General features: G+C 46.7%; 1 long non-coding RNA gene and 1 other non-coding gene across 2 annotated transcripts; one reads left to right on the top strand and one right to left on the bottom strand.

Moving 5' to 3' along the window:
- The first annotated feature begins 30,559 nt into the window (after window positions 1-30,559).
- On the top strand, window positions 30,560-93,323 carry LOC138267694 (uncharacterized). The gene is made up of 3 exons (XR_011199849.1): window positions 30,560-30,705; window positions 80,206-80,436; window positions 92,730-93,323. It is a non-coding gene; the product is annotated as an uncharacterized lncRNA (long non-coding RNA).
- On the bottom strand, window positions 61,131-61,212 carry TRNAS-AGA (transfer RNA serine (anticodon AGA)). Its single transcript has one exon. It is a non-coding gene; the product is annotated as a tRNA-Ser (tRNA).
- Window positions 93,324-144,179: the final 50,856 nt, after the last annotated feature.

The following is a 144,179-nucleotide window of genomic DNA, read 5'->3' on the forward strand; positions in this document are numbered from 1 at the left end:
TCAATGAGAAACACACCTGACAAGAAAACAGGACTGTCTCCTCACAAGATTCTTATGGGCAAAGCTATGAGATTGCCCGCAGTGCCTGCAAATGCTCTTGTAATTATCACAGATGATATGGTGTTGGAGTACTGCAGGGGCCTGTCGGACGAGGTCCGCTCTTTCTCTCACCAGGTGGAAGCTACTACATTGCCACCGATAAGTGATCCAGGTCACAACCTGAAAGCCGGTGACTGGGTTGTTGTCAAGAAGCACGTGAGGAAATCATGTTTGGAGCCACGTTGGAAGGGGCCATATCAAGTAATACTGACAACCACTACTGCTGTGAAATGCACAGGTCTTCCTAACTGGATCCATGCCAGTCACACAAAGAAGGTGACGTGTCCAACTGATGAGGAACCAGAATTGTCCAAAACAACAGCTGCAGAGAAGGAAGTCTCAGGGCTGGAGAGTAATCACAGGGGAACTGAGACTGAAAGAGAGCCTATTGAGGACGGCTTAGTCACTCAAACCGTAAACGAGATCCAGAGGGGTGACAGTAAGCCTATCTCAATTGAGGCACCTGGAGAACTAAGACAAGGAGAGGTTCTGTAAGAAGCAGACGGATACAGGTTTGAAGTTGAGCCCATAACAGACCCTGAAGGCGAATGAGTTGAGGCGGAAGAAGGTCAAAGTGTTCTGACTCCTCCTGAGCCGCTTGCAGATCCATCAAGAGAAAACACCATAGTACAAGAGGAGGGCACTGTTCAACGTCCTGAAAGGCTGAGCGGAAAGATAGCATTTAAAGGAGATAACTGGCCTGAGCCACAAGCTGCAAATGAGAAAGTGATCACTAATGAAACAATAGAGGAAGAAGTTGATACGACCAGGAAAGAAGGTCACAGTGAAGGAGAGTTGCAGGGTGATCGCAAACTGAAGAGAAAAACAGTTGCAAACAGAAGGTACGCAGGTCCTGAATGGGCATATGGAACATCTGCTGAGTGGCAACAAGAATTTTTGGCATTCTGTTTTGATCGAGAAATTCCAGGTCAATACTATGGCACCTGACTCCAACTACAGAGAGAAACTGTGTTAAAGTTGAAATTAAATAGAGGAAAAGAACCCTGAATAAGAGACTGATAAAATTACCGGATGTGACACTGATAACCTGAATTGACTCTGAAAAGCCGATCATGACAAGCTGCTAACCTGATTTGACAAAAGGGTCCTGGGAGTGAGTGAAACGCTGTAAATACTTGCTAAGAAAGAGACTTTTGCACGGGAAAAAAAGGAGTTTTTTATATCATCCTCACGTTGATTATTCTATCTTATTCTACTGTCTGATTCTTCATAGATCATGGCTAACACTAGAAATTATAAAAGGAGTAAGATGTTTGGTTGGTTGAGTGCTATTTTGGGTATTGTGTGTGCAAAATTAATTATAGGTGTGATTGTGGGAATGCCGCTGGTGGATAAGAGTGCAAATAACAATGCTTCAACTCCTGAAACTGCTATACTAACACCATGGGAGAGGTTTGAGCAAGATACAAAATACTTGCACTAGGGAACTAATTCAAAAAGGGAACTATCTACTAATGTCTTCTATCGCTTGCTGAATGAGTATGTTGACACAATGGATGCGAAGAATTGCTATGTGTCCACAAAGATTCCTTTGTCAGTACAAGAAGGGGTTACTTACCATAGTCTGCCACTTACCTACGGGATAAACTGTAGTTTGCTACTAACAAGATTCTATAATCAAGAACATGTTCAATACTTCTACTATAATTTAGATGTAGTGTTTTCCTTTGTGCCCGTGATTGAGTTCTGAATAAATTAGCTAAGGAACATAATATAAAAATAGTTAGAGGATTCTTTGAGCCAACACTGACATTTAGAACAGCTTATACTCACCGCAATAATCTAACCTGCTTGCTAACACCTGTAGAGAAGAGCTTCTTAGCTCACACTGATGATAGACGAAAGGCATTAAAGGAAAGGTTAGAGAAGGGGCTAGAAAAACGCACGTTTGCCAATGACTATGCTTATAGTGCAATAAAAATGCAGGGCAAATTAGCCATAGATGCATTATATGTAGGTAGGCTTTGTATATATAGGCCGAAATCTGAGCATGACACTTTATTTGTGGGAGTGAGTGAATGTAGGCATGTGTTTTTGTTTCAGAGTAAGTGGACGTTCATGTTAAATGGACAGGATCCAGCGATCCCTGGGATCTATTATATATGTGGACTTAATGCTTATTACCGTCTTCCAAAGGGATGGTATGGGACATGTTATTTGGGAATAGTTTTCCCAAAGATTTACCAGATTGATGACTTAAAGCAAATACCTCAAATGCCTGAATTACATCATGCTAGACAAAAGAGAGAGACAGCGGCTGCTGTCGTAGGTGACATATTTGGAGCCATAATTCCTTCAGTGGGAGTTATCTTAAACTCCATAAAGATTTGAAAGTTGTCTACTATTATGGATAACATGTTGACAAACTTCACAGGGGCTATACTCCTGATGGCTACTGAACTTGCTGCAGAGAGGGCTATGACTCTTCAAATCCGGCTTGCTTTAGACATTCTTTTAGCAAAGAGTGGCGGAGTCTGTAAGATGCTTAATGAGCGCCATTGTTGTGCATTCAATCCAGATAATAGCAAAAAGATTAGAGGTATGCTTACTAACCTAACAAGGGACAATACAGATTTGAAGGAGCTGAAGGAACCTGGAGTTTGGGAAAAGATTGGAAAGGGAATTACTAAAGTAGGGAATTGGTTTACTAGTATTTGTAATGGGGTACTTGCAAAAATAATAGGGGGTATGTTGATTGTTCTAATTTGTTTATTAGGACTATCACGCAAAATTAATAAAAGAATTAAAAGAATTTTGGCAAAACGCAATAAAAGGAAAGAGGAAAACGAAAGGGAGAAAATGTTCAAAGAAATGTATGAAAATTCAAAATGGAGGGAAGAAATTGAAATGAGGGTTCTAAGGAAAATGAAAGGTTGTGAAGGGAAAGGTTTTGTGTGATGACAAGTGTCATCAGAGGAGGGACTAGGAGAGCGTAGTTCTATACTTAAAAATTAACATGAAATGTTTATGAACTAATGCGTAATAATGGCGCACAGAAAACGTATTAATGTGTTTTACTAAACGTGTGTTTGAAATGTGCCCACGGGGAGTGGCCGCCAATATATACAATGACTAATGAAACTGACTATTAATGAGATGATGATACGAAAATGTATGATTTTATACTGATATTAAGAGTTATATGTTAATGTTTTGCTAATAAATCATCAGGCTTTAGTTAGCATGAGTCGAGGCTTAGCTGCCTGGTTTCATATTAAATGTGTTTTTCGAACGTGCAGTGTGCTGACTTGCTGAAGGACATTTACTCGTAGTTTTCCAAAAGCTAGAGGATGAATGTAACCGTAGTAGATCCGTTCCCATGAAATTCGACTTGCTCAGAGAAACATTTCTTGCCGAAAGCAACACTGTAGACTAGAGCAGGTACAAGGTCGCCTAAACCGGTACAGACAATGGACCCACTGACTGAAGATGCGACAAGGACCACGAGAGTATGAAATCATACCGGACATTCTACCCGCTGGAGACATCACTCATAAAACCAATAAACTACGTGAGAACTGTTATGGGGTGACAAATTTGATGAAATCATTCCAACACCATTGGATGGAGATAATGGGGTACTGACCTCATCCAATCGAAAATTAGGGGACTGTACAACAGCAAAGGGATAAAACCCTATAACACAAGGAGCCTTTAGGAGATGCCGTTGCAAACTTTTGCTTTGACCCAGACACTTTGTCACTCTGCATAGAGACTTTGCTGTTTGGTTTTTCAAACCATCCTTGCCCTTATCTTGCCCGTTCTATACTCTTCCTCCTTATGAGGAGAGTGTCCCTTCTTACCCGTTTTGCTGAATTCCTTGCTTGATGGCGAATCAACTGATGTCCTGAGGACGAAGATTGACCCTGTATGCTGACCCAATACGGAGGGTAACTATATAATGATGAAATTGTAATTGCCTGTTTGCCTTTCCTTTCTAGGTACCAACTGCTTCTTTTTGACAGAGACCATAGTTAGATGTTTTCCAAATTAGTGTTACTAAATTGTTTTGCATGAAGCCCAACATGCTAATGCTAATTCGAGGTTAGTTAAGGGGTTCACTACACGGACGCAAATAGACAAATGACCAAATCTATGCTTTGTTGAAATATGTGCCAATGATACTCTGCTAAAGATAACCTATGTTGACTTTGTGCTATGTTCTAATGTTTGTGATCTTGGCTTTGTTGAAATCTTATTCAAGTTGCCATATTATGACTATGCTGATGTGTTTCATGGTTATGAGACTAATAAACCTGCTAGTAGAATTGTAGTCAGTAGGGAATAAACATCATAACATTGTACTAAATTGGTGTGATTATTCATGACTGAAAGGTCATGGTGGTTTCTGAGTTTATTTGATGATGTCATTGACATATTGATTGATATGTTGATCAGTTATCTCGTCCTAAGGTGTCTTCAATCAGGGTCAAAAGATTCATTGGCCTAAAAAGAGTCCGAAGGTGAATAAATTAACTAGAAAGGGATGTGTTATCACTGTTATTCCCCCAAAACCGTTCACCCAGAGTTTTGGAACATCCATGTTTGTCAGGGAATATCTCAGTCTGGTCTCGATAATGAGGAAACACCTGCGTGACTCAGGAGTCATTGTTTCGATAGAGGGGTATGGGAGTGGCTATACGCTGTTTGCATTTGACCTGACTCCTGACATGGAAGACGGTGACCATTACAACTTGATCAAAAATGGAAATCTAAAAGCTGAAATACGCTTTACACAAGCATTGGCTACCAATGTGAACATGATTGTATTCTCTGTATTCGACAGTGTCATCCAAGTTAATCATGCCTGCCAGATTATGTTTGACTATCATTAAAAGACTGTAAAATGAACACTGTGCAGATATGTGACTTCTTAAGCAGGCATAAATACACTAAGAAATACTGTAGGAAGTTGGCTCTGTATGCACTATTTCAAAGTAAGGAATAGTATGCACAGAGTCCAAGGGTTTCCCTTAGAGGTAAGATAGTTGCAAAAAGAGATAATTCTAATGCTCTATTTTGTGGTAGTGTGGTCGAGCAGTAGGCTTATCAAAGGAGTAGTGTTAAGCATTTGTTGTACACACACAGGCAATAAATGAGGAACACACACTCAGAGACAATTCCAGGCCAATAGGTTTTTGTATAGAAAAATATATTTTCTTAGTTTATTTTAAGAACCACAGGTTCAAGATTTACATGTAATACTTAAAATGAAAGGTATTGCAGGTAGGTACTTTAGGAACTTTGAATTAGCAAAATAGCATAAACAGTTTTCACATAAATCACATATAGCTATTTTAAAACTAGACAGTGCAATTTTCAACAGTTCCTGGGGGGAGTAAGAGTTTGTTAGTTTTTGCAGGTAAGTAAACCACCTATGGGGTTCAATTTTGGGTCCAAGGTAGGCCATCATTGGGGGTTCAGAGCAACCCCTAAGTTACCACACCAGCAGCTCAGGGACGGTCAGGTGCAAAGGTCAAAGTGGTGCCCAAAACGCATAGGCTTCAATGGAGAAGGGGGTGCCCCTGTTCCAGTCTGCCAGCAGGTAAGTACCCTCGTCTTCGGAGGGCAGACCAGGGGGGTTTTGTAGGGCACCGGGGGGGACACAAGTCCACACAGAAAGTACACCCTCAGCGGCACGGGGGCGGCCGGGTGCAGTGTGCAAACAAGTGTCGGGTTTTCAATAGAAAGCAATGGGAGACCAAGGGGTTTCTTCAGCGATGCAGGCAGGCAAGGGGGGGGGGGCTCCTCGGGTAGCCACCACCTGGGCAAGGGAGAGGGCCTCCTGGGGGTCACTCCTGCACTGGAGTTCGGATCCTTCAGGTCCTGGGGGCTGCGGGTGCAGTGTCCCTACCAGGCGTCGGGATCTTAGAAGCAGGCAGTCGCGGTCAGGGGGTGCCTCGGGATTCCCTTTGCAGGCATCGCTGTGGGGGCTCAGGGGGGGCAACTCTGGCTACTCACGGTCTCGCAGTCGCCAGGGAGTCCTCCCTGAAGTGATTGTTCTCCGCAAGTCGAGCCGGGGCGTCGGGTGCAGAGTGCCAAGTCTCACGCTTCCGGCGGGAAACACGACTTGTTTCAAAGTTGCTTCTTTGTTTCAAAGTTGCAGTCTTTGGTGAACAGAGCCGCTGTCCTCGGGAGTTCTTGGTCCTTCTAGATGCAGGGCAGTCCTCTGAGGCTTCAGAGGTTGCTGGTCCCTGTGGATAGCGTCGCTGGAGCAGTGTCTTTAGAAGTGGGTAGACAGGCCGGTAGAGCTGGGGCCAAAGCAGTTGGTGTCTCCGTCTTCTCTGCAGGGTTTTTCAGCTCAGCAGTACTCTTCTTCTTAGGTTGCAGGAATCTGAGTTCCTAGGTTCTGGGGAGCCCTTAAATACTAAATTTAAGGGCGTGTTTAGGTCTGGGGGTTAGTAGCCAATGGCTACTAGCCCGGAGGGTGGGTACACCCTCTTTGTGCCTCCTCCCTGAGGGGAGGGGGGCACATCCCTAATCCTATTGGGGGAATCCTCCATCTGCAAGATGGAGGATTTCTAAAAGTTAGAGTCACCTCAGCTCAGGACACCTTAGGGGCTGTCCTGACTGCCCAGTGACTCCTCCTTGTTTTTCTCATTATCTCCTCCGGCCTTGCCGCCAAAAGTGGGCCCGTGGCCGGAGAGGGCGGGCAACTCCACTAGCTGGAGTGCCCTTGGGGGCTGTAACAAAGGGGGTGAGCCTTTGAGGCTCACCGCCAGATGTTACAGTTCCTGCAGGGGGAGGTGTGAAGCACCTCCACCCAGTACAGGCTTTGTTCCTAGCCACACAGTGACAAAGGCACTCTCCCCATGTGGCCAGCAACATGTCTCTAGTGTGGCAGGCTGCTAAAACTAGTCAGCCTACACGGGTAGTCGGTTAAGGTTTCAGGGGGAACCTCTAAGGTGCCCTCTGGGGTGTATGTTACAATAAAATGTACACTGGCATCAGTGTGCATTTATTGTGCTGAGAAGTTCGATACCAAACTTCACAGTTTTCAGTGTAGCCATTATGGTGCTGTGGAGTTCGTGCATGACAGACTCCCAGACCATATACTCTTATGGCTACCCTGCACTTACAATGTCCAAGGTTTTGCTTAGACACTGTAGGGGCATAGTGCTCATGCACTTATGCCCTCACCTATGGTGTATTGCACTCTGCCTTAGGGCTGTAAGGCCTGCTAGAGGGGTGACTTATCTATACCTGTAGGCAGTGTGAGGTTGGCATGACACCCTGAGGGGAGTGCCATGTAGACTTAGGGGGTTATTCTAACTTTGGAGGAGGTGTTAATCCGTCCCAAAAGTGACGGAAAAGTGACGGATTTACCACCAGCCGTATTACGAGTCCATTATATCCTATGGAACTCGTAATACGGCTGGTGGTATATCCGTCACTTTACCGTCACTTTTGGGACGGATTAACACTCCTCCAAAGTTAGAATAACCCCCTTAGTCTTTTTATCCCCACTAGCACACACAAGCTGGCAAGCAGTGTGTCTGTGCTGAGTGAGGGGTCAGCAGGGTGGCATAAGATATGCTTCAGCCCTTAGAGACCTTCCCTGGCACCAGGGCCCTTGGTACCAGGGGTACCAGTTACAAGGGACTTACCTGGATGCCAGGGTGTGCCAATTGTGGAAACAAAAGTACAGGTTAGGGAAAGAACACTGGTGCTCGGGCCTGGTTAGCAGGCCTCAGCACACTTTCAAATCAAAACTTAGCATCAGTAAAGGCAAAAAAGTCAGGGGGTAACCATTCCAAGAAGGCATTTCCTTACAAATACTTTTTAGGTGTATTTCCTAGCGACGGGCTACTGTGGGAGATAGGTCCAGAAAGACCCCGTACACTTGTTTTTAACAACGACCTGCATTACAAGGGTGGTACACATTGGGCGGCCATGTTTCTGGATGTAGACAAGATTATCTGTTTGACAGTTTAGCGGAGTTCTCCGAGCATAGCATTTATACAAAACCAATATTCAAATATGTAAAAGAAGCATTGCCCACTGTTGAATATAACAAGCTGCATGTACAGGATTCTCTAGCCATCACATGCGGGAAACATTGTATATATTTGATTAGTAAAATGTCTGAGGGTATGACGTTTAGAAATTTTTAAAATCTGTATTCAACTGATCTAGTAAACAACAATGGTATTGTTATGAAATATGTGAATCAAAACTCTAGGACTATGTCGAGCGCTGTTAAAACAGAACACGGTGTTTGTCAAAAGTGTAAGGCATTGTAACGCCTCTATTTGTACTGATGACTGTATAAAATAAAAGCATTTTTAAACACAAATTCAGACTATGCATTTTTGTTCCCAAGCCACACATTTTAATACCATTTTTAAAAAGATGTCGGACTAATGTTGAAAAGTTAAAAGTGTTTAGTACAAACAGTTTTCAACACAATCATTTACAATGGTAAATAAATGAAGCAAAAAATCTTTTGATATGCGAACCTTTTAACAAAACTGTACAACGGTTCAAATGTCATGATAACATTAGAGCAGTAGCCAAGTGTTCATTTTAAACAGTCTCTTTTTAGGCACCAGAGTTAGAGCGTCGCAGCTCCTAGACGGTGTTAGCTGTGGAAAGAAAGGCGATGTCGACACGTTGGGACTTGTGGTAAAAACACTGGGGCTTGGATTTTTCAAACTTTCAAGCCTTCGGCAGTTGTCGGTGTTACCGACGATCGTGGAAGGAATGTTGAGTTCCGCAGAGGTGCGTAGGAACTGCTCCCATCCTCTAGGAGCGTTTTGGGTCAATAAGGGTTTGTTGTGTGTGAGACCTCTGACCAGATCGTACATGTGTGATCCAGCAACCGGTTGTCCCTTGTAAATGAATTCACCTCGCTCGTTCCAAGAGGTCAGATCTTTAGTAGCAGTCATTTTACTGAGCAGTATTCGCGCCGCCCCTCCATACCTCTGACTTATATTTTTTAAAAGGTGTTCGACAAAGGCGTCCGTTGGGGCTGGGGGTCCTGGGTCTTGAGGCTCTACAGGGTCTGCTGGCAACTGTTCCGTGTACGGTGAATACAGGTTTTTTTTCTGCGTTCCATTGTTTGTAATACTGTAAAAAGTTTTGAAGGGCTCCTGAGTAAAGCCCTGCTTTGCTGTGTGCTTTTAAATCTGTTTGGTTCAAAATGACTTTGATCTCAGCATCGAGATGCTGTGTCTCATTTCTGCATATGTCCCAGACGTCGGTTGTAGAAGAGCCCAACTGTTCATGCTGTTGGCGTGGTACAAGACATATTTTTGGGGCGTGCTCCATCAGGTCCTCGACAGGAGACCGGTAATTAGCTGTATAGCTATAGCCAACAGCGACCCTATAAAACCTCCAGACTGACCAGTTTATTTTTAGAAAGGAGCAACGCCCTTTTATTGCTGAGCTTCTTAGTAATGTGGTGCTTCTTCTTCAGCACGAGGAACTGGCATCGTTGATATCGGGACATTGCCTTTTAGGGTGTTTAGGGCTCTTTCTGAAATGGCAGCCACTAAATCGCCCGAAGCAGTGCACAGGCTAGCCTTTCTTTTCAGGGGGCTGGCTGTATCCAGCAATTTTAGGAGGTCTAAATTATGCCATAGCCGCGCAGACATGGTAGCGTCCTTATATTATAAGGTTTAGAGTGTAAATGTTATAAATGTCTTTTTAATGGGTCTTTTTATAGGCTTTCGTGACTGTTTTAGGCGTGTAAGCAACTGGGAAGTCAGGTGGGAAAATACCAGAGCGTAAGTAACCGTGGGGCTTTGCGGTAGCATCGTTAATCACTTCCGTAAAAAACGGTGTGTTTCTGGGGTACATCTGTTTGGCTATAATTGATATCTGAAACTTGTCACAGGGGATTTTAAACAAGACCAGATATGAGGCGTTGAGAGTCATAGAATGGCTGCTCTTACCCTTGTAAGAGAAGTGCTGCACGATGTAGCATATGCTTAGATTATGATGATGTGAATATTGAGTAAAAGCCCTCTTGATCTTGGGGTGGTCCCTGCCTTCGCGCATGAGATCATCCACAATGACCATATTAATAAGGTGTTTAGGTAACAAGTCATTGTCGTTGAGATTACTCAGGATGCCTTCTATAAATCTGATGTGCAGAATCTTTAGGGATAGTTCAGTGTAAAGATCTTGCCAGCAGGAATAAAGCCATACAATGTTGTAAGGGATCTGAGATAAAACACTGGGAGCATTTTCGAACAGTTCTTTGTAAAATAACTTTTACCGCTATTTGAGGAGCCTGCTAAAATGCAGGAGATTGGGTGTTGCAGCCTGGTGTCCATAGCGGGTGGGTGTTTACCCCTCTGATGTCTTTTAATAACCGTACAGTAGTGTTTTGGAGTCATCGGTCAGGACCCTTTTATCAAACACTACTCGTAGGGTTTTATACAACGGCTGTGTTGTAATTTCCGATTTTTTCTTGGACCTGATTATGCTGGGGTGATTTACGACTATCACTTTATTATTGTCACGATCGTTCGATGCATAGTACTTGTGCACCAGACCCATCAAACTGTCAAAATTAATTTTAACCGTATAGCTTACATTTAAAGTGATACCTTTGACTTTCATGCAAACCCTGTTGTTGGAGGTTTTGTAACTGTAGGTCTTGGGTCCTGAGGAGTGTACTTGAGTATGTATTCACCCTTTTCGAGCTTGCTTGTCAAATCACTCAGATAATCACCAGGCTCAGGATCTTCATCACCCTCTTTACTAACAAAAATAACAGAGTCGGTGTCGTGGTACAAACAGCAGACCTGAAGCTTATCCAGCTACCTGTAAAGCTCTATTCGAGCGTGAGCGGTTGTGAAGCACGGTATGAAAATGTTTATATTGTTACAAGTTATGGGGTACTCTTTGGCGTATTTCCAGCATAGAACGGCTGTCTCATCATCGATAAATTCGCAACTGGACACATCGTAAGACGGAGCAAATAGATACCTAAAAAGATCATCTGGATCTGTGACGATGGATGTGTTTGACAAGTTGGTACGCTGTGTGAATTTTCCCCATAAAGAATTGAGACAGAGCTTAGCTAACTGTTGTCTGGCGGGGTTAACCTTAATGAACTCTGGTCTCAATGGAATACCCTTGTGATCGTGGTAATCAGCGATGTACTTTTGCTTCGAGGGCCCATCGTCGCACCAGTCGGGATACCCCAATGCCTCCTGTTTGTCTCTGGGAAACAAGTTGATGTACTCAGAAAAGAGTCGGGTTGTGGTGTGAGGAAAGTGCCAAATTTCCAGTATTTTATCAAGGCGGTACCCTTTCTCGAGGGCCGTTTGTACCTTGATGGTACACCACGTCCCCTCCAGCAGCCTTTGCTCATCACTATGTCTACAGTTGCTAGTCTGTTTACTTTCAGTGCATGTTCGACAAAGGGGGAACACTAGCTTACTGTCAACTCTGTACGGAAGCACTGGGAAGTAAAGGTTTCGCGGAGGGTGGATTTGACACTTAACAAGACCAAAGTACTCGTCTAGGGACTTAAAGTTCCTATATATGATCTTAGGATGCCCCATCAGGTACAACTTCACCTGGTTCACATACGGATACAGACTGGTGAAGTCGTAGTAGTGTATTTTCTCATCTCACCAGCGACCCTGTACAGCTGTATGGCATTTGTACGACCTCCAAATAAGGCGTTGCGGGGTTCCAACGGTGCTGGTAACTAACGGCTCTTAATGAAAGCGCCGAGTTCTGCATCTTTTGCTTAGTCGTCTAACCACTCGTGCTCCCAGAGGGTTCTCAGAACAATGCCGGTGTTTTCAATATACCGCGCTTTCGCCAGAGTACGACGATACAGATGTTCAAACGTGGTGCCCAGCAACCTGTTAAACTCATGGGGTTTGTAACAACGAGGACACCCGTGGTAAAAGCAACCGTTGCACTCAAAGGCAGTTGGTACTCCGTTAATTAACGCATACCCGTCTAGGTAGTAACGGCCCAAGCGTTATTCGCCACCTTGCAACACGTGTTGAATGAAGATGTTCTCTTTCTCCGAGACATACATGAGCCACTGAATAGACAAGGTGGAGTAACGTTTCTGTTTACCGTTTTCGAGGTCAGACGGTACTAGAGTTATGGTTTTAGGTTTTAAAAACATGTGCTGATAAATAGACATGCACATGAAAGCCAACGTAATGTTTTTAAATGGGTCTAGGTATTCCATGATTTTTTTCCTCTTAAGGGATTTGGTTCTGATAATCCTGACCCGTTTCGGCATCTCCACCACAACGTCTCTGAAAAGGTTGCATGCTTTTCGCAAGACCATTACATCCTCCTGACAGTAAGCTTTCAATTCTGATTGAAAATGAAACAGATTTTCACGATTTTCATCGTACCACTATAGAAAGCTCTCTTTTACAGACGGCATCATGTACTCAATAACGTAACTGTCGGGCGGAGGCATAAGACCAATGTAATTCTGATTAGCCTATGTGTTAAAAAAGTGCAGGAAATATCCTTTACAGGCTTCAAAACCAAAGGCTTTTGGCAACTTACTCAACTTCATGGGTAGAAAATTCAAGGTGTCTATGAATCTAATTTCAAAAGGTACAACCTTTAACAACATCAGTTTTGAACCCTTGGTGATGAGCTCTACGGCCATCTTTTCATGTATAAGGTCCCGGAGAATAAAGAATGAATTGTACGCTTTTGAGTTGTGAGCCAGAATGGTATACTCGTAGTATTTCGGCTGCATGAACGTGTTGAGGAAATCGTTCACGCACAACCTGCTTTCAAACTCCCAGTTTTCTTCGGCTGTTAGATGATGAGCGTAAATGTAGTTAGGCTGGTTGTTAGAAATTGGGTCTTTGGTTGGCTGTCAGGTTACCCCCTGTCCAAGCAATGACCCTCACTCTAGTCAGGGTAAGTCACACACAATACAAATTATCCTGTGCCCACCCTCTGGTAGCCTGGCATTGAGCAGTCAGGCTTAACTTAGAAGACAATGTGTAAAGTAGTTGTGCAATAAAAAATGCAATAACATCGTCTAGTACTACAAAAACACACCACACAATGGGGGTCATTACAACATTGGCGGTAAAAGCCACTTACCGCAGTGCAGAAGACCGCAGACACATCTTTCAATCGCGGTATTCCATTGCCGGTATACACCGCCGCGCTCAAAATACACACACCTCCAAAACACCACCACATTGGACAATTTGAAATACACACACCTGATACACATACACACACCACTCCCACACACCCAATACAATATAAAACACACACCCACATCACCCACAAACCCCTGCAACAACAATTCACTGACGAAGGCCAGAGAGACAGAGAGCACAGCAACTGAGAACCCCACCACACAGAGACACACAACACCATCACCCATACAACATTACACGCACAAAACACCACACACTACTACACATCAACACACACATCAACACTTACCCCACCCCACACATCACCCACCCCACCCCATGTCACACCAAAGACACCCCCGGTTTTCTGAGGAGGAGCTCAGGGTCATGGTGGAGGAAATACTACGGGTAGAGCCACAGCTATTTGGCTCACAGGTGCAGCACACATCCATAGCCAGGAAGATGGAGCTATGGCGCAGAATAGTGGACAGGGTCAACGCTGTGGGACAGCATCCAAGAAATCGGGAGGACATCAGGAAGAGGTGGAATGACCTACGGGGGAAGGTGCGTTCTGTGGTCTCCAGGCACAACATTGCGGTACAGTGGACTGATGGTGGACCCCCACCTCCTCCCCCACAACTAACAACATGGGAGGAGCAAGTCTTGACCATCATGCATCCACAGGGCCTCGGAGGAGTCGGTGGAAGAATGGACACTGGTAAGTCAAATCTTATCTATCATATCCCCCACCCTACCTGCATGCTATCACACACCCCCACCCTCACCCCCTCCCCTATCACTCCAACCCCTCACTAATGCACTAATAACACAAACCACACATCCCAACACCAAGCCCTGCATGCAACAACTAAGCATGGTCACCCCTCACAGGAACGTCACCACACAGGAGGGTCCAGACAACTCCACTCCACCCACAGAAGAGGCCCACAGTGACGATATTAGCTCTGCCCTACTGGGTCCTGATGACCAGCCCGGACCATGGTGGGCCTCGGGACAGTCGGTTCTCCTTGCACAAGCACAGCCCTACACTGACCTTCCACCCTCTGGTAACACCAGCACAGCACCCACCCAGCGGGCCCATACCTCTATACCCAGGACATGTCAATCAGCGGTGTGTCCACCACTACAGGGAACCCAGGATAACCCACCACCCCAACAACAACAGGGACCTGGGGCAGTGGTAGTGGGCACACCGTCCAGGGGACGGAGGCACAGGAACACAGGGGAACTGGGAGGGCTGCTGTGCGACATGGGGCGGACAGGTGAAGGGAACCCACTCTCCACGAGGCCCTATCCTCCACCATGGGAGCATACCACCACTCCCAAGAGACGATGGCGACGGTCCTGGCCAAGTTTCAGGAGACCCATTGTCTGCAGGAGGAGCAGTATTTGGGGTTCAGGGAGGAGCTCAGGGCCATCGGCTCCGCCCTGGGCACCATCGTAGGGGTGCTGAAGGACATACAGCAGACCATGAGGGACACTGTGGCACTCCAAGGGGCCCCTGACACTAGCCTGGACGATGAATTGCCCACGACCTCCGCCGGCGCTAGTGGACAGGACGCACCGCCACAGGACCACCACACCAGCACCCCACCCCCTGCAGACGGACAACCAACACGCAAGCGGTCCCTGAGATCCAGGAACAGGACAGAGCAAGATGGTAAGACCCCCGCCAGGAAATGAGACCACCCTGATTGTCCTTCCACTGTCCCACTTTGTTACCCTGTCCATACTTAAACTGCCCCAGCTCCAAATCCTATGCCCATATGGGCAGTGCACCTGTGTGACCAATGGACTGGACTCTGCCATGGACATTCCTCCACCGTCCCCCATCACCATTTCACAACCCCCCTCCATTTTTGAGCACTTAAATAAACACCCTTGAACCACAAAACCATCTGGAGTCAGTCTGTGATTTGGTAAATATGTATTATCAATGACAGTGTCATAATGCGTTTCCAATTGTAAAGCCAACATACCTATGTCACACATCACAAGTCCTTGAAGGATGCAAGCAGATGACACATGTTGGTAACCACAACTGTGAATCCGTAATGGAAAGGTACAACTCAGTGACCAAATACTGCTATTACATGACAGACAGGATAGAGGTAGACGTGTTAAAGTCAATGTAATGGTAAAAAAGAAAATTTTCTCACCTGTGTGTCACTGGAAATATTGCTGTATGACTGACTCCCTGTTGTCGATGTCTTCTTCCTCAGCTTCCTCCTCATCACTGTCCACAGGCTCCACAGGCCCCACAGCTGCCACAACTCCATCATCTGGACCATCCTCCCACAGAAATGGCACCTGGCGTCGCAAAGCAAGGTTGTGAAGCATCGAGCAGGCGATGATGATCTGGCACACCTTCTTCGGTGAGTAGAATAGGGAACCACCATATGGAGGCACCTGAACCTGTCCTTCAGGAGGCCAAAGGTGCGTTCGATCACCCTCCTAGTCTGCCCATGGTCCTCATTGTAGCATTCCTCTGCCCTGGTCCTGAGATTCCTCACTGGGGTCAATAGCCAGGACAGGTTGGGGTAACCAGAGTCCCCTAATAGCCACACACAGTGCCTCTGGAGTTGACTCATCATATAAAGGATACTGCTATTCCGCAGGATGTAGGCGTCATGCACTGAGCCAGGGAACATAGCATTTACCTGGGAGATGTACTGGTCTGCCAAACATACCATCTGTACATTCATAGAATGATAACTCTTCCGGTTCCTGTACACCTGTTCACTCCTGTGAGGGGGGACCAGAGCTACATGGGTCCCATCATTAGCACCTATGATGTTGGGGATATGTCCAAGGGCATAGAAGTCACCTTGCACTGTAGCCAAATCATCCACCTCAGGGAAAACGATTTAGCTCCTTACATGTTTCAGCAGGGCAGACAACACTCAGGACAACACGTTGGAAAACATAGGCTGGGACATTCCTGATGCCATGGCCACTGTTGTCTGAAAAGACCCACTAGCAAGGAAATGGAGCACTGACAGCACCCGCACGTCAGGGGGTATTCTAGTGGGATGGCGGATTGGTGACATCAGGTCTGGCTCCAACTGGGTACATAGTTCCTGTATAGTGGCACGGTCAAACCTGTAGGTGATGATTAAATGTCCCTCCTCCATTGTCAACAGGTCCACCAGCGGTCGGTACACCGGAGGATTCTGCCATCTTCTCAAATGTCCCAGCTGACGGTGCCTAGGAAGGACAACAGCGACCACAGAGTCAACAAAATCCCAGGTATGTACCCACAGATACACAGAACACAACACAAAACACAAAAATGTTCCTGTATGTGTGTTGAGTGTAGGCCTAGCTATGTGTGATGCAGTAGTAAATGAAGTCATGTGGGCCCTTGAAATGGCGGCTGCCTGACCTCTAAACTGGGACAATGGGAATGTGAGGTATCTGCGCTGGCGTTGTACCCCATTGCGGTAGGCATTCGTAGACTGCGGCGCAATGCTGCATTGGTTAACATTGGACCCTATGGTTCCCAGGAGGTGATGATACGCACCGCCGCGGACGTCACCGCCGCGGACGTGACCGCCATTTTCTATCTGTTCAATCACTCAATACCTGATGTTCGTCAGGAGAGGACCTACACTGCAAGTGCTGCTGTGACCTCGGTCTGGAAAAGACAATGGCTGCTGCGTCTGGGCAAAGGGCCCCTGCCTTCACTGCTCAGGAGTTGGAGAAGCTAGTAGACGGGATCCTCTCCCAGTACACACTACTCTACGGTCCTCCAGACCAACAGGTAAGTACACAGGGAGCACGTTGTATGGGCCATGCCTGGGTGGAGAGGGCTGGTTGTAAGAGGGAAGGGGGCAGAGTGCAGGGAACATGAAGGACTGTGAATGCATGTGCCACATGGCAAGGGTAGGGATGGGGGCCACTCACATCGACGGTGCAGTTGGTAATAACTTCTCTTCTTCCCCTGTGCATGTCATGTAGGCGCGCCAAGGAAGTCTGGACCCTGGGGGTCCACCAGAGACGGGGCACCCACTGCTGGAAAAGATGGGAGGACATTCAGCAAGAACACGGCGGAGGCTCAGCTGGGGATGGCCTCCCAACGTGGGAGGGGTGCCCGTCGCACCATGACCCCCCTGATGTTCCGGATCCTGGCGGTGGCCTACCCAGATTTGGATGGGCGCTTGAGGGCATCACAGCAGACACAAGGGGGTAAGTACACTCTCATTCTGGGGACTTGGCACGCAGTTGAGGGGTCGGGGGGGGGAGGAGGGCTGTGGTTGTCCCTAGGCCAGGCAGACTTACGTAGGCTAGGCCCCTCCGTAAGGCAGGGCATGTGCCACTCCACCCCACCTCAGTAGAGGGCCAAGTACAGGTATAGATGCCCCTGTGGCATCCATGTGTGCAGATGTCCACCATAGCCATGTAGGCCAGATCCCAGGAATTGCATCTGTAGAGGCCAAGAGCACGGCGTAGTGCAGGGGGCTGCTGTGTCTGTATTGTCCGCCAACGGTAGCAGTAAGCCATGCACTCAACCTGTCTTTCTTCTGTCATCCCCTCCCCCTTTTTCTGCTCTCCCTGTTCTTTTGTGCATCAGCATCATCAGGCGGAGGTACAGTGGCACAGAAGCACGAGGGAGCTGCATCCCACATGGCCATGGAGGGCCACACCACGGACTCAGAATGCACCAGTGGGACGGAGGGCGAGGGGAGATACACGTCGGTCACCGGATCACCAACCAGCGACACGGACTCGTCCGCCGATGGGAGCTCCCTTGTGGTGGCGGCACCATCTGTGCCCCCCACTTCTACAGATACAGCTGCCACCTCCCCTACCAGCACCACCCTCCCAGCAGCCCCTCAGCCTTCGCCCCATGCCCGCTCACCCAGGAGGGTGGGCATCACCTTCGCCCCAGGCACCTCAGCCCCTGCCCCTGTCACCCCTGCTGCCCTCAGTGAGGAGGCCATTGACCTCCTCAGGTCACTCACTGTTGGGCAGTTGACCATTGTGAACGCCATCATCCACCTCAGGGAAAACGATTTAGCTCCTTACATGTTTCAGCAGGGCAGACAACACTCAGGACAACACGTTGGAAAACATAGGCTGGGACATCCCTGATGCCATGGCCACTGTTGTCTGAAAAGACCCACTAGCAAGGAAATGGAGCACTGACAGCACCCGCACGTCAGGGGGTATTCCAGTGGGATGGCGGATTGGTGACATCAGGTCTGGCTCCAACTGGGTACATAGTTCCTGGATAGTGGCACGGTCAAACCTGTAGGTGATGATTAAATGTCCCTCCTCCATTGTCAACAGGTCCACCAGCGGTCGGTACACCGGAGGATTCTGCCATCTTCTCAAATGTCCCAGCTGACGGTGCCTAGGAAGGACAACAGCGACCACAGAGTCAACAAAATCCCAGGTATGTACCCACAGATACACAGAACACAACACAAAACACAAAAATGTTCCTGTATGTGTGTTGAGTGTAGGCCTAGCTATGTGTGACGCAGTAGTAAATGAAGTCATGTGGGCCCTTGAAATGGCGGCTGCCTGACCTCTAAACTGGGACAATGGGAATGTGAGGTATCTGCGCTGGCGTTGTACCCCATTGCGGTAGGCATTCGTAGACTGCGGCGCAATGCTGCATTGGTTAACATTGGACCCTATGGTTCCCAGGAGGTGATGATACGCACCGCCGCGGACGTCACCGCCGCGGACGTGACCGCCATTTTCTATCTGTTCAATCACTCAATACCTGATGTTCGTCAGGAGAGGACCTACACTGCAAGTGCTGCTGTGACCTCGGTCTGGAAAAGACAATGGCTGCTGCGTCTGGGCAAAGGGCCCCTGCCTTCACTGCTCAGGAGTTGGAGAAGCTAGTAGACGGGATCCTCTCCCAGTACACACTACTCTACGGTCCTCCAGACCAACAGGTAAGTACACAGGGAGCACGTTGTATGGGCCATGCCTGGGTGGAGAGGGCTGGTTGTAAGAGGGAAGGGGGCAGAGTGCAGGGAACATGAAGGACTGTGAATGCATGTGCCACATGGCAAGGGTAGGGATGGGGGCCACTCACATCGACGGTGCAGTTGGTAATAACTTCTCTTCTTCCCCTGTGCATGTCATGTAGGCGCGCCAAGGAAGTCTGGACCCTGGGGGTCCACCAGAGACGGGGCACCCACTGCTGGAAAAGATGGGAGGACATTCAGCAAGAACACGGCGGAGGCTCAGCTGGGGATGGCCTCCCAACGTGGGAGGGGTGCCCGTCGCACCATGACCCCCCTGATGTTCCGGATCCTGGCGGTGGCCTACCCAGATTTGGATGGGCGCTTGAGGGCATCACAGCAGACACAAGGGGGTAAGTACACTCTCATTCTGGGGACTTGGCACGCAGTTGAGGGGTCTGGGGGGGGGAGGAGGGCTGTGGGTGTCCCTAGGCCAGGCAGACTTACGTAGGCTAGGCCCCTCCGTAAGGCAGGGCATGTGCCACTCCACCCCACCTCAGTAGAGGGCCAAGTACAGGTATAGATGCCCCTGTGGCATCAATGTGTGCAGATGTCCACCATAGCCATGTAGGCCAGATCCCAGGAATTGCATCTGTAGAGGCCAAGAGCACGGCGTAGTGCAGGGGGCTGCTGTGTCTGTATTGTCCGCCAACGGTAGCAGTAAGCCATGCACTCAACCTGTCTTTCTTCTGTCATCCCCTCCCCCTTTTTCTGCTCTCCCTGTTCTTTTGTGCATCAGCATCATCAGGGGGAGGTACAGTGGCACAGAAGCACGAGGGAGCTGCATCCCACATGGCCATGGAGGGCCACACCACGGACTCAGAATGCACCAGTGGGACGGAGGGCGAGGGGAGATACACGTCGGTCACCGGATCACCAACCAGCGACACGGACTCGTCCGCCGATGGGAGCTCCCTTGTGGTGGCGGCACCATCTGTGCCCCCCACTTCTACAGATACAGCTGCCACCTCCCCTACCAGCACCACCCTCCCAGCAGCCCCTCAGCCTTCGCCCCATGCCCGCTCACCCAGGAGGGTGGGCATCACCTTCGCCCCAGGCACCTCAGCCCCTGCCCCTGTCACCCCTGCTGCCCTCAGTGAGGAGGCCATTGACCTCCTCAGGTCACTCACTGTTGGGCAGTTGACCATTGTGAACGCCATCCAGGGTGTAGAAAGGGAGTTGCAACACACTAATGCATTTCTGGAGGGCATTCATTCTGGTCAGGCTGCCCATCATCGAACCCTGCAATCTCTGGCCTCAGCACTGATGGCAGCCATTGTCCCTGTGTCTAACCTCCCCCTTCCAACTTCCTCCACCCAGACCCAATCCCCTGTACCCCAGCCTATCCCAAGCACACCATCAGACAAGCATGCATACACCTCAACACACAAAAGTAGCTCAGGCAAACATAGGCACCACACAACCCACAGGCACTCACACAAGCATCACACACATGCAGACACAGCAACATCCACTGCCTCCACTGTGTCCCCCTCCTCGTCGTCTCCCTCCTCCCTCCCAGTGTCGTCTACACTCTCACCTGCATGCACTACATCTACAGGCACTAGGACTCGCACCAGAACACCCAGCACCACGCCCCGCTCACCTGCACTCACCACCCCCACTACCATTTACACGTCCCCTGTGTCCTCTCCCAGTGTGTCTGCGACACCCCCTCCCAAAGTACATAAACACGGGCTCCCACACACCCAACATCCATCCACCTCACGACAGCCTCCAGTACCTGCACCTGCACCCAAAACACCTAAAGTGACACTTCCTACAACCACCTCCTCTTCCTCCACTCCCAGACCCCCTCCAGCTATCCATCCCTGTGTTCGTCAGAAAGTCTCCCTCTGCAACATTGACCTATTTGCCCCCACCCCACCCCTCCAATTCATCAGTCCCGTAGTAGCACCTCAGCCAAAAAGACTCTAGTACCAGTGGTGCGTGTCACAGGTGTGTGGAGTGCACCGGCCACCAGGACAGGCAGTGTGACATGGAGCCATAGCACTGCCAGTCCACCCCCTGTAAAGCATCTTGAGTTGGAAAGTGGCCGACGGGACAGGGTGAAGACTCCTGGAGGCAAAACTACTCACAAGGGTCCCAGTGGGATTGTCGAGTCAGCTGTGACTCCTCCAAAGGTGGTGAAGTGCCAGAAGAAGTCTGCACAGCCTGGTAAGAGTAGCACGGCGGAGAAGGCCGCCATTGTCCCCGCCGGCCGGAACGCCACCACCAGCAGTATTGTAACTGGTCTGGAGACCACCGCCAGAGTCACTGCCCTGGAGGGCACCAGTATCGTCACTGGTCCAGAGACCACCGCCAGAGTCACTGCCCTGGAGGGCACCAGTATCGTCACTGGTCCAGAGACCACCGCCAGCGTCAGTGCCCTGGAGGGACCCAGCAGCCACAGCCCCGTTGTGCACTTAGGGAACATAATGCCACACACCGCTGCACAGGTCAGAGACAGCAAAGGCAAGCACCGCTGAACAGGGCAAAGCACCGCTGAACAGGGCAAAGACCGTCATGGTGAAGACCGCTGAACAGGGCAAAACACCGCCAAATCAAGCATCGTTAGCCCATGTGCAGCTGGGACAGTGACAGAACTGGGACCTTCAAGGGGAGAGTGATGCACTCTGGGCACCAGTCCCCCTCCAGAACTAGTGGAGACCTGCATCCACTCTGTCTATCCTTCACAGGATGAAGCACTCTGGGCACCAGTCCCCCTCGAGAACCAGTGGAGACCTGCATCCACTTAAGAGACTGTGGCTTAGCACTCCCCAGGATGGTACAGTGGACACACCAACCACTGTAGAGACTTGAGAGACTGTGGCTTTGCCCTCCCCATGATGGTACAGTGGACAAACCAACCACTGTAGAGACTTGAGAGACTGTGGCTTTGCACTCCCCAGGATGGTACAGTGGACAAACCAACCACTGTAGAGACTTGAGAGACTGTGGCTTTGCACTCCCCAGGATGTAACAGTGGACAAGCCAACCACTGTAGAGACTTGAAAGACTGTGGCTTTGCACTCCCAGGATGGTACAGTGGACAATCCAACCACTGTAGAGACTTGAGAGACTGTGGCTTTGCACTCCCCATGATGTAACAGTGGACAAACAAACCACTGTAGAGACTTGAGAGACTGTGGCTTTGCACTCCCCAGAATGTAACAGTGGACAAACCAACCACTATAGAGACTTGAGAGACTGTGGCTTTGCACTCCCCAGGATGGTACAGTGGACAAACCACCCACTGTAGAGACTTGAGAGACTGTGGCTTTGCACTCCCCAGGATACATCAATGGGCATGGAGCCCCGTCGTGGATCTGGCGCGGTGCTGTAATCCGGCTGAGGTGCCCCCCCTTCCCTTCCTCCTGAGGTGCCTGTTGTATTTCTATCTGATGCCCCAGCAGTGTTCTCTCCGTTTGTGGACAGGTATCTAGTGTGGGCCTCGCTCATGCATTTTTGGCCCAGTGGTGCACAGACATTGATATGTGCATATCTGCACTACTTCTTGTAATGTATATACTTTTGAATGTGGATATATATCTGCATATATTTGGTAACTGTATTTTGATACATTACAATTTTTGATCTGATTTCCTTTTGTATTTGCATTCTTCCGGGGGGGTTGTGGGTTGTTACTGTGATGTTTGGAAATGCATTGGTGTGTGTGTTGTAATGTGCGAGGGTGGGGGTGGGGGTGTTGCGTGTGTGTGTCCCTGACTTTTGCCTCCCCCCTCCCCTATGTCATAGGTGCAGTACTCACCGTTGTCTTCGCCGCCACCGTTGCTGGTGTTCGTAGATGAGTAGGAAGAGAAGGGCAGGGAGTATTTGTAATTCCGGCTCCATGGTGTCCTCCTTCCTTGTGGGATGTGTAGAGGTGAGCGTTTTCCCATTGAAAAAGCTGTTTCCGCAGTGTTTTTATCCACTGTGAATCCGCCCCGGAAAAGGTGGCGGATTGGCGGGTTGTGATACTGTGGGCGGTACATTGTCTTCCGCCTGTCTGTTGGCGGTGACCGCCGCGCTGCTTGTCTGTACTGCCGTGGCGGGTGGAGTGTTAAAGTGGCTGTCTATGTTGGCGGTTTCCGCCACGGTCATAATTCCCTTTTTTTGGCCGCCGGCCTGTTTGCGGTATTACCGCACCTTTAACACCATCCGCCAGGGTTGTAATGACCCCCAATGTTTGTAAAAATATAGAATCTTTATCTGAATAATTGCAGGTCAAAAACAATTAGAATGCGATAAGTATATGTTGAAATATTACTGGAAAAGTAATATAAAATGTCTTTAGAATTGTAATATTACTGCAAAAGCAATATAAAGTGTATTAAACTCTTCTAGTAATAACAAGTCTCTCTTGCATGGCAAAGTACCTGGTTTGCGTTGAAAAATCCTCGCAAGGGGCCGCAGAGGAGGAGATGCGCGGAAAACAGGTAGGTGTTCGTCGGTTTCGCCCCTTCGTACACGGACTTGCATCAATATTTTCCACGTGGGGAAGCCGTGCGTCGATTTCCAGTGTGTGGACTCGGATCCTCTTAGGGTTGCGGGGTTTTCGGACGCCCCGGGGTCGATGCATGGAAAATCCTGGGCTTGCGTCGAAGTCACAAGCGCTGCGTCGATTACAGTGGGCGATTCGTGGAAATTTCTCCTGCATGGCAGGAGCTGAATCGATTCCTCTCTGGAAGTCCGGCTGCTTTATTCCGGGTCGGCTGTGCATCGATTCAATTGGGCCGTGCGTCAAAGTTTCGGTCACGTCGCAGGCGCTGCGTCGATCTTCTTATTGCGAAGTCAGGCATCGTCGTTCCGGATTCACTGTGTGGTGATTTTTCACTGCGGTTCAGGATGTGCGCGTCATTTTTCGCAGGCTGTGCGCTGTTTTTCGGCACACAAGGAATTTCTTGCAGAGATGAAGTCTTTTCTGGTCCTGAGACTTCAGGGAAAAGTAGGCAAGCTCAACCAAGCCCTTGGAGAGCACTTCTGCAGCACAGCAAGAGAGCAGCAAGACAGCAGGGCAACAGCAAGGCAGTAGTCCTTCACAGAAAGCAGTCAGGTGAGCCCTCTGGGCAGCCAGGCAGTTCTTTCTGGCAGGATGCAGGTTCTGGTTCAGGTTTCTTCTCCAGGGAGTGTCTGTCTTGGTAGGGCAGGGGACCTGTTTTTATACCCAAAAGTGCTTTTGAATCTGGGGAGACTACAAAGAGTGGCTCAGAAATGCACAAGTTCACCTTTCAGTTCAATCCTGTCTGCCATGGTCCCAGTAGGGGGTGTGGCAGTCCTTTGTGTGAGGGTAGGCTACTGTCCATTGTCATGTAAGTGTCAGACCCTCCACCCTCCCAGCCCAGGAAGACCCATTCAAAATGCAGATGTATGCAAGTGAGGCTGAGTATCCTATGTTTGGGGTGTGTCTGAGTGAATGCACAAGGAGCTTTCATCTAAACCCAACCAGACGTGGATTGTAAGGCACAGAAAGATTTAAGTGCAGAGAAGGGCTCACTTTCTCAAAGTGGTATTTCTAAAATAGTAATATTAAATCCAACTTCACCAGTCAGCAGGATTTTCTATTACCATTCTGGCCATACTAAATATGACCTTCCTACCCTTTTCAGACCAGCAGCTACCACTCAAACACTGTATGAGGGCAGCCCCAATGTTAGCCTATTAAGGGAGCAGGCCTCACAGCAGTGTAAAAATGAATTTAGGAGTTTAACACTACCAGGACATGTAAACTACACAGGTACATGTCCTGCCTTTTGCCTACACAGCACCCTGCCCTATGGGTTACCTAGGGCATACTTTCGGGGTGTCTTATATGTAGAAAAAGGGGAGTTTTAGACTTGACAAGTACTTTTAAATGCCAAGTCGAATTGGCAGTGAAACTGCTCACACAGGCCTTGCAATGGCAGGCCAGAGACAAGGTTAAGGGGCTACTTAAGTGGGTGGCACAATCAGTGCTGCAGCCTACTAGTAGCATTTAATGCATTTAGTGCACTTCACTGGGGACTTATAAGTAAATTAAATAGTCCAATTGGGTATGATCCCATGTTACCATGTTTAAAGGGAGAGAGTATATGCACTTCAGCACTGGTTAGCAGTGGTAAAGTGTGCAGAGTCTACAAATCAGCAAAAACAGTGTCTAAAAAGTGGAGGGAGGCAGGCAAAAAGTTAGGGGTGACCACCCTAAGGCTGTCAGGTCTAAAACTGATGCACACCCGTCTCCTGCGTACACTCTATGTCGAATACAATATAGTCTTCTGTTTTTTTCTGGGGTAAGCCTTTGAGCATGTAACACTCGTGTGCGGTTCCGGCTATAAAATTCGCTTTACATCTGGGACATTGCATACATTTACAGTTGTGTTTGGAGGCCTTGTAGCTCCCTGACAGTCCGATTTACGTTCACACTGTGCAAGGCTGACGTGTACGTTCAAACAGTCTTGTGACCTACAAAACATCTTACACGTCGAACAGTTAACCTTTTGAGAGGCGCCGTCGATGCACCTGTCCCTCTGACACATTTTACAGTGCATTTCACAGTGGTGTCTGGTCCAGTTGTTGTATATGTGGTCGCAATGCTTGCACACGTACTTGGCCCCTAGAAAACCCTTCAGGTTCAAGATACCGGAAAAGTGGTTATCGTGATGAAGCACATAAACGGTCTTGTTTTTCATACGCTCATCAAGTACTTCCAAGAACCGCTGTGGTATAGAACTTTTACCGTAACGGCAAATGGATTCTCAAAGAGTCCCAGGTCCCCAAAACCAACCAGTCTGTCGGGCGGTATTCGGAGTGCCTTGTGGGCATCCGCCACCATAGACAAAATGACGTGGTCTGGGGTAGCTCTGTCCATCAACAAACCTGCGATGCTCGCCGCCAGGCACATATTGGTAGCTCCGGTGTTAAAGTCGAGCAACCACCGATATTTCTTGCCAATGATTTTACTATACAGGACGCTCTTTAAGGTTCTAGAAGCCCCGCCCTCACGACCCCTAACAATGAGGGCGATGATTCTGAAGGTCCTGTAAGCCAACAATTCAGCCTTGCTCTGTAAAAGCTTGGACAGGTTTTCTAGAAATGTCACAGCGTCAAACACATGTCAAGACAACCTTCTGGTGAACAGAGGACTGTTGAGACCCTGCCCCTGAAAACGTAGCTGGAAGAAATCATTAGGCCCCACATTGTGTAACAATCATTCTATGAGCGCTTGTACAGCCTGGTGGATAGCTATAACACCCTGATCAGAGGAGGTTATATGATCTAGGTTAACAAACCTAAACTCCTCATAATGCTCTGTAGCTTTAAACCGTTCTACTTTGTGACTTTAACGTCTCACGCTCTCTAGAAACACTATATTGGAAGTCCCAGGTTGAGGATCTATACTAGGGGGGGACTCTCTGGAGGGTCATTTTGGGGCGTCAGACCGTTGTTTAGGGAGCCTGTATTGTTTAGCCTCCGCACTGCGCAAATTCTGGCTTTCTTTAATTTACTTAATAAAAGCCGGCTCTGTTTGGCGCTATCAGCCCACTTTTGCTTCTTAACGACCCAGCCGCTTTTAGGGAGTCTCCCACCGCCTATTTGAATGATCTCAGTGACACATTCTGGAGCTGAACCCTCTGAGGACAATACTATAGGTACCTCAGTTGTATCTTTTAAGTGTTTGAGGTCTTTGAGTCGTCCTACCTGTCGCAGAGGGAGGTTTGAAGTTTGTGACTGTCCCTGTGTTCTCCCTGAAATGTATCTTTTGGGAATGTGAAGGGTGTGTTTTAGACGCTGCTGGCAATGTCTTTGGAACTTGAAGGTGTTCTATATGATTTTTAGCTTTGATAGTGCGTATGAAATGCAGAGCTTTAGTTAGTACAGCCCCTACCTTTTTGTTATATTTGGGATTCCTGAATGTTGAACCATTGCCCCATAGAACGTTTCTCTGTCCTAGTCACGCCTGCATCACCCCTAAGTCCATAGCGGCTGCTTCAAAGGCTTGGATAACCTCGGTTCTACACCTCTCCATCCTCTGGATTACCTCTGTCGAACAACCCTCAGGGGTCGCTTCCCTTATCCAACATGCCTCGGTTTTAACGACTTAGAGCGGAGCGACGCTTTTAGCTTTTTGACAGCCCCTTGGATTTCTTTAATGTATGTCTCTAGTACATTCTTAGGGTGTAAAATATAAAGTTTAGGGACGTCTGCTGTCTCACTGTTAACCACCCCATTGTGTAGATTGGGGCTCTGGGGGTTAAAAAACACAGTGTCCCAGTGTGAACACCCTGGGACTTCAGAGGTATGAGAGTCGCTAAAAGACGTGTCAAAACTATGGTTTTGACCTTCGCTCCAACCTAAGCTACTGTCGGGGTATGTTGAGGCTGGTGACATTTTTATTACCCTCGACACGGGGCGGGTAGGGTCGTATGCTCCAGGAGGTGTGGGAGGTGACAACAGGTCTGGGAAACTTAATTGGTTATCGTAGTAACCCAAGGCCCCTGTGGTGTAGGCTTTGTAGGGACTGTGTACATGTGTTTGCCCTTGTTCGTGGACTACAACGTGCGTGGCTACTGTCGGGGTTTCAGAACTCTACGGACCACCCTCCAACCCTTTGAGAAGATCAATACATTGGAAGTAAGAGGTTTGCTCCGCCTGGTCTGTTTCAGGATCGCCACCCTCCGGTTTTGATTGCTATTTATATATGGTTTTGGGGTTACTTTCCCGGGAAGAACGTAGGTATTATCAGCCACAGCTGTTGAACAAATAGAGAGTCCCTGGTCTGTGCGTTTGCCTCAATGGTAACGTTCTTTGTTAATAATGAGTCTAGAGGATCTGTTTGTAGGACCGTCAGCGCATGCTTCTTCCTCCTATACTTCCTGGAATGTTTGTTCACGTTTGGTTGTACTTCTGGTTGGAGACCCCCTTCAATAGGTTTACAATGTCCTTGTTGGTGTATGACGGCGCTTGGTAGCGCGCGTTCTTCAGAACCCATAGAGGGTTGCTGAAGTGTGAAACATGTAGGCGTGTTCAAAGGGTCTTGTGTAGGCATCACACAGATAACGGTGTTGTTGCTGCATGATGTACCTGGTTCATTTAGAGTTGCGTTGCTCTCAACGTTAGCCAGTACCCGGACGTTTTGAAGCTTCATGGTGATATCCTCGAGCGGTGTCACTGTTCATTTACGCTTACGCCGGTCCCCTTCAGAGATCTCTTGCGTCATCTCTGCTGTGAATACATAAAAGTACGTTTTAGAAAAAATTATAAGAGGTCACTTATGATTACCACACCCTATCTACATGCACCGCACTTCTAACACTTTACAATACATTTTTACAACCCTTACTATATGCCCGATTAGTAACCTGTTAAGAGATAAAGATGTTAGGGTTCTTTTTACTCTACAGTTGTGAAAGACACACCTGTTTTGTTACTTAGAGGCTTTCCTTTCTTTGAGGTTGGCCCTTCACCAGTCGCCTTGGACTTTCTTTTTTCTTTTTTTGCGATGGGTTCTACCTTTAAAGGTCCTACGCGGTCCAGGTATACTTCCATGGGAACTGTAAAGGAGGGAAAAAATAAAAGACATTAGCGCAGTGTTTACAAGATAATTACAGGCCTGGTTCCAATAAACCGTCTGAGGGATTCAACCTAGACTATTCTAATGTTAACATAACGTTTGCAACAAATCCCTATTTTATTTACCTGCAAGAGTTGTAAAAGGCGATACTGTGTTTACGGCGTCTTGAGCATCTAGGATTTGCTGCAGAGCATCCACAGCAACCTGTACTTCGGCGTTGTAACCTGAAAAAACATTTTAGAAAAATTACCAAATAAAGCACCTAGGGTAAAACACTGAGGGTTGCTGCTTGGTCTCTAAGCTATACAGCTCTAAGTACTTGTACCTTGTTGGAAGGCTTCAATTTGTTGAAATGTCCAAGCTAGTTCTGGGATATCCTAATTACAGACCAGACAAATTGACATTAAAATAATATCTAACGAGAGCCATAGGTTTTAGGTCTCAACACACTTTGACAACCCATCATTTATAAAATCCTAGGCACTAGTCATGAGTAAAACAAGTTATAAAAAATAACCGTACATAGGGCTACAACATTAAATAAAACATTTTTAAAATAGAAACATCAGAACCCAAACGAGTCGTGTTACAACATTTGCGCAGAATTCCAACATTTATTTTGACCGGCTCTAAACATGGTTTACAGCCTAAAAGCATTAACGATTAGCAGAGCATCAACACCTCCAAAAACAATTGGAAAATTGAAAATACCCTCAAAACTTTTACATCAGTACACAAGTTGAAAGCGCGAGCTAAAGTTGCAAAAGCAGTTGTAATACATTAGAAAAAGGCCACATGCGCATTTCATATTAACATTGCACAATACACTTCGCACCATTAATTAAATATTACAAACGCGTGTTTCACAAGGCTCAGGGACACTATCACTTTTCAACATGGGCACTTTACACGTATTAAAACAAACTGATGGACAGTTTGAAAACTGCGCAGAATAAAACGCTACAAAACATCAAGAGTTGCACTACTTAGAAAAAATGTTAAAAAAGCACATTGTTACTTACGCTATAATCAGGCCTTAACATTATTAACCCAAAACAATTTATTTTTATACATTTAGACGTTTACAACGCGCATAAAATACACACTTGGGAACGGTAAGGGTATAGGAGAGTCAGAGAACAAACAGTGTGGTTCATATTCTAATATTTAGGATTAGTGATGCAATTTTTCAATATTGTAACACATCAGCAGATTTCTAATATTACCCATTCCCATTTTAGGGTTAAGTTATGGACGGTGTACGGAACATAAAAACACATTTCTCGCCAAAAACGTCTGTAATGCACCCTCTCACACAACACCACCAGTTAAAAACAAAATAAGGGCAACACCATTTAAAAACAATTAATTTATTTTCATCAGACTCTGATCCAAAGCTGTTCTGTATTTTTGTGGGGATTTTAAAAAGTGCCACTGGCACCCTCATGTATTTTATTTTATTTTAAAATTTTGAAAAACTCATGTGTTTATTTAAAAAAATATATATATATTTAATTTATTTATTTTTTATTTTATTTTATTTTATTTAAAAATAAAATAAAAATCAATGTTTATTTAATCACCTCTTTTTATTTTATTTAAAAATAAAATTAAAAAAATGTGTTAATTTAATCACAGCGCGACCGTGCGCGTTGTGTTTATTTAGCCCCCCACGGGCCGACACAGAGCTACAATGCCTTTTAACATCATAGCTCTAATTTTAAAGGGGACGGCACAGCCCCTTGCCATATGCCGTCCCCATAGATAGCCCAAACCAGCCCAAACCGGGCTAGAAACTTTTTTTTTTTTTTTTTTCAGGGCGGCGGCCATGTTTTTTAGCTTGCCGCCGCCCTGGATGTTGCAGTGAGCCCTCCTGGAGGGCTCCGGACAAGTTCTTGCCCCGAGCCTCACCACCACCCGGCAACAGCAGGTAGGTGACCGCGGCTCCATTCATTACTCTTGTTAACAACGGAGACCGTAGCAGTCCCGTCGTTGTATTTTCACAGGACTACGACCGTCCCGCTGCTATTAGAATAATATCAGGAGCCTTCGCCTCGCATGAGAGCGTGGCGAAGGCTCCTGACATTATTCTAATAGAAGCGGGACTGTAGAGGTCCAGCTGCTGTACTTTCACAGTACCGCAAAGGTACCCTTTGCTATTAGAATAATGTCTAAAGCTGCTGCTCCGCATGAGAGCGAAGCGATGGCTTTAGACATTATTCTAACAGCAACGGGGCCATCGCGGTCCCACTGCTGTATTTTCACGGTACCTCAATGGCCCCGTTGCTATTAGAATAATGTCTAAAGCTGTCGCTTCACTCTCTAATGCGGAGCGGCGGCTTTAGACATTATTCTAATAGCAACGAGGCCATTGCGGTCCCGCTGCTGTATTTTCATGGGACCGCTATGGTTCAATACTATTAGAATAATGTAAGGAACATGCGACGGCTCCTTACATTATTCTAATAACAATGGGACCATCGCAGTCCCGCTATTGGTGTATTTTTATTTTAAAAAGCCACAGGGTGGCCGCCGCATTGCTCAGAGGTGAGGCTACAGACCCCTGAGTTTTTAAAAAAATAAAAGTACAGCATTGGGCACCAACGAGCTTCTACTGCTGTTGTTTTTTTATTTAAAAAAGCATATGGGACCATAACAGTGGCTCACTTATGTTTTATTAAATACAAATACAACAGCAGTTAGGCCAAGGTCTCCTGAGGCCCCATAATTTGCTGTCCATAGCATCTATACCTTTCCTGAGTATTACAGACCAATTGTCCCTTAAACTGTTTAAAAAAACGTACCCAATTGTTCTCTCCCAGTTGGTATGTTACAATATGCCGGCCCTTTCCCACACCAAACACTAGTACAATCATTTAACATTGCCAGTGCATGCAGGTTTGTCCTATTGTAATAAGCATAATGAAACGTAATTCCACATTCCCCCCAACCCACAAAGTCCTGTTCTACAAATACTGATCTCTGAAGTATATTAATTAAATAAAAGTCATAACCTGCGCAAAAACCTAAATATAAAAATGCATTGTAAATATGTGGCAGTTACTTATCTTTAGTATCTGCTGTTCTCCCCCTACGTTCTGGGCTACGTCCTTCTGGGCCATGCTAAATGTCTTGGGGTAGGGTCCTGGAATAACTCTGCACTGGGTGCAACTCCAAATTTGTGGGGACTTAAATTTTTCCAAGATGGGTCTGTACCCAGAGTTACTGGGGGGGTTTCTATACCTGTAGCGACTGTTAATTATTCACATATAATGCTTTAGAGAGTGTCCAGATAACCATACTATGGTAATAGTGATGCCTGTCAGAGTGTCATATCAAAGGGTGTCTTGTGACACAAACCTCACAATCTCTGGTCATAAATTCCAACCTTCCTTGATATTTTGACAGCTCTGGGACACTCCAGATTCATTTGTGTAGGTTTGATGCTTTGACAAATACTCTGATTTAAATCATTCTCAGGCATTGTGTTTGTTGCAACTGTTTACGCAAGACTTTCAAGGGTCCATTCAATGTTTTCAGTTCGACAGCCGCAGAGTGTCTCTGACATGTTGGGACTGATTTACTGCTACCTTCCGACAGTCTGTTTGTTGTAGCTGTTTGCACTAGGCCTTTAAGGGACCAATCAAAGTTTTCAGCTGGACAACCAGTAGAATGTCTCTGACATGTTGGGACTGATTTACAGCTGCCTATGACAGTCTGTTTGTTGTAGCTGTTTGCATGTTGATTTGACACTACTGTTTGACTCTGCCTTTTCCTAACTCTGTGTTACTCATTCTGTGACACTTGATGGGAAGTTTTGACAGGTGTGTGCATTTTGTTTATGGGTCCTTTTAAAGCCAACCCCCTTCTTTTTTTTTTTTTTTTTTACCTCTCACTGCCAGTCCCCACCTCCGTGTTAGTCAGTCCTGAGGCACCCTGCCCATTCACACATACCCTTTGCTCTGCTGAGACAGTCAGTACAGCTCTTAACATGCCCCAACAACCCCTGTTAGAGTCACACACTACGCAAACTGTTAGGGCTTTAATTCTTCACACCCTTTGACAACCTGAACATGTCCAGGCACACAACTACACGAAGACTCTTAGGGCTGTCAATCACACAGACATATAACAGGCACGGTGATTTATTGACAACCTAGGGCAGGTCATACACGTCACCTATTACATCACTGCTTACGTCATCACGGGGCATGGCACCTGTCAAAAATAGTTTCATGAAAGGTATCCCCTTATTCTACTATCCTAAAACAAATTAAAACATAGAGTAAAATAAAATGACAAAAATCCAATAAGAGAAACAGAGATATGAATTTATTAAATGTTAATTTAACTATAGCACCAATATACACAACATGCCAATAATAGTCAAAACGTGTGGTAGAACAAGACCTAGGCGCACTTTGACATTGGCAATGATGGAGCACGGATTATGTACACTAACCAGGTCATCCTGGTCAAACATTTTAGCCCTCATTACAACCCTGGCGGTCGGTGTTAAAGCAGCGGTAATACCGCCTACAGGCCGGCGGGAAAAAAGTGGAATCACGACCATGGCGGAAACCGCCAACATAGACAGCCACTACAACACTCCGACCGCCATGGCGGTAGAAACAAACTCTGCGGTGGTAACCGCCAACAGACATACGGAACACAAGGTTCCGCCCACTGTATTACAACATGCCTATCTGCCACCTTTTCCTGGGAAGTACCAACGCCATCAAAAGCACAGCAGAAACAGGACTTGGAACGGAAACCACTGACCTTTCGACACTTTACAAACAACCAGGACGCCAAGAAGTCCAAACTGCTGGTCTACCTCCTCTTGTATCAGGAGCAGCAAAGATGCTGGTGACGACCAAGGTGAGTACTGCACCTAGCACACAGGGGAGGAGGGAGGGAAAAGAGAGTGACACACACATGCAACACGCAACACACCCACCCCCCATCCTCACCCACAACACCAGACACACAAATAAATGCAGCAACATTACATATACAGTCTGTCACCCCCTGAAAGAATGCAAGGACAAAAGGAAATGATTTTAACGAGTGTAATCAATTAAATATCAGATAGGCCAAAATCAGTACATACAAATATGTACACCAACTACACAAGTCCGGATATTAATGAAATCATTGTCCGTGGATCAGTGTCCTAAAATGCATTAGCGAAGCCCACACAAGATACCTGACTCAAAACGGAGAGAACACTGCAGGGGCATCAGATGGAAAATAAACAGGCACCTCAGGAGGAGAGGGAGGGAGGCAGCTCAGCCGGATGAACGGACGATGCCACTGCTCCACGAGGGGGCTCCATGCTCACTGATTGGTCCTGGGGAGTGCAAAGCCACAGTCTCTCAAGTCTCTCCAGTGGTTGGGTTGCCCACTGCTTTATCCCGGGGAGTGCAAAGCCATAGTCTCTCAAGTGGATAACAGTCTCCACTGGTTCTGAAGGGTGCATTGTGCCCAGAGTGCTTCATCCTGCCAAGGACTGAGGTAGTGGATGGGAATTTCCACTGGTTCTGGAAGGGGCTTTGTGCCCAGAGTGCTTCATCCTGCCAAGGACTGAGGTAGTGGATGTGAATCTCCACTGGTTCTGGAGGGGGCTTTGTGCCCAGAGTGCTTCACATGCAGTGTGGTAGGTCCCATTCCCTCACCTGGGTGTGTGTGCCACGAGATTGCCTGGGAACAGGTAGCATGATACTCCATGGAGGCAGAGACACACTCCACCCTGCTGCGACTTCGCCTGGCACCTGCTGGTACAAACAGTGCTGGGAGTCATGCCTCATGTACGAAGGGCAGGGTCCAGGACGTCTCATGCAGCCTCGGACGGCTGCCCACTGTGGATGACTGCCATGTCAGCTGTGGTGGCACAGTCTGAGCACGTCGGGAGGCTTGTGGCGGTGGTTGCGGCGGTGTCTGTGGTGAAGGTGCTGGAGGTGGTGCATGTGTCTGCACCTGTTGAGGGACACAGCAGGACGTCTCCTGCAGCCTCGGACGGCTGCCCACGGGGATGATGCTGGGGACTGTTGGTGAGGCAGCCGACGTGCAGGTGGCGGTGCAGGTGTCCACCGCCGTACAGGTTGGTGTTGTGGTTGACAGAAGGGGTGACTCTGGTCCCTCAGCCGGAGCCTCCGTGCCCTTTCCTGCCCTGCTCTTCTGCTTGTGTCCATTCCCCACCTTTGATGTCACTGCTGGTGCCTTGCCACTGTCCCCTTTTGGCTTGGAGGAGCCCTTGCTTGCTGGTAGGTGCAGCTTCTCCCTATGGCATGTGGACACCTTCTTCACCTTTCACCTTGGCAGGTGGCGGAATGGTCTGCTCCTTGGCCTCGCTAGGAGGCACACTGGCAACCCTGATGGGTGGCACCAGCGATGTGACCGGCCTTGCTGAGACCACTGTGCTGGAGGATTTGTTGGCTGAGGTGCTGAGCTGGGACCTGGACAGCCTGGCCCTAGGGGAAGGACGGGGGAGGTGTAGGGAAGAGGTCAATGTTAGCCAGGAAATGTTTCTTAGACACACTGGGACGGGAAGATAGAGGGGGTTTGGGAGGGGAGGGAGAGGTAGTGGTTGTAGGAGGAGGTGTACGTTTGCTGAATTTGGGTGAAGGTGCATGGGCCGCAGGCTGTTGTGAGGTGGATGGCTGTTGGGTGGGTGTGTGCCTGCGTTTGTGTAGTTTGGGGGGAGGGCTCACAGACACACTGGGAGAGGACACAGGGAATGTGTGAATGGTACTGGGGGTGGTGAGTGCACGTGAGTGGTGTGTGGTGATTGTTGTGCTGGTGATGGAGGTAGTGGATGAAGATGTAGTGCATGCAGGTGTGAGTGGAGACGAGACAGGGAGGGAGGAGGAGGAGGTGGAAGAGGGGACACAGTGGAGGCAGTGGATGTTGGTGTGTCTGCATGGGGATGGTGCTTGTGTGAGTGCCTGTGGGATCTGTGGTGCTTATGTTTGCCATGTCCACTCTTATGTGTTGATGAGTGTGCATGCTGGTCAGATGGTGTGCTTGGGATAGGCTGAGGTAAAGGGGGATTGGGTCTGGGTGGAGGAAGTTGGAGGGGGGAGGCTGGACACAGGGACAATTGCTGCCATCAATGCTGAGGTCAGAGCCTGAAATGCTCTCTTTTGGGCCACCTGGCAAGAATTAATTCCCTCCAGGTATGCATTTGTTTGCTGCAAATGCCGCTCAACACCCTGGATGGCATTCAAAATGGTAGATTGCCCAACAGTGAGGGATCTCAGGAGGTCAGTAGCCTCCTCACTGAGGGCAGCAGGGCTGACTGGGGCAGGGGCTGAGGTGCCTGGGGCAAAGGAGATGCCCACCCTCCTGGGGGAGCGGGCACGGGAAACTCGATGAGGGGCTGCTGGGAGGGTGGTGTTGGTAGGGGGGGTTATGGCTGTACCTGTTGATGCGGTGGGCAAAGAGCTGCCCACCACCGCAAGGGAGCTCCCATCAGAGGAGGAGTCGCTGTCGCTGGTGTCTGCTCCTTTTCCTGTCGTGGAGCTCCCCTCACCCTCCGCCCCACTGGTGCCTTCTGACTCCATTACTTCACCCTCCAGGGCCATGTGGGATGCAGATCCCTCCTGCTCCGGTGCCACTGCACCTCCTCCAGATGAAGCTAATGCACGCAAGGACAGGGTGACAAAACAAAAGGGGGGGACAGAGGAGACACATGGTCAGTGCATGCAACAACACTACCGTTGGCGGACACAACACACAGGGAGCAGCCCTGTGCACTAAGCCATGCACTGACAGGGCAGGGGAAAAGCACATACCCATAGGGGACTCTGTCGAGAACCATATTATGCACAGCTGGAAGCCATAGGAGCCTGTCTAGGTGCAGAGGGCAAATTCCACCTTTAGGAATGAGGCTGCAAATCAATGGATCTACCTTTGCGTGTCTGCCCTGGCCTAGGGGAACCCACAGCCATCCTCCCCCACCCAGACACCTCGTAATGCATCGTGAGTCAGCTGAATGAGAGTGTACTCACCCTTGTGGCTGCTGTGATACCCTCAAGCACCCATCCAACTCCGGATATGCCACCGGCAGGATCCGGTACAGCAGGGGGGTCATGGTGCAACTGGCACCCCTTACGCTTTGGGAGGCCATCCCCAGCTGGGCCTCCGCGTCTTCTTGCTCCAGCAGCGCAGGTCCTCCCATCTTTTCCATCAGTGGATGCTCCGTCTATAGTAGACCCCCAGGGTCCGCACTTCCTTGGCGATGGCACACCAAATCCCCTTCTTCTGGTGGGTGCTGACCTAGAGGAAAAGTGAAGTTATAATGGATGTTACTCTCCCGTACAGTTCTTCTCACACATTGCCCACAAACCTCCCACCCTGGCCCAGACATACATACACACACCATCCTTATATGCTGGCCTGTCCCCCCACCTGTCTCTTCCATCCACCACACTCCTTACAATCATGTGCCATCCAACATGCACACAGTTGACTCACCTGTTAGTCTGGAGGACCGTACAGTTGCGTGTACTGGGGGAGGACCCCATCCACCAGTTTCTCCAACTCCTCCACAGTGAAGGCAGGGGCCCTTTCCCCAAACACTGTAGCTATTGTCGCTTCCAGACATAGGTCACAGCAGCACTTGCAGTGTAGGTCCTCTCCTGTTGAAGGTCAGGTGTCAAGTGAGGGAACTGATATAAAATGGTGGTCACGTCCGCGGTGGTGCGTACCGTCACCGCCGGCATACATCGTCATTGACTCCTGGAACCTATAGGGCCCAATGATAACCAATGCTGAATTGCGCCATGGTCTTCGACTGCCTACCGCAACGGCGTACAATGCCAGCGCAGTTACCTCATTTCCCCTTGTCCCACTTTACAGGTCAGGCAGCCGCCATTTCAGGGGGCCACATGGCAGGCCAAATAACTGCGTCACACCTATTTAGGACAGGAATACGGACCAACAAAGGCACATAGAGAAATTTTAACGTTTGTGCTTAACGTCCTTGTGACACCTAAGTGTTGTATGACCCTCTGCTCACCGTCCTCCTCCATAGGGCACGTCCGCTGGGGCAGGTGATGAGATGGTGGCATCCTCCGATGTACAGACCCCTGGTGGACCTGTCGACAATGGAAGACAGACACATAATTTTCACTTACAGACTTGATCGTGCAACAATCCAGGAACTGTGTGCCCAGTTGGAGCCTGACCTGATGTCAGCTATCCGCCATCCCACAGAAATACCCCCTCTAGTGCAGGTCCTGTCTGTACTACATTTCCTGGCCAGTGGGTCTTTTAAAACAACAGTAGCCATGGCATCAGGGATGTCCCAGGCAATGTTCTCTAATGTGTTGTCCAGAGTGTTATCTGCCCTGCTGAAACATATGCGCAGCTACATCGTTTTCCCTCAGGTGGAGGATTTGCACACAGTGAAAGGTGACTTCTATGCCCTGGGACATATCCACAACATCATTGGTGCCATTGATGGTATACATGTGGCATTTGTCTCTCCCCCCCCCCCCCAGGAATGAACAAGTGTACAGAAACCAGAAAAGCTACAATTCTATGAATGTGCAGATGGTGTGTTTGGCAGACCAGTACATCTCCCATGTGAATGCCAAGTATCCTGGCTCAGTGCATGACGCTTACATTTTGAGGAATAGCAGCATCCCTTATGTGATGGGGCAACTCCAGAGGCACTGTGTGTGGCTAATAGGTGAGCCTAAAGTCCCCACATAGTTTCATTTGCTGTCTGGGTATGGGAGATTCCCTAATGTTTGGAGGATGTCTAACTGTTGTCCCTTGATATTTGCAGGTGACTCTGGTTACCCCAACCTGTCATGGATACTGACCCCAGTGAGGAATCCCAGGACAAGTGCAGAGGAACGCTACAATGAGGCACATGGGCGAACTAAGAGGATAATAGAGTGCACCTTTGGCCTCCTGGTGGCCAGATTCCGGAGTCTCCATCTGACAGGTGGCTCCCTATACTACTCACCAAAGAAGGTGTGCCAGATCATCGTGGCCTGCTGTATGTTGCACAACCTGGCTTTGCGACGCCAGGTGCCTTTTCTGCAGGAGGATGGGCCTGATTGTGGTCTTGTGGCAGCTGTGGAGCGTGTGGACAATGAAGAAGAGGAGGCAGAAGAAGAAGATGTAGACAACTGAAACAACATCATCATGCAATACTTCCAGTGAGATACAGTTAAGAGGTTGGAACTGCTTTCTACATCTCATACTATTGTAGGACCTAGCATAAGTCTGCCTTTTTAACTCTGTGTATGGACCCTGACTTGTCACTTTGGCTTTCCGTTTCACAGATCTGGGTCCCAATTTATGTCCTCTGCTATGTTTACTCCTGTGTAACATTGGTATGTGAACAAGTACATTGACATTGCTATATTTCAGAGATGTTGCAATTACACATTTGTGAAAGCACAGACTGACTCCAGATTGTTTGGTGATTCAAGGGTGTTTATTTCTGTGCTAATAAGTGGTGGGGGTGTGAAATGGGCTGGGGTGATGGCGGAGGAATGTCCATGGCAGAGTACAGTCTCTTGGTCTCACAGGTGCATTGTCCAATGGGGCATAGGAAGGGGAGCAATGGCAGTTTAATGTGGACAGGGTGACAAAGAGGGACAGAAGGGTGACATTCAGGAGAGTCTTATTTCCTGGCGGGTCTTGGCAATGTTCTCTGTCTTGTTCCTGGATATCAGGAACCGGTTGCGGGATGGTTCTCCTTCTGCAGGGGGTGGGGAGTTGGTGGCCTGTTGGTCCTGTGGCGGTGCCTCCTGTCCACTAGTGCCGGCGGAGGTAGAGGGCTGTTCACCATCCAGGCTAGTGTCAGGGGCCCGTTTGTGTCCCACTGTGTCCCTCATGGTGTTGACAAGGTCTGTCAGCACCCCTGCAATGGTGACCAGGGAGGTGTTCATGGACTTCAAGTCCTCCCTGATCCCGAGGTAAAGTTCCTCCTGCAGCCGTTGGGTCTCTTGAAACTTGACCAGTACTGTGTCCATGGTCTCCTGGGAATGGTGGTTTGCTCCCATGATGTTGGAGAGTGCCTCGTGGAGTGTCGGTTCCATGGGCCTGGCCTACCCCTGTCACACAGCAGTCCTCCCAGCTTCCCTGTTATCCTGTGCCTCTGTCCCCTGAACCTTGTGTGCCCACTGCCACTTACCCCAGGTCCCTGATTTTCCTGGGCTGGTGGGTTTGCCGGGGTTCCCTGTAGTGGTGGACACACTGCTGATTGACGTGCCCTGGGGACAGAGGGATGGGCCTGCTGGGTGAGTGCTGTGCTGGTGTTTCCTGAAGGGAGATGGCCTGTGGTGGCTAGTGACAGTGGCAGGGGAACCGACTGTCCAGAGGTCCCTGATGGGCCGGGCTGGTCATCTTGATCCAGGCGTGCAGAGCTGCTGTCATCTCTGTGGGCCTCTTCTGTGGGGGGGACTGGATATGTCTGGCACCTCCTGTATGGTAACGTTGGGTATGGGTCCTGTTCGGGTGTAAATGCATGGTTCTAGTATCTGTGTGTGCCATCTTGTGCATTGGGTGAGGTACTCTCTACACCTGTGCTTTCATCATTGTGTTTGCCCCTTTGTGGTAGTTGGTTTGGGGTCTGTGTGGGTGTTTGTACTGGACATGCTTTGGTGATGGTGGTCCATGCATAGGTGTTGCATGCAGGGCCTTGGTATTGAGATGTGTGGGTTATGATAGCGGGACATATATGAGTTGATGGAGTGATGAGAGTGAGGGTAAGGGTGGGGGTATGTGATGGCATGCAGGTGGGGTGTGGGGGATATGGTAATAAAGATATGACTTACCAGAGTCCAGTCCTCCTGCTACTCCTGTGAGGCCCTCAGGATGCAGTATTGCCAAAACTTGCTCCTCCCATGTTGTTAGTTGTGGGGGAGGAGGTGGGAGTTCACCGCTAGTTCTCTGTACAGCAATCTGGTGTCTTGAAATCACAGAACGCACCTTCCCCCATAGGTCGTTCTATCTCTTCCTGATGTCATCACGTGTTCTTGGATGCTGTCCCACTGCGTTGACCCTGTCGATGATTCTCCGCTATAGCTCCATCTTCCTAGCAATGGAGGTGTGCTGCACCTGTGATATGAAAAGCTGTGGCTCTACCCGGATGATTTCCTCCACCATGACCCTGAGCTCCTCCTCTGAAAACATGGGGTGTCTTTGAGGTGCCATGATGTGGTGTGGGTGATGTGTGAGGTGCTGTCTGTTGTGGTGTGTGGGGGGATGTGTTGGTGTGTATTGTTTGAGGTGCATGGATGTTGTATGAGTGATGGTGTTGTGTGTCTGTGGATGTTGGTGTTGTGTTTGCTAATCTCTCTCTCTGTGCTTCTTCCAAAAAATTTGTGGTAAGGGTTTGTGGGTAGTGTGGGTGTGTGTTTTATATTGTTGTGGGTGTGTCGGTGTGGTGTGTGTATGTGTATCATGTGTGTGCATTTTAAATTGTCCAATGTGGTTGTGTTTTGTAAGTGTGTGTGTATTTTGAGTGTGGCGGTGTGTACCGCCAACGGATTACCACGGTTGAAAGACCGCTGCGTTGATTCGTGGGTCGTGATAGTGTGGGCATATTCTTGTTGGCGTGACGGTGTGGGATTTGGTATCGTCAGTTTATCACTGACCTTTGTTGTGTCGGACTTGTGTTGGTGTCTGTATTGTGGCAGATTCCGAGATGTGGGTCGTAATACCTGTAGCGGATTTCCGCCGTGGCCACAGTATGTTGGCGGCCTTCAGCACGGCAGTAAGCGGGATTTAATGTGGGCCTAAGTCTCTCAAGGGCTGTATCTCTGCGTTATTATGATTAAATAATTTCTCTTGGTAAAAGCTGTCAATTGCCAAAGCATTTTGCCAAGCTAAATTGAGATTCACAGTGTGGGGAGGGGGTGTTAGGAGTGTGTTATTGTAACCCTGGTGTCCTCCCACTGCTAACAGTAAAATCAGGTTTTAATCAGTCCCTGTACTCCCAACAAACTCAGAGACAGATGTCTGGTAAACCCAAAGATGAGCTTCCAGCAACCAGACAATAGGTACCTTTTGTACCTCTTTGCTCACACTGCAGCCTGGGCATCCCCGCCGCCGCCGCTCCTGCTGACACCGATGCCGCTGCCTGCACTGTGGCCTGTGGACCCTGCTCGTGAGGTACACGAAGCAGTTTCCCATCCCACACCACAGCCCTGGTCCACCAACGCCAGCATCATCAACTCCACTGTCATCACCAGGCATCCTGCCTGCACCATGGCTTGTGGACACCGCTTGTGATGGTCATGAAGCACCGTCCAATGCCGCACCGCTGGCTTGGGCCTGCCAACGACAGTGCTTAAGCAATAGCGACGCCGCTGCCAGCACCGTGACCTGGTGACACCGCACTTCGCACAGCCCCATTTCGCACCACAGCTCCAATGCCATCCACGCCAGCACTCCTGACTTCATCAGCCCGGAGCTTGAGCCGCAACAAGTGTGATTTCAAGGGCCCGACGACTCCCGCACCGACTCCGAAACCGGCACCGTGACCCCAGTGACACTGCTCTCCAGACCTCATTGCGAGGATCACAATGCCCTGCAATTCCAAAGGTACTGTTTGCGGGTCTTCCCAACACCGTAGTTGGCCCAGCGATGCTGCGGCTGGCCTGAACTGTTGGTTGTGTTGATCACGACACCGTGATAGCCCCAGGTGGAGCTATCGACTTAAAGGAACTGTATTTTTGAGTAAATCTTGCAGAATTCATATATTTATTACTGTATGGTGGGATCTTATCGTATTTGGTCTTGGTTTATATAGATAAATATTGGCTTTTTTTCTAAAACTGGTCTGGTGTCCTTTTGTAGTGTTTTCATTTATTACTGTGTGTTATGTGCAAATGCTCTACACATTGCTTCTGAGATAAGCCTGACTGCTCATGCCAAGCTACCAAGGGGGTGACCAGGGGTTATCTGAATGGGTATTTCCCTTATCCTGACTAGAGTGAGGGTTCCTACTTGGACAGGGTGCGAACAGTCTGCCAATTAGAGACCCCATTCCAATATATATATATATATATATATATATATATATATATATATATATATATATATATGTATATATATATATATATATATATATATATATTCAGCAGACCTGCCAAGCACTTTGTAACATTAAAGTAGGACATGACACTTTAACGTCAAAGAGGATGCTCACAGCCCCACCTTGTGGTCACTCTAAACCAGTTCTGGGGAAGCTGTCCCTCCCACTGGCATTGGTGTCTGCCCTGCTTAACCGGAAAGACAAAAGCGGAGGCTGGTTCAGGTGTGAGCTACATCTGCCTGTGACAGGGGAGAACCTTTGAAGTGCACCACGAGGCTGGACACAGCCCCCAGACCATCCTGCTAAGGCGAGGACAACTCCAACCTATAACAACTCCTCCCCACACCCAAAGCCAGTTGTCCCAGTCTTGGGAGCTGTCCACACCTCAAAACAGGGGAACTATCAATCTGCCAGGTGACAGCTGAATACTTAAACAAAGGCTTCCATATGCTTTAAGCAGGAAAAGGGTAACTTTTCTAAAGTGCCTTTTCTGTAATAGACAAAATTTGACTTTTCCATTAAATTGGATTATGTTTATTTATTAAAACCAGCCCTTGAAATATTTCTCTATTTATTCCCTAGGTGGAGATAACATTTATTAAAGTTAATACTGTATCAGAAAAGATTTCCTATGGAACAGCCATCTCTGCTACAGTGAAAATAGCTTTGAGGTGCTAGTCAATGCAGGGACATGCTAAACATTAACCATTGCACATCCTTCTTTTGAATACCACACACTTTATCTAGAGCAGTAGGGATTACTTGGGTGACGTATAAATATTTAAAAGGGGGGTTTTACTTTTAGACCTGTGAAAATTGGTTATTTTGACACTTGGGAATTTGCAGTTTTGAACCTCACAGCCAGATGTCTGGTGGCAAGGCTGCAGCCATGATTGTATTGTCACTGTAGGGGTGGCACAATATGCACTGTAGCCCAATGGTGATATTTCACTTACAGACCCTCGGTACCATGTGAGTGCCATTTACTAGGGACGTACAGGTCAGTTAAATAAGCCAACCAGGGGATATGCCAATTTTATCATGTTAAAAGGAGGAGGACAAGTGCTTCCTCTCTGATTAGCAATAATAAATTGCACAAAGTTCTATAGTCAGCAAATATCGTGTTCGGCAACAAGGCAAACATACTCTGGTGGACTCCCTGTTCAAACCACATTTCCAATAGGATACCAATATTGAATCAAAAATAATGTGATGTCACTAGTATTGTAGAACAGGATATAGAATATTGCAGTTAAGAATATCTTTTTAAAGTGTTTAGAAAAATTTTTAAGAATAAAGTTGCATATGTTATAGGTTTTAAAATCTTTTGTTATGGTTGATTACCTTTTGTGGTAAAGGTTAGTTTTATTTTATGTTAGTTATGTATAATTATTTTAAGTATAGTATGTATGCTTTTTGCTCTTGGAAATACAGTTTAAATATGTTTCCTAGTGTTATTTGAATTTTGTTTTTACAGCTATATTGTGCATGTTTTTACATATTATTTATTTCATCAATTTTATTTTTTTATTTTAATGTTTGCATTTGTAAAAAAAATTACAGATAATTTGAAACATAGTAATTTACTAAAATGTTGATTGAATAATTAGATTACTGATTATGTAGATTAATTCATTGGTTTGAATTTGTTTATATTCATTAAATGTGTTATGTGTGTACCAAAGTAGTAAATAATTAAAAGGTCTTCATTAGGGCAACAAAGTGATGGTAGCATATGTCTAATATTCCATGCAGTCAATACTGCATATATGTTCTTTGCCAGTGCTTGTTATGCATACTCACATGGTGAAAGAATCTCTCTATATATGTTAGATAAATGTATTTAAGCCTGGTGTTGACTCCAACAAAAACTCTTCTATGTGCTCAGCCCTCTGTGCAGAGTGGGCATGTCTACTTCCCAAAAGTAAATTAAGGTGTCCTCCTATTATAATATCTCTGTTTTAAGATTATATGATGAGTTGATCTCTGATTCAAGATGTTTTCCTCCCTTTCATTGGGGCCATACATGCAGGCCGCTGTGAGTGGATAATTTCCCCTTCCTAATCTAATGGCGGGAACTCTGTTTATTTCAGCTACACTCTCTTTGACATTGCCTTTAAATGCATTTGTCGGCAGGATGGCTACACCCACCTTTTTCAGATGGTCAGATGATATGTATGGTAAGGGAACCATTTTGAATGCATATGAGGTCAGACTTTCTTCAGGATGTGGATCAACTGCAGCAGAGATGTGTCACTTCTACAGCCATTTAGGGAGGAAGGCATTGCGAGTTATTTAATTTGGGCACTGAGGCCCTATATGGTTGGGGTGATTATTCATCATTCATTATTTTAAATGTGCCCCTCTGCTCATGACCTAGGAGTCGGGCACCCCGGTAAAGTGTCCTGTGTGCTTAGTGCTGTTCATTGCCTATGTTTTTTTTGTCAAGGAAAACCAAGATGTTCTTCTGTTCACAAGTGTGTATAGTGGACTACTCTCCCATTCCCCTACCCTATTACTCCTAAAACAATAAAAACAATATCAACAGCCAAAATTCTCACTCGCCATGGCCCTAGTAGAACTAATTAGATAATGGAGACAATCCATGTCCACAGATACAAGTCTACAATAGCCTATCATACCTTCAGTTGTCATTATAGCTCCCTCTGCTCTTGGGCCTTTGTGCGTCATTCCAGCCTTATCCCCTGCTATGAACCTGGCAGTGGTCAAAAACCCACTTGTCTGAGGCTGTTTACAATACTCAAGTCAATCAACCATCCTCAGTCTGTTTGGGATATTTGCCGGGAGCCTGCCTCTTGGAGCTGAGACAGGACTGCTCTCCTTTCAAATTCCATCATCTCCGTTGTTGGTTTCTCTCTACTCTTTTAATGCTGGTCTGTCCTCCATGTATACCATGGGTAGTCACAAACATTTTACCAGGGGCCAAAAGGTTGTCTGTGATGTGACTGAGGGCCACACTGATGCCAGCACGGTGGCGGTCGGGGAGGGAGGGTGTGTAGGTGCCCGAAGATGGGCGTATTTAGGAGAAGCAAAACATATACATCCTGTGGCATTATTCACCATGTTGCTCTGATGTCTAGAGCCCTTCCCAGGCCTCCTCACCTCTAGCTGAAGATTGCTCTGCACCCCTGCTGTCACTGACGGCAGGCTTCCCACAGGGCCAAATGTCATCCCATATAGTTCTACTGTGTGTCAAACAATATCACCTCTGCTCACATGGGCCCATATTTATACTTTTTTAGCGCTGCATTTGCATCATTTGTTTATGTAAAAGAGGCGCAAACTTACAAAATACAATTGTATTTTGTAAGTTTGCACCAAATTTGCATCAAAAACCGGCACAAATGTGGTGCTAAAAATGTATAAATATGGGCCATGGATTCCCAGAGATGAGCTGATATCAAATGATGGAAGTTAAAATGAGCTGCAAACCCCCTTTGGGTTTGGAGGCTCTGCACAACTGATGCCCATGGGGGCAGGGTTCCACCTACTTAGGACATTAGCGGTATCCTCTGAATAATTTGTATTTTGGGTGGAAAGGGCAGGGCCAACAATCTGCAAAATGCCCCAAGCCTCTTCATGGACCTGGTTCCTCATGTCTCATAAGAAAAAATAATGGCCCAAACCCACTCCCCAGACCCCCACATTAGGCTCCACCTCTTCTCACATAGTGAGTTTGATCTCTGAATTGGGAAGTCTGCCTTTGCTTTTGCTGTCTGTCCTCCAAGTAGGTCATCTGTATGCCTTTGGAACTCACTAGCAAGCTCCTCCACTACACTGACTGTGGTTTTTGGTGCATGCTGCAATCCAGACTTTTCAGTATCCATGGCAGCTGTGCAAATGACCTGTTGGCACCTTCTGACCTGGCAGAAAGAGTTTATGAAGGGTCTACCATGGGCGTCCACGAGGGGTAAGTGGGGCGCTTGCCCACCCTGAATTTAGGTACAACCTGGTGTGCATGCTCACAGTAACACTTTGGCTGCCATTGTGTAATGGTGTCCGCACTAGTAGGGTCGCAGCCCCCGCCAAATACAGTCCAAGCCACCTCCTATTAAAAAAAAATCTGCGGATGCCCGTGGTTACTGCTCTCCAATCCTCTGTTTCAAATGGACTTTGGTTGGCCGGCAAAACTAGAATATGAAGCAGGCCCAGACTGAGGAAAAATACTTTTGTCTCACCACGCCACCATCTTAGCTGCACCCCTCCTCTGCATTGAAACCCGCAGAAATGCAGCTGTTAACGCGTCCAGCCCTTAAAAAATTACCTGTACCTGGACACGTTGGAGGTCGGTGAATCTTTTAACCGAGTCGGGCTCTCCTCATCCTCAATAGTCGAGTCACTCAGATCAATAATCAATAACTGTTGTAATCGGTTATCAGCACTCACTTAATAGATCAATATAACACATCAGAAATCAATAACAGTTGGTATTTCGGCGCACCATGACCTTTCAGTCATGAATAACCACACCAGTTTATTAAAAGTTAGTGAATTTATTTCCCTATATTAACAAAGCTAGCACGATATATATGTGTCTCAAAACCAATTGATATATGTATATGAACATTACTAGCTGTCCATAACGGCGGAAGAAACGCAATCTACGCAAAATCTGAATAATGATACACTCTGTTATAGCAATGCAAATCACCAATGTGACTAACTGTATTTGACTAATTGCATACATTCGGTCAGCATAACAAGATTTCAATTCTTCATGATACATTGAATGAATACCTCGACTAACCTCTAATTAGCATTGGCATGTGGGACTTCATGCAAAACGAATTTAGTCAACACAAATTTGGAAAAGTTCTAGCTAGGATCCTATCAAAATAGCAGTTGGTACCTAAAAGGAAAAAAAACACAATGCATAATACATTTATCCTTTCATATTTACCAAATACAATCAGCATTCAAGAAAAGTCTTCGTCCTTCAGGTACCGGTTGATCAGCATGGGATAAATTTCAAAGGGGCAAAGTTAAGGGCAAGCTTCCTTGCAACGGCAAGGAGAATAGGGCAAAGTTACTGCATGGGCAAGACAGGGCAAATCAAAGTTAAAGTCTCTAGGGTGAGAATTCTTAAAGTCTCCTTCTCTCAGATAGAGAAAAGGGCATCAGGGTGTCGTCCAAAATGGAGTCTGGCATCAGGCTTCAAACTGGCATCGAGGAAAATGGCTGACTTCTCTTTGTCCGGTGGGTTTAAGTAAGAAACATTCCAAATTCTGTAGGGTCTTCCATTGGAGGGTTCATAGGTTGGCTTCAAATTGTCCAATCAAAAATTGTCTTTTACTAGCGCCCATTTATGCATACACTGTCCTTGGCGCCTTGGAACACAAATTGTATCATGGTTTGCCAATTATTTTACTATCTGTACCTTCATTGTCCGCACCTGCAGAGACTGACCTTGTATCAAAGGGGATGTAACCGGACTAGCACGAAACCTTGGAGATAAGTGTACCAGCCAGTTTCTACTGGAAAAATACAACTTCAAGCAAGAATATATTTCATTAATTCAAGGAAAAAGAATCACGCAGTTAGAATTTGAAACCAAGCAACTAGGCCAAAGCCTGTACTAAATTTAAGCTAAGCAAAACAGTTTTCAAACAAGAAATCATAGCATACATTTGCGATTATGACGGATTAATACATTTTTAATACTTCATGATTAATAAAGCTCGTTTATAATGATGGCGAACTGCCCCGAGGGCACAATTTCCCTCGTACATTATTTCTTTTACTTAAAATCACACTTCAATATATATGTCGGTTACACAGTATACATGAATATATGTCGAACCCTCTTTTTCTGCGTCATCAATCCCTCCTCTGATGACTAATTATGTCATCACATCAAATCTACCCACAAATTTTATTCCATTAAAATTCTGTATAGTTATTTGGCACTTCAGTCAATTCCCTTTTTCTTTTAGTCCCTTTTGACTTCTCCCTATAAATTTCCACCATTTTGTTCTCTATTTTCTCTTCTCTTTTTCTTTTGTTCCTTGCTTTTAACATTTTGAAAGCTTTCCATATTCCCCAAGAACCTAATAGACAAATTAATATTATTAATATTCCCTTTACTATTTTTAGTAACAATCCGTTCCAAACGTTGCTGAGCCAATTTCCCACAGAAGCAAATCCTTTTCCAATTTTCTCCCAAACTCCGGGTTCTTTCAATTCCTTTAAATCTACACTTTCTCTAGCTAAATTTGTAAGCATTGTTCTAATTTTTCCACTGTTGTCGGGTATATAGGTACAACAGTGACGCGTGCCAAGCATTTTGCAAACGCCGCCATCCTTTGCTAAAAGAATGTCTAAGGCAAGCCGATTTTGAAGAGTCATAGCTCTTTCTGCAGCGAGTTCAGCATCCATCAGGATTATAGCTCCCGAAAACTTTGTCAACATGTTATCCACAATAGTAGACAACTTTCGTATTTTGATTGAATTCAATATGACTCCTACTGAAGGAATCATAGCTCCAAATATATCTCCTACCACACCAGCAGCTGTCTCCCTTTTCTGAACATGATGTGATTCAGACAGACTTGGAAATTTCTTTAAGTCATCTAACTGGTAAACCTTTGGGAACAATATTCCCAAATAACACCTCCCATACCATCCTTTAGGTAGACGATAATAGGCGTTGAGTCCACAAATATTATATACTCCAGGAATAACTGGGTCTTGTCCATTCAGCATGAACGTCCACTTTTGTTGAAATGCGTATGTGTGTTTACATTCACTCGTTCCCACAAAAACTGTGTCATAATATGATGGAAATCTATGTATACAAAATCTTCCCACATGCAATGTATCTAAGGCTATTTTCCCTTGTGTCTTTATTGCGGCAAAAGCATAATTATCTACAGACGTCCTTTCGTGCAACTCCTTCTCTAATTTCTCCTTCATTTCGTTCTTTCTGTCGTCAGTGCGGTCTAAAAATTCTATTTCTATTGGTGAAAGCAAGCATGTAAGGTTCTCCCTATGTGCGTGAGCTGTGTGGAAAGGGGACATTGGTTCGAAAAATTCCCTCATTAATTTGGCAGACCAATCTCTAGCTATCTTACTTAGGTGCCCTATTATGGGGACATATGCAAATGTAACATCGTAATTAGTATAGAAATAATGAATGTCCTTTTGAGCATAAAATCTGGAAGCTACTATACTACATGTAATTCCATACGTAAGAGGCATGCTGTGATACGTTACCCCTTCCACTACTGAGGTAGGTATTTGTGTACACACATAACAATCTTTCGCATCCATGGTCTCAACATACTCACTCAGTAAGCGATAGAAAACTTTAGATGAAAGTTCCTTCTTATCATGCAAGTGTCTCTCGTCTTGCTCGAGTCTCTTCAGAGCTGTTAGTTCAGTAACGATAATAGGTTTAGAAGTAGAAGCATCATTCATCTCACTCTCGCCTTTACCATGCATTCCAAGAACTATTGCTACAATTATTAGTACGCATGCGATCAGTAAGCCTATACACATGTATTTACAACACTTCATTTTACGCCCCTGTGTAGTGAAGCTAGTCATGATCTGTATAGAATCAGAAAGCTGAAGACACTTTATCAAAGCGTATTTGCAGGGTTTTTTTTTTTTTCTAAGTTGCAGGTATTTACAAAGCTGAACGAGTTCAATGTTCACACAGTTTCTTTAGCAGCTTAGTCTCTTATCGGTTAGCAGCGTTGTCTCAAAATCGGTTTCAAAGTCAATCAAGTTAGCAATGTCTTAGCCGGTTGAAAAGTCAATCAAGTGATCAATGGTTTCAATCAACAGAGTCCATAAAGTTTTTATTTCCAAAATGAAGTTCTGCCTCTTCGTTCTCAAGGCTGAGGGATACGAATTCGTCTGACCAATCGTTATTGGCTACGTATGCCCACTCCGGACCGGAATACCTCCTGCTCGGTATCCTTTTTCTTTTCAGTTTTGCATCTCTCTTTGATTCTGTCTCACTGGTACTTTCCTCTTTGGCCAAGTCCTTTTCTTCACTTGATGTTGGTACCACGACGGACACTTCCTTTCTTTTCTCTTTCACTCTTGGCCCTTCACTGTCGTTCAATGTTTCTCTAGTTCTTAGTTTTACTGGTGATATGCTCGGTCTTCTCTTTGCACTGTGTCCACTTGATGGACCTGCGATCTCTTCTGAAGAAGTTTGAACAGTTTCGTTCTGTTCTGCCTTGTCCTCTCCTTCTGGGGAGTCAATCAGGTTTTCCTTTTCCTTTTCTGTATCGTCTGCTTCTGGGAAAGCCCTCCTCTGATCAGGCTCTCCTGCTTCTTCACCTCTGTCGAGCCCTTTGTCACCGTTGCTTTCTTCAGGCTCTTTGTCACTTTCAGCTGCTTCAGGCTCTTTGTTACCTTCAGCTGCTTCGTCGCTGTCTGAGGCTCCTCCTTGGTCTTCCCCAAGTGAATCGGTTGTTTCGTCCTCAGAGAATATTTCTCCCTCCTCTATTTCTACCTGTTCGCTTCTAGCTCTGTTTTGCTCTGCCTCAGCGCTCGGCACTTTGTTATCAGGTACTGGTAGTTTCAGCGCTTCAACTTCCTCATCTGTGGGACACAACACCCTCTTTGTGTGACTGGCGTGAATCCAGTTGGGAACTCCCGCACACTTCACAGCGGTGGTAGTCGTCAAAATCACTTGGAAAGGTCCTTTCCAACGGGGTTCCAAACACGACTTCCTCACGTGCTTCTTTATCACGACCCAGTCACCTGCTTTCAGGGTGTGTCCTGGACCTTGGATCGGTGGCAAGGTGGTTGCCTCCACCTGGTGAGAGAAAGATCGAACCACATCAGCTAGACCTTTGCAGTAGTCTAACACCATATCATCTGTAATATTCAAAAGCGCATTTGCAGGAACTGCTGGAAGTCTCATAGCTCTGCCCATGAGAATCTCGTGTGGGGACAATCCAGTGTTTCTGTCAGGGGTGTTTCTCATTGACATTAGTACCAAAGGCAATGCATCAGGCCATTTCAAATTTGTCGATGCACATATTTTCGCCATTCTCGATTTCAATGTGCCATTCATTTGCTCCACTAGACCTGATGCTTCAGGGCGATAGCTACAATGCAGCTTTTCCTCAATGTTCAGTGCTGCACAAAGCAATTTTATTACTTCATTATTGAAGTGACTTCCCCTATCTGATTCTAAAGAGATCGGGAATCCGAAACGTGGTATTAACTCTCTCAAGAGTAGTTTTGCAACTGTGAGACTGTCGTTTCTGCGTGTAGGGTATGCTTCAATCCAGTGACTAAAAATGCACACAATCACCAACACATACTTCAAGCCTCCATGCACAGGCATCTCAATGAAGTCCATTTGCATCCTGCTGAATGGACCCCCTGCTCTTCCAATGTGGCTCAAATTTACTACTGTTCCCTTCCCTGCGTTCATCTGTTGGCAAATGACGCAGCGGTGGCAAACTGCTTCAGCAACTTGACGGAATTTGGGGTTAAACCAATCAGTTTTAAATAACCTAATCATGGCATCCCTCCCAAGATGAGCTTGTCCATGGTAAAATCTGGCTATCTGTGTCAAAAGGCTATTTGGAAGAACGAATTTCCCTTCACTTGAAACCCATAATTCATCTAGTCTCTTTACACATTGTGATTTAGTCCACGAGAGTTTTTCATCCTCACTGACACCATTCTGTAGGGATTTCAATTCATCCATTGTTTCTATAACTTTTAGAGCAAATATTTCGCTTTGTTCAAGTTCTGGTTCACTTATCAAATTCCATTCATCCCTGAGCAATATACAGTTCAATGCGCAAAACCTTGCGACTTGATCCGCATATCCATTTCCTAGGGAAACATAGTCTTGTCCCTTCGAGTGTGCACTGCACTTCACCACTGCTACTTCCCCTGGTAACTGAATGGCATGTAACAATTCTCTTATTCTTTCACCATTTTTCACTGGTGATCCTGAAGAGGTCATGAAGCCTCTCTGTGACCACAATTGTCCAAAATCATGCACTATTCCAAACCCGTATTGGCTGTCAGTGTAAATGGTAACTTTCATTAGTGCAGAAAGTTGGCATGCTCTAGTAAGAGCTACCAATTCTGCTACTTGTGCAGAGTAAACCCCTTGAAGCCAAGAGGCTTCCAGAACACCTGTTACAGTACATACAGCATACCCTGCTTTCAATACACCCAGTGCATCTCTTAAACATGAACCATCAACAAAAATGATTTGATCATTTTCTTCTAATTTGGTATCTTTGATATCAGGCCTTGGTTTGGTGCAAAATTCAGTCACCTGAAGACAGTCGTGCTCGATGTCTTCAGCGTTCTCAATTTCAGCATTTTCACTGGGAAACAAGGTTGCTGGATTCAACGTAGTGCACCTTTTCAGCTGCACATTAGGTGATCCCAGAATTATTGTTTCGTACCTTGTGAGTCTAGCACCAGTCATGTGCTGTGTTCGGGAACGTGTCAAAAGTATCTCGACTGAGTGAGGGACCATGACTGTTAATGGGTGTCCCATCACTATTCCTTCACTCTGAGTGAGGCTGATACCAACTGCTGCTACGGCTTGCAAACACCCTAGCAGTGCTGCTGCGACCGGATCCAAAGTAGCTGAAAAATACGCTACTGGTCTGTTTATGCCACCATGGGCTTGGGTCAAGACAGACAAGGAACATGCATCACGTTCATGACAAAACAATGTGAAAGGCTTTGTGTAATCAGGCATACCTAAAGCTGGAGCCCTGCACATGCATTCTTTCAATTCAATAAAAGCATCCATCTCATCTCCTTTCAGCTCAATTTCATCCAATGCATCCTTCTGGGTCAGTTTCAGTAAAGGTTTTGCTAGAGTTGAGAAGTTGGGAATCCATTGGCGACAGTAGCTCACCATCCCCAAAAACTTCCTCACCTCCCTCCTCGTCTTTGGTGGACTCATTTGAAGTACACTTGTTATTCTTTCCTTCATTATTCTCCGTGACCCTTTCTCTATTTGATGACCCAAATATTTCACTTTCTTCTGACAGAACTGCAATTTTGAAGGAGACACCTTGTGTCCATTCCTTCCCAAATGGTTCAATAGGGCAATGGTGTCGGCTGTGCAGTCACTTTCTGTCTTGGATGCAATCAGTAAGTCATCAATGTACTGTACTAGGGTTGACTCGAATGGCAATTCTAACGCTTCTAAGTCTTTCTTTAGAATCTGATTGAAAATTGACGGTGACTCCGAAAACCCTTGAGGAATTCGACACCAACTGTAAACTCTGTCTAAGAATTTGAAACAAAAGAGAAATTGGCTGTCCTCATGAAGAGGCACCGAAAAGAATGCTTGTGACAAGTCGATGACTGAGAACCACTCGGCATCGCAAGGGACTTGAAACATTATCACAGCTGGATTTGGTACTACAGGGCAGCATTTAATTATGATGTCATTTATTTTCCTCAAGTCCTGCACAATTCGGACCTTTCCACTTGGCTTTATTAGTCCCATGATTGGTGAATTACATGGACTGCTTAACACTTCTTTCAGTACTCCCTGTTTTACAAACTCATCAATGAGTTGGGCGACATTCATGAGGGTGTCTTGTGCCATATGGTATTGTGGGGTCTGGGGAAAGGTTACATTGGGTTTTACGGTCACTTTCACTGGTTCCACTCCTTTCACCAATCCCACCTCTTTTCCTGTCATATCCCACACTTCTTTTCCGACTTTTTCCCGTAATTCAGCTGGAATATCTGCTTCAGTGATCATCGGAAAAAGGGTAATCAGAGGATATTCTTCATCGACAGTTTCCATCTCATCCCCTTCTACACTGTCCTCTTCTTCCCCATCACTGCTCGTCTGAATTCTAATTCCATCGTTCGAACACATAATCGAACATCCCAATTTGCACAATAGGTCTCTCCCTAACAGTGATATCGGGCTTGAGTCACATACCACAAAATTATGTGACCCTTGATAGTTACCAATTCTGACTTGTACTGGATCTGTAATTGGGTTCGTCAGGTACCTGTTTGCTACTCCCACTACTTGAACTGTTCTCCCTGAAAGTGGCAGATTTGGTACTTCAATGCTCCTAACAGTGGAACGTGTAGCTCCTGTGTCAACCAAGAATGAAACACGATGGCCCATAACTCTTCCCTCCACATACGGGCCCTTTTGATCAACTTCCAAGGATGCTGCAAGCACACAATATCCCTCCTCATCTGAACTTTCACTCTCCCATGCATCGTTTATTCCATTCTCACTGTGTAACGGGAACTGATGTACTGTGTCATTTTGATTCATTCCTTGACCCGTGACCTGTTGAGGAAGCATTGCTTGCTGCTGATTCATTGGTGCTAAGGGTATTTGCATTTGCTGATTAGGTACCATAGGAAACTGCTGTTGCATTGGCTGCAATTGTGTCATTTGCACACGAGGCATTTGCACCTGTTGCAGTTGCATGGGTTGTAGACCCTGCATCTGGTTCATATTGTTTTGAAAATTTGGGTTCGGACCTCTCAGTTTCGGTCCTCTCATAGTCTGAAATGCATTGACATCATTGTTTTGCTGTCCTACACCTTCCTGCGCCATCATTGGGCACTCCCGTTTCCAATGCCCGACAATTCCGCACGTGTGACATGGCATCACCTTCTTCATTGCCTGTATACCACTTGGAATCATAACGGTATTCAAATCTGGACCATTATTCGCAAAACCTCCTCGACCTCTGCCTCTCATCTGTGGCTGAAACATAACATTTCCCTGTTGCTGCTGCTGCGGCATCTGCTGTTGAAACCCTTGCAAACCTTGTAAACCTGTCTGAGCTGCTCTGAGCTGCATCACCATCACCTTTTCCTTCAATCTTTTCTGCTTTGTCTCAATCTCATCACTGCAGTATTTTGCATAATTCAACACTTCGATCGACTTTGACTGCCAACAAATCAAATGCGATTTAATCATCTGGCTAATTTCGGGTCTCAGCCCTTCCACAAACCTGAACACAAAATGGAGCATGTCTTTTGGTTCAATCGTTTCCGTGCCACTGTAATTTTTAAACGCTTTCAACAACCTCTCATAATACGCGTGTATAGATTCTTTAACCTCTTGAGCGGTCCTGTCAATCCTTTGCCAATCCACATTTTTCGACGCAACCTTGGTTTTCAAGTGCTCGATCACCTTGTGGTACAAACTCATTACCATAGGTGATGGCGCACCTGTGTCCCTATCTCTCTCTGGTTCACTCGTCGGCCAACCTACAGCCCTTTTACAATCTTCCCACAAATCAGCCGGAACCACAATTTCAAATAAGGTATTCAGGTCTTCCCAGAGACACTTCGCGAGCTTCACAAATCTATCCGTTTGTTGATACCACTCAATCGGCTTCTCTCTCAATTTGGGAAAGTCATCCGTAAAGGATTGAATATCGCACCTGTGCCATGGTACATGCACAAGTTTTCCCCCTGCTGTCTCTCTCATTGGTAACATGGTTATCAGATCGTCATTCTGTTGTTTTTTCTCACTTCGTTCTGAAGTGTTTTCCTTCTTTTTATCCTTTTTCTTGACCCACCTGCTTTCCCACTTGTCTAAACATCTCCAAACCTGTGCACTCTGCAGTATCTCTTTAAGGTGTGTTTTCATCCCTGCGGATCTCATGTGTTCAAAATCTTTTGTCTCGAAGTCTAACCTGTAACTTCTGCTCAGGTGTTTGGTCTTACCTATATCGATCTTGTTTCTGTCTGCAATTTCTTGTAACTTGTTATGTATGTTGCTCACTTCTCTTGTAATCCTAGGGCACATGTATCTTAGTTCTTCCTCTGTGTATGATTCTAATCTGTTCAAACCCATTGTTCCTTCTACCAGTTCATCTGCCTCCATCCCCAACCTTATTTTATTCAGGTATTCTTCTCCCTTCCCGCTTGATGTACTCTGTGGGGAGTTCAGGCTGTTGAACCATTGTGTCAACTGTTGCGCGTTCAGTCCCATCAATGTAGCAGTTACATCAACTGCCATTGACGGTTTCTGTAATGTTTCAGTCTGTGAGGTTAACGGTACTAATAGTGGTGGATGTGACCTTACCACGGTTGACGGAGCACAAATTGGAATTGGACTAAACTCCGACAAGGACCCAGATCCATTTGGCAGTGCCGCTATCGGAGTTGTCTGTGGAGTGGTTTCTATGCATCTTCTCCCTGTCCCATTCTGTATCACTAACCCTTGGTCGCTGGTGCTTGAATTTGCCTGTATGTACAGTGGTACTGGTGGACCTACAGTGATAGGTAGAGATATTGCATCTGGATTCTGTCTGTTCCCCGAATTCTGTGGCATGTTAATCCCCACATTATGGTTCATCATTGCTGGCATACCTAACTGGCTCTCTACCACTCGCACTTCTTGTGTCTGCTTTTGGGGCATCGAGAACTGTGTTGATTCAGCTTGAATCAATGTCGGTCTCTGATAGTTTTGTCCTCCCTGCGCCATTGAATCGGAAGTCATTCCCATGTTATGCTCATCACAACAGTGCCTTTGAACCTGTGGCTGATAGTTATCAGCAGGTTTCAATGTTGGCACGTCTGGGTACATCCTCTGAACCCGTGGTATTCGTGGTGAGAAAGGCATGTCAGAATTGCTCGGCCTCTGAGATCTTCTCAAATTTGGCGTCACATTACCCTGTATTGGTTCTGGAGGGGCAGTACTAATGCTTGAGCCTTTTTCGCTTTCCACATATGGTGGTGGGCGATCATTCAGTAATTATATAATGAACTCCTCATCATCTGACTCGTCTCCCCTTTTCGAGTTTCTATTGCTCTCTCCTTCCCTGGACTGACTCCTGTTTGTCTTACAGGTGGCTTTCCTTCCTTCCGTCTCCTCTTCCTCGGCAATCGCTGGAAACAATTTAATTCCCTGCAATACGTCTGATCTCCAAACCTTTTGTGTGCTGTCCCATCTAGCATCCGCTAGTGTCTTTTCTACTTTTCTTATTCTTGTCTCAAATTTCTTTTGTTGTTGGTTTCTAGCTATTAGCTCCCAAATTGCTAATGCCTCAAACTGTGCTGGCCTTGGGGGTACTTTCATGTCGTATAGCACAAACCTCAGATTTTCTAAAACCCTTAGGTTAAACGACCCGTGGATAGGGAACGCTACACTTCCATGTTTTTCTGTTAATTTGCACCATTGCTTTAGCCAAAGACACGGCGCTACACCCTTTTCTTCAATGACGATGTAAGCTGGTGTACCCTCAGGCGGTGTTTCTTCTCCTACATTTGCTTTAATATAAACATCTCCCATCATGGCACTCTTAAATGCTTTGAAAAATGTCATCCTTCCGTCTTTTGTTTTTCTGACAATATGTAATCAATAAGTGACTTTAATTCCCGGAATACTCTTCGCTTGCCTTTCCCCTTTCAATTGCGCTTCACGGACTGCGTCCAATCCGTGCGCAACCCTTCTCACCAACCGACCTATCCCAGCACGGCTCCTAGTGACGTCACACTCACACACTGCGGCTGACAAAGTCCTGCGGCTTGTCCTCTTTTCATTCGGCTTCACTCATAAACTAATTTCTGCAATATAACGCGAGCACTTAACCAAAAGAATAAAACAGATCTGTCGGTTTACTACAGGAAGGGTAACACAATCGCTTCAGAAACCTTAGGGATTTTTCACTAACCTCTGCAGTTATTCCATCTTTCTCGGTTTCCCACTTTCGCAAGCAAAATTTGACCCGCAAACTTTACTCTCAACTGATCAATGAACTATTCTAGTGCACTTTAGAATTCGTCAAATCTCAAAGTCGAAGTTTTCTTTCACTCTGCAACATTCATACCGACTTGTTGACCACGCCCGATCAACCTATTAAACCGACCAGATCACAACATCAAACAAGTGTCACATACACTTTTCAACATACTCCGGAGTCTCTTGACCTCGCAGGGCCCGTCTCAACATCAACAACCACGTGGACAATTTTTTTCTGCTCAAAGCGCCACACACATGTGAAGTTCGACGACTTCCCTACTCTCACACCTTTGGAGTAACACTCCTCTAATATCTTTTAACCCCCCTTAAAATCCTCACAAACTTCTCAATTAATCTGCGGCAATAAGCTGTGCAAGCGCGAAACCCTAACTTCACTCATACCGTCACTAGAAACGCTGAGACCGTTCTCATACCTGCATGTTCCTCATTCGCAAGCTCCGAGATCCCGGGAAAGTCATCGGGGACTTAGGGCATCATCATCTCTCCAACTTGTTTTATCAAAGAAAATTCTAACCTGACTCTGTCTATTGTTCGGATGGGGTCCCAAAGGGCTAAACCATCAATCTCTGCTACCATCTACTGTTAACGCGTCCAGCCCTTATAAATTACCTGTACCTGGACACGTTGGAGGTCGGTGAATCTTTTAACCGAGTCAGGCTCTCCTCATCCTCAATAGTCGAGTCACTCAGATCAATAATCAATAACTGTTGTAATCGGTTATCAGCACTCACTTAATAGATCAATATAACACATCAGAAATCAATAACAGTTGGTATTTCGGCGCACCATGACCTTTCAGTCATGAATAACCACACCAGTTTATTAAAAGTTAGTGAATTTATTTCCCTATATTAACAAAGCTAGCACGATATATATGTGTCTCAAAACCAATTGATATATGTATATGAACATTACTAGCTGTCCATAACGGCGGAAGAAACGCAATCTACGCAAAATCTGAATAATGATACACTCTGTTATAGCAATGCAAATCACCAATGTGACTAACTGTATTTGACTAATTGCATACATTCGGTCAGCATAACAAGATTTCAATTCTTCATGATACATTGAATGAATACCTCGACTAACCTCTAATTAACATTGGCATGTGGGACTTCATGCAAAACGAATTTAGTCAACACAAATTTGGAAACGTTCTAGCTAGGATCCTATCAAAATAGCAGTTGGTACCTAAAAGGAAAAAAAACACAATGCATAATACATTTATCCTTTCATATTTACCAAATACAATCAGCATTCAAGAAAAGTCTTCGTCCTTCAGGTACCGGTTGATCAGCATGGGGTAAATTTCAAAGGGGCAAAGTTAAGGGCAAGCTTCCTTGCAACGGCAAGGAGAATAGGGCAAAGTTACTGCATGGGCAAGACAGGGCAAATCAAAGTTAAAGTCTCTAGGGTGAGAATTCTTAAAGTCTCCTTCTCTCAGATAGAGAAAAGGGCATCAGGGTGTCGTCCAAAATGGAGTCTGGCATCAGGCTTCAAACTGGCATCGAGGAAAATGGCTGACTTCTCTTTGTCCGGTGGGTTTAAGTAAGAAACATTCCAAATTCTGTAGGGTCTTCCATTGGAGGGTTCATAGGTTGGCTTCAAATTGTCCAATCAAAAATTGTCTTTTACTAGCGCCCATTTATGCATACACTGTCCTTGGCGCCTTGGAACACAAATTGTATCATGGTTTGCCAATTATTTTACTATCTGTACCTTCATTGTCCGCACCTGCAGAGACTGACCTTGTATCAAAGGGGATGTAACCGGCCTAGCACGAAACCTTGGAGATAAGTGTACCAGCCAGTTTCTACTGGAAAAATACAACTTCTAGCAAGAATATATTTCATTAATTCAAGGAAAAAGAATCACGCAGTTAGAATTTGAAACCAAGCAACTAGGCCAAAGCCTGTACTAAATTTAAGCTAAGCAAAACAGTTTTCAAACAAGAAATCATAGCATACATTTGCGATTATGACGGATTAATACATTTTTAATACTTCATGATTAATAAAGCTTGTTTATAATGATGGCGAACTGCCCCGAGGGCACAATTTCCCTCGTACATTATTTCTTTTACTTAAAATCACACTTCAATATATATGTCGGTTACACAGTATACATGAATATATGTCGAACCCTCTTTTTCTGCGTCATCACAGCTTCTAAGTTTTCGACACTTCCATTTATGAAGTGTGCCAGTGTGTGACATTTAGCTCCTTTGTGTGTGACACTACGAGTGGCACTGTATCATGAATAGCTATAATGATATAATCAAGCAGAGTTCACAGAGTACCCATTTTTTGTAGTTTAGTTGTTTGAAGCTGCTTTAAAACTGCTGCAGAGTTCATGATTGAAGTGCTCTCTGATCTATTTTAATTTTTAAAGTGTGCAATTCTAGAATATTTTGTGGTGAAAATAAATGTAACTCGAAACTAGATTGTGCTAGACAAGGTAAAGGGAAAAGCCTCTCTCTTTCTGCAATTAAGTACCTCCTGATAATGCGATAGAAGCTGATAATTGGAGATAAGCATTTTTTATAAAAATTTACCGTAGTCGGCAGGATTCGAACCTGCGCGGGGAAACCCCAATGGATTTCTAGTCCATCGCCTTAACCACTCGGCCACGACTACTGCACTGGCAGTTTTCTATACTCTAGAGTGTGCAGTGGGATCTGTGTCATGGATATGAAGACTTGGACAATTTAGGGAGGGAAGACGCACAGAATTATAGTTAAGGGCACGCCATCCAGTTTGGACAGTATAAACTGTGTACTAGAGGTTCTGATTAAAAAAAGGTGCTGAAAGTATTCAAAGTATATGAAAGTGTATTGGGCGGGAAAAGAGTTTTTGAAGGAGTGCCGAGAAAAGGGCACGAGAAGTGAAAAGAAGCACAATTATAATAGCGTGTGCTATAGATTAAGCTAAAGGAGGAACAATACCTGCAGAACAGAAACCCAATTATCATAAAGTTGCGCATGTGCAGTGCTGCGATGCCTGGGCAGTCCCTATAGGGCAATTCTAGTCTTCAGTCCATTTTCCCTGGAACTGGGCGTCTTGTGGTTCTTGATAGCCAGGCGTCTACAGTGCAATTACTGAGATAATGTTGGTGTTATTTAGTCATAACTTCTTTCTGTATACAAGTTGTGGGGTTTCTTAGCACTGCCCGAGCGCCTCAATGTCTTGGCGAGAAACTATGATGGCATAAGCATGACTCTTCCCCACGCCTGTTGAAAGAATCTCTGATATACAGAGCTGCCTCGCCTCTATCAGTAGACAGTCTTCTACAAATGAATGAAACTCCTCTATATGTGGCCGGTTTGCTCAGTTGGTTAGAGCGTGTTGCTAATAACGCGTAGGTCGCGGGTTCGATCCCCGTACGGGCCAGTAAGTTATTACCACTTTTCCTTTGCAGCTTCACGAACTACAAAACACCCCCACCCTGCAGGACATTTTAAGTAACAGTTACGGAGTGGAATTTTCTTTATTCTGCTAAATAAAAGTGGGAGTTGTTGAACAATCTTTATAAGCGGTTGCTGGGCGGATGGTGTAATAGTTATAGCTGACACTCGCTGATGCGACATCCTCAGTGTTTTCAATCGACCCGCACTTCACACTTTGTTTATTTCAGGGGCTGCAGGACAAAAAAACACACCTTCTTTCCGAGAGTGGTGGGTCCCACAGCTGTACCGGAAAAGTTAACTTAACACGTATCTAATAAAAAATGACGAGCAACACCCTGTCCTTTTCACCTTTGGAGACGGGGAGAATGTAGCGAATCTAAATCTCTTTCCTATCTCTGGGAGCTCTCTGGGGCTTTGCTTTACACAGTGCGTGTCAGGGACCTCTGTGAAGCACTGGACAGGGCTGCTAGGGTCACGTGAGGAGTAGGGCGGGCACGCGGGCTACATACACAGGACTTGACTTAAGTGACTTGTACACATTGGTGATCTTTATCAGGGGCGTAGGAGACAATACATTTCTGGGGGGGACAGGGAAAGCCTTGGGGACTTTCAATCAACCCAATACAAATCGCTCGTTGTTTACGAACTGCAGGCTCCGATAAATAGACACAATCATATATAATGGAAGTGAAATACGGAGAAAGGAAGGCATGTTTACACAGTCTGAAAGTATCTTTTATTGTTATTTATATTCACAAAGTAATTAGCTCAATTGTGAAAATAACGTTGATTAACCTTGCATCTTCATGCACCAAGCAAATCAAGGTAGGAGGGTAAAAAGGAAGAACATACCCTTTGTGCCCCACACCCATCATGCCCTTCGCCTCATGCCAATTGGAACCGCACTGGAGAGATCAAAAGCGATTAGGTACAATAGTTGTAAACTGTGCTCAGAAACCATAGTTCTAATAACACTTCTACTCCTGTGTGTGATCTTAGGAAGCTCAGCTCCACATCAGTCATAACTAGAAGCATTTCAACTGAAGAAACTCTTGGAGTTACAGTCTATATAAACATGGATTCTCTAATCTCTGTATAAACTGCAGTCACTAATTTCTTTAGAAACGGCTGTTTGTGATGCACCAAGTCACAGCATGTAAAGAAAAGACATTCACTAATTATAAAGAAAAGACATCAGAAAATGACTATGATAGGGTTATTACAGTCGAGTTCTGACATTACAATGCCTTCTGCCAGAGCTAGCAGCCAAGGTAAAAGGCAGATCAGGTCAAGGAGCATAATTAATAAAGCTGTTTAAAGCAAAAAATTGAATGTTGCTTTTCTTTCTTCTGCTCTACTTTAATAGCTTGGAATGACAGAACCTATGCACTAAGGTTTTAAGTGGTTTGTGGGAAAGTTGGTGGTGTGACCATGTATTATATGGGGTAAAATACCCCCTGTGTACATAAGGATATTGCAAGTCACCTTAAAGTTCATACCTTATAAACAAGCAGTGGCAAAGCTAATAGGTCTTGCCTATGTAAGTTCTATTGCCTTTGCCAATGTGTTTTAGCCATGCTGTACACTAGTGAGACTACTATTCAGCATGGCTCAAAGTTAATGGCATAAAGGAGAATGATGTGTCATCGACTGGTGTGGCACAGTATCATGGAGTAAGTAGAGTGTCCTAGAATGGAGCAGTAAACTTAACTTTGAAGGAACAGGGGTCCCTGGAAAAAATGCTACACCACTCCCATAAACAATGATAATAAAGTAGTATGCAAATGTAATGTTTTATGCATTTATTCAATCAAAATATAAAAGATCAAATGTAGTGGGAAAACATCAACAGGGGAAATCGAGAAAGACTGATATTCGGGCATTACACAAGTTATCTGGATGACCCAATGTTGCCAATTACAAGAAAAATTTAAAAAGTAACCTACATAGTACAGTGGTTTGGAGGAGGCTGGCCTGGTTTGTAGTGGGTACCTATGGTACTTACACCTTATACCACATCCAGTTATCCCTTATGTTAGACTTTTCATCCTTGACGTGGTCTCCCTTAACTTTTTGCCTCTGTTCCCCAGGTTATTGATGTGTGCTGGACTCTGATTTTGCTGTTTTTATTACTGTGGGCACTTTACCACTGCTAACCAGTGCTAAACGGCAAGTGCTCCTGTTTAAAATGTGTATGTAATTGGTTCTCCATGATTGGCATATTTGTTTTACTGTTAAGTCCCTAGTAAAGTGCACCAGAGGTGCCCAGGGCCTGTAAAACAAATGTTACTAGTGGACCTGCAGCACTGGTTGTGCCACCCACACAAGTAACCTTGTAATCATGTCTCCGACCTGCCACACCGATGTCTGTGTGTGTATTTTTACACTGTAAATTCGACTTGGCAAGTGTACCCACTTTCCAGGCCTAAACCTTCCCTTTTCTTACATGTAAGGCACCCCTAAGGTAGGCCCTAGGTAGCCCCAAGGGCAGGGTGCAGTGTATGGATAAGGTAGGACATATAGGTGGTCATTACGACCCTGGCGGTTGGAGACCGCCAGGGGCAATGTAGCGTCCATACCGCCAACAGGCTGGCGGTACGGAGGCCCTCATTACGACTGCCGCGGTAGCGCCGCAGTCGCACCGCCGGGGCCAGCGGTTTCCTGCCGTTTTAGCCCCGGCGGTAATAATCCGCCAGGGCAGCTCTGCAAGCAGCGCTGCTCTGGGGAATATGACACCCCTCCCGCCAGCCTGTTTCTGGCGGTTTGCAACGCCAGGAAAAGGCTGGCAGTAACGGGTGTCCTGGAGCCCCTGGGGGCCCCTGCACTGCCCATGCCAGTGGCATGGGCAGTGCAGGGGCCCCCTAACAGGGCCCCGGCCAGCTTTTCACTGTCTGCATAGCAGACAGTGAAAAGCGCGACGGGTGCAACTGCACCCGTCGCACGGCCGCAACACCGCCGGCTCCATTAGGAGCCGGCTCCTATGTTGCGGCCTCATCTCTGCTGGGCCGGCGGGCGCAAACTTGGTTTGCGCCCGCCAGCCCAGCGGGAATGTCATTATGGGGGCCACGGGAGTGCGGCCGCATTGGCGGCCGCACGGCGGCTGTCGCCTGGTCGGAATGACCCCCATAGTAATGTGGTTTATATGTCCTGACAGTGAAATCCTGCCAACTTCGTTTTTCACTGTTGCATGGCCTGTCTCTCTCATAGGATAATATGGGGGCTACCTTTAAATATGATTAAAGTGTAGATTCCCCTAGAGAGTAGATGGACATGTGGAGTTTGGGGTCCCTGAACTCACAATTTAAAAATACATCTTTTAGTAAAGTTGATTTTAAGATTGTGCGTTTGAAAATGCCACTTTTAGAAAGTGAGCATTTTCTTGCTTAAACCATTCTGTGACTCTGCCTTGTTTGTGGATTCCCTGTCTGGGTCAGTTTGACAGTTGGGTTGTTTTTCACCTCACACTAGACAGTGACACAAAGGGAGCTGGGGTGTAACCTGCATTTCCTGATTAGCCATCTCTGCTAGGAGGGAGGGGTGGAGTGGTCACTCTCATCTGAAAGGACTGTGCCTGCCTCTGACAATGCAGACTCCAACCCCCTGGTGTGTGTCTGAGGCCTTGCCTGGGCAAGGCAGGATTTCACAAGTAGGTGTGAGTCCCCTTTGAAGAAAGGTGACTTCAAAGACTAAAATGGGTATAAGAAGGGCACCCAAATCTACAGACTTTAGAAACACTTCTGGAACCAAGAGGAACCTCTGCCTGGAGAAGAGCTGATAGCTGAGGAAGTAGTGCTGCCCTGCCTGTGACTGTGCTTTGTGGAGCTTTCCTGCAGTGCTGCTTCTGCCAGAGTAAGAGGGCAAAGACTGGACTTTGTGTGCCTTCCATCTTGTGAAGAAATCTCCAAGGGCTTGAGTTAGAGCTTGCCTCCTGTTGTTTGAAGTTTCAGGGACAGCAAAGACTTCTCTCTGCCAGCACCTGGAGCCTCTGGAGAGACTCCTGCTCTGACAAGTGGTGCCCTATCCAGTCCCTGGGCCCTTGAAAGGAAAGCTGGTGGAAATCCAAGGAAACCGACTTCGGACGACTCTGGACCGACGCCGCTGCTGAATCCGGTAACGCCACCTGCACCCGACGCCGTGACCTCCGCTGGAACGCGACGCTCTTCGCAGGCCTGATGCCACTGCAGCCCTGCTGAAGTCTGCGACTCCGTGGAAGTCGCCGCACCACGATGTGACCCTCGCCGCTCGAAGCGCGTGGTTTCAACATTTCGCACAGATGCCGCGATCCCCGACTTCACGCATCGGCTTGTTTTCACTCTTCACCAAAGGTACTGTACTTGGGGGTCTACACGACTCTGTGTCCGGCGCCGCTGGTGTCGGCTTGTTGGGAACGACTCCGTCACGACGCCGTGTTAACATCTCATCGAAGCATTTTTCTTTCTAAGTGCTATTTTTGAGTTTAATCTTTAAAAATTCATAACTTGACTTGTGTATGTCGGATTTTTGTCGTTTTGGTCTTGTTTTGTTTAGATAAATATTGCCTATATTTCTAAACTGGTGTTGTGTCATTTTGTAGTGTTTTCATTAAGTTACTGTGTGTGTTGGTACAAATACTTTACACCTAGCACTCTGAAGTTAAGCCTACTGCTTTGCCAAGCTACCAAGGGGGTAAGCAGGGGTTAGCTGAGGGTGATTCTCTTTCACCCTGACTAGAGTGAGGGTCCTTGCTTGAACAGGGGGTAATCTGACGGTCAACCAAAGACCCCATTTCTAACCTTGGTGATCAGCGGTTGGGATTTGGACTTGTGTTTGTACTTGACATACAGTAATTAAGTGTACACTACTGTTTTGATCTCAGACCACTACGTGACCACATACTACTAGTCTTGTGATTTTTTTTTTTTTTCTATTTGGACTGTTTTTGCTCTGCATTCATTTTTTTTCTCACTGATTCCTTGATTGACTTTCTTTGGAACTTCATTTGGGAACTTGTTTTTCTGCCTTTGGAACTTTACACTTGTTTTTGAATCTTCATCATGTCCCATTCTGGAGATGCATCAGTTGGAGCTGACTTTGACCTTGAGAAATTGGAGAGTTATACCAAAGCTCAGTTGAAGCAGTTCTGTAAAAGTTTTGACTGTCCCATTAAGAGCTCATCCAGGAAGGAGGAGCTGCAAAAGGCGCTGAGGGCCTGGGTGACAGCCAAGCGCACTGAAGGGCACACAGAGGATGAGGGATATGAGGAGGATGAGGAAGAGTGTTCAGTACACAATAGTATTGTGGGTGGGCCTGTTATGTCCAGGGAGAAGGTCTCCAGGGCAGGTAGCAGTGTCTCATCCAAGGGTCTGACCTCTGAGGAGTTACAGGACAGACAGGCAGAAAGGGAGTACCAATTGGAGAAGAGGAGGCTAGCCCTTGAGGAGAGGAGGGTAGCAATGGCTCATGAGCTTAGCTTGAGAGAGATGGATCATAGAAGCCAGTCCAGTAGAGATGGTGGCAGCAATCCTACAGTGCAGCCTGAGAGAAGGGTACACATCCCAAAAGACCTTGTGAGGGATTATAAGAGGGAGGATGATATCTACTTGTGGTTCGAGGGTTATGAGTCAGCTCTCCACATGAACCTGGTCCCTGAAGCTCATTGGGGGGCAGCCCTGTGGAAGCATTTTGAGGCAGAGGGGAGGGACACACTGACAGCCTTAGGGGATGCTCGGAACCTCACCTACCCTGTCATGAAGGAGGCCTTACTCACCAGGTATGGTCTCACCCCTGAGCAATACAAGGAGAAGTTTAGATCATACAAGAGAAAGGAATCCCAAACATGGTTGGAATGTGTTGATTCTTTTTGCAGGTCACTGGATGGTTGGGTGAAGGGCAGTAAGGTAAACACGTATGAGGGGCTTTACAATTTAATTGCTTGGGAGCACTTGTACCGTTTATGTTTTCCAGAGCTGCGCCAGCACCTCATTGACAGCAAGCTGACTGACCCCAGGAAGCTTGCACAGGAAGCGGACCGCTGGGAGAGCACCATGGTCCAAAAGAGGTATGGGGGTGACCACGCCAAGGGTGGGCAGGGTCCCTCTCAGAAGAAAGGAGGGGGTAAGGGCAAACAGGGGGAGTTCTCTAAAGGGCCCCAAACTGATTCCCAGAGTAAGGATTCCCAACACCCCAGTGAAAAGAGGCCATGGTTGTCCAAAGGGAAGCCAGTGGCAGGTGGTCCCCCACGTAAGTGCTATGCATGTGACCAGATGGGTCATGTGAGAAGGGACCCCAAATGCCCCAAAAGTACACCGGTACCCACTGGTGCACCGTCTCAGGCTTTGGCCAGTTTAGCGCTTGGGGAGGAGTTGGTTTCAGGTGGGTGGGAACCAGCAGAAATGACCCTTGTCTCACTAGGGGACAGTGAGATGGTCCAGAGAAACCTAGTGCCTGATAACACTAAGAAGTAAAGGCAATGGGTGACCATCAATGGACAGAGGGTGGAGGCTCTGAGAGACACAGGAGCCAGTGTGACTACAGTGAGGAGTCACCTGGTGTCTGAAGAGCAGATTGATCCCCGGGTACTTCACCAAGTAGTTGCGGTAGACAACTCTGAGCGCCTCTGCAGAGTGGCGCAGGTTCCCTTTGAATGGGGGGGGGGATCTCAGGTTCCTGGAAAGTAGCTGTGAGTCCAACCATGCCTGTTGATTGTTTGCTAGGCAACGACCTGGAGGATTCCCCTTGGAAGGAGGTGGAACACAGGTCTCACTTGGAGATGTTGGGTCTGCCTGGGTGGGTATGCGTATCCACCTGGTCTATGGCAGCCCATCAGGGTAGTCAAGAGCCCCTGGAGCCTGAAACAGTGGCCCAGGGGACCGCCAAGAAGAGGAAGGGCAGGGGGCGTGGGAAACCGGCCCCGAGGTTCCCACGGTCCGGGAGGAGGCGGAGCCTGAGGGTGACGCCCCGGAACCTACAGGGGAGCAGGTGGCTGAACTGGGGGAGGTCCCTGAGCTGTCACAGTGGCAGCAGGAAGGGGGACCCACCAGGGAAGCATCCTGCACAGCGCAGAAGGAGTGGCCTATTCTTGAGGGGCTGCAGCAGCATGCTGCAGCCCAGTCCGCTGGCGTGGCGCCAGGTTCTCACCTGATATATTGGGAGGATGGCTTCCTGTATAGTGAACCTAAGGTTCCTGAGCCTGGGTCAGCTCGTATGCTGGTGGTACCCCAGTGCTTCAGGGCCTTCCTGCTGGGTTTGGCTCATGATGTGCCTTTGGCAGGACATCTAGCGCAGGACAAGACCTATAAGAGGCTTGTCTCCCACTTTTACTGGCCCTTGATGCACAAGCAGTCAGCTGCTTATTGTAGGTCTTGTCAGACTTGTCAGGCAAGTGGCAAGAGTGGGGGGAAATGCAAAGCTCCCCCCCAACATTTACCTGTACTCAGTACTCCCTTTGAAAGGGTAGGAATTGACATTGTGGGGCCTCTGGATCCCAAGACAGCCATGGGCAACAGGTTCATCCTGGTCTTGGTGGACCATGCCACTCGGTACCCAGAAGCCATTCCCCTAAGGACGATCACTGCACCCGTTGTGGGACGTGCCTTGATGGGAGTTTTTACCCGCATGGGGTTCCCCAAGGAAGTGTTATCTGATAGAGGTACAAAAGTCATATCCACTTATATGAAGTCTCTGTGGAAGGTGTGTGGGGTAAGGTACAAGTTCACCACACCTTACCACCCCCAAAGTAATGGTCTGGTTGAGAGATTCAACCGCACCTTGAAAGGCATGATTCAGGGCCTGTCAGAGCCCTTGAGGCGTAAGTGGGACGTCCTCTTGCCATGCCTTCTGTTCGCTTACATGGAGGTGCCTCAAAAGGGACTTGGCTTTAGCCCCTTTGAGCTCATAAATGGCCACCCTGTGAAGGGACCGCTCAGTCTGGTGAAGGAGGCTTTGGAGAAAGCTCCTAGTAAACCACCCCAGGATGTATTTAGCTACGTGCTGGCACTAAGAAACCAGACTGCCCGCTTCAGGAGTCTCGCTCAGGAGAACCTGGAAGCAAGCCAGGAGGATATGAAACGGTGGTACGACCAGAATGCCACTCTGGATGAGTTTCAGCCTGGACAAAAAGTGTGGGTCATGGCACCAGTGGAGCCTAGGGCTCTCCAAGATAAGTGGACTGGGCCTTTTGAGGAGGTGGAAAGAAAGAGCGAGGTCACCTATCTGGTAGACTTGCAATCCCCCAGGAACCCTTTGAGGGTCCTACATGTCAACCACCTCAAACCACACTTTGAGCGAACTGAGCTATCCATGCTCCTAGCGACAGATGACGGGGTGGAGGAAGAGAGTAAGCCTCTTCCTGACCTCCTGTCTGCAGGAGAGAAAGATGGGTCTGTGGAGGGAGTGATCCTCTTACCCTCCCTGACTGAGGAACAGCAGAGGGACTGTCGCCACGTGTTGGGACAGTTCGCCTCGCTGTTTTCCCTGATCCCAGGAGTCACACACCTGTGCACACATGATGTGGACACTGGGGACAGTACTCCTGTTAAACATAAGGTTTACAGGGTGACTGACAGGGTCAGGGCTTGCATTAAGGAGGAAGTCTTCAAAATGTTAACCCTAGGGGTTATTGAGCACTTCAGCAGTCCTTGGGCCAGCCCAGTGGTATTGGTCCCAAAGGCTGCTGCTCCTGGTGCCACTCCGGAACTTAGGTTCTGTGTGGACTACCAGGGTCTCAATGCAGTCAGCAAGACTGACGCACACCCCATCCCCTGAGATGATGAGCTCATTGATCGGTTAGGAGCTGCCAAGTACTTCAGTACGTTTGATTTAACATCTGGGTACTGGCAGATTGCCTTAACTGAGGGGGCAAAGGAGAGGTCAGCATTCTCTACCCCAGATGGGTACTTCCACTTCAATGTGATGCCCTTTGGGATGAAGAATGCCCCTGCCACCTTTCAGAGGTTGGTCAACCAGGTGTTGGCAGGACTGGATGAGTTCAGTGCTGCCTACCTGGATGACATTGCTGTGTTTAGTTCCACATGGGAGGAACACCTGCAACACCTCTGGAGAGTGTTAGAGGCCCTGCAGAAGGCAGGCCTCACTATTAAGGCGAGCAAGTGCCAAATAGGGCAGGGTTCTGTGGTGTACTTAGGACACCAGGTGGGGAGTGGCCAGGTGGCACCCCTACAGCCTAAGATTGACACGATTTTGGCTTGGGAGCCTCCCAAGACCCAGACTGAAGTGATAGCCTTTTTAGGTCTCACAGGATATTACAGGAGATTTGTTAAGGGATATGGTACCATTGTTACCCCCTTAACTGAGTTGACTTCTAAGAAGCAACCCAAGAAAGTGATATGGACAGAGGCTTGCCAGAACGCTTTTGATGCCCTGAAGGCTGCCATGTGCACAGCACCTGTGCTGAAGGCACCTGACTACTCCAAGGAGTTTGTTGTGCAAACAGATGCCTCAGAGCATGGTATTGGAGCAGTACTCTCACAGCTTAATGAAGAGGGCCTAGATCAACCCGTAGCCTTCATTAGCAGGAGGTTACTACCCAGGGAACATAGTTGGAGTGCCATAGAACGCAAAGCGTTTGCTGTGGTCTGGGCACTGAAGAAGCTAAGACCCTACTTTTTTTGGGACTCACTTCCGAGTTCAGACCGACCACAGGCCCCTTAGATGGTTAATGCAGATGAGGGGTGAGAATCCAAAACTGTTGAGGTGGTCCATTTCCCTACAGGGGATGGACTTTACGGTGGAACATCGTCCTGGTACAGAACACGCCAATGCTGATGGTCTGTCCAGATTCTTCCGCCTTAGTGATGAGAACTCCCATGAGGTTGGGTAGTTGCTCCCCACTTTTAGCTGGGGGGGACACTTGTTAGACTTTTCATCCTTGGCGTTTTCTCCCTTAACTTTTTGCCTCTGTTCCCCAGGTTATTGATGTGTGCTGGACTCTGATTTTGCTGTTTTTATTACTCTGGGCACTTTACCACTGCTAACCAGTGCTAAAGTGCAAGCGCTCCTGTTTAAAATGTGTATGTAATTGGTTCTCCATGATTGGCATATTTGTTTTACTGTTAAGTCCCTAGTAAAGTGCACCTGAGGTTCCCAGGGCCTGTAAAACAAATGTTACTAGTGGGCCTGCAGCACTGGTTGTGCCACCCACACAAGTAACCCTGTATTCATGTCTCCGACCTGCCACTGCAGTGTCTGTGTGTGTATTTTTACACTGTAAATTCGAATTGGCAAGTGTACCCACTTGCCAGGCCTAAACCTTCCCTTTTCTTACATGTAAGGCACCCCTAAGGTAGGCCCTAAGTAGCCCCAAGGGCAGGATGCAGTGTATGGATAAGATAGGACATATAGTAATGTGGTTTATATGTCCTGACAGTGAAATACTGCCAACTTCGTTTTTCACTGTTGCAAGGCCTGTCTCTCTCATAGGATAATATGGAGGCTACCTTTAAATATGATTAAAGTGTAGATTCCCATAGAGAGTAGATGGAAATGTGGAGTTTGGGGTCCCTGAACTCACAATTTAAAAATACATCTTTTAGTAAAGTTGATTTTAAGATTGTGCGTTTGAAAATGCCACTTTTAGAAAGTGATCATTTTCATACTTAAACCATTCTGTGACTCTGCCTTGTTTGTGGATTCCCTGTCTGGGTCAGTTTGACAGTTGGGTTGTTTTTCACCTCACACTAGACAATGACACAAAGGGAGCTGGGGTGTAACCTGCATTTCCTGATTAGCCATCTCTGCTAGGAGGGAGGGGTGGAGTGGTCACTCTCATCTGAAAGGACTGTGCCTGCCTCTGACAATAAAGACTCCAACCCCCTGGTGTGTGTCTGAGGCCTTGCCTGGGCAAGGCAGGATTTCACAAGTAGGTGTGAGTCCCCTTTGAAGAAAGGTGACTTCAAAGACTAAAATGGGTATAAGAAGGGCACCCAAATCTAGAGACTTTAGAAACACTTCTGGAACCAAGAGGAACCTCTGCCTGGAGAAGTGCTGATAGCTGAGGAAGAAGTGCTGTCCTGCCTGTGACTGTGCTTTGTGGAGTTTTCCTGCTGTGCTGCTTCTGCTAGAGTAAGAGGGCAAAGACTGGACTTTGTGTGCCTTCCATCTTGTGAAGAAATCTCCAAGGGCTTGAGTTAGAGCTTGCCTCCTGTTGTTTGAAGTTTCAGGGACAGCAAAGACTTCTCTCTGCCAGCACCTGGAGTCTCTGGAGAGACTCCTGCTCTGACAAGTGGTGCCCTATCCAGTCCCTGGGCCCTTAAAAGGAAAGCTGGTGGAAATCCAAGGAAACTGACTTCGGACGACTCCGGACCGACGCCGCTTCTGAATCCGGTAACGCCACCTGCACACGACACCGTGACCTCCGCTGAAACGTGATGCTCTTTGCAGGCCCGACGCCACTGCAGCTCCGCTGAAGTCCGCGACTCCGTGGAAGTCGCCACACCACGTCGTGACCGATGCCGCTCGAAGCGCGTGGATTCAACGTTTCGCACAGATGCCGCGATCCCCGACTTCGCGCATCGGCTTGTTTTCACTCTTCACCAAAGGTACTGTACTTGGGGGTCTACACGACTCCGTGTCCGGCGCCACTGGTGTCTGGTGTCGGCATGTTGGGAACGACTCCGTCACGACGCCGTGTTAACATCTCATCGAAGCATTTTTGTTTCTAAGCGCTATTTTTGAGTTTAATCTTTTAAAATTCATTACTTGACTTGTGTATGTCGGATTTTTGTCGTTTTGGTCTTGTTGTATTTAGATAAATATTTCCTATTTTTCTAAACTGGTGTTGTGTCATTTTGTAGTGTTTTCATTAAGTTACTGTGTGTGTTGGTACAAATACTTTACACCTAGCACTCTGAAGTTAAGCCTACTGTCTGCCAAGCTAACAAGGGGGTAAGCAGGGGTTAGCTGAGGGTGATTCTCTTTTACCATGACTAGAGTGAGGGTCTTTGCTTGAAAAGGGGGTCACCTGACTGTCAACCAAAGACCCCATTTCTAACACCTTATTAGTGAAATGTAGGCAGTGTCTAGACGCCAGGCTCTCTAGGGGTGGCTGTAGCCAAGGCTTATCTAGGAGACATGCAAAGCTCATGCAATACCACTGTATTCACACAGTACTCACACACATGAAAGAAAATACTCTGTGTTACAAAAATAAAGGTACTTTATTTTAGTGACACAAATGCCAAAAATAGCATAGAGACTATACTCCCTTAGGAGGTAAGTAATACACCAATTACATACACTAGTATGCAGCAATAGCAATAAAAACAGAAAACAGTGCAATTAGTGAAAATCACAAGGGTTAGAAATGGGCCTAGGGAAACACAAACTATGTACTAAGAAAGTGGAATGAGAATATCGGTTTTCCACCTAGGCAAGTGTGAGGTGTAGTGGGGCGCCGGGAATATTAGAAAATACCAAAGGTAAGTAATAGATCCCACCTCAGAGCCCAGGAAAGCAGGAGTAAATCACAGTAACTTTCAGAGAACACACAAGAACACGAGAAAGAAGATAATGCAAGAACCAGAAGATACTTCAAGACACAAAGGGTGGATTCCTGGACCTAAAGACCTGTGGAAGAATGGGACTAAGTCCAAGAAGCACAGAAGAGTCCAGGGAGGACAGGAGCCCCACTAACCCGAATCAAGGTGCAAAAGAAGAACCACTGGTGAAGAACAACAGTCAGTACTGCACCCAAGAAGATGGATGCGGGTTGGTGCAGATGATATCCTACGCCGGATGGATGATTGCAGTCTGGTTTGCATCGCTGGATTCCACCAACAAGCCTTGGCACAGGCAAAGCTCATGGTTAGTGGAAAATGGCACTGCCCGGGACCAGGAGGGACCTGGTGGACTCTACTCAGGAGGAGTAGTCAGATGGGGCTCTCAGCAAGTCAGAGAGCCCACAGAATACCAGTCAGCACACACAGGAGTCCCCCAGCTTGGGGACAAAGGAGTTGCAAAAGGAGGCCCACGCAGCACAAAAACAAAGGATCCCATGCCGCCAGAGAACCACTCAGGAAGCTGTGCATCTCAGGAAGGAGTGCTGGGGGACGGAGCTACATTGTGCACAAAGAATTTCATAGAAGGATGCCACACGCCTTGGCAACTGAAACACATGTGGTGCACGGGGTACTGTCTTGCGTGAGAAGGCAAGCTCTTACCTCCACCAAAGTTGGACAGTAGAACGTCAGGACCATCGGGACCACTTCAGTCTACCACCCGTGATGCAGGATCCATGCAACTCGTCAGGAGAAGGGACCCATGCAGACGTTCATCATTGCAGAGAGGTGCCTGCTGAAGCAGGGGAGTGACTCCTTCACTCCAAGGGAAATTCGTTCATTCTTCTGGTGCAGACTGAAGACAGGCTGTCCTCTGAAAATGCACGACTGGGAAACAGCTGCAGTTGCTGGCAGGAGCTGAAGTTACAATGTTGCAGAAGTCGTCTTTGCTTCGTTGTTGCAGTTTGGGGAGTTCCTGGAGGGTCCAGATGCAGTTTCTTCGGTGAGAAGGTGAAGTAAAGGATGCAGAGGATTCCTGCTGGAGTCTTGCAATCTGAATTTGAAGATCCTCCCAAAGGAGAGACCCTAAATAGCCCTGAAAGGGGGATTGGTCAGCTAAACAGGTAAGCACCTATCAGGGGACGGCTCTGACACCACCTGCTGGCACTGGCCACTCAGGTGCTCCCAGAGGTCGCTGCCAACTTGGAATCCAAGATGGCAAAACCCAGGGACCCTCTGGAGGAGCTCTGAGCACCACACCTGGGGTGGTGATTGACAGGGGAGTGGTCACTCCCCTTTCCTTTGTCCAGTTTCGTGCCAGAGCAGGGACTGGGGGTACCTCAACTGGTGTAGACTGGATTATGTAAGGAGGGCACCAAATGTGCCCTTCAAAGCATTTCCAGTGGCCTCAGGAAGGAAGCTACCCCTTCCAAACCTATTTCCAAAGGGAGAGGGTGTAACACCCCTCCCCCAAGGAAATCCTTTGTTCTACCTTCCTGGGCTTGAGATTCTCAAGCAACAGGAGGGCAGAAACCTGGCTGAGAGGTGGCAGCAGCTGGGGCTGCCTGGAAAACCTCAGAAGGCTGGAATGGCAATACTGGGGGTCCTCTAAGGAGCCCCCAGAGTGCATGAAATCATACAACCAAGGCTTGCAAAAGCCTTGGGGTATGATTCCAACATGTTTGATACCAAACATACCTATGTTCGGCGTTACCATTATGTAGCTGGGAATAGGGAGTGACCTATTTCCAATACACATGTAAAATGGCATCCCAGCACTCCTGAAGTCTGGGAAAATGGTCCTGGAGGTCGTGGGGGCACCTCTGCTAGTGCAGGGGTGCCCTCATACACAGGTACTCTGCACCCTGCCCTCAGGGCTGGAGGGCCTGCTATGGGGTGACTTATAAGTGACCTGGTGCAGTGTAACTGGCAGTGAAAGGGTGCATGCACCTTTTCACGCAGACTGCAATGGCAGTCCTGCAGAAGCCTTTGCATGGGCACCCTATGGGTGGCAAAAGAAATGCTGCAGCTCATAGGGATATCCTGGAACCCCAATGCTCTGTGTACCCAAGTACCATATAATAGGGACTTATAAGGGGGCACCAGTATGCAAATCTTGGGTGAAATACTGAGTTACCAGTATGCAACAACCATAATTTAAGGGAGAGAGCATAACTGTTGGTGTCCTGATTAGCAGGATCCCAGTAGACACACTCAAACACACTGGCAAACAGGCCAAATGTGCGGGTAACCAAGCTAGAAAGAGGCTACTTTCTTACAAGATAAGCATCCACAATAATGATTTACAAGCTTTTATACACCCACTTTTACATGAATGACTCAAATAGTGAATCAAGAAGTCATTAGCTCATATGCTTATGCCAACTTATGTATAATATCACAAATTCAAGTCAAGGTACTTTGGCCGATGATTTTTCGATCCCCTAGACAAGTATCAGGATCATCCTAAGCCTTTGTTAAGCTTGAGTTAAAAGGGTTAGAGAGTGCTTGTAACCAAAACGGCCAAGATAAATCTGACTCAGGTCTCATATGAGTGACAAGGCAATCAATGGAGATCTGAATCTCTAATCAAGCACCAATGCCATAAAGTAGTAGTAGAGTGGAGTAGTGTCACAGTGTAATAGAGTGTCATAGAGTGGAGTGGCAGAGTGTCGTAGAGTGGAAAGGCATAAATATGAGTGAACTGGAGTAGAGTGAAGTAAAGTAACGTGAACTTGCATAGAGAAAGTTGGGTAGAGTGCTGTTGAGCATAGTACATTGTTGTATAGTGGCGTGGCATAGAGGGTTGTGCAGTGGCATTGAGTAGAGTATCGTAGATTGAAGTGGCTTAGAGTGACGTTGAGTGGCATAGAGTGGAGTAAAGTGGAATGGAGTGGTGTATAGGGAGTTGTGTAGGGAGTTACAGAGTGGAGAAAGTGTTAGAGTTTAATGGAATAGAGTGTCAGAGTCTAGTATCATGGAGTGTAATGTCAGAGTGAAGTGTCATAGAGTGGAGTTGGGTGGTCTAGAGTGAAGTGGCATAGAGTACAGTGGTGCAAAGTAGATTGGTGTAGAGTGGTGGTATAGAGTGTGTTGGTTTTGAGTAAAGTGGTGTAGAGTGCATTGTCGAAGACTGCACTGGTTTAGCGTACAGTGCAGTAGCGTAGAGCGGTGAAGAGTAGAGGGGAGCAGAGTTGAGTGGCACAGCATAGATTGCAGTGGTGAAGAGTGATGTGCCATAGAGTGATGCGGTGTATGGTAGAGTGGAGTGGTGCAAGGTAGAGTAGACTAGTGTAGAGTGCAGTGATGCAGAGTAGAGTGGCATAGAGTGTAGTGGCATATAGAACATTGGTGTAGAGTGCAGTAGAGTGGCATATAGTTGAGCGGTGCAGAGTAGAGTGCCATGGTGCAGAGTAGAGAGGAGTATAGTTCAGTGGCAGAGTGCAGTGTTGCATAGCAGAGTGTCATAAAAGGCAGTGGTGTAGAGTAGAGTGGCATAGAATGCATTGGTGTAGAGTGCAGTGATGTAGAGTAATGCAGAGTAGAGAAGAGTGGCTTAGAGTACAGTGGTGCAGAGTAGAATAGAATTGCATAGAGTGCCGTGGCATAGAGTAGATTGCTGCAGAGTACAGTATAGTGGTGAAGAGTAGATTGTTGCAGAGTGGAGCATAGTGATGTAGAGTGCAGTAGCATAGAGCAGTGCAGAGCAGATTGGAGTGGCGCAGGGTACATTGGAGTGGTGCAGGGTAGATGAGACTGGCATAGCAAAGAGTGGAATTGCGTAGATTGCAGTGGCATAGAGGAGATGATTTCAAAGTAGAGTAAAGTGCCTACAGTGGAGTGGTGTAGAGTAGATTAGATTAGAGTGCTGTGGTGCAGAAAAGAGTGCATTGGGACAGAGTACAGTGGCATTGAATGCAGTGGTTCAGAGTAGAGTGGCGTGGAGTTCAGTAGCAGAGTGTAATGTTGCAGATTAGAGGGTCGCAGAGTACAGTGGTGTATTGTAGAGTGGCATAGAGTGCAGTTGCCTAAAGTGCTGTGGCGCAGAGTACAGTGGCATTGAAAGCAGTGGAATAGAGTGCTGTGGTGCAGAGTAGATTGGCATAGAGTGCGGTGGCATAGAGTGCATTGGTTTTGAGTAAAGTGGTGAAGAGTGCACTGGCAGAGTGCAGGGGTGTAGTGTACAATGGTTAGAGTAGAATAGCATAGATTGCAGTGGCGTAGTGTAGAGTGCTGCAGAGTAGAGTGATGTAGAGTGGAGTGGTACAGCATAGATTGCAGTGGCGTAGAGTAGCACAGAGTGGAGAAAAGTGGTGTAGGGTGCAGTGGCATAGGGTAGTTTGTTTCAGAGTAGAGTGAAGAAAAGATAATAGACTTCAATGTGCTTAAGTATGTAACGATAACAACAACATAAAGAATAACGCTAGGTATAACAGCCCAAAATGAAATATGGCTTCTCCCTGTTAGCCACGCTATAATCAAGCCCTTCATTACCTAGATAAAAAAGCATTAAGCATAAATCTTAGAAAAATATACCCTTCTAATACCTAAATTGTTGTGAGAAAGGGTAAAATCTGGGCCCAATTTCGACTTCACTGTTTCACCAACTGGTGTGATCTTAGGCAAATACAAATACTGTGTTTCACAGTCTCCTTTCTAGCCTGCAGGCACCAGGCTGAGTGGGACTCTGTTTCCTCTTTAGATCTTCCTCATTGTTCTGCAGCTCCTCTTAAAGGCCTCCTGCAGTGCTCCTCTTCAAGGCAGCAGCAGGTGATGCAGACAGTAATCACCCAAAACTCTTCTCCTCATGACTTTTGTTCTTATGAGCACCCTTAATGCCCACAGCTGTGAACAGGCCAAACAAAATGGCAGTGGGCCTCCTGACTCACCTTCATTCTGTTACCATCAGATTGGAGGATGGTCCCTACAGGGCTATTAAAAGTAGCGCTTTTGTGCGCTAATGGCCCTCTGAATGATAGATGAAAAAGGGGAAATTATTTTGTTCCCTTGTCCCCCCCACCTTCGTCCCCCGTGCCCCCCATCCTCCAAAATCTGGGGGGGATACGTCCCCCACTCTTCCTACGCCCATGATCTTTATATCATTGCTCTTTCGGATGCATTTTGAGCTTTCACGTATGTTAAACACTTCGTCTGCTAGTGTATGGCGGTCATACTTTAAAACATTATAAAATAGATAAAAACATGTATGTGTGCCGATCTAATCTTTTCATGACCCATTTTGTACAACTCCATTCCTAGGTCTAGTTTTTCTCTCCATATTCTTGTTGGGATCAGATGGAAAAAAAGCAAGGACTTTAAAGAACTGAAAATTGAACACTACCTGAAGTTTCTAATACTGAATAAGAAATAGGGACATATATGTTTAGCTGTGGCTTAGTTGGTTAAAGTGTTTGTCTCATAAATAGAAGATCCTGAGTTCGAATCTCAACAGTGCCTTCATTTTTCAAGCATTTTCTAGACAGATTGAAGAAAACAAACTGTCAAAAAATATATAGTCTGCAAATCCACGCTCTTGCTCTTATAATTATGCAGTATACCATAATTCTCCTTCCGAGCTAATTAAATAACTCTTTGATGTTAAATTCTTCTTGCAAGTATCCCCTGTTGCCTATGGGCAACAGTGTAGTCTGGGTTCTGTGTACTGATAAACAGCGGTAGTATTGATTGGCTCTGATTGTCATTAATTGCATTTTATTTGTGCTGCTATCTAGATCCACCGTCAAGTCTTCAATAATGGGCCCTTGTACTGACGAATAAGTCCTAAGTTCGCAACACCATATGCACTTGAAGTGTTGGATGGCTATACATCATTTAAAAGACAGAGGTGGATTGAGAAGCGATTTTGACCTGTGGCCGAATTAACACTAATTGCGTCTTATCCGTACTGCCACCTACACTAGAAGCGACCATTCTAGATGCATTGCTGAATTAATAAACATGAGGCAAGTATGCATTTTTACTGCTCAATGATTGCACATGATCTAATAGAAACACAAGCGAGTTTGGGTAGGGACAGCTGGGCAATGGGTTTATGCGAAATACTTGTGCTATACATTGTTACTCTAGAGATGTAAGAATTATACATGTGACTGATGAATTTTATGTTGTATTTTATTGCCAGCAGGGGTCTTTTAGAGTGCTGTTTCAGTCACCAAATGATTTTAATTTTATTACAAGACCGAGGCTCATATTATGCAGTCTTATCTTGCTTTTAATTGTAACAACAGCCAAGAAATAAACTACATTTCCCAAGAAAAAGTGAACTACAAAATGACATCACAATAAGAACAGCAAATAGGACATCGACTATAGATACTAATACATTGACTGCAAACAACAAGACCTCTTTTCTTGCTGCTCGCATTTAAGATAAGTACTCTAGTTTTTCATTCAAATATATTTCCTTCTATGTGCATTACTTCTGTTATTTATATATATAAATGCTTTATGTTTCTATAGCTATTGCGCTCGCGTTCCGTTTTCTTTTTTCTCCCTTATGACGCCTCACGCGTCTACCAACGGTTATTTTTAGCCGTTGTAGACGCGTGCAAGCGCCGCTTCATCGGCTTCTTCTTACCGATAGCCGGTTTGTTTTCCTGTTCAGGCTTCACGCGGAGCTCTTATTTAGACTTTGTTTCACCCGAGGCATTTTCTTTTCTCACAGAAACTCCCCTGGGAGGAGTTTCTCACTCTAGTTACCCCCTCCTAAAGGTCGCGGTAGGCTGTTTTATTTCTAATTCACACCCATTCTACTGAAAGCCACTCCCTGCCCTCTCTGACTGATTTTAACCCCTTATTTACTGGATTTAATTTAAACTTCGTATTTTCCTCACTTTTTGTTGTTTTTTCTTAATTGTTTTTGTGAATTCCTTCTTCAGTATGTCTGAGGAAGAGGATTATCAACTTTTTTCTGAAACATTAAAGTCCTTTATTGAGGACTATGTTCAACAGGCAGTTTCTGTCTCAATGTTGGACATATCAAAAAATTTGGAGGCCTCCTTTTATAAAAAATTATTCCTGCTTCTGCTTCTGACATGCCTTCTGCGAAAGGCAAGAAACGTGCGGCCACCCCTCCTGGCCTTTCAAAAGGCATTTCGGTCTCCTTTGGTCCTCCCACTGAGAGGTTTCTAAATCGGGAATCCCTTCCTCCCCTTTGCACATTACCCAATTAAGAGACATGGATGACGACGATGACTCTCTTTGTCATACAGATGATATAGATGGATCCTCAGATCCATATGTTTATGGGCCTTTGGAGAAAAGGAGCAAAATTTCTCCCATTGACGGTGGTGCCGTTCACCCTGTGTCTAAGGCCTTGGTAGACGACTCGGGCGAACCTATGTTCAACCCTTCCTTCATGATACATCCAAACTCCAAAGAATGGTTTCTGACTGACCATGTGGCATACTACATGTCTTTCTACTTACGCCACTCTCTCGACAAGGTTACTAGGAAGAAATTAAAATCTGATTGTCCTCATCCCTCCTTATCCGACAGTGTCACTGCTACCCCAGTCATTGACCCGAACATGCTCATGTTCTTTGCAAAGTTTGAGAAAGACCCAAAAAGGGAGTGGATAGAGCCTGGTCCAGTTGCCAGGACAAACATTAAGATTTGGTGGGACCTCTCACCAGGATTTTTGATATGGCTGAGGAAGCCAAGATGGACGATTCCCCAATAGATCCTGTGGTCCTTTCCAATTGGGCGCAACGCACTATTTGTATGCTCGGGAATGCTAATACCCAGTTATATATCGAAAGGAGGAAGAGTCTCCTTTTAAAGATTGATCCCAAGCTGGCATCTTTGGCCTCCAAAGAAGAGGGACCTTCAGCCAAAGGATTGTTGTTTGGAGATTTCTTCATAAAGGAGCTGAGCAAGTATGTCTCCACCTTTGCCACCCTGGACAAGGCTCATCTTTATATCAAGAAGATTTTTTCTTCACAGGTTTTCGCCAGGGCCGGCAAAGGCAGGAGTTGCTTTGCCGGCTGCTCCCTCAGGGATCAATATCCCAACAGAGACTCCTACAACCAGCAGAACCAGCTCAATACCTACTCAGGATACAAGCCACGGTTCTATCCCCGTCATTCAAGAGGGTATCGTAAAAGAGGTTACGCCAGCAGAGGAGAGCAATTGTCCAGTAAGTACTTTCAGTTCTGGCCTTCCTCCAGTAGGAGGCAGACTGGCTTCATTTCTAGATTCATGGTTACTCCTCACGTCAGATCCCTGGATAGTTCAATCCATCAAAGGTTATCTTTTAGAATTTTATCAAACTCCAAGTCAGTCCGTTTTTCCTCTTCCCCTTGTTTTTTCTCAAGAGCAAAACCAACTCCTCCACAACAAAATCCAGTCCCTCCTCCCTAAACAAGCAATAGAACCGGTTCTGCTCGACTCCTCCGGTTTTCTCAGTACCATTATCTTGGTCCAAAGGCAAAACCAGAAGTTTCGACTAGTTCTCAATTTAAAGGAGTTCAATAACTTTGTAATTTATCGGCATTTCAAGATGGAAACTATCCTCCATCTCAGAGACATTTTGCTACAGAACGATTGGTTGGTCAGATTAGACCGTCAGGATGCTTATCTCACAGTACCAGTTCATTCCTCACACAGGAAGTTCTTTCAATTCCAATGGCAAAACTCCTTTTACCAATTCAAAGTTCTTCCTTTGGGACTCTTTTCAGCCCCTTGGTGTTTCACCAAGATTCTCAAACCTGTAGCGGTTTTCCTTCGATCTCATGGGGTCCGCCTGATCCTGTATTTAGACGACTTTCTCCTGATGGCACAGGACAAAAACCTTCTACTCGTTCAGTTACATTTTTGTCAGGATCTCCTACTCAAGTTAGGTTTCCTCATCAACCTTCAGAAATCAGCCCTCGTTCCAACTCAAAAATTAGAATTTCTGGGTTTTCTCATAGATACTACCCTTTCAATTCTTCAACTTCCCAACACAAGGTCTCTTTAATCAAGAAAGAGATGTGTCACGCTTTATCCCTTCCTCACATATCTCTCAGAACTTTAGCTCGTTTAGTAGGGCTTCTTGCTTTCCGGAAGAGGAAAAAGGGACTGACTTGGAGTTTGATAAAATTCTAAAAGATAACCTTGGATGGATTGAACTCTATTCAAGCCATTTTCCCAGGTTCACTGCATTATCGCGCCCGCCAAGGTTTGAAGATATGCCATCTTCACAAAGGCGTCGCCTATTCCGATTCACTGGTTCTCGACTCCGAGTCCAGGGAAGAACTCCTGTGGTGGCTAACTCACTTAGACACTTGGAATGGGAGAACCATCTTCTCTGCTGCCAAGATGTGGTCAGTTCTCGACTGGAGGCGCATGGTCTCTGAAGGAGTCCTTCTGGCACATAAACAGTTTAGAAATGCTTGCAGGTTCCTTTGCCATCCGCTCCTTTACAAAGGACAAAGTAAGTTGCACCATACTTCTCAGGATGGACAACTTAACCGCCGTCAGATACATCAACCACTTAGGAGGCACCAGGTCAAAAATTCTCTAAACCCTAGCAAAGCATCTATGGGAATATTGTCTTCTTCATCAAGTATCTGTCAAAGCGGTTTACCTCCCAGGCAATCTGAATACAGTGGCAGAATGGTACTCCAGGCATCTTCATGGTTCCAGCAATTGGCAGTTGTACACTTCAGTGTTGAATCACCTTATTTCCATCTTTGGCGTCATGTCCATAGACCTTTTTGCTTCTCATCTCAATTCCCACCTTCCTTCCTTTTTCAGTTTGAGGCCGGATCCGCAGGCTCTTGCCAAAAATGCTTTCCTCCAGATTTGGCCACCATCTCTTCTTTACGCTTTACCTCCTTTCCTTCTGATTCCCTGAGTCCTTGCACAAGCACGCAGACAACAATCCATTCTTGTGCTTAAAACCCCCTTTTGGCAAGCTCAGCCTTCGTATCCAACTCTTTTGGAATTAGCAGCTGATCGTCCGGTCTGGCTTCCTCATTTCCCCAACCTACTATTGGATCCCCAGGGTCGACAACACCATATGGTCCTAGACAACTCCTTGTTCCTCATTGCTTCTAGGATTTCGGGTTGTCCTGGAGAACCCCAGGAATTTCAGAGGATGCTCTTAAACTCATCCAGCAATCTAGAGCCCCGGGTACCTCCAGAGCTTATAAATCCGCTTGGACAGTTTGGTCCAGCTGGTGTATGGATAGAAGTTCAGATCCCTTTTCAGCTGATGTAGTGCTAGTGGTGAATTTACTTGCTTCCTTAGCCTCCCAGGGTAAGGCCTATTGCACTATCAACACTTACATATTAGCCATTTCCGCCGAACATCACAGAGTCAATGGCAGACCGATTGGTGAACATCCCCTCATCTGTCAACTTTTAGAGGGAGTAAGATGTGTTTTTCCTCATTTCCTAAATATAATATAATGTGGGACGTTAGCCTGGTGTTGAAATTCTTTATGGTTTGGCCAGATAAAGATCTGCTTTCTCTTAAGCAACTCATTGCAAAGTTGACTATGCTTTTATGTCTTATATCCCTAAACCGTGTTTCAGATGTGAAAGCATTGGATGCTACATCCTTTTTCTTCTCTCCTTTTGGTGTTTCTTTTCAGGTTCGTAGACGTACTAAGACTAACCTAGCATCTGTTCATTATCCATTTTTTCCCTCTCAACCCAAACTGCGTTGGAAATTGTTTAAAGAGTTATGTGACTCGTATTGCAGATTTGAGATCATCCTCAGCCTCCCAACTTCTTATTTCATTTCAGAAACCCCTTAAACCTGTTTCTTCACCTACCTTAGCTCGTTGGGTCAAATGGATCACACCCTTAGCTGGGATCAATATAGACTCTTTTGGTGCCCATTCTGCCAGAGGGGCCATGGCCTCTCGGGCTTTCTGGGCCAGAGCCTCTTTACAGGATATTCTCAAGTCTGCAGACTGGTCGAATGAAAACAAGTTTAAAACCTTTTACTGTAAACCAATCTCTCATGTTTCAGACTCTGTTACTGCTATGCTTTAAACATGCATAATATGAGCCTCCGGTCTTGTAATAAAACTGCGATTTTCCTAGCCTTGGTGTCAGAAAGGCTAGATTTTATTAAATACACGGAGGCGAGTATTATCCCACCAGTCGATTAACCCTTCCCTGTTCCTTCATTTCAGTTCCAACTTCCTCTTCAGCCATTAGCACCTCCTAGTCAGCATGAGATTCTTCCATCAAGACAGGATTCTTCTTTTTTCAGCGATTCTCCTTCCTGTGTTCCAGTCTACGTTCCCCAGATTAAGGATGTTTTTATTGACTTTTTCACTATGATGACAATTTTCTATACAGTATTGTTCTTTACTTATTCTCCTTTTTAATTCTTGCATCAAGAAAAGAGGTCTTGTTGTTCACAGTTAATGTAATAGTATCTATACTCGATGTCCTATTGGCTGTTCTTTTTTTTATTTCATTTTGTAGTTCACTTTTTCTTGGGAAATGTAGTTTATTTCTTGGCTGCTGTCACAAGTAAAAGCAAGAAAAGACGGCATAATACTTGCCTCTGTGTCCTTAATAAAATCTAGCCTTTCTGACACCAAGGCTAGGAAAATCTCAATTTTATGACAAGACCTGAGGCTCATATTATGCTTATCTTTTCTTGCTTTATTTAAACGGCAGCTGCAACCAGAAACACTAAACCAATCCCAAAAGGCAAGCAAACAAGCAGCCAATGAGAAAACAAAACAGACCATATAGTGCACCAATCAGACATAGGCAGTAATGTAAGGTATACCTATCTTGACTGCAGGCAGCCCTCTTTTCTGCTGCTCGCAGTCAAGATAAGCATACTTTCCGTTACACACTAAAATGTTATCTTTAAATTGCTCTTAAACACTGTTTTCCATTTGTGTAATGTGCATTTAGTTGATTCTTAATTTATTCCTTGTCGCGTTCACGACATTCTACTGGGCTTTCAGGCTACCCCCTCAACACCCGGTGCCTTTGTTGTCAGCCCTAACCGCTTCTAGTTAACACATGCGTCTCTTCAGCAACGCGGTGCCCCACCTTCTCCTAGTGCCTCAGACGTGCGTCAGCTTCACGCTCTTTTCACAGTCCTTCCTTGGAACCAGTCTCGGGGAGCCCAGGCTTTCAGAGTCTTTTTTTACCTTGTACCTCTCCTTGTTTGTTTGTTCCTGCACCACGTTTCCTTCCTTTGAGGGTGTAGCTTTTTTTGGCCTTTCACACCCCTCTCCATCGTCTACATCGACTGCATTAGTTTTTCCCCGCCTTTCCCCTAACTCAAATCTTCTCCCATTATATTCCCCTTACTTGTTAACCCTTTCCTTGCAAAAATTGATTTTTCTTCATTTGTTTTATGAAAATAATGACTGTGAAGAGGAGTTTAAAAGCAATTTGAATAAATGCATTCACTCCTCTGTCTCTAAGGCGGTGTCAGCCTCAATGAACAAGATTTCCAAACAATTTGAGAATACTGTATCATCTTTTATGTCACAATCTTACCCAGCCCTATCTGCAGGGTGAAGCAGAAAGTGCAAAGCCAAGTGGCTTCCCAAAATACCCAATCTAAATCTAATTCTACACTTTTGGACGGTGAGTCTTCCTCACAAATGATAGATGACAATGTTCCTCACAGGCCCTCTAATCAGGAGGGGAAAACTTCAGGCATCAAAAGTAAGTCAAAAACTAAACACTTGGGCCTGAGTAATACTTTTTTAGCGCCACATTTGCATCAATTTTTTGACGCAAAAGTGGCACAAATGAACGAAATTCAATTATATTTGTAAGTTTGCGCCGCTTTTGCGTCAAGAAATGACACAAGTGCAGCGCTAAAAAAGTATAAATCAGGCCCTTACCATTTCCTGCTCAAAAGATTGTGATTTCTACCATCAAAGATACCTATGACGATATGGATGATCCTGATTCAGATGATGGTGCAGATGATACGCACAATTTCCGATTTCCGGTCTGGACCTATTTCTAAAAAAACAAAAATGTTCTCCCTCCGCTGATCCTTTTGATCCTATAACTATTCTAGACTCAGAGGGCAATCCCATGTTTGACACCCAGATTGATCCACCACGTTAAACTTCCCTCAGACCACGTGGGGGATTATATTACTGCAAAATTATGCTTGCTGTTGGACAAGCAAGTCAGATCAAAGCTCCGTTCCAAATGCTCCAGACTTTCTTTACCTCTACATATAACCTCTACTCCAGTTATTGACCCGTCTATGATTACTTTCTTTACTAAATTTGGCAAATACCCTCGTAAAGAGGTCGACAAAGCTTGGTCCATCTGCCAAGATAAAATCTTGGATATTGTGGGACCTTTATCCTGCATTTTTGACATGGCAGTGATAGCCAGACTGGAGAATAACGCTATTGACCTAGAAGAACTATCATTATGGGTTCAACCAGCCTTCTGTTTTTTAGGAAATGAGAACTCAGCTATAACACACAAGATTACTTCTCATACTGGATTCAAAACTAGCTAAAGTAGCTATTATGGATCCAGGTCCTAAAGCTGATGGTTTATTGTTTGTGGACTCCTTCATCAAGGAACTCAGCAAGTATGTCACAACGTTTGCATCCCTGGATGAGGCTTAAAAGTCTCTTAAAAAAGTGTTCAACAACCATGTTTTTACCAGGGCCAGTAGAGGAAAGAATCGATGAACCGGCCGCTTTGCCAGATCTCGAGGCTACAGAGGCTCCTCCATTACTTCTCAACAAGAATATCACCCACAATGCTACCCCAAAGAACAAGAGGCTTCAGAGGTCGGAATCAGCAAAACTTCAGATCCCATCATCCCAAAAGTAAGTGTCCCTTTTAGCCATCTTTCGGTAGGGGGTCGTTTAAAATTCTTTTTTCACAGATGGAAAAGCATCACTTCAGATCCATGGGTTTTAAGTATGGTTCAGGGCTCTTCCACAGAACGCTACGAAAAACCTTTTCAAATGTCTCTTCCTCCTCCCTTAAGTATCTCCACAAACATGACCTCTCTAATTCCACAAGAAATTCAAACGCTCCTTCACAAACATGCATCTCAAATCACCCATCGACATCCAATAGGGTTTTGAAGTTTCATCTTTCTGGTTCAGAAGAAAAACAAAAAAATGAGACCAGTCATAAACTTAAAACAATTCAACCGGTTTGTGGTCTATTAACACTTCAAATTGGAGACTATTTTGCATCTCAGGGATGCTTTACTTCAGAACGATTGGATAGTACATCTTGATCTTCAACACGCTTACCTGACTATTCCTGTTCACTGTCAACACAGCAAATTCTTACAATTTCTGTGGCAAGATCAAACTTATCAATTCTCCTGCCTTCCGTCTGGTCTTTCCTCAGTCCCATGGTGCTTTACAAAATTTATGAAACGTGTGGTGGCTCATCTCAGAGCCCAGAGCATCAGAGTAATAATCTATCTAGACGATATCCTTTTAATGAGTCAAAATCTTCAGACCCTTCACAAATAAATCGACTATACTTCTTCTCTTTTCTCGAACCTAGGCTTCATAATAAACAAAGAAAAATCTATTCTGACTCCATCTCAATCCTGGAATTTCTCGGTTTTCTGATAAATTCCACAAAACCTACTCTTCATCTGCCTGAGTCGAAAGTATATGCTATAAAATCATAAATAACCCAATCTTTACGCCTTCCTTCTCTCTCCTTCAGGACTCTTGCAAGGATTATAAATCTGCTTTCTTCTTCAATTCAAGCAATTGTTCCAGGTCCTCTCCACTATTGGGCCCTTCAAAATAGAAAATTCATCACCTCCGCAAGGGTCTTGCTTATTCAGATTTCATCCCCCTGGATCAAGAATCCCGTATAGAACTTCAATGATGGCTAGATCAACTGGGCGCCTGTAACGACAAAGCTATGTTTGCGTCAGCCCCAGATCTTGTGTTAGAATCCGATGCAAGTGCTAGCGTGCCTGGTCCTCAGTAAGTAAACTTACAAGGTGACGCGTAAAGCCTGATGAACCTTTTGGATCACATGGAGTATCCTGATCACGTAGTGACCAGTAGCATCAATAATCAATATAATTAATCAGTAACCACTACGAGAATAATTAATAAATCAACAATTATAACCAACAATGTCATGAATAACCACGACTCAATAAAGCATTAATAATTTTTATTTCCCTATTAATTACAATTCTAATGCATTTGGTTAACTCAAAATTAGTTTAGTAAGTTCAAAGTTAGTTTATTAACAACCACCAATAACACGATCTAATCAAACCTTGAGAAAACATATGATCTACTGCTTTGACATAAGCCAATAAAAATGAATATAGCAACATTAATAGCAGAGTTCAGCAAATCAGCCCGCCAATCATTTGTCACTGTCGAGTCACCGGAAGGACCCTTAACTAATCCAGATTGGCATTAGCATGTGGGACTTCATTCAAAACAATTAGTAAAACGCAAATTTGATAAAACATCTAGCTAAGAGGAAAAACTATGAAAACGCACAGTTGGTACCTAGAAGAAAATGCACAAAGTCAATCAGTCTCTGTCATAGCTACCTATCCATGGAATGGATCAGCAACAGAGTCAGTCTTCGTCTTCAGGTCATCAATAGATCAGCAACGCATCAGGCTCTCAAGAGTATGAGCCCAATGACAGAATCTCGAACCGCGCCCCCTGATGTTATCAATTCTCCCCTTACATCTGCCGCATCTGAAGTTTTAGCCCCTTGTCATGACTTTGTATTAGAGTTTTCCAGTCCATCCCCCTAATTCCTAATTGGTAGTCAATTGGCAGATATAACTCTAACCTATAATATGAATTTTTCAAATCTTTGAGTTCTAATATTTCTTCTTTCACAGTGCACGGATTGGTCCACTGTACGATGTCTTCATCATCCGGCGCTTCAGGTATCAAAAATGTTGCATGCTCCTCTTCAGTCAGCGCTCCCATTGTTCAAGTCCTGGGAAAGTACATTTAGCTAACTCTACACATAATTGTATCAAATTGACTTCATCATCTCCTGTCTGTCGGTACATTGCAGAAAATTCTAGCTAAGCAACTTTAACATGGGGTGGCTCAAAGTCAGGTCCTGCACCAGCTTCTCTGTAGTGAGCTAGAAATTCAGCTCTTGTGTGAGGCCTGGAGGAAGACTAGGGCATATCTTCTGCTAATTTAATTCTACAAATTAATGCAAACATAAGTTATACGTTTCAATATGACATATTATTACATTATTCTTATACATTTTCATTATTTCACACAATTTTAGTTATTTTAGTACAATTTTCATATAAGTGGCTGACATGCCCCATGGGCACATTTTCAAACGTGCACATTATTTTCCCTATGATTAATTTTCTCTACGAACTTTCCATTAATCAAAACACATAAACATTTATTAATAATTTCTTATTGGCATATCTGCATCAACACAAGCCTAACAGGTTGGGGCGCAAGCTGTGGTCAAGTATCGACAGGAGGTACATGGTCTCCACAGGAGTCTTCATTGCACATCAATTGTTTAGAGATGCTTGCAGGCTCCTTTGTGATCAAAAGCTTTGCAAAGAACAAGGTTCAGTGTTCTATCCTTCAACGGATGGACAATCTATCTGCCGTCAGTACATCAATCATGTTGGCAGTACCAAATCAAAACCGTTAGCAGAGCTAGAAAAAAGTTTCTGGGACTTCTGCCTCCGGAACAATATATCAGTTCAAGCGGAATACTTACCAGGAGAACTCAATTCAGTATCAGATTGGTATTCCCGCCATCTGTGCGACGTCAGCAATTGGAAACTTCATCCATTGTCTTCCATTCCGTTTCACAGAAATGGGGTCCCCTACACATAGATCTCTTTCTGTCTCCCCTAAATTCCTAACTTCCTCACTTCTTCAGTTGGAGACCAGATCATCTGGCCTCAGCAATGGATGCCTTCATTCAGGATTTGTCCCTGTCAACAAACTATGCTTTTCCTCCCTTTCTGATGATCAACAGAGTACTCACCCAGGTGCTACGACAAAAAGGCACCTTGGTCTTGGTGGTTCCCTTCTGGCAATCACAGGTTTGGCATCCTCCCCGCCTAGAACTAGCAATGGACTTCCCAATTCTTCCCCCTTCCTTTTCTGAGCTCCTCCTCAACCCTCAGGGTCTTCCTCACGACCTCGTCCTCACAACACACTTCATCTTTCAGCCTGGAATCTAACGGGTCTTCCCTCTCTTACCGAGGAATTTCAGCTGAAGCTTCAAACTATAGCAGCAAGTCATGGGCACCAGTCAAAACGAAGGCATATAAATAAGCCTGGTCCATTTGGTCTACCTATTTTTTGGGAAAATCTTACAATCCCTTTTCAGCAGATATCTCTCTAATTGCCAACTTCCTGGCTTCTCAAGCCAGTTCAGGCAAATCTTATAGAACAATCAACCTCTATCGTTCGGCTAGTTCTATAAATGCTCCTTTAATTAACGGCAAGCTTGTCGGTGAACACCATCTTATATACCATCTTTTAAAGGGAGTAACATTTTCTAATCCTTCTATTTCCAAATGCAGCAAATTATGGGATGTTAATCTTGTTTTACAGTTGTTTTTGTCAAGGCTGGACAACTATTTGTTATTTCTCAAAATGCTTTCTCCTAAATTTACAATGTTATTATGTTTAATTTCTATGAAACGACTTTCAGATGTAAAGGCTTTAGATATTTTGGCCTGTCATTTCACTCTTAATGGAATTATTTTCAATATTACAAGACACACCAAAACCAACATTTCTACTGTCTTTTATCCTTTCTTCTCCAATCAACCTAAACTATGTATTAGAAATTGCCTAAAATCTTATGAATGTAGAACTTTCCATCTCAGGATGTCCTCTGTTACCCAACTACTCAACTCCTTTAAAAAAAATACAAACCTGTTTCGTCTTCCACTGTGGCTTGATGGGTTAAAGTGGTTATGACCCTAGCAGGTATCGATACCTCTAAATTTGGAGTCCACTCTTCCCAGGAGGCCATGGCTTCCAAAGCCTTTTGGGCAGATTCACGCTTAGAGGACATTCTGAGATTGGCTGATTGGTCTAATGATTCTATATTTCGCATATTTTATTGCAAACCTATTAATACAGCATCGTCTGTGGTTATTGATATGCTTTAAACAAGCATAACATGAACTCCGGTCTTGAATTGAATTATGAAGGAATATCTTAATTTTATTAAAGACACAGAGACGAGTATTATCCCACCTCATGATTGCATTAACTGTGTTGATTTCTCTCTTTCCCTCCCTTATCTTCAGAAAATACAACATCACCTTCCACCTAACAAACTTCATTGCAACACTTCTCTGGTCTGGGGTTTCCTCATGGCGACTGTTTCTTCCAGTCATTCTTGTCTTCAAATTCTGGACAGTACTGTTAAAGATTTCCACTTGGACTGGATTCAAGACTTTTTTTCATTAGTTTTAGCTGTTGGCATTATTGCATGTATTTTACCAATGTTCAATACTTTCTCATGACTATTCTCACTCAAGAAAAGACGGCTGGTTGCAGTGAAGATAGGCATACCATACATTACTGCCTATATCTGATTGGCGCACTATATGGTCTGTTTTTTTCCTATTAGCTGCTTGTTCGCTTGCCTTTTGGGATTGGTTTAGTGTTTCTTGACTACAGCTGCTATTTAAATAAAGCAAGAAAAGATAAGCATAATACTTGCCTGTGCTTTAATAAAATTAAGACTTTCCTTCACAATTTACTTGGAAATTCTACATTAACCATGCATGGAAAATAAACAATATGATTTTATTTCACGTTAAAATGAGAATGTATTGTACCATCGACTGGAGCATTTTTGACTTTCAAAGACCCATCAATAAAGCCAATCAGTTTGACATTGTTCAGTGCGAATATTTTCCCAACATTCACTCACATCAAAGTACAGTAAGAGCAGCAGTGATGCAAGCTTCAAACAACAGGTACAACACAGGCAGCAGCAGGGGGCAGCAGGTGACAATGTTACAGAACAGGCAGTAGAGGTTCAAGTTACTCATGTCAATAACAAGCATAGCAGAGACAGCACCAGGGCAACCTTTAGTGACTGACACTGAAACAAAACAGGTAGAAGAGGTTCAGAGTTCAATGCCCCAAGAACAGGAACAGCACAGGAAGCACCAGAGTAACCTTCCATCTTGTATGCTTCGAGTGCATGTGCCCAATCTCTGATTAAAAATATCCTGTTTGGTGAAATGATCCATAGTGAACTTGTTAATTTTAAGGTCATTTTAAAATGAGCATTAATGATGCAAAGAACCATTTCATGGACAGATGCTATGATCCTAAAATACTTAGGGCTCATATACATGCTCCTTGTGCTAGAGTAGCATTATGTTTTTGACGCTATGGCAGGGCAGAACAGTCTCTCATCCTTGCCATATTTACAAACTGGTGCAATGGAACCAGTGTAAACCCTTGCGCTACATTATACCTGTGCCAGGTATACTGAATACAAGGGAGGTGTTCCCCCTCCCGGAGGCCCGCAGGAACGGCACAGTGAATTCACTTCATCATTCTAGTCTCATTTTTTTACACCTGCTCAAGGGCAAACGTTGAAGTGCCGCTAGGCTATTTTAAATAGGCCTCCCTGAGCTTTGCTGGACTAGGGTCAAAATGCTTGATGCTAGTTCAGCAAAGTGCCACAACTGGGTCAGAAATTCTGAAGCAGCTGTGCTAACGAGCTCCACGGTGCGCTGTATTGTAAATACAGTGCTACCATGGTGTAATTAGAAGGGCGCAGGGCTGCGCAAGCAAACTAGCAAATCATGATCGATGCACCAGTTTGTTATAAATGAGGCCCTTGGTATAACAGAAAGGAGAGCACAGAATGTACCCAGAGAGAGAGGGGGCAGTTATGGCTAAGGACAGGAAGGCTAGATGAAAACAAGCTAAACTAGCATTTGTCACCAAATACACCTTATGTAGTGATAGGATTTTTAAGGGATTAAAGAAACATTGGCATCTCCTGCTGGAGATTCCCGGTGTGCTGGATAAAATAAGCAAAAACCCAATGGTGGTGTATTAAAGAGGACATACGCTTAGGGATTTTTATGTCCCAGTTATGTAACATCATTAGAACAAAAAGATACAGGGCTACAGGATAAATCTCTGGACTTTTATACGTGCAGCAATTGCACAAAGGGATAGAATAGGATTAATGAGTTTAAATGCAATACCTCTTGTGTGCATAAAGTTAAACATTTTATCCATTGCAACACTCAATTTGTGATCTATATAATAGAATGTTGCTGTAATATGGTTTATGTTGGCAGCATGTACCGCAGTTTAAAGTTTTGGATTCAGGAGTATTGGAGAGCACTGGATTCAAGTTAGCCTAGCTGATGAAGAGTGATACCCCGAAACAGGTCCTAGGATGCTTGTTTCCAGTCCAGGGAGGATCTGGCTTGGCAGTTCCAAGGAAATTATCATATTACCCCAAATATTTGGGGATAGAGAACTGACTCTTAGACAAATAGAGGCAAACCAGTAGTATGACATCATGGAACGTGGCAGGCCAGAACACAATCTTAACAAGCAAATCAGCGGTTGCACTGCTGAACAGAAGTGACATAATCTGCCTGCAAGAAACATGTCACTTACTCCTTCAGTCCTACAAGGCTATTATAAGCTCTTCAAACCAGTGAAAAGCACAAACCTGTTTGGTTAGCCATTGGGAGGTTTTTCAGTTTTTTTCCAAGCAAATAGTTCAGGTCACCATATTGCCTTTGAAGCAAACCTTCCAGCCTTACAAATGGCACTTATCACTTGGCTAACACTGCAAAAGGACACTTTTACTCCTGATAAACTGCTACCATAATTCACAAAAAAGCTCAGAACTTTAGCACAACTAACGATCTCTGCAACTGTCTTGAAACTATACTGCTCAAATACGCCATACAATAGGTCACGCTGACAGGTGACTGTAACATCAGAGGTCTGGAAAATCCCCATGTCATCACAAGAACTGTTAAAGAACAAGGAATAATGGACAACCTCCTAAATACTTTCAAACTAATCTCAAGGTAACAAGCTCTCAAAGTCAAAACTTCCCACCATCAGATCCTCCCCACCTTTGAAGGACTCTCAACTATTAACTACATTTTACTGTTGGAATCCTAGCAAACCATCTTATAAGGTTTGAGATCCCCAACATGTGCAAGAGCAATCACAGTCCTTTGATACTAACTTTAAACCTAGGAGCCCAACCGGCTGCTAGGTACCACACTGTGGGCTCCTCAACACATGCCGAAGAAGCAAACTTATTTATGAGGATGAAATGGAGGCCTATGGCCACCTAAACAGTGAGGATTTGGCTCTGCAAGAAGATCTAAGACACTAACACCACTCAGGGGGACCTCTGCATCAGGTAGAGCAGACTGATCATGGAACTTACTCATTGTCACAGGGTAGAGGCAAGATGGCGGCCGGCGGAGATAGCTGAACGGAGCTCCCTCTGACTAGACTTAACAGAGCTAGATGTGTAGCATGCTGTCTGCCTAGGGCGCTAGTACGAGAAGCTCACAGGAGGCTGGGATGGTGTGTGAGCTGAAGAAGCCTCTGCTTGCATTGAAACTTCTTACAAGGGTTATTGTTGAATATTTACTTGTGGCCCAGCTCCTGGTGGCATTAATGATGGAGCCCAAAGTTGTTGGTGCAAACGGTTAGGGCAGTGTTAGTGGGGGCAGAAACAAGTCCCTGCCTTGCATCCCGGCCCCCTCAACAGCAGACGGGTGTCCTTATTGGCTGGAGACTGCAGTGATAAACAAGGGAAGGAATAATGGTTCCACAAGACAAGCAAGGAAGCGGGAGCCGGCAGGTTCGAAAGCAGAGGCTGCGTGGAAGAGGTCACAAGGTAAGGAGCTAGAAACAGCACCACCTACAATTCAGTATCCCCCATGTCCATCAGTTATGGAACTAGTGCAGCGGACATCAGGTGGAGGAAGCCAAGTTAAAGAAGAGGCAGGAGCTGCAGCTAAGGCTAGGTCCATGGCCATGGTCTCTGAACAATTACAGGCCCGGGAAGGAGTTGACCTGAGCAAGGAGTGCAAGCAAGAAAGCTGGGAGGATGAAGATGGCAGTACTGCCCACCACCTTTTGTTTGTGCAGCGGATCAAGCTGACTCAGGATTCAAGGTAATGCACTCTACTTCTGATGTCATTTGTCAGACTGTAGATGATGATATTAGTAACCCCAGCAATGTAGGGGTTTCACCCCCAGATCATGGGGTTGTAAGGGTGTTGGCAAGCCGATGAACTTGATACCAATGAGCTGTTGGGTGGACATGGTAGATAAGGCAGAGGCAGAGGGAGCTGGGCTTGCAGATCCAGCAATGACTGGCCCGGCTATGATGCTTGAGGATGACATAGAAACCATTCTAGACAGAGGGGGCCTGGTCCAAGGCAAAATCAATGATCTTGTGGCAAAAGCAAAAGGGGTGAAAGTGGAGGCCGGGGAGCATTTCTTCTTACTCTCAGACAGGTCTGATGAATCAGAGGAGGTGGAATCAGAGTGTGGCTCAAACTTCAGGGTAAAGGATCCAGGGGAAGGTGTTAGTAGCAGGATTAGTGAAAACACTGTGCTCAGCCATGACGCTATTAGAGGTCAGTCAGTATCTCACAGTGCTCTCAAGATTTAAAATGGGACTACGCTCATGGTACACCACTGCTCACATGTGAGGCAATAGGGGATTCCAGGTGTGCTCAGGGTATAGACATACCCACTTTGGAACTGATTAATGATACTCTTATGGCGCACAGGGAGGAATTGCGTGTTGAGAGTCAGAAAGCCAGGTTAGCAAACTTGCAAATTAGAGAACACAGTTCGCAAAATGTCTAGTTTGTTGTACAATTGCGAACAAACTAAGCAACGTGTAATTGAGGACCATGTCTCTGGAGTCCGATGTTGGTACTGCTGAAGGCCTTGCAGAGGAGCACAAGACTCAGCTGATGTACATACTCTGGAATCTGGAGGATCAGGGAAATCGGATAGGGAGAAACAACTTATGAGTTTTTGGGATCCCAAAGGGAAAAGAAGGGGAGGATGTAATAGGTTTTTTGATTGACTTATTTCAGAAGGCTTTTCCAGAACTTCAGGGATGGGATTGGACACATGAGATATAGAGGACTCATAGCTTTCCTATTCTAGCCAAGCAATCTAATAAACCCTGAGCAATATTGGTCTTCTTTTGCAATTTTTTAATAATTATTACACTAGGCAATCAATGAGAAAGCACACCCAAAAGCTGCTCTTTCTCTGTCGGCCCGACTTTTGTCACACAACTGTGGACCAGAGATGGCATCTCAGACAGCTTTTCAAACCCTTTCAGGAGAAAGGGGAGCAAGCTTTTTTTATTAGTCCTGCATGATTGAAAGTCATTTGGAACAGGAGAACTCTTGTGTTTAAAAAAAGATATGGATAGTGCACCACTGCGCACAGTCAGTAAAGTCCAGTAACACAACGTTGTCTTTTAAAAATCTTCATTTTTTATTATTGCTTTTTCTTGAACAAACGAGTCTCTTATTGTAACCTCTCACTTCTAACATTAAAATCAGGATTTAGTCAGTGCCTTTACTCCAAACAAACTCAGAGACCGATGTCTGGTAAAACCAAAGCCGAGCTTCCAGCAACCAGACAACAATAGATACCTTCTTTGAAGTGTGCCCAAAAGTGTATGTATGTATGTATATATATATAAATATATCTATATATATATATATAGATAGATATATATCTATATATATATATATATAGATATTGATATATAATATATATATATATATATATATATATATATATATATATATATATATATATATATATATATATATAATATATATAGATATATATAGATATTCTCAGCAGACCTGCCAAGCACAATGTGACATTAGAGTAGGAAATTACAAATTATTGTCAAAGAGGATGCTCACAGCCCCACCTCGTGGTCATTCTAAACCAGTTCTGGGGAAGCTGTCCTTACTACTGGTGTTGGTGACTGCCCTGCCTGACCAGAAAGACAAAAGCAGAGGCTGGTGGAGGTGTGAGCTACATCTGCCTGTGACAGGGGAGATCCCTTGAAGGGCACCACAAGTCTGGACACAGCCCCCACACCATCCTGTCAAGGGGAGGGCAACTCCTCCCTATGACAACTCCTCCCCACACCCAAGGCCAATTGTCCCACTTTTGGGAGCTGTTCACACCTCAACACTGGGGAACTATCAATCTGCCAGGTGACAGCTGAATACTTAAACAAAGGCTTCCAGAGGGTTTAAGCAGGAAAAATGTAGCTTTTCTAAAGATCCTTTGCAGCAATAGACAGAATTTGACTTTAACATTGAATTGGATTTTGCTTGATTATTATAAACAGCCCTTAAATTATTTCTCTATTTATTTCCTAGGTGGAGATAACATTTATTAAGGTTAATACTTTTTCAGAAAAGATTCCTATGGAACAGCCAACCCTACTACAGTGAAAATAGCTGTGAGGTGCTAGTCAGTGTAAGGACATGTTTAACATAAACCATTGCATGTCTTTATTTTGAATAACACACACTTAACCTCAAAGGGCAATATGGATTACTTAGGGGTGACTTATAAATAGTTAAAAGGAAGGTTTTACTTTTAGACCTGTGAAAATGGGTTATTTTGACAGGTGGAGTTTACAGTTTTGAATCGTCACAGCCAAACTAATAGTGACAGGACTGCACCCATGATTGCATTGTCACTGTAAGGGGTGGCACAATATGTACTGTAACCCAATGGATATATTTCACTTACAGATCCTGGGTACCATGTGGAGGCCATGTACTAGGGACATATAGGTAAGTTAAATAACCTAACAAAGGGTATGCCCATTTTATCATGTTGAAAGGAGGAACACAAGTGCTTCTCCGCTGGTTAGCAAGAATGAATTGCACAGAGTTCTATAGCAGGCAAATATACTGTTCAGCAAGAAGGTACAAAATCTGGTGGAATCCAACTGAAACCACAAACATTTCCAATAGGATAGAAATACTTAATCAAAAAGATTGTGATGTCACTAATATTGTAGAACATAATATAGAATATTGCAGTTAAGAATATCTTTTTAAAAAGTTTAGATAATTTTTTAAAATAAAGTTGCATATAACATAATTGTTCAATTATTTTGTTATGTATTATTACCTTTTGAGGTGAAGGTTATTATCATTTTATGTGAGTTGTGTATACTTATTTTAAATATAGTATGTATGCTTTTTTTTCTCTTGGAAATACAGTTTAAAAACTGTTCCTAATTTTATTTGAGTTTATTTATTTATTTGTTGGCACATTGCTGGGTTTATTAGAGAGTAAGGTATGAAGTTTTTATAACTATATTTTGCAGATTTTTACATATTATTTATTTTATCAATTTAAAGTGGTTATTTTAATGTTTACATTTATAAATTATTTAACAGATAATTTGAAAGATAGTAATTAACTGTTTAAAGTATTGATTGGATAATTAGATGACTGATTATGTAGAGATATTAATTGGTTTGAATTATTTTATATTCATTACATGTGGCATGATTGGACCCAAAGTAGTAAAAAATTGAATAGGTCTTCGTTTGGACAACGAAGTGATGGTAGCATATGTCTAATATTTCATGCAGTCAATACTGTATATATGTTCTTTGTCTGTGTCTGATATGCTTTCTCACAATGCGAAGGAATCTCTCTCTATATGTTAGACAAATGTAATTAAGCCTGGTGTTGACCCCAACAAGAACTCTGTTGTGTGCTCAACCCTCTGTGCAGAGTGATCATGTCTACTGGACAAAACTAAACTAAGGGTTCCTTCTTTGGTGATATCACTTTCTGAGGACTAAATGATGTGTAAATCTCTGGTTTCAAGATGGTTTCCTGTCTTTCATTGGGGCCATACATGAAGGCCACTGAGAGTGTATAATTTCCCCTTCCTAACTTAATGGCGGTAAATCTCCTGCTTATTTCAGCAACAATCTCTTTGGCATTGCCTTTAAAAGCATTTGTCAGCAGGGTGGCTACACCTCCCTTTTCAGATGGTCAGAAGATATGCATGGTTAAGGGAACCATTTTCAATGCATGTGAGGCCAGACTTTCTTCATGAGATGGATCAATTGCAGCAGACATATGTCACTTCTACAGTCATTTAGGGAGGAGAACATTGTAAGTTATTTCATCCACCTCTAAGGCTCCATATGTGCAGACTGATTATTTCATTATTCATTATTTTAAGTGTGTCCCTCTGCACATGACCTAGCAGTCGGGCACCCCAGTTAAGTGTCATGTGTGCTTAGTCCTGCTCATTGGCTATGTTTTTTGACTAGGAAACCCAAGATATTATTCTGCTCACAAGTTTGTCTAGTGGACTAGTCTCCCTTCCCCCACCCTATTACTCCTACAACTATAATTCAATATCAACATCCAAAATTCTCATTGGCCATGGCCCTAGTAGAACTAATTAGATAATGGAGACAATCCCCATTCACAGATACAAGTCTACAATAGCCTATCATACCTTCAGTTGTCACTTTAGCTCCCTCTGCTCTTGGGCCTTTGTGCATCATTCCAGCCTTATCACCTGCACTGAACCTGGCAGTGGTCAAAAGCCCACTCATCTGAACGTATTTACAATACTCAAGTCAATCAGCCATCCTCACGCTGCTTGAGGTATTTGCAGGGAGCCTGCCTCTTGGAGTTGAGACAGGACTGCTCTCCTTTCCAATTCTAACATCTACGTTGTTGGCTTCCCAATACACTTTTTATGCTGGACTTTCCTCCATGTATACCATGGGAAGTCACAAACATTTTCCCAGGGACCAAAAACTTGTCTGTGATATGATTGATGGCCACATTGATACCAGCACGGTGGTGATCGGAGAGGGAGGGTGTGTAGGTGCCCAAAAGTGGGCGTATGTAGGAGAAGAATAGCATATACATCCTATGGCAGAATTGAATAATGTGAAACCAGAAATCCTGGTATTAATCCAAGCTTCCCCATTTTACCAAATTGTGGGATACAAGGCAATTGTTTAATTTCACTTCTCATCAATTTCTTTATTTTCATTTATAAAAGGATGTCTAACTATATGACTGTTGGGTGTGCACTGTATAAAACCTTCTCTTGATTTTGAATTAATAAACTATACTGTTTTTCGTTTATAGCAGGAACACACCCAAAGAGTGTACTTAACAACTGACTTGCATCTTAGTTCACTATAGAAATTATTGTCAGTATGGGGGAAAGAATGAATGTTTGTAAATTAATTTTTGAATCTATTGCTTTTAAAAAACAAAGTCTCTGCTGTGATATAATGTGATGTACTAAGAGGAAATGGTTCAGCATGCTAATGAAATACACTTTTTGAATATTTAAGAAATCTTATCATGTTTTACTCTTTTGCTGCAAATTTCTTAAAAAATAGAGATGTCTTTAAAGTTGAACGTCACAGGATTATCTAGTCACTTCCTTTCTTTAACTTCAATTAACCTTTAAATATAGTCTTGTGTGTTTATTTAACTCCTTTCTGAATGTTAGTTCTGAGTTGAGAAATCAGAAGCCCAGTACTTCTGTTGACTGGAGGGCCACATGGAAAGGTCAGAAGGACTGCATACGGACCCTGGGCCATACTTTGAGTATCACTGATCCGTATGGTCGAGACTCTCTGCAATTGTTGTGTGGTGGTGTTGGTGCCGGTCCCTAAGGTTTATCTGGTGGGTCATCCAAACCCAAGATATGCCAGTTTTCTCCGGGGATCTCACTTGATAATGCACACCTGGACAAGTAAATAGGATCCTGAAAGGATCCCCCTTCCAGTACTTGATTTCATTGTTTTGGAAGAAAATTATCACTGCTTGAACTCTTGCTGCTTCTAGAATGTGATAGAGGATACTTCTTGATAAATGCTGGTTGTGGGGCCCTCAAAAATAAAAAAGACTTGCTGCTATAGTTGTCTTTATAATGGACTCCTTTAACCAGAAGTAGTGGACACAGGTCAGAATATCTGGTGAGGTATATCTGCTGCGTGCCTATGGTCCTACTTTGTGTGTTGTGTCTAGAATTATGTTGTTCTTTTTGAGCTCTGTCTTTATATGTATGAACAGTTTTGTGGTGTACACCTTTATGCCTCCTCCCTTCTCATCTTTTGGCACACTATTAATTATAATATTCTGCCACATCAAGTGATTCTTCAGGTCTTCTAAGTGTGTTTGTAGGTCCTGAGTTTGATCTCTTAATGTGATAACCTCATCCTCCATTGTAATGCTATGTCCTAAGGTAGTAGTGTCTTCTGTAATATCCCAGAGGTATTTCAAGATGTTGATTCTCAATCAAAATATACCTTTGTTGATTCCTCAGAAAAGTTCTTCTATGAAGGAGCATGTTATAGAAGGTTGTGCTTCCAACATTGTTTCCTTTCGCTTACAGTCATCTAGTTGGGATGGAGGACTGGAGCTAGTATAGGAGTCTGCTTTTTGAGCTCCAGCACTGGTAAGCATCTTCCTAAGGGGAGCTTATTTCTTGTGTATACTTGTGGCCATGACTGTTGACAATAACTCTGATCTTCTGGGCACCCCCTTGTGTGTAGATGTCTTCATTCCCTTACCCTCAGTCCCTCATTTTCACGGGTGTTTCCACTTCTTAGAGTGAGTGTAGTGGTAGAGTTAGCTGGGATCCCCTGTCTGGTTTGTTGCAGGCTTTGCACTTTTAGATATATACAAACAATCCCACTAGTAGTGGAACTTATGTCTTTGTTTAGGCACTGCTGGTGAGCATTTCACAAAGAAGTACGTTGTTGCCAATGTTTTGCTCAGAAGCCTGCGGCCTGAGTTCAGGATGCCGAATACCAAGGCTGCCTAGTCTTGATCCCACCTCATACCTGTTTCATCCTCCACCAATCATTCCTTGCCCCTTTCTCTCACCCCTCTTGGTTCTTTTACAACTTTCTTTCTTTGTCACTGTTTTCCATCTCTTGTTCTTTCTATTCCTTTGTTCCTTCTGTGTTTTTCTCTTCTTTGTTCTAGGTGAAAGTCTTATGAGGACTCACCATCTTCAGGTTATTTACCACATTGCTCTGATGTCTTGAGCTCTTCCAGGGCCTCCACTCCTCTAGCTGCAGGCTGCTCTGCACCCCTTCTGTCACTGATGAAAGGCTTCCCATAGGGCCAAATGTCAGCCCATATGGTGCTACTGTGTGTCGCACAATATCAACTCTGCTCACATGGTTTCCCAGAAAAGAGCTGGTATCAAATGATGGAAGATAAAATGAGCTGCAATACCCTGTGGGTTCATAGGGTCTGCACAACTGATGTCCATGGGGGCAGAGTTCAAACTCTCTAGAACATTAGCGGCATTCTCTGAATAATGTGGTAATATTTTTGGAGTGGAAAGGATAGCGCCAATGCTCAGCACAAAGCCCCAAGCCTCTTCATGGACCTGGTTCCTCATGTCTCATGAGCAAATGGTAATGGCCCCACCCACTCCCCACACCCCCACATTTGGATGGACCTCTTTTCACATAGTGAATTTAATCTCTAAATTGGCAAGTCTGCCCTTGTACCACTGTACTTTACTGTCTGTCCTCCAGGTAGGTCACCTGTATACCTTTGGAGCTCACCGGTGAACTTGTCCACCACTCTGACTGTGGTTTTTTGTGCACGCCCCAATCCAGACTTTTCAGAATTTGTGGCAGTTATATCTTCAAATGACCTGTTGACAGCTGCTGACCTGTCAGAATGAGTTTAGGAAGGTACTGCCATGGGTGTCAGCGGAAGGTAAGGGGGGCGCTTGTCCCCCAAACCCGCCACCAGAATTAGGTACAGCCTTGTGTGCATGCTCATAGTGCAGCAAAACACTTTGGCCGTCATAGTGTTACACTGCCTGCACTAGCATGGCAGTGGCCACAACCAAAAACAGTCTGGGACACCCCCCACAAAAGAAAAAAAAAATCTGCACACACCCATGGGTACTGCTCTCCAGTCCTGGGTTCCTAATTGACTTTGGTTGGCTGGCAAAGGTATCATATGCAGCAGCCCAAGGCAGAGGAGAGATACTTTTGTCTCACCACGCCACCATCATAGCTCCACCCGTCCTCTGCATTAAAACTAGCAGAAATACAGATGCGAAGTATTCAATATGTTTATGAGTTTCCCTTTATTAAATGTGCCAGTGTGTGACATTTGGCTCCTTTGTGTGTGACACCACGAGTGGCACTGTATCATGAATAGCTATAATGATGTAATCAGGCAGAGTTCACAGAATACCCACTTTTTTATAGTTTAATAGTTTGAAGTTGCATGAAAACTGCTGCAGAGCTCATGATTGAATTGCTCACTGATCTATTTCATTTTTTAAGTGTGTCATTCCAGAATATTTTGTGGTAAAAATAAATAAATTTAACTCGAACACTAAATTGGGCTAGACAATGTCATGGTACCCTACCTTGTAGAGGGCAAAGCCTCTCTCTTTCTGCAATTGAATACCACCTGATATGGTGATAGAAGCTAGAGCTTTGTGGTAATTCAAAACAAGTATGTTGTGGCATTCTGAGAGAGCGTAGTTTTAATATCATATATTATAGATGTGAAATGCTTACATTTGACTAAAACATTCTTAGAATATATTAAATAAAGGTATAAGTTTTGCTCATGTATGAACGATAATGCTAAAATAATAATAATCTTCCGTTATATGTAGTATTATGAGTTGAGCTGCATTCATTAAAATCGTGTGTCTTAAGTTAGCATGAGTCATGAACTAGCTGTGTAACTCTCATTTAAAATCTATTTTTCCTGCCTTTTCTCCATGCGGACTCGCAAAAAGAACTATGATCCAGCTATTGTTCTCTTCTGTATTGAAAAGCAACATTAACAGAACTTCTCATCCGCATTCTAGTAGCTTTTAGTATAAAGATATGTGCTTCGAAACAGTAATAGACACTCTCAAGGACGATGAGACGAGGAGAGAAGAACTCCTGACCCGAGACGTGTGCCAAGATGGTGAAGTAACCCCGGACTTACCACCTACGAAAATGCTGATTATAAAGACCAATTGGAAGATGAGAAAATATCTTAGAATGACAAATGCATTACTTAATGAATAATTTGATTGGTTACTAATGATGGGGTGTAGTTATTAACCAATATAATTTTGGGGGAATGGGTTAAGAAAAGGGGATAAAAACTCATGACACGAAGGACAAGGTTCAGTTAGGAAGGGATGACATCGATTGCATCCTGAAACTCTGTCACTCTATTTGGTGATTTGAGACTTAGACAAAGTATTACAGTCCATAGACTGCCCTATTACACTGTCCTCCATATGAGGAAAGTGACCCATGATTCTCTTTAGATAGATTGACGGTGAACCAACTGATGTCCTGAAGACGAAGACTGATCCTGTATGCTGACATAACTTGAGGAGGGTAAATATTATTGCTAACAGAATCTCTATGCCTTTTCTTTCTAGGTACCAACTGCTGTATGTTTAATTAATTATTTTAGTTAGATATTTTCCAAATTGATGTTCTAAATTGTTTTGCATGAAGCCCAACATGCTAATTTGAGGTTAGGAGAGGTATTCAATTGACTGACGAAACTGACGTGACTGACATGAAGCTATGCTGAACTGATATTCTATGGTTTATCATGCACCATGATCTATTCTTTGCTAACATATCTATCCTATGATTCTGATCGTTGCACTGTTGAAAGTTCAATGTAGTTGCCACTTTGTGATTATGTTCTTATGCTTCTTGGTTTTGAGATTAATACGTTTATTATTAGATTGTAATCAATAGGGAATAAATTCACAAAATCTTCCTTCAAGGTGTGGTTATTTGAGTCTGAGAATTAATAAATGCGCCGAAGGTTCATTAATGGTTATTGTGAAATATATTTGATGTTTGGTAATCTCGTCCTACAGAGACTCACCACTGGGTCAAAAGGTTCATCGACCTAAAAGGAGTCCTGATGTGTATAAATTGACATAGACGGACGCGTTAACAATTCTATGCTTAGAATGCGCTTGCTGGGAACTTTGTGGTGGTAACCAAGGTTTTTTTTTTTTTTTTAAAGGCAGAGGTACTGTGTCTTTATTCTAAAAGTTCATACAGTGAAACAGACACAGCAATGCAATTATTTCTGGTACTTATACAAATGTATGTATATATTATACACGCCTACAGACAACTTGGTATCTAATTGTGTATGTGTAAACATACATATATGCATATTAACCATGTAGAACTGAAATGAATTACTAAACGCCTAACTATCATTTATTTATTGCTCAACAACGATGGCACAAACCACAATAGCTGCCCTGCGGGTCAGAGGGCACATATATAGAATAAACAGCCCGTCTGCAAAATGAACAACAAAGCTGGAAGAGTGGGACTCGAGAAGACGTGAACCGGACCCGCGGAACTGCAAAAGGCAAGTAACGAAATGTATCTGACGATGTGTCGCATCAATGAGGCTGATAATCGCTGCTTCTTCTACAAGAGCAGCTAGTAGAAGTCCGCGAGAGTAGGCGCAGTCAGGAGTTTATATTCCCAATGTTGGACTCACCTGAAGGTGTCAGTCTGCAAATTATTGATTTCTCTCCCTGGTCATGTTGGGCCCACAGCTCACGTCACTGGGCCGGGCCTAGGTTTTCACATCAATTACTGCAGGACTGCCAACAATACCAGACGTCTTCCCATGCACTGACTTAAAGAGGACGAAGGGAAGGTCGGAATTAGAGCGGAGCTAAGGGTGCTTTCATGGACGGCCGTCCTCCGTGAAGGTTCAGGACTGGACGGATTAGCACGAGGGAACATTATGTACTTGAGAGTATCTCCCACCCCACCAGACTCGTGGAGTAAGTGGGAGCTTCCCAGCTCTGCGAATATTAGACTATTCTGGCAGACAACAGCCTTTTATTATACATATTGCACATTTTGAGTTGGCTTCTGAAAAAATTCACAAGAACAGAGAGCAGAAAAAGCACAACAGATGGAAACATTTTGCATTTGACCATACTAAAAAATGAAATTATGTTGGACAAAATCTTAAGTTAAACCTCCCAATAGATTCAAATTAATTGTCTTTCTTCTTCCTTGAAATTCTTAAGTCCAAATAGCTCTTTACATTCTCCCAATCTTCCAAATTTTCTCATACTTTTGTTTCCATCTTGTGTCCAAATTATACATAAATTCAAACGTTTACTCCATTATCCAAACCATTCAATTTGTATGAAACTACGTCCCAGTCTTTGTGTTCCAAACGTTTACCACTTTATCCTAATCATCCAAAGTTGTTCTCAATTTAGTCCCAATTACTTTGTCCCAGTCAACACGTGTTTCGTCTAGGGTGTACCCCTTGACTTCATCAGAACTTTCTACAATAAATAACATTTTGTCAATACTAAATCATAAACTAATATCCATTAATAAACCATCACCAAAGTGTACAAAATAAGATATTATTATTAGATATCAGTGTGGAAACCATGAATTTAAAATCATAACGTAAAATACTTTAGCCCTCATATGATCATATGAACCATTAAGCATTGATTTACAAATATTCTCATCTCCACTTCTAATTCACCCATTTAATTAGCCAGGGAAAACATACCTTAACATATTAAAATAAAGTTTCAATACACTTTTCCAGGTTTCTTATTTTTATCTCCTTTTCTGAAAAGCCCACTCAGGAGTTAGCTTTATGCCTAGTTCAGCATCCCTCTGAAAATATACATGGAGTGAGAATATTTGTAAACGTTTGGAACATAAAGACTGGGACAAAGTTTCATAAAAATTGGATGGTTTGGATAATGGAGTAAACGTTTGAATTTATGAATAATTTGGACACAAGAAGGAAACAAAAGTATGAGAAAATGTGGAAGATTGGGAGAATGTAAAGAGCTATTTGGACTTAAGAATTTCAAGGAAGGAGAAAGACCATTAATTTGAATTTATGGAATAAAATATGATTTATGGACATTGAACACAATTGAACATGATGTGAATCGTATTTTTTCAAAGAATTATGGTGATGTGCAGCGCATTGTTGGTATGGGAATAACAATTATGTTATTTGTCTGGGTATAGGGGGTTTCCTAGAGAGCAGGCACCACCTTGTAGAAAATATTGAGTTGGTATAGAGAATGAGCTCCAATTACCCCAAAAAATTACCCCAGAATTGTTTGGTATTAAACCTCCCAATAGCCCTTAACCAATCAACGCCAATCTAAAAAAAAGACCACCTTTAGTTACTACAGAAAGATGAGGGGGGTCAACAGAAGTCTCACCTGCAGTTACTCTGAGAGGCTGGATGAGGCACAAAAGAGAAAGAATTCCCTGGCTGCACCGGAGGGGACAGGATGTGATCGAACAGAACAGAGAATCCCTTCCCAGAAGCTGGCTGCCCAGAAAGGCAACAATGAGGTAACAGTTCTTGGATCTGAAATCAACTATTCTCTGCCCCTGCTGATCACATCTCGATCTCACGTCCCAGCCAGCAGCAGATGGATGTTTGTGCACCCACAAATCACACGTCTCAGCCAGCAACAGATGCATACTCCTGCACCCACAAATCACACGTCTCAGCCAGCAGCAGACGCATTCTCATGCACCGACAACTACTTATCACACATCGCAGCCTGCTGCACTGATGCATACTCCTGCTCCCACAACCACTGATCACAAGTCCCAGCCTGCTGCACTGAAGCATACTCCTGCGCCCATAACCGCTAATCACATATCAGCCTGCTGCACGGATGCATACTCCTGCGCCCACAACTAGTAATCTTGTCTTAAGCTGCAGCACCAAAGTCATACCCAAGTACCCAGAACTAGTGATCTCATCTTGAGGTGCAGCTCCAAGTCATACGGCAGCACCTAGAACCAGTGGTGTCATGCCTAAGGAGGCTGCACAGATTTACCATCCAAAACCAGTGATTTCAGACTGCAGCACTGACGTATACCCCAACTCTTAGACCTGCTGTGTTATGGCCCTCATTTGCAGCATAAAAGTATAGCCCAGTGGTTATAGCTTCTGACCTACTCCCGTCAATAACAACCCATAGAGAAGGATGGAACCTCCCTCACAAGAATACTCAAGTCCAATGACACCTTATCTTCTGGATTCTCTATGCCACACTTGTGCAAGAGACAATGCTGGCCCTTCCTCAGTGGCTTCAGAAAACGCAGAGCTCACAGCACAAGTCTTGGACTGATCATCTAAATGTGGTGCACAGTTTTTTTTAAATGCTCTCATGACTGCCTATGTAGGTGAGGGGGGCTCTTTAGGACTAAGGTACTCTGGAAATCACTGATCACGATCTCCTGCTGGATCAGGGCATTTTGTAGTGGTTGTGGTTCTCTTCTGAGACAGAGTAATTGATGGCAGAGTGGGGAATGTCGGAGAGGTGCATCCCCCGGTGCAGGTAGCGTATGATGGTCTGTTCATCTCCATCAAAGGAACTCCTGGCATACTAAACTCTGGACTTTTCAGGCATTGGTCAGTGATCCTCTGGAATATTTTGCTAGAGTTTAGAGCAGGGAGGCTTAAGGAGATGGGAGAAAACAAGTTAAAGATAAATGACTTGAGAATTGCTGCTGGGTCCCACACCACCTCCTTCACTAGTGCTGATCTTCAGACGCCGCTGGGTACCACCACGTCCTCCACTGGTGCTGATATTCAGACGCCGCTGGGTCCCACCACCTCCTCCACTGGTGCTGATCTTCAGACACCGCTGGGTCCCACCACCACTGGTGCTGATCTTCAGACACCTCTGGGTCTTAGTGCATCCGAGTGCATTTGACAAAGTGTTCGACCGGCGACGATCTGTTTTGCTAACGCACCTGCCCTGGTCTCACTGGCGCACGCGAGTACTGGCGCTTTGGTACGTGAGCACATTTGGAAAACTTATCGACGCAAGACTCCTCGTCCAACTGGCTTTTCTGCATTTCATTCACTGAGTAACGCGAGTTTTGGTGTGCGTCTCCACGTTATAGTACAAGCGCAAATTGCTGAAGAATTTCTTTTTCAAGCAGGAAGTGTTTTCTCCACGTCTAAGCGTCCATCTTAATACATTGGGCTAAGGAGACTGAAGGAGAGTGGTTTAACGCTGAAGGCGGGAAAATGTAAATTTAACCTTGATGAGATTGACTATCTTGGTCACAGGATTTCCTCCAGAGGTATTGAACCAAAGATAGACTTGATAGACACAATTCTCAATCTTGCGAGTCCTTCTCCAAAGGAAGAAGTGATAAAGTTTCTTGGCATGGCAGAATTTTACAGTAGGTTTGTTGACAGTTTTGCAGACAAAACGAAGTCTATGAGAGAACTAGTGAGGAAGGGTGTCACCTTCTAATGGAGCAAAGAATGTGAAGATGAATTCGGAGGTATGAAGCAAAGCTTGAGGTTTGCCTCTAGCTTGCAGATTTTTGAACCTGGGCAAGATACTGTAATTATGCCAGATGCTAGTGCCAAGGGACTTGGGGGCAGATGTAGGAAGCCTTTTGCGCGTTGCAAACTGCGAAAAACGCAGTTTGCGGCGCGCAAAAGGCCTAACGCGATGCACAACCTCAAATTGCGAATCGGTACCGACTCGCAATTTGAGGCTGCGACTCGCAAATAGGAAGGGGTGTACCCTTCTTATTTGCGACCGCATCGCAATGCTGAGTTGCTTTGTGACCGCGAATGCGGTCGCAAACCAGCTCGCAGTTACCATCCACTTGAATTGGGTGGTAACTCATTCGCAAAAGGGAAGGGGTCCCCAGGGGACCCCTTCCCCTTTGTGAATGCCCCAAAAAATATTTTTTCAGAGCAGGCAGTGGTCCTATGGACCACTGCCTACTCTGAAAAAACCGAAACCAAATGGTTTCGGAAGTTTTTCTTTTTGCAGCTCGTTTTCCTTTAAGGAAAACGGGCTGCAAAAAGAAAAAAAACAGCTTTATTAAAAAAGCAGTCACAGACATGGTGGTCTGCTGTCTCCAGCAGGCCACCATCCCTGTGAGTGCATGGACTTTCTATGGGGTCACAAACTGCGACCCACCTCATTAATATTCATGAGGTGGGTCTTTGTGACCCCATAGCGAGTCGCAGAAGGTGTCTGAGACACCTTTCTGCATTTGGATTTGCGAGTCGCTGTGACTCGCAAATTGCAAGTCGCAAAATTCTACCTACCTACATCTGGCCCTTATCGCTGTTTTGATGCAAACACATGATTGGGTTGAGCGAACAATACTTTTCATATCAAGGTGCATAAGGGGAGCAGAGTTCAATTATTCTGTAATTGTGAAAGAGGTGTTAGCTGTGTTTTGGGCGGTGAATAAGCTGAAGACATTTTTCTGGGGTAGTACATTTCTGGTAAGAACAGATCATAAACCTTTAAAATAAATTTTTGAGAAAAAGGGTTTGGATGTTGTATCTGGTAGGATTAGAAAGTGGGTGGTGACACTACAGGAATTAAATTTTGAAGTCCAGTATATACCCGGAGTGATGAACAACATTGCTGATTGTTGTTCAAGAATAGTAAAGGATGATATGGAACCTGAGGATGAGTTTATGCGTGGTGGAGATCATTTTGATGTGTGTGTGATCAGAGAAGGGATAATCAAAGAGAGCGAGTGGCTGACAGAATTGATTGGTGATGAGGTTTTGCAACAGATTGTCGAGAAGATCAGAAATGGGTGGGATGGTACTGAGAGGAATGGACAGTGATTAAGTGGATTCTAGAGAGTCAGGGATGAATTCTCCTCACATGGTGATTTAGTACTGAGAGGGACTAAGCTTATTCCACCAGGAAAGTTGAGAGATGAGTTAATCACTATGGCTCATGGGAGTCATCGTGGAAATTCTAAAACCAAGGAAAGGTTGAGACTCATGTATTGGTGGCCAGGGATGGATGTTCACATTGAGCGCATGGCTAGTGAATGTTTGGAGTGTTCTAGGGCTGATAAGACTTTAACCTGTAGAGTTCAACCAATGGAAGTGAGAGAATTACCAAAAGAACCTTGGCAAGAAATTTCATTGGACATTTTGGGTTCGATCAAACATTCCAGCACTGACAAATATGTGTTAGTATTAATGGATATGTTTTTGAGATGGCCTGAAATTGGGATTACTACTGTTATAGAAACGCGTGATGTCATACATTTTCTTGATCAAGTTTTTGACAGAGAAGGGTTTCCTTCTTCTATTCTCACTGATAATGGTGTACAGCTTGTTTCGCAGAGCATGGAACGGTATCTGAGTGACAGGGTCATTAAGCACAAGAAAGCTTCTCTTTACCATCCAGAAACAAATGGCATGGTGGAGAGACTAAAAGGGTACTAGAAGAAACAATTGAAATGTCTGTGGCGAATACTAAGTGTTGGAAGGAAGAGTTATTGTGCAAGGTCACAAATTATTGGTTAATCCCACATACGGTTACTGGGTTTTCACCATTTGAGTTATTCAGGAGAAGAAAACCAAACACTCTGGTGTGTCCTTAGTGGGTAAATTACAAAGTGGGTGCAATATCAAAATTCTTGAGTAATGATAAGCAAAAATGTGAGAGAGAAGTCAAGAAGGTCTCTGAAAGGAAGATCAGGTTTGATAGGCGGAAGGCTGTAAAGAAAATAGTGATTCGGGTAGGAGATCTTGTTAGAGTGAGAAATCCTCGTCTTGGTCTTTCAAAGGATCATTCAAAGTTTTCTGCTCCTCTCAAAGTAATAAAGGGTATGGGGAATGCTGTAAGGACTGAAGATTTTAAGGTGTGGAACATTGGAAGAGTTGTAAAAATCAAAACCGGATGTGGGGAGAAGTCTGTTGGGGGAAGGGAAGATGATGATCACTGGGTATGAAGGAAAAGTTCAAGGATTATCAGACGCCCTAAAATTCTAGATGGCTTTGTATAACAAGTATTGCTCTAAACCATTCCTGTACCTAAATGTTCTTGATAGTTATTCTAGATTACTTTGTATAAAAAGTATTGCTGTAATCTATTCCTGTACCTAGATGTTCTTAATAGTTGTTGAATTTCTTATATGTTTTATTTTTCTTATGTTTTGTTTGATGATGAGAGGGAGATGTGTGGCATTCTATGCTTAGAATGCGCTTGCTGGGAACTTTGTGGTGGTAACCAAGGTGACGGTGGCAGTTGGAAAAGACAGGAGACACAGGAGTGGCTCTGCAGGCTGGGGTGTCTTTCTTGTCAATATTCTAAATAAATAGAACAGAAACTGCTTCACGAAGAGTCTCCGTGTACACCCTTTCACATGTGTTTTGAAAATATCTCACAGTTGGGAGGATTTGAACCTGCACAGACAGACCACCATGGATTTGTATTCTATCGCCTTAAGCACTCGGCCACATATACTATTATGAAACATGAGTACTGAATTTCTCCTAGATGGTAGAGGCTGAAGTGGAAGGTTTCTTCTCAGTTCATAAGAACTTAGACAAATTTTGAAGGGAGAGGCGCAAAGAATTATACTTTGGGACACATCATTCAGTTTGGACAGAATAAACTGTGTCTCCACCCTCACCCAGACCCCCCCCCCGGGCCTCAGACCCCAACACAGCCGCCACAAACCTGCACCACTGGTTAGAAGACTGCACCAACACCCTCGCACCGCTCAAAAAACACCCAAACACCCCGCGCAGGATCAAGGCCAGCTGGTTCACCCCAGATTTACAGGAATCCAAACGACACTGCCACAGATTGGAAAAAAACTGGCCCCGTGAGCCCACCACCTCCAATCGCTTCGCCTTCAAGGAGGCCCTACGCAGACATCACCAATTGATACGCACCGCCAAAAGGACCCATTTCAAAAACCGCATAGACACCAATGCTCACAACATCAAAGAACTCTTCGGCATCATCCAAGAGTTATCCACCCGAAGGCATGCTCCAACGAACCCCCGCCATCACAAGAGCTCTGCAACTCACTCGCATCCCACTTCCGTCGACAGATAGAAAAAATCCACAACAGCTTCAACTCTAAATGCCACCAGCTAACTACAAACATCCTCGAACCCTACGCTCCAAGAAACACCCACCTCCTCCACACCTGTACCCCGGTCAACACAGAAGACACAGTGAACACCATGGCCACCATCCACTCCGGATCTCCATCGGAACCCTGTCCACACCACATCTTCAACAAAGCCAACCCATCATCGCCCCCCATCTCTGCCACACCATCAACAGTTCCTTCGAATCGGCCACCTTCCCAGAGAGATGGAAGCATGCAGAAATCAACACATTGCTAAAGAAACCTAAGGCAGACCCTGACGACCCCAAGAACTACCAACCGATCTCCCTCCTCCCCTTCCCAGCCAAGGTCATCGAACAAATCGTGAACAATCAACTATCCCGGTTCCTGGAAGACAACAAGGCACTCAACACCTCCCAATCCGGATTCCCTCAAAAACCACAGTACCGAGACCGCACTCATTGCTGCAACAGACGACATCAGGACCATGCTAGACAAATGAGAAACAGCAGCACTCATCCTCCTGGACCCATCCGCAGCTTTCGACACGGTATGCCATCACACTCTCCGCACACGCCTCCACAACGCTGGAATCCGCAACAAAGCCCTGGACTGGATCTCGTCATTTCTCACGGACAGGACCCAAAGAGTTTGCCTCCTGCCTTTTCTATCAGAAGCCTCCAATATCACCTGTGGCGTCCCTCAAGGATTTTCACTCAGCCCCACACTTTTCAACGTATACATGGCCCCCCTCTGCAACATCGCACACCACATCAACATAATCTCCTACGCCGATGACACTCAGCTCATCATCTCCCTCACGAAAGATCCCACCACTGCAAAGGACAAACTCCACAACGGACTCCACGCCATAGCCAACTGGATGGAATCAAGCCACCTCAGGCTAAACATAGACAAGACAGAACTACTCATCTTCGGCACCAACCCCTCTGCCTGGAACAACTCCTGGTGGCCCACCTCCCTAGTATCTGCACCCTCACCCACCCCCCACGCACGCAACTTGGGCTTCATCTTCGATTCCACACTCAGCATGACTCAGCAGGTAAATGTCATCTCCTCTTCCTGCTACAACACCCTCCGCCTGCTCCGCAGAATCTTCAAATGGATTCCCATCAAAACCAGGAAAACCGCCACCCACGCCTTGGTCAGTAGCCGATTGGATTACGGAAACACCCTATATGCAGGAATAACAAACAAACTCCAAACAAAACTGCAAAGAATCCAGAACACATCCGCCCGCCTCATTTTGGACATCCCATGTTGCGACCACATCTCACCCCACCTCAGAGACCTACACTGGCTACCAGTATCAAAGAGGATCACCTTCAAAATCCTCATCCACACACACAAGGCCCTCCACAACACAGGTCCCACAAACCTCAACGACAGACTCACCTTTCACACCCACACCCGCAACCTTCGCTCCGCCAACCACGCCCTCGCCTACGTTCCTCGCATCTGCAGCACGACCGCCGGAGGAAGATCATTCTCCCACCTTGCTGCAAAGACCTGAAACTCCCTCCCACTCCACCTCCGCCTGACCAATGACCTTCCATCTTTCAGGAAACACCTCAAGACTTGGCTTTTCGACCAGTAGCTCCCCCCCTAGCGCCTTGAGACCCACCGGGTGAGTAGTGCGCTTTACAAATCCCTGATTGATTGATTGTATGAGAGGTACTAATAATAAAAGGTGCTAAAAGTGTTCAAAGTCAATGAAAATGTATTAGGCGGGAAAAGAGTTACTGAAGGAGTACTGTTGGACCTGTCCATTTTACAGGGTCATTCCCCAGACTTTTAGCTTTTTGCCTCCTTACATGTCTGACCTTTGTTGGCTGACGTTTTGACGCTGAGCACTTTTTCACTGCTAACCAGTGCTAAAGTGCACGTGCACTCCCTTACAAAATTTGTATGATTGGCTTTTACCTAATTGGCATATTTAATTTATCTATAAGTCCCTTGTAAAGTGGTATTCCTAAACCCAGGGCCTGTAAATTAAATGCTATTAGTGGGCCTGCAGCGCTGCTTGTGCCACCCACTGAAGTAGCCTGTCAAACCTATCTAAGGCCTACTAACGCAGAGCCTGTGTGCGCAGTTTTCTGCCACAGGGACCTGGCATCTAAATTTACTTGCCAGGTCCAGAACTCCCCTTTTACTACATGTAAGTCACCCCTAAGGTATGCCCTAGCTAGCTCTTTGGGCAGGGTGCCATGTATGTAGAAGGCAGGACATATGCCATGTTGCGTGGCCTGTCCTGGTAGTGACAAACAGCCTAACTTGGTGTCTCACTGCTGTGAGTGCTGCCTTCTCATAGGATTGCATTGGAAATGCCCTGCATTATGTGTAAGGGGTATTGTCTGATTTATGAGGGGTAGCGTAGGCATGTTCAGTATGGTTGTGATAATGGTGAGAAATGCTGCATACTGGTGTAAGTGTATTTTTTATTACTATCACAAAAATACCACTTCTAGAAAGTGCGCATTTATCTGTGCTTATGACTTTGGTGTTTTGCAGATTGCCTCTAATCCACGTCTGGGCAGACTGACGAGGCTTTGAGCACACTTCTCAGACAGCCTGAACACAGGGAGGGTGGAGGTGTCACAGAGGTGCCTCTACATATTGTAAAGTCTTCCTGGGCTGAGAGAAGGGAGAGGCAGGGCACACCTGCATTGGTAAAGGCTGTGCCCTGGCCTCACACAATAGGGTCGTTTACCCCCCACTGATGTTTGGAGCCTGTGCTGGAGGAGAGAAAGGGCACTCCCAGAACTAGCTGTAACTGGTTGGAACCCCCTCTCCTGCCCATTGTAAAACACACTGTAAACCTAGTATAAGTACAGGGGAATTTTCCCCACAATTTAGACATGACTTTGGACATTCTGGGGACTCCAGAAACCCTACCTGGGACTGGACACAGGACGCTGTTGAGAGGACACACCAGGACCCACCTTGGACTGCTGCTGCTGTACTGACCTGTGACCTGCCTGGTCACTAGGAGGAACTGCCACTGACGTTAACCCTTTTGCTGGGCTGTAGCTGGGCCCCCAGCCCTGTGCTTCCTTTTTGTTCTCCCTTGTCTCCAGGGGCAGGGTGCCATGGCCCCTGACCCCTGCTACGATCCCCAACACGAGAGAAACTTCCTTTTGACTGCTTTGGGGGGCATAGCGCCGAGTTCAGCGCTTTGTCCGTGGCCCCCCTAGTGCCTAGCGAGTCCCTGCTTGTGGCTTTTTCAAAACTCGCGCTTGGAAGCGTGTCGCCGAGGGAAATCACTGCTGCAGCCCGGATTCTTGGATCGCGTCCAAAATGCGCATCATCCCGTGCCCCTGGGGCACAAGACAAAGAAGACCGGAGCAGTGGTGCTCCTACTGGTGTCCCCGGGGGACGTGCGAGTTACAGAGCGCCCCTGGGACACCCGCGGACTCTCCTTTCTGGGTGGGCTCACTGCCGCAGCCCAGACCGCACCATAGGTGCGTCTCTTCTTGCCGGGAGGATCCCCCTTACAGAGGGCCCCCTTTCGGGAAAGCGTGCCGCTATACCTTCCTTGCTGGGCCCGGAGGCCTCCATTGACTCTCACAGAGGAGCAGAGTGTCCAGGAAACCCAACCGGCCGGGTAGGCGAGAAGAGGAGCTCTACCGGCCAGACAGCGGTATGGGGCTTTCAGAGCCCAGAGCAAGGAGGCTCACACGGAATCCTTCGCCCCCCACCCCCCTCATTTGAGGGCTGGGCGTCTGCAGTCACACCGCGAGGACGTGGGCAGCTACCTTCATTCCCACAAGATTGTGGGTCCCAGAAGGGGCCTGAAACACGAACTGGAGGGTGTGGGTGCCGCCCCCCCCTCCTAAATAACCATCACCATGGGGCCCCTGTTGTGCACAAGGAGCACTGGGGTCCTCCTCGTATGCTTTGTGGAACTGAAGGTGCCCTTCAAATTCAAAACAGGTGCTCTTGCCGCCTTGTTCTTTCTAGACGGTTCTTTTAGGGGCTTGAAGGGGCTGTTGAGCTAACCTGTTTTGGGTGTAATATAACATACATGTGTTGATGTTTTTTTTTGTTGGCATCCTACACTGATCAGATATCCTGACTTGCCATATGGTTTAAAGTGCTCCTGTTATAGGCCTTTATGATACCTTTATGACAAGTGTATTTAGTTCTTTACTCTGATTTCTGACTACTGCTTATGTTGCAGAATCCTGGGTACTTACGTGTTGTAATGTGATAACTGTGTATTTTTGCAGAGTATTAGTAACTTGTGTAACGTTCTGACAACTGCTAAGGTAGCAGGGTATTACTTATGTTTAATGTTGGTCTAATTATGCTCTGTCCAATACAGTTTATTTTTACATAGCCCAGTGTTGTGTTTACTTTGTGCTGTACATTTTGCATCATGTGTGCTGTGTGTGTTGTGCAAATGCTTTACACATTGCCTCTGGGATAGGCCTGCCTGCTCGTGCCAAGCTACCAAGGGGGTGAGCAGGAGTTATCTTGGACGTGTAATTCCCTTGCCCTGACTAGAGTGGGTAGGTTCTGCCTGGCTGAGGTGCATACCCTAGCCAACCAGAAACCCCATTTCTAACAAGTGCCGCGAAAAGGGTACGGTAAGTGAAGGGTTAGGGACGGAGAGTACAATGTAGATTTTCCTAGTAAGTTATGAAGGAAAGTCTTAATTTTATTAAAGACACAGAGGCGAGTATTATGCATTTCTTTTCTTGTTTTATTAAATAGCAGCAGTCAAGAGAAAAAACTACAAATCCCACCAGGCAAAAGAAACATGGACAATAGGAGAAAACGCGTAGTCCATGAGTTTACACCAATCACAGTACAGTGTTCCCCTAGAAAGTGAAAAATAAAGGCAAAATGGAACAAACAATGCAGATTGCCATAACTAAAGCCAGGAGGTCTTGAATAAAGTTCAACAACGGAGACTTGGAACTGGCGAAAAGAAAGCCGTCCGGGTGTAGAAGGCAATGTTGAGAATCCGGAGGTTGAGGAAGAGTCCATCGCAGGTTCACTGGGAACAGATGATCAGGATGACGATTATGAAGCAGTAGTGTTGCTGAAAGGGAGGGAGAAAACAAAATATCAAGATATTGTGTCTTTAATAAAATGAAGACTTTCCTTCATAACTTACTAAGAAAATCTACATTTTATGGCAAAACCGGAGGCTCCTATTATGTTAGTTTAAAGCGAATTAATCACAGTTAACGAGGTATGTTGAACTGGCATACAGTAAAATACTTTAAACACATTGGGGGTCATTCTGACCTCGGCGGTAAAAGGCCCTTACCGCCGGTCAGAAGACCGCCATTCTACCGCCGCGGCCGCGGTAAACCGCCACGGTCATTCTGACCACCAACTGGCAAACCACCAAAAACCCGACATCCACTGAAGGCCGCCTCATCAGCGGGCAGCGATAAACTGGAGATAACCAAACCTCCACCGCCACGCCAACACAAACACGCCCATGCCATTCTGACCCACGAATCCACGCGGCGGTCTTACAACCGCGGTATTCCATTGGCGGTACACACCGCCGCGCTCAAAATACACACACACACACATACAAAACACAGCCACATTGGACAATTCGAAATACACACACCTGAGACACATACACATACCACTCCCACACACCCAATACAATATAAAACACACACCCACATCACCCACAAACCCCTACAACAAAAAATATCTGAGAGAAGGCGCAATACACTGAGAGAGAGCACAGGGAACGCAAAGCACAACACACACAGGAACACAACATCATCACCTACACCACATCTACGCACACATCAACACACATCACCACGCACATCACCACAAACACCACCCCACACCTCATCCACACCACCCATGGCACCCCAAAGACACCCCAGGTTCTCGGACCAAGAACTCAGGGTCATGGTGGAGGAAATAATCAGGGTAGAGCCCCAGCTCTTCGGCACACAGGTGCAGCACACCACTATAGCAAGGAAGGCTGAGCTATGGCAAAGGATCGTAGACAGGGTCAACGCTGTGGGACAGCATCCCAGAAATCGGGAAGACATTCGAAAGAGATGGAACGACCTACGGGGGAAGGTGCGCTCGATGGTGTCGCGACACAACATCGCTGTGCAGAAGACTGGCGGCGGACCCCCACCCATTCCACCCCAATTTACAGAATGGGAGCAAGAGGTAGTAAATATCCTGCATCCTGACGGCCTCGCTGGAGTACACGGAGGAATGGACTCTGGTAAGTCGAATCTCAATTACTTCACCCCCCCCCAATCACCAGCATGCCAACCCACAACCCCACCCTCACCCCCAATCTCAAACCCCCCAGCACACATCCTCCCTGCCAGTGTCCCACCAGCACAACCCACCCTAAACAACACCAACCCCTGAATGCCAACACAAACCATAGACAGCCATCACCAATGCATGACCACTGCACAGACCCATCCCCCCCCCCCCAACCACCCTCACAACACCTCCCACAAGGGAATGTCAGCACTGGGGGACAACGACACTGACAATATGCACGCCATGGCAGACACAAAAACAATAACCAAACATTTTACCCCTGCAGGGCCCGAACGCCAACACACCGCCACGGAGGGTCCAGATTTGTCCATCCCACCCCCAGAACAGCCCCGCAGTGAGGACAGCAGCTCTGTCGACCTAGAACCTGATGACCAGCCCAGACCATCGGGGACCTCTGGACAGTCGGTTCCCCACACACAGACACAGGCCACACCAGACCCAACCCCCTCTGGGAACACCAGCACAGCTCCCACCCTGCGGGCCCATGCCTCAGTCTCCAGGACGCGTAAATCAGCGGTGTGTCCGCCACTACAGGGCACCCAGGCTGACCCAACACCCCAACAACAACAGGGACCTGGGGGCAGTGGTAGTGGGCACACCGTCCAGGGTACAGAGGCCCGGGGAAACAGGGCAACTGGGAGGGCTGCTGTGCGACAGGGGGGGGAGGACAGGCCCAGGGAACCCACTCTCCAAGAGGCCCTCACCACCATCATGGGAGCATACCACCACTCCCAAGAGACGATGGCGACGGTACTGGCCAGGTTCACCGAGATCCAGGCACAGCAGGAGGAACGCTACATGGGGTTCAGCAATGAACTCATGAACATCGCTACCGCCATGGGGACCATAGTCCAGGCCCTCAACCGGATAGAAACCACATTACGGGACACTGTGGCACCACAAAGGGCCCCTGTCACTAGCCAGGACCAGGAACAGCCTACCACCTCCGCCAGCGCTAGTGGACAGGAGGCCCCACCACAACGACAGGCCACCAGAACTGCACCTCCTGCTGAAGAACAACCACCCCGCAAGCGGAACCTGAGATCTCACAGGAAGACAGAGTAGGATGCCAAGACACCCGCCACCACAACATACCCCCTGATGTCATCCCACTGTCCCACATTGTCACCCTGTCCAATCTTGAACTGCCCCTGCTCCATCCTTCCACAGGCATATGGACAATGCACCTGTGAAACTGAGAACTGGACTCTGCCATGGACATTACTGCACCCCCTCCCATCACCCTCTTACTATCATGTACCAATATCTATCACTAAAAATAAAACACTCATTGCACTTAAATCATTCAGGAGTCAGCCTGTATTATTTACAAATGTATTACACATTAATGTTCAATAATGGTCAGTTAATTTATGAAGAGAACATACCGATGTCAATAACCCTTAGTCCATGGGCTAACCAAGCAGAAGTAACGCAGTGGGTCATACAGCACTGAAAAGGGAAGGGAAAAGGAAAAATCAATAAAAAAGAACTGGGGGAAAATACACAAAGTAGAGATGCAGGAGCCTTTAAGTAAATGTTAAATGGCGTGGGTGAGTCTTACCTATGTGCTACTGAAAATACTGTTGGATGACTGTGTCCCTGTTGTCTGTGTCGTCCCGGTCGTCTTCCTCCTCTTCACTCTCCACAGGCTCCACAGCTGCTACAACACCACCATCTGGACCATCCTCCTGCAGGAAAGGCACCTGACGTCGCAATGCTAGATTGTGAAGCATACAGCAGGCCACGATGATCTGGCACACCTTCTTTGGTGAGTACATCAGGGATCCACCTGTCATATGCAGGCACCGAAACCTGGCCTTCAGGAGCCCAAAGGTTCTTTCTATGACCCTCCTAGTTCCCCCATGGGCCTCATTGTACCGTTCCTCAGCCCTGGTCCGGGGATTCCTCACTGGGGTCAATAGCCAAGGCAAGTTGGGGTAACCAGAGTCACCTATTAGCCACACACGTTGTCTCTGTAGCTGTTCCATCACATAGGGGATGCTGCTATTACGCATGACATACGCGTCATGCACTGACCCAGGGAACTTGGCATTTAGATGGGAGATGTACTGGTCAGCCAAACAGACCACCTGCACATTCATAGAATGGTAATTTTTCCGATTTCTGTACACCTGCTCATCGTCTTTTGGGGGTACTAAAGCCACATGGGTCCCATCAATGGCACCAATGATGTTGGGGATATGTCCAAGGGCATAGAAATCACCCTTCACAGTGGCCAAATCACCCTCCTCAGGGAAAACAATGTGGCTCCGCATGTATTTCATCAGGGCAGACAACACTCTTGTCAAAATCTTTGAAAACATAGGCTGAGACATTCCAGATGACATGGCCACTGTTGTCTGGAATGAGCCACTTGCCAAAAAATGGAGGACTGACAGAACCTGCACTAGAGGGGGAATTCCTGTGGGTTGGCGGATGGGGGACATCAGGGCTGGCTCCAGCTGGGCACACAGTTCATGGATAGTGGCTCGGTCAAGTCGGTATCTAAGTATAATATGACGTTCTTCCATTGTCGACAGGTCCCCCAGCGGTCGGTACACGCGAGGATTCATCCTTCTCCTCGCAAGTCCCAGCGGACGGTGCCTAGGAAGGACAACATGGAGCACTGAGTCAGGCAAACCACAGGTTCGTTCTTACAGCTTGCACAGTAAAAGAATCGCAATGCAGTGAAAGGCGTGTATGTGTGGCAATGCAAGGCCTAGGCCTGTGTGACGCAGTTGAAATTAAGCCATGTGGGCCCTTGAAATGGCGGCTGCCTGACCTGTGAAGTGGGACAATGGGATGTGAGGTCAATGCGCTGGCGTGGCACACCGTGGCGGTAGGCGGTCGAAGACCGCTGTACAAAGCCGCATTGGTTAACATTGAAGCCTATGGGTTTCAGGAGCCAATGAGGATGTGCGCCGGCGGTCGCGGAACGCACCGCCGCGGTACGCACCGCCGCGGGCATGACCGCCATTTTCTATCTGCTTAATCACCCGAGACCTGATCATCAACAGGAGAGGACCTATACTGCAAGTGCTGCTGTGACCTCGGTCTGGAAGTGACAATGGCTGCTGCGACTGGGGAAAGGGCCCCTGCCTTCACGTCTGAAGAGTTGGAGAAACTTGTTGATGGGGTCCTCCCCCAGTATGCGCTACTCTACGGTCCTCCAGACCAACAGGTAAGTACACTGGGTGCACATTGAATGGGCTATGCCTGTGTGGAGTGGGGTGGATGTAAGTTGGTGGGGTGGGGGGCGAATGAGGAGTGCAACGCATGACAGATGAGAGAATGTGCCACATGGCAAGTTTGGGGAGGGGGGGCATTCTCATATAAAATGCAGAAAACTGACGAATTTCTCTTTTCCCACCCTGTACATGTCAAATAGGTCAGCGCCCATAAGAAAGTCGACATTTGGCGTGCCATCGCCAAGGAAGTCCGGGCCCTGGGGGTCCACATCAGACGGGGCACCCACTGCCGCAAGAGGTGGGAGGACATCCGCCGCGGAACCAGGAAGACCGCCGAGTCACTGCTGGGGATGGCCTCCCGACCTAGGAGGGGTGCCAGTCGTACCCTGACCCCCCTGATGTCCCAGATCCTGGCGGTGGCCTACCCTGATTTGGATGGGTGCTTGAGGACATCACAGCAGACACAAGGGGGTGAGTATGAGCACATACTGCGATCTTTACGCGCAGTGGAGGCGTCTGGGTGGGGGAGGAGGGCTGTGGGTGACATTAGGCCAGGGTGCTTTCTGTAGTGTAGTCCCCTCCTTTAGGCATGGCCCGGTGCCCCCGCCCCCCACCTCTGTAGGGTGCCAAGTACAGCTATCCATGGTCCTGCATCACACATGTGCGCGTTTGTTGTCCCTAGACCTGTTGCCCTAGTCAGAAGTACTGAGTAGTGTACCCCGACTGCGCGGCTTAGTGCATGAGGCTCCTGTGTCTGTCCTCTCCGCCAACGGTGTTGACAATGCATGCACTCAACCTATCTTTATTTCTCCCCCCACTCTTTTTCTTCATCTTCTTGTGCATGTGTGCATTAGCATCATCAAGTGGAGGAGATTTGGCATCGGAGCACGAGGGAGCTGCAAGTCACAAGGCCTCGGTGGGCCCTGGAACAGACACCGAGGGCACCAGTGATCCGGAGGGCGAGGGGAGCACCACAACGGGGACCGGTGGTGACACCGACAAGTCCTCGGATGGGAGCTCCCCAGCGCACCAGCACCACCCTCCCAGCAGCCCCTCAGCCTTCGCTCCGTGCCCGCTCGCCCAGGAAGGCGGGCATCTCCTTCACCCCAGGCACCTCAGCCCCTGCCCCTGTCACCCCTGCTGCCCTCAGTGAGGAGGTCATTGACCTCCTTCAGACCATCATTGTTGGGCAGACTACCCTTTTGAATGCCATCCAGGGGGTGGAAAGGGAGGTGCATCGTAGCAATGCCTACCTGGAGGGCATTCATTCGGGTCAGGCTGCCCATCAACGATCGTTCAATTCTCTGGTCTCAGCACTGACGGCAGCCATTATCCCTGTTTCCAGCCTCCCTCTTCTAACTGCCTCCACCCTGTCTCTGTCTCCTGTTCCTCAGCCTATCCCATCCACACCATCAGACCAGCCTGCACACACCTCAACACCCAAGGCCAGCTCATCGAGACACAAGCACCACAAAACACACAAACACTCACCCAAGCAACACCCAGATGCAGACATTCCAACAGTCACTACCACCTCTGTGTCCCCCTCCTCCTCGTCTCCCTCCTCCCTCCCTGTGACGTCCACACTCACACTTGCATGCACACCACCATCAGCCAGTGCTTCCATCACCAGCACACCCTCCAGTACAGTCCGCACACGTGCAGGCACCACCCCCACTGCCATTTACATGTCCCCTGTGTCCTCTCCCACTGTGTCTGTCACCCCCTCTTCCAAGACACACAAACGCAGGCAGCCACCCACCCAACAGCCATCCACCTCACGACAGCCTACGTCACAATCACCTGCACCCAAACACAGCACACCTGACTCTCCTACAACCACATCCTCTTCCTCCACTCCCATCACCACTTCTCCTACCCTTTACCTTGGTCCCAAAAAAGTTTACCTCTCAGATCTTAACCTCTTTCCCTCCCCTGACCCACCCCCTCCATCTGCTAAGAGTCCCAAGAGCACCTCAGCCACCACCAGCCCAGCTTCGAGTGTCACTGTGGTGCGTGGGTTATGGAGTCCACCCTTTGGCGGCAGTGACACTTCAATCAGCAGCAAGGGGACAGCCAGCCCCCCCCAGGCAAGAGGACCCGGAAACTAAAGGGCCGCCGTGAGAGGACTGACACGGCTGCCCCCAAGGAGCAAAGTTCGGCCACTTCACCTGCCACAACATCCAGGGGAGGCAAGGGCCCGAGAGCCCCATCTAAGGAGCGAAAGGGCAGCAGGGCGGAGAGGTCAGCCAGCAGGAGCGCGGAGCAGGAGGGCCCCACAAGCCCCATCCCGGCTGCAAGGGACGACACCAAAGGGCCCAGGACTCCGTCCCCGAAGGGGCCTGCCACTGCACGGTCGGAGGGCGACTGAGCAGGGAGTCCAGGCCAGGTCTGGCTCCCTTCACTTACTAGACAGGCACCGCTGAACAGGGCCCCGCCGTGAAGACAGGCACCGCTGAACAGGGCCCCGCCGTGCAGAAGAGCACCGCTGAACAGGGCCTCGCCGTGCAGAAGAGCACCGCTGAACAGGGCCCCGCCGTGCAGAAGAGCACCGCTGAACAGGGCCCCGCCGTGAAGACAGGCACAGCTGAACAGGGCCCCGCCGTGAAGACAGGCACCGCTGAACAGGGCCCCGCCGTGAAGACAAGCACCGCTGAACAGGGCCCCGCCGTGAAGACAAGCACCGCTGAACAGGGCCCCGCCGTGAAGACAGGCACCGCTGAACAGGGCCCCGCCGTGAAGACAGGCACCGCTGAACAGGGCCCCGCCGTGAAGACAATGAACAGGGCCCCGCTGTGAAGACAAGCACCGCTGAACAGGGCCCCGCCGTGCAGAAGAGCACCGCTGAACAGGGCCCCGCCGTGCAGAAGAGCACCGCTGAACAGGGCCCCGCTGTGCAGGAGAGCACCGCTGAACAGGGCCCCACCGTGAAGACAAGCACCGCTGAACAGGGCCCCGCCGTGAAGACAAGCACCGCTGAACAGGGCCCCGCCGTGAAGACAGGCACCGCTGAACAGGGCCCCGCCGTGAAGACAGGCACCGCTGAACAGGGCCCCGCCGTGAAGACAAGCACCGCTGAACAGGGCCCCGCCATCTCAAGCACCGCTCCGCTGGGCCCTTCATCTCAAGCACACCTCCGCTGGGCACCGCCGTCTCAAGCACCGCTCCGCTGCGCCCTTCATCTCAAGCACCGCTCCGCTGGTCACCTCCGTCTCAAGCACCGCTCCGCTGGGCACCGCCGTCTCAAGCACTGCTCCGCTGGGCCCTTCATCTCAAGCACCGCTCCGCTGGGCCCTTCCTGCATGTACTGTTCACGGTTCACTGTGCCCACCATGCCTCCTCCTTGACCAGTGGAGACTGTAATCCACCTGATGGACTGTGTCTTTGCACTCCCTAGGATGGCACAGTGGGCAACCCACCCACCGGAGAGACTTGAGAGACTGTGGCTTTGCACTCCCCAGGATGAACAGTGGGCAAGCCACCCACTGTAGAGACTTGAGAGACTGTGGCTTTGCACTTCCCAGGATAAAGATGTGGGCAACCCACCCACTGTAAAGACTTGAGAGACTGTGGCTTTGCACTCCCCAGGATAAAGATGTGGGCAACCCACCCACTGTAAAGACTTGAGAGACTGTGGCTTTGCACTCCCCAGGATGGCACAGTGGGTAACCCACCCACTGTATAGACTTGAGAGACTGTGGCTTTGCACTCCCCAGGATGGCACAGTGGGCCTGGTGGCCCCTTCGTGGATCTGGCGTCGTGGACTCATGTGGCTGTGGTGCCCCCCCCCTTCCCTTCCCCCTGAGGTGCCTGTAGTTTTGTCATCAGATGCCCCTGCAGTGTTCTCTCCAAAGGACTCAGGTCTCCTGTGTGGGCTTTGCCCTTGTGTTGTTACACTTTGGCCCACGGACTCTTCGAATTTCGTAAGATGTGCAGGACTAATTGCCTCGGTTATCCATTGCAATGTATATAGATTTTTTTTAATATAAATATTTTTGCTAGTTGACCAATACTTATCAGAGGCTATTTTGTACATAAATTTTTCTTCACAAATTAATTATGTCAGTGCATTTTTTACGGGGGTTTGGGTGGTGTCACTCTGAGTTGTTGCTCTGCATTGGTGTGTACATATTGGGGGGGTGGGGGTGTATCGCGTATGTGTGTGCCCGTAACCTTTCGTCCTCCCCCCTCCCCTGTGTCGTAGGTGCAGTACTCACCGTTGTCGTCTGCGCCGGCGTTCGTACTTGTGGTAGATGAGCAGGTAGACGAGAGCAGGTAGGATGTTTAATTCGGGTTCCATGCTGTCCTCCGTCCTCATGGAGTGCGTAGAGGTGAGCGTTTTCCCGTTCGTAGTCTGTTTCCGCCGTGTTTTTATCGGCGGTGCTCCCGCCCCGGAAAAGGTGGCGGATTGGTGAGTTATGATGGGGTGGGCGGTACATTGTCTGCCGCCTGTCTGTTGGCAGTGACCGCCGCGCTGTTTGTTTGTACCGCCGTGGCGGTCGGAGTGTTAATGTGGCGGCCTATGTTGGCGGTTCCCGCCAGGGTAAGAATTCCATTTTTTGGACCGCCAGCCTGTTGGCGGGTTGGCCGCCGCTTTATCACCGACCGCCAGGGTTAGAATCACCCCCATTATCGTTAGACCAGTCAGCCGATTTGAGAATGTCTTCCAAACGAGAGCCAGCCCAGAAAGCTTTAGAGGCCATAGCCCCTCTGGCAGAATGGGCCCCAAAAACTGAAATATCTACTCTCGCTAAAGACATAATCCATTTAACCCAATGGGCTAGAGTTGGGGAGGAAACTGGTTTAAAAGGTTTTTTGAAGGAAATCAGGGGTTGAGAAGTGGAAAAAGATCTCAAATCAGCTGTCTTTTGTTCATACATTTTTAGGCATTGGCCTACACAGAGTTTAGGCTGGTCAGGAAAATAAAGATAAAAAACTGTAGACAAATTAGTTTTAGTACGTCTATGAACATTAAATAATACACAAGAAGGAGTAAAATGACAAGCTGTAATGTCCAGAGCTCTAACATCTGAAAGGCGTTTAAGAGAAACAAGGCATAAGAACATAGCAAGTTTAGCCGATAACTTTTTTAAAGAAAGCAAAATATTATCTGGCCAAGATAAAAATAGATTTAAAACAGCATTAACATCCCACAGGGAACTGTACTTTGGAGTAGGAGGATTGAAAAACTTTACTCCCTTTAACAAATGACAGACCAAAGGGTGTTCACCAACTGGTTTTCCATTGATGCAAGGATGGACAGAGGAAATGGATGACCTATACAAATTCATCATACGATAGGACTTACCTTTGCTTGCTTCTGCCGCAAGGAAATTAATGATAAAAGTTACATCCGCTGAGAGGGGATTGATACATTTTCCCATACACCAGCTATGCCAAAATGACAAGGCTGATTTGTAAGCCTTCTTGGTATCGGAGGCCCATGAATGTTCGATGAGACTGCAGCCTCTGCCGAAATAGAAGGGATTGGTTGGGAATCCCCGACAATTTCCATGCTGAGAGGGTGAGAAGATTCTCTACAATCAAGTTGTGGGGAAGACCGAGGGGATTGGAGAGGAGGTCTGGGAAGGACGGAAGTAGACAAGGGAAATCTGTTGCTAACTACAGTAGAGAAGGGAACCACACTTGGGATTTTCAAAAGCGGGCAACAAGAAGCACCACGTAATTGAGGGAGGTTGACCAATCCTGAGAAAAAGCATTGAATGCTAGAGCTAAGGGATCTGGTCGCCAGCTGAAGAAAAGGGGGAGTTTAGCATTGAGACGAGACGCAAAAAGATCTATCTGAAAAGGGCCCCATTTGCGCAAAATAGCCTTGAAAATCGTGGAATGAAGTCTCCAATCGCTTGAATCCAGAAGGAATCTGGAATGCCAATCCCCACCGTATTCAGGTTGCCTGGCAAGTACTCTGCCTGGACGGAAATCAAGTTTTGGAGGCAAAATTCCCAAAACTCTTCCGCTAATTCTGCTAAAGGTTTGGATTTTGTGCCTCCCACATGGTTTATGTAATGGACCGCAGAGATGTTGTCCATTCTGAGAAGAACTGAGCAACAAATCCTGTCCCTGGCCAGGCTTTTTATTGCAAAGGAGCCGGCAAGCATCTCTAAACAATTGATGTGCAACTTTGACTCCTGTAGAGACCATGCGCCTCCAGTCGAGATTGGTTCACACCGGGCTTCCCAGCCGGAACGGCTTGCATCGGATTCTAATACTAGATCTGGCGCTGATGCAAAGATTGTCCTGCCGTTCCAGGCATCTAAATGGTCTATCCACTACTGCAATTCTGCGTGAGATTCTTGGTCTAGAATAACGTCGTCTGAATAAGAGAGCCCTTTTTGAAGATGATGTATTTTGAGTCTTTGAAGAGCTCTGAAATGGAGCGGGCCTGGAAAGATGGCCTGAATCGAAGAAGAAAGCAGACCTACTATCCTTGCTAGGGCACTTATGGATATAGAAGATTTGCGAAGGGTTTGAAGAATTTCTGATTTTATGGATTTTACTTTTGTGGAAAGAAGATGTAGGGTGGCGGAGACAGAGATGACTAGAAACCCTAAGAATTATAGGCCCTCATTACAACATTGGTGGTAAAAGCCGCGTACCGCTGTGCAGAAGACCGCCAACACACCGGCGCGGCTGCGGAAGACCGCCACAGCTATTATGACCCACAGGATGGAATCCGCCAAAATTCAGACACCTACACAAGTCCGCCACACCAAAGATCAGTGATAAACTGGCGAAAATAAAACCTCCACTGTCACGCCAAGAGAAATACGCAACACTATCACGACACACGAATCCACGCGGCGGTCTTTCAATCGCGGTATTTCATTGGCGGTACACACCGCTGCGCTCAAAATACACACACATTTACAAAACACATCCACATTGGACAATTCGAAATACACAAACCTGATACACATACACACACCATTCCCACACACCCAATACAATATAAAACACACACCCACATCACCCACACACCATTACGACAACAAAGCACGAACGAAGGCCAGAGAGAGACACCACCATCAACAACACAAGCATCCACAGACACACGACACCATCACCCACAGAACTTCCACGCACCTCACACTGCACACCACCACATATTAGCATACTTATCACCCCACACACCACCCCACACATCACTTACACCACCCCATGGCACAGCAACGACACCCCAGGCTCTCGGAGGAGGAGCTCAGGGTCATGGTGGAGGAAATCGTCCGGGTAGAGCCACAGCTATTCGGATCACAGGTGCAGCACACCTCAATTGCAAGGAAGATGGAGCTATGGCAAAGAATCATGGACAGGGTCAACGCAGTGGGACAGCACCCAAGAAATCGGGAGGACATCAGGAAGAGGTGGAACTACCTACGGGGAAAGGTGCGTTCCGTGGTTTCAAGACACCACCTGGCGGTTCAGCGGACTGGTGGAGGACCCCCACCTCCTCCCCCACAACTAACAACATGGGAGGAGCAGGTCTTGGCGATTCTGCATCCTGAGGGCCTCGCAGGAGTAGGTGGAGGAATGGGCTCTGGTAAGTCAAATCTTAACTATTACATCCCCCACCCTATCTGCATGCCAGCACATACCCCCACCCTCACCCCATCACTCTAACTCCTCACAAATGTCCCAACATCACAAACCACACATCCTAACACCAAGCCCTGTATGCAACAACAAAGCATGGACACCCATCACTAAAGCATGCCCACTGCACATACCCATACACCCCCCTAAACCATCATCACACAAGGTCCCACACAGGAATACAAGCGCTGGGGTACATGGTCACCCACCCATTGCACACCATGCCACACACAGATGTAATAAACATCCTTTTATACCCCTGCAGGACCCCTGCCCAACGTCACTGGACAGGAGGGTCCACACATGTCCACACCACCAACAGAAGAGGCCCACAGTGATGACAGCACCTCTGTCCAACTGGATCTAGATGACCAGCCCGGCCCATCGGGGACCTCGGGACAGTCAGTTCCCCACACCCAGTCACAGGCCACCACAGAGCTTCCCCTCTCTGGAAACACCAGCACAGCACCCACCTAGCGGGCACATACCTCCGTCCCCAGGACACGTCAATCAGCAGTGTGTCCACCATTACAGGGAACCCAGGCTAACCCACGACCCCAACAACAGCAGGGACCTGGGGGCAGTGGTAGTGGGCACACGGTCCAGGGGATGGAGGCCAGGAACACAGGGGAACTGGGAGGGCTGCTGTGCGACAGGGGGCGGACAGGCCCAGGGAACCCACTCTCCACGAGGCCCTCTCCTCCATCATGGGAGCCTACCAACACTCCCAGGAGACGATGGCAACAGTACTGGCCAAGTTTCAGGAGAACCAGCGCCTGCAGGAGGAACAGTATATGGGCTTCAGGGAGGAACTCAGAACCATCAGTTCCACCCTGGGCACCATCGTAGGGGTGTTGAAGGAAGTACTCAACACCAGGAGGGACACTGTGGCACTACAAGGGGCCCCTGACACTAGCCTGGACGATGAACTGCCCACCACCTCTGCCGGCGCTAGTGGACAGGAGGCACCGCCACAGGACCACCACACCAGCACCCCACCCCCTGCAGAGGGAGAACCACCTCGCAAACGGTCCCTGAGATCCAGGAACAAGACAGAGAACGATGCCAAGACCCCAGCCAAGAAATGAGACCACCCTGATTGTCATCCTACTGTCCCACTTTGTCACCCTGTCCATCCTTAAACTGCCCCAGCTCCACTTCCTATGCCCATTTGGGCAATGCACCTGTGAGACTAATAGACTGGACTCTGCCATGGACATTCCTCCGACATTACCTCTCACCATTTTGCTACCCCCTCCAATTTTGAGCACTAAAATTAACACCCTTAAAGCACAAAACAATCTGGAGTCAGTCTGTGATTTCAGAATACTGTATTAGCAATAACTGTGGCAAAAAGCTCTTTCATTTGTAATGTCAACATACCTATGTCACACAGCTCTAGGCCATGAGGAATCAAAGCAGATGTCACACTGTGGGACACACATCTTCCTCCTCTGCTTCCTCGTCTTCACTGTCCACAGGCTCCACAGCTGCAACAACACCGCCATCTGGACCATCCTCCTGCAGAAAAGGCACCTGTCGTCGCAAAGCCAAGTTGTGAAGCATACAGCAGGCCACGATGATCTGGCACACCTTCTTTAGTGAGTAGAATAGGGATCCACCTGTCATATGGAGGCACCTGAACCTGGCCTTCAGGAGGCCGAAGGTCTACTCGATCACCCTCCTAGTTCGCCCATGGGCCTCATTGTAGCGTTCCTCTGCCCTTGTCCTGGGATTCCTCACTGGGGTCAGTAGCCATGACAGGTTGGGGTAACCAGAGTCACCTGAAAATGCTAGACACACACTAACCTGGAGGGATATCCCCAGACCCAGACAACCATTCCCACTGACTAGCTTCCAGGTGCTCACCTAATAGCCACACACGGTGCCTCTGGAGTTGACCCATCACATAAGGGATGCTGCTATTCCGCAGGATGTAGGCGTCATGCACTGAGCCAGGGAACATGGCATTCACATGGGAGATGTACTGGTCGGCCAAACATACCATCTGTACATTCATGGATTGATAACTCTTCCGGTTTCTGTACACCTTTCACTGTAGGCAAATCCTCCACCTGAGGGAAAACGATGTAGCTCCGCATGTGTTTCAGCAGGGCCGACAACACTCTGGACAACACGTTGGAAAACATAGGCTATGACATCCCTGATGCTATGGCCACTGTTGTTTGAAATGACCCACTTGCAAGGAAATGGAGCACTGACAGCACCTGCACTTGAGGTGGGATTCCTGTGGGATGGCGGATGGCTGCCATCAGGTCTGGCTCCAACTGGGCACACAGTTCCTGGATTGTGGCACGGTCAAGCCTGTATGTGATTATCACATGTCTTTCCTCCATTGTCGACAGGTCCACCAATGGTCGGTACACCGGAGGATGCCGCCATCTCCTCACATGTCCCGGGGGACGGTGCCTATGAAGGACAACAGCGAGCACAGAGTCAACCAACTCAGAGGTACGTACACACAGCTTACACAGAACACCATTCAGAATCTAAAAAGTGTCCTGTATGTGTGTTGAGTCTAGGCCTAGGTATGTGTGACGCAGTTGAAAATGAAGCCATGTGGGCCCCTGAAATGGTAGCTGCCTGACCTGTAAAGTGGGACAATGGGATGTGAGGTAATTGAGCTGGCGTTGTACACCGTTGCGGTAGACGGTCGAAGACCGTGGCGCAATGCTGCATTGGTTAACATTGGACCCCAAGGTCCCAGGAGCCAATGACGATGTACGCCGGCGGTGACGGTACGCACCGCCGCGGACGTGACCGCCATTTTCTATCTGTTCAATCACTCTTCGACAGGAGAGGACCTACACTGCAAGTGCTGCTGTGACCTCGGTCTGGAAGAGACAATGGCTCGAGTGTCTGGGGAAGGGGCCCCTGCCTTCACATTGGAGGAGTTGGAGAAACTCGTGGATGGGGTCCTCCCCCAGTACACGCTACTCTACGGTCCTCCAGGCAAACAGGTAAGTACACTGGGAGCATGCTGTATGGGCTATGCCTGTGTGGAGAGGGGTGGATGTAAGAAGGAAGGGGGGAGAGTGTGGCGTGCATGAAACAACGGAGAGTGCATGTGCCACATGCCAAGGGTAGGGATGGGGCCAATAACTTTCTCTTCCCCCTGTACAACTCATGTAGGTCAGCGCCCACCAGAAAAAATATATTTGGCGTGCCATCGCCAAGGACGTCCGGACCCTGGGGGTCTACCACAGACGGATCACCCACTGCTGGAAAAGATGGTAGGACATTCGCCGCTGAAGCAAGAAGATGGCGGAGGCTCAGCTGGGGATGGCCTCCCAACATGGGAGGGGTGCCCATCGCACCATGACCCCCCTGAGGTTCAGGATCCTGGCAGTGGCATACCCGGAGTTGAATGGGCGCTTGAGGGCATCACAGCAGACACAAGGGGGTGAGTACACTCGCATTCTGCTGATTTTGCACGCAGTGGAGGTGTCTGGGTGGGGGAGGTGGGCTGTGGGTTTCCCTAGGCCAGGGCGAGTTCCATAGGCAAGGTCCCTCCGTAATGCAGGCCATGTGGCACCCCACCCCACCTCTGTAGAGTGCCAAGTACACCTAGTCATGCCCCTGTGTCATCCATGTGTGCAGATGTCGTCCATAGCCTAATAGTCCATTTCCCAGGAATTGAACAGTGGAGCCCAAGAGCGCGGCATAGTGCAGGGGTATTCTGTGTCTGTTGTGTCTGCCAACGGTAGCGGTAATGCATGCACTCAACATGTCTTTCTTCTGTCGCCCCCCCCTTTTTGTGGTCTCCCTGTTCTTGTGTGCATTAGCATCATCAGGCGGAGCAGCAGTGGCACCGGAGCACGAGGGGGCTGCAACCCACATGGCCAGGGAGGGCAACACTATGGAATCTGAGTTCACCAGTGGGACGGAGGGTGAGGGGATCTCCACGGCGGGGACTCGTCCTCTGATGGGAGCTCCCTTGTGATGGCGGCAACATCTGTGCCCCGCCATCTACAGGTACAGCCGCCGCCCCCCCTTCCAGCACCGCCCTCCCATCAGCCCCTCAGCCTTCGCCCTGTGCCCGCTCACCCGAGAGGATGGGCATCACCCTCGCCCCAGGCACCTCAGCCCATACCCCAGTCTCCGCTGCTGCCCTCAGTGAGGAGGCCATTGACCTCCTTAGGTCCCTCACTGTTGGGCAGTCTACCAGTTTGAATGCCATCCAGGGTGTAGAAAGGCAGTTGCAACAAGCAAATGCATTCCTGGAGGGCGTTCATTCAGGTCAGGCGGCCCTTCAGCGAGCTTTTCAGACTCTGGCCTCGGCACTGATGGCAGCCATTGTCCCTGTGTCTAGCCTCCCCCTCCACCTTCCTCCACCCAGACCCAATCCCCTGTACCCCAGCCTATCACAAGCACACCTACAGCTCAGGCAAAAATAAGCACCACACATCCCACAGGCACTAACGCAAGCATCACACACATGCAGACACACCAACATCCACTGCCTCCACAGTGTCCCCCTCCTCGTCTCCCTCCTCCCTCCCAGTCTTGTCTATACTCACACCTGCATGCACTACATCTAAAGCCACTACTACCATCACCAGCCCACCCACCACCACACCCCGCTCAAGTGCAGTCACCACCCCCACTACCATTCACACGTCCCCTGTGTCCTCTCCCAGTGTGTCTGTGACGACCCCTCCCACGATACACAAACGCAGGCACACACCCACCCAACAGCCATCCACCTCACGACAGCCTCCAGCGCATGCACCTTCACCCAAAGTCAGCAAACGAACACCTCCTACAACCACAACCTCTTCCTCCACTCCCAAACCCCCTTCAGCTACCCGTCCCAGTGTTCCCAAAAAACTTTTCCTGTCCAACCTTGACCTCTTTCCCACACCTCCCCAACCCCGTCCGTCTTCTAGGTCCCAAACTAACATCTCCGCCACAACATCTCAGGGACCAGTGGTGCCTGTAGTCACCGGAATCTGGAGTGCACCGGCCACCAGGGCAGCCAGTGTGGCACGGAGCCACAGCATAGACAGTCCCCCACCTGTGAAGCATCAGAAGTTTGCCAGTGCCCGGCGGGAGGGGGGAAGACTCCAGCCACCAAAGCCACTCCCAGGGGTCCCGGTGGGAGTGTGGTGTCAGCTGCGACACCTTCCAAGGTGGGGAAGGGGCACAAGAAAGTCAGCAAGTCTGGGAAGAGCACAGCTGAGAAGACCGCCATCATCCCCGCTGCCCAGGAGGCCACCGCCAGCACCAGGCCAGCTGCCCAGGATGCCACCGCCAGCACCAGCCCAGCTGCCCAGGAGGCCACCGCCAGCACCAGCCCCGCTGGAACAGAGAGGACTGCCAGCAAAAGCCCCGCTGGGCCATGAAGGACCTCCAACACAAGCCCCGCTGGGCCATGAAGGACCGCCAGCAGCTGAGTCACTGCAAAGGAGACCACCGCTCCAAGCACCGCTGAACAGGGCACCGCCGTCTCAAGCACCGCTGAACAGGGCACCGTCATCTCAAGCACCGCTGAACAGGGCACCCCGTCTCAAGCACCACTGAACAGGGCACCGCCGTCTCAAGCACCGCTGAACAGGGCACCACCGTATCAAGCACCGCTGGCACATGAGCGCCAAGGGCACTGACGCTACTGAGTCCGTCATGGGCAGAATGAAGCACTTTGGGCACCAAGCCCCCTCCAGAACCAGTGGAGAGATCCATCCACTACCTCTGTCCTTAGCAGGATGAAGCACTCTGGGCACCAAGCCCCCTCCAGAACCAGTGGAGAGATCCATCCACTACCTCTGTCCTTAGCAGGATGAAGCACTCTGAGCACCATGCCCCCTCCAGAACCAGTGGAGAGATCCATCCACTACCTCTGTCCTTAGCAGGATGAAGCACTCTGGGCACCATGCCCCCTCCAGAAGCAGTGAAAAGATCCATCCACTACCTCTGTCCTTAGCAGGATGAAGCACTCTGAGCACCATGCCCCCTCCAGAACTAGTGGAGAGGTCCATCCACTACCTCTGTCCTTAACAGGATGAGGCACTCTGGGCACCATGCCCCCTCCAGAAGCAGTGGAAAGATCCATCCACTACCTCTGTCCTTAGCAGGATGAAGCACTCTGGGCACCATGCCCCCTCCAGAATCAGTGGAGACTGGTATCCACTTGAGAGACTGTGGCTTTGCACTCCCCAGGATGGAACAGTGGGCATGTGGCCCTCTTGTGGATTTGGCGTCGTGCACTCAAGCGGCTGAGGTGCCCCCCCTTTCCCTCCCCCTGAGGTGCCTGTTTTGTTGCTCTCTGATGCCCCTGCAGTGTCCTCTCCATCATGGTCGGGAATCTTGTGTGGGCGTCGCCCATACCGTGTGGGCCCAGTGTTCCACAGACTTAATTGGAGCACTACCTGGACTACTATGCTTGGTATATATTTTGTACATGGTGTATATATATATTTTTGCCTTCTTGATTTTAATATATTACAATGGTTACACTCATTTTCTATTGTTTTTGCATTCTTCTGGGGGGTTTGGGGGGTGTAACTGTGATGTATAATGCTGTATTAGTGTGTGTGTTGTCGTGGGTGAGGGTGGGGGTGGGGGTGTTGCATGGGTGTGTCCCTGTTTTTTCCCTCCCCCTCCTCTGTGTCGTAGGTGCAGTACTCACCGTGGTCTTCGCCGCCAGCATGCGTGCTCCTGCTAGAGGAGCAGGAAGACTATCGCAGGGAGAATTTGGAGTTCCGGGTCCATGGTGTCCTCGTTCCTCGTGGGGTGTGTAGAGGTGAGCGTTTTCCTCTCGAAAACCTGTTTCCGCCGTGTTTTTATCTGTGGTGAATCTGCCCCAGAAAAGGTGGTGGATTGGCCTGTTGTGGGCGGTACATTGTCCTCCGCCTGTCTGTTGGCGGTGACCACCAAGCTGTTTGTCTGTACCGCCGTGGCGGTCGGAGTGTTAAATTGGCTGTCTTTGTTGGCGGTTTCCGCCACGGTCGTAATTGCAGGCTGGCGGTCTTACGGCCGCTTTAACACCGACCGCCAGGGTTGTAATGACCACCATAGTCTTTGTACCAGAACTAGAAGAGACTTCTCAATGTTTATGAGAAAACCAAGGCTTGACAGAAGGAAACAGGCTAACTGGAGATGAGATAGAAGAGAGGAGGCACTCTGATTCATGATAAGGATGTCCTCCAGATAGATAATTAATTGGACCCCTTGGGTTCTGAGACAAGCTACCACCGGTCTCGTGAGCTTTGTGAAACGCCAAGGAGCTGAAGAGGGGCCGAAAGGAAGAGAGGAAAAATGATAAGTCTGGTTTAACCATTCAAATTGCAAGAATTTCCTTGACTCTGGGTGCATGGGAACGGTTAGGTATGTGTCCTGGAGGTCTAAACGAACCATCCAATCGTCCTGAAGAAGAGAATCCCTGAGGTGGAGAATGGTTTCCATTTTAAAATGTCGATAGACCACAAAACGGTTGAAGAGTTTTAAGTTGATGACTCTTCGCATTTTCTTGTTTTTCTTTTGAACAAGGAAAACCGAACTGATGAAACTGGTAGGATCTAACTGACAAGGAACAATTGCTCGTTTTTGCAGAAGGGATTGGATCTCCGTAGGTATTAGCTTTGTCATCTGTAGAGAAAACTTGGGCAGATGAAGAGACACTCATTGAACCGGCATTGAGGAAAGCTCGATAGAATAACCCTGTACAGTGTTTAATACCCATGGATCTGCAGTAATCGACTGCCATTTCTGAAGAAACAACAAAAGGTGACCTCCTACAATAGGAAGGCCAGAAAAGGGACTTACCGGTTTGGGTGGAGAATCTGGAACCTCTGTTGCCTTTGTTGTGGAAACCACGACCTCTTTGCTGGTAGAATGGAGGTCTGGATTCTTGATAGGAGGAAATGTAGGCACCACAGGAACCCTGATTGTTTTAAGCTCGACCGGCAAAGCGGTTCCTGCCACTGCCGGCCCTGGCAAAAACCCGGTTGGTGAACATCTTTTAAGGGATTGCTGGGCCTTATCCAATGAAGCAAAAGTAGCCACATATTTGCTTATCTCTTTTATGAAGGAGTCCCCAAAAAGGAGACCTTCTGCCTAGATGCCTGGATCTGAGGTGGCCAGGTTGACAAGTTTGGGGTCAAGCTTTAGGAAGAGACCTTTCCTGCGTTCATGAGTAATAGCAGCGTTGGCATTACCTGTAGGAAAGTACCATCTTGCCTGGCATGTTACCCCCATTTTTTACTGTATGTATGTTTGTTTTTGCCTGTGTCACTGGTATCCTGCTAGCCAGGACCCCAGTGCTCATAAAGTATGCCCTGTATGTGTTCCCTGTGTGGTGCCTAACTGTATCACTGAGGCTCTGCTAATCAGAACCTCAGTGTTTATGCTCTCTCTGCTTTTAAAATTGTCACTGCAGGCTAGTGACTAATTTTACCAATTCTTATTGGCACATTGGGACACCCTTATAATTCTCTAGTATATGGTACCTAGGTACCCTGGGTATTGGGGTTCCAGGAGATCCCTATGGGCGGCAGCATTTCTTTTGCCACCCATAGTGTGCTCAGAAAATTCTTACACAGGACTGCCACTGCAGCCTGAATGAAATAACGTCCACTTTATTTCACAGCCACTTTACACTGCACTTAAGTAAGTTATAAGTCACATATGTCTAACCCTCACTTAGTGAAGGTTAGGTGCAAAGTTACTTAGTGTGTGGGCATCCTGGCACTAGCCAATGTGCCCCCACATTGTTCAGGGCAATTTCCCAGGACTTTGGGAGTACGGAGACACAATTACACACGTGCACTACATATAGGTCAATACCTATATGTAGCGTCACAATGGTAACTCTGAACATGGCCATGTAACATGTCTAAGATCATGGAATTGTCACCCCAATATCATTCTGGTCTTGGGGGGACAATTCCATGCATCCCAAGGGCTCCAGCATAGAGCCCGGTTACTGCCAAACTAACTTTCCGGGGTTTTCTCTGCAGCTACAGCTGCTGCGAGCCCTCAGACAGGTTTCTGTCCCCCTGGGGCCTGGGCAGCCCAGTTCCAGGAAGGCAGAACAAAGAATTTCCTCTGAGAGAGGGTGTTACACCCTCTCCCTTTGGAAATAGGTGTGAAGGGCCTGGGAGGAGTAGCCTCTCCTGGCCTCTGGAATTGCTTTAAAGGGCACAGATGGTGCCCTCCTTGCATAAACCAGTCTACACTGGTTCAGGGATCCCCCAGCCCCTGCTCTGGCATGAAACTGGACAAAGGAAAGGGGAGTGACCACTCCCCTGTCCATCACCACCCCAGGGGTGGTGCCCAGAGCTCCTTCAGTGTGTCCCAGACCTCTGCCATCTTGGATGCAGAGGTGTGAGGGCACAATGGAGAGCTCTGAGTGGCCAGTGCCAGCAGGTGGCATCAGAGACCTCTCCTGATAGGTGCTTACCTTCCTCTGTAGCCAATCCTCCTCTGAGGGCTCTTTCGGGTTTCTCCTGTGGGTATCTCACCAGATAATGAATGCAAGAACTCACCAGAGTTCCTCTGCACTTCCCTCTTCGACTTCTGCCAAGGATCGACCGCTGATTGCTCCAGGACGCCTACAAAACTGCAACAAAGTCGCAAGAAGACTACCAGCAACATTGTAGCCCCTCATCCTGCCGGCTTTCTCTACTGTTTCCTGGTGGTGCGTGGTCTGAGGGCTGTCTGATTTCACCCTGCACTGGAAGCCAAGCAGAAATCTCCTGTGGGTCGACGGAATCTTCCCCCTGCCAACACAGGCACCAAACTTCTGCATCACCGGTCCTCTGGGTACCCTCTCATCCTGACGAGCGTGGTCCCTGGAACACAGGAGCTAGGTCCAAGTGTCCCAGACAGTCCAGTGGCCCTTCTGTCCAGATTTGGTGGCGGTGAGTCCTTGCCTCCCCATGCCAGACAGTAATCATGTGTACTGGGTGAACTGCAGCTACTAATGCTTCTGTGCACTTTCGCCATACTTCCTTTGTGTACAGCCTAGCCCAGGTCCCCAGCACTCTGTCCTGCATTGCCCAACTTGCTGAGTTGGACTCTGACTCTGTGGGACCCTCTTTTGTTGTGCTGAATCAACCGTCATGCTCAGATCTTCTGAACACCTGTTCAGGTGCTTCTGCGGGTGCTGCCTGCTTCTGCATGGGCTCTCTGTGTTGCTGAAGGACCCCCTCTGTCTTCTCCTCCAAGGGGCGACCTCCTGGTCCTTCCTGGGCCCTGGCAGCACCCAAAATCTTCAACCATGACACTTGCAGCTAGCAAAGCTTGTTTGCAGCCGTTCTGTGTGGAAACAACTCTGCATCCTCCAGCATGCCGTGGGACATCTTCTGACCAAAGGAGAAGTTCCTGGTATCTTCCGTTGTTGCAGAATCTTTGGCTTCTTCCACCCAAAGGCAGCCCTTTTGCACCTTCATCTGGGGTTTAGTGGGCTCCTGCCCCCCTGGACACTTGCGCGACTCTTGGACTTGGTCCCCTTCCTTTACAGGTCCTCAGGTCCAGGAATCCATCTTCAGTGCTTTGAGGCAGTTGTTGTCCTTGCAGAATCCCCTATCTCAACTTTAATGTCTTTCTGGGGTAGTAGGGTAACTTTACTCCTACTTTTCAGGGTCTTGGGGTGGGGTATCTTGGACACCCTTAGTGTTTTCTTATGCTCCCAGCGACCCTCTACACACTACACTAGGCCTGGGGTCCATTTGTGGTTCGCATTCCACTTTTGGAGTATATGGTTTGTGTTGCCCCTAGGCCTATTGTCTCTTATTGCATTATATTGTGTTCTGCAGTGTTTGCACTACTTTTCTAACTGTTTACTTACCTGATTTGGTTTGTGTGCGTATATTTCGTGTATTTTACTTACCTCCCAAGGGAGTATATCCTCTAAGATACTTTTGGCATATTGTCACTAAAATAAAGTACCTTTATTTTTAGTAACTCTGAGTATTGTGTTTCTTATGATATAGTGCTAAGTGATATAAGTGGTGTAGTAGGAGCTTAGCATGTCTCCTAGTTCAGCCTAAGCTGCTCTGCTATAGCTACCTCTATCAGCCTAAGCTGCTAGAAACTTCTGATCTACTAATATGGGATAACTGGATCTGGCACAAGGTGTAAGTACCACAAGGTACCCACTATAAGCCAGGCCAGCCTCCTACATTACCCAAGAGACACAAAGATCTTTGGACCCATAAAGATAAATCAACGGGATTAATAGAGGAATTGTCTAGACGAGCTGCTTCCGCTATATCGAAAATGCGAGTCAACGGACCCACGACGTCCAGAAGTTTGTCCTGGCATGAGGACCATGCCTTATCAACCACTTTGCGGGGATCTTTGCCAAACTTAGTAAAGAATGTCAGTAGCGAAGGATCAATAGTTGGAGTAGCAGTTATTTTGGAGTGCAGCGAAGGACGTGGACATTCAGTGCGAAGTTTCGCTCTAGATTGTTTGTCAAGGGGAGTACGCAACCTGGAAGCGACATAATACCCAACATGATCTGCAATAAACCATTCCGTGGAGTGTGGATGGTGCATGTCATTTGGGTCAAACATAGGAACCCCTTCTGAGTCGGTAATTAATTGAGGTTTAGAAACCTCTGGTGCCGAAAATCGTGCTTTTTTAGGAGGAGGAGAACTAACAGTATCCCCATCATCCTTATCGGATCTGTCTGCATCTGAAATTTCATCATCTGTATCCAGAATATTGGAAAGAACAATAGGCGCAGAAATAAGTTTGGATTTTTTAGAACATTTTAAAGACGATTTATTTATATTTGAAAGCCTATCCCTTAGGGGAGGCCTGTGAGGAGCCGCGTCCTCTGCCTTTCGTGAGGAGACCTCACCAACCAATGCCGTTTTGGGAGTAGAATTAGAAAGAAGGCGTTTTCTGCTATCCCCTGCAGACTGGGCCAACATCGTCTTGGAAACCAAGCTTAAAACAGAATTTTCCAAATTTTTGAACAGTTTATTTATAGAGGCTGAAACAGCCTGTTCACCAGAAAGTTGAATAAAGTCATTGAAATGTCCAGTAATCATATCCTCCTTTTCATTCATTGTTTTATCCAGAGAGGAACAATCTATATCCATAATAATAATAGGGCAGAAAAAACTGAGGCGACTGAAGGGAGAGAAAGGGTTAATAATTTCCTCAACTGGAGGAAAAACCAACTCGGCCCTGCCTGTGGGCGGAGAAAGGGGCGGAGAAAGGGGAAGACCCGAAAGGAAAAACCCAGATGCAGAGGGGCAGACAGGACCGGAGGGCAGAGCAGAAACCCTCACAGTAGGAAAAAATACGAAATATTAATATTGAAGACGAGCGCTTGACAGGAAATGACGTTTCTCTCAACCGTTGCACCGAAAATGGAGACGCAGTGAGAGAAAACGCCGAACATTCGAAGAGGAGCTCGCGCTGACAGACGCGCAATTAAGAGAGAGACACGAGTTAAAATGCAGCTACAAGCCGGCTAGAAACAGCATTTTCATCAATAAGCCCGATAAAACATAGCGCAGCGCACTTTAACAACGAACAATGTTTAACAATAAATAATGGAAGAGGAATTTATGCAATACTTATCTTGACTGCGAGCAGCAAGAAAAGAGGGCTGTTCACAGTCAAGATT

Source organism: Pleurodeles waltl, chromosome 12 (assembly GCF_031143425.1).
Source record: "Pleurodeles waltl isolate 20211129_DDA chromosome 12, aPleWal1.hap1.20221129, whole genome shotgun sequence".
Taxonomy (NCBI): Eukaryota; Metazoa; Chordata; class Amphibia; order Caudata; family Salamandridae; genus Pleurodeles; species Pleurodeles waltl.